The 144,179-nt window shown below is 38.4% G+C and overlaps 3 protein-coding genes across 4 annotated transcripts in view; 2 read left to right on the top strand and 1 right to left on the bottom strand.

The window, feature by feature from the left end:
* The first annotated feature begins 480 nt into the window (after nucleotides 1–480).
* Nucleotides 481–57,551, top strand: SEC24D (SEC24 homolog D, COPII component). 2 transcript variants are annotated; one of them, XM_087724450.1, is made up of 23 exons: nucleotides 481–586; nucleotides 5,513–5,679; nucleotides 6,322–6,451; nucleotides 10,636–10,736; nucleotides 13,122–13,388; nucleotides 14,894–15,015; nucleotides 16,190–16,301; nucleotides 19,456–19,583; nucleotides 33,394–33,532; nucleotides 36,655–36,770; nucleotides 39,612–39,736; nucleotides 40,697–40,885; nucleotides 41,173–41,266; nucleotides 43,968–44,084; nucleotides 44,733–44,903; nucleotides 46,577–46,673; nucleotides 47,253–47,398; nucleotides 48,411–48,549; nucleotides 51,813–51,931; nucleotides 53,747–53,926; nucleotides 54,941–55,132; nucleotides 56,826–56,915; nucleotides 57,091–57,551. In XM_087724450.1, the coding sequence occupies exons 2-23, from the start codon at nucleotides 5,529–5,531 to the stop codon at nucleotides 57,229–57,231; spliced, it is 3,066 nt and encodes a 1,021-aa protein (XP_087580576.1). In that variant the 5' UTR covers nucleotides 481–586; nucleotides 5,513–5,528; the 3' UTR covers nucleotides 57,232–57,551. The 2 variants fall into 2 exon arrangements, with proteins under 2 accessions (XP_087580576.1, XP_087580575.1); XM_087724449.1 differs by having other exon boundaries at nucleotides 482–586; nucleotides 10,636–10,760.
* Nucleotides 57,552–59,399: 1,848 nt separating this feature from the next.
* Nucleotides 59,400–83,659, bottom strand: METTL14 (methyltransferase 14, N6-adenosine-methyltransferase non-catalytic subunit). Its single transcript, XM_087724451.1, has 11 exons — nucleotides 83,523–83,659; nucleotides 83,082–83,170; nucleotides 81,641–81,728; nucleotides 80,098–80,178; nucleotides 79,370–79,457; nucleotides 77,619–77,709; nucleotides 76,363–76,504; nucleotides 67,731–67,823; nucleotides 65,962–66,078; nucleotides 61,262–61,472; nucleotides 59,400–59,897 (listed from the first exon to the last, which is right to left on the bottom strand). The coding sequence occupies exons 1-11, from the start codon at nucleotides 83,586–83,588 to the stop codon at nucleotides 59,593–59,595; spliced, it is 1,371 nt and encodes a 456-aa protein (XP_087580577.1). The 5' UTR covers nucleotides 83,589–83,659; the 3' UTR covers nucleotides 59,400–59,592.
* An 18,749-nt stretch (nucleotides 83,660–102,408) lies between these two features.
* Nucleotides 102,409–144,179, top strand: part of PRSS12 (serine protease 12) — a 57,095-nt gene continuing 15,324 nt past the window's right edge. The window contains exons 1-7 of the mRNA XM_087724453.1: nucleotides 102,409–102,840; nucleotides 111,195–111,333; nucleotides 130,195–130,373; nucleotides 132,636–132,786; nucleotides 140,098–140,276; nucleotides 141,225–141,366; nucleotides 143,405–143,601. Of these exons, the coding sequence (XP_087580579.1) occupies nucleotides 102,447–102,840; nucleotides 111,195–111,333; nucleotides 130,195–130,373; nucleotides 132,636–132,786; nucleotides 140,098–140,276; nucleotides 141,225–141,366; nucleotides 143,405–143,601 (1,381 nt within the window). The 5' untranslated portion in view covers nucleotides 102,409–102,446. The remainder of the gene's footprint in view (nucleotides 102,841–111,194; nucleotides 111,334–130,194; nucleotides 130,374–132,635; nucleotides 132,787–140,097; nucleotides 140,277–141,224; nucleotides 141,367–143,404; nucleotides 143,602–144,179) is intronic.

Consider the following 144,179-nt stretch of genomic DNA (forward strand, 5'->3'; position numbering starts at 1 on the left):
AAAACACTCGACCACATTTAACATATCACTTGGTTAAATCCATCCTGTGTGATTAAGATATAGTTCCATTCATGTGACATGTAAATCCATAAAAATGGGGTAAACCATGATGGGTTAAACATGTCCTATTCAAATGGTGGAATTTAATTTCCCTGTCAATCTTGCATTCCTTGTTAAAACCTAGGTGCTTTACCTTTTTCTCTTTTGCATGCTATTTTTATAAGATGCGATTACTGGAACGCAAACTAAGGGCGAAATGCTTCGCCACAGGCAATACGCATGCTCTCCTCCTTCCTGCCTCTTTCTTTCGGGTTGGGTTGTGTGTGTGTGTGTGTGTGTTTTTTTTTTTGGCATGCTCGCAGCCCGACTGGCAGCTTAGAGCAAAGCACAGCTTGCGTGGCGGCGGCAATGCGCGCTTCGAGGCCAGCTGTGGCCTCGGCGCGCGCTCCCGCGAGCACTGTTACACGTGGCAGTTCTCTGAGCGCTCCCGGGTAGGGAGAGCCTGAAGGCAGCCGGCTCGTCGCGCGGCTCTCTGACGAGCGCCTGCAGGACCGGCTTACAGCAGGGCGAGGTAGCGAATTGAAAGGTAAGGGGACCCCAGGTAAAGGGAACGATCTTCGCCAGATATTGGGGAGCCAAGAGAAATTAGAAGCCCCATGGGACGTGCAGTCTGAACACGAGAGCGCCTTTGAACGCAGCCTGTATTGGTTAGGTAGGGCAGTCAGAGATGATAGCATCCCTTTGAACCAAGGGGCATCTAGGGCTGGAGGTGGGGGGCTTTTGAATTCGCATAGAAGAGGAGGGAGAAGATTTATGTCAGCGCAAGAGATGCACAGAATCTTCTCCGTTATCAAATTTGGTGTCTCATAGAGAACATTGCGAATGCAGTACCTGATCCACATCTGGCCCATCTGTCTAGCCTGCTTAGGAGGACTGGCTGGATTTGCTTTAAAGGCATGGAATGATTTAGTCTGCGACCTGCTCAGTTATCTTGAAGCTGTTCAGGTTCTAAATGTGCTTAATTATTTTAGAAAGTTATTCTCAAAACAATTAAAGCCCCATTCCCTCAGCTTGGGTGCAACTGGCCCTAATTTTATTGCAAGACTGAAGGATTTGTAACATATTCAAAAACAGTGAAAAATGGGCTGATTGCATGCCATACAAGCTTTTCATACTTAATGTTGAGATAATTTTCCATAGTAATTTTCTGTAAATACTATATAATAAAGATATTGGCATTGCTTTCTGGATTGGGATGAATCTTCACCATACACACAAGCTACCTGAATCCACATTGTGTTGTGGGGAAGGGAAAGTGACCCTGCCATATTGTATACAAGAATGGGGAAATAGTTATTTTGGCATATTTTGGCTGCAATGGTGGCTGTTTTATCTGCTATCAATACAGAAGCATTTACTTTCTCTGTTGATTTGGTATAATTTAGTGATTACTTTTATTTTATATCTTCTTCGGTTTTAATAACTAGGTACATAAAATGTGCATATTTACTGTTAGTTATGATTCTTTTTGTCATTAATGTGGGAACCTTAAACATGTAGTCTGACTCGCAATCAAATCTTGGTTGACATTATGGACCATGCTCCGGGTTTACAGTCTCCAATTTCATGCCAATGTTTCCTGATGGCAGTGATCATTATTTGTTGGGATGTTTAGATTGGGCAAGCTGTCACAAGCTATAGATTACTTCCAAACTAGACTTGGGGACTATGACTGGATTTTCAAACCAGTTCTGTCATATATCATGCAGCAAATAAGAAAGGAAGAGGTCAAGAGTACTGCATAATGGGACAAAAAGAGGTTGTAGCAAGCCAGAAGAGGAAGTGATCAGCTCTATTAGAGAAATTAAGGTCCTTCCTCCATCTGTTGTTACCTAGCATCGGGTATATAGCCATTTGGCTATATATTAGAGTGCAAAAAGGAAAAATAAGGAGACATTCTGCTGACTTAGTTAAGAAAGTGTTTGTTATTTGGATAGTTTTCTATGTAGGTAGAAATTAATAACTATATAACTAAGCCTTAAAATCTGAATTACTTTTTTTTGCTTCTTACCTAAAAATTGTTTTCTTTGTTGTCTTGCTGGAAATCCTGATTGCAGGGATGTTTTTAAACTAATATGTAAACTACTATGGAAGCTTTTTTTGGTATAATGTAATTATGATTGATGGATTATCTTCTTAGTATTGAGATGCTTTATAAAACAGGTTTTAATTTGCATCTTGTTGATACATTGTTGGAAGGAAAGGAAAGAAGGCAGGGAGACACATTTGTTAGGTTACTTTGTTTATCATGAAACTGAAAGTAGATTGAAGTCACTTAAGCAGTTATGTTTGTATTTCTTTCCTGGCCTTTGGTTTGACGTGGCACTTTTTTTTTTCTGTCTCAACTGTGCAGGAAATTGTTTTATTGGCTCAGAATATTATCAACCGTAACTGTTTAGAATGAAATTCTTTATATTGACTACCAGCATGGCTTTAATATCAAGCAGTTAAATGCACCTGTTGAGATGAGTACAGTTCTAAACTGCCACGTTTCTATCCTGATAGAAAAAGGAAGTATGTGTCTGCTGGGGGGGGGGGGGGTAATCACTGGCAGAAATCTGATTCTTTCATAGAATGCATTTAATTAACTAGTGCCGCCTCACCAAAAATATTTTTTTCCCATTTTATGTTCATGGCACTTGAAAAATCACAATTTTAAAAGTTTTAATTTAAATTACAAAAATATTTGTCTTCAAAATCTGAAAGAAACAACAGGAAAATCAATTAACGATACAGATCAGTTGTACGTGTTGGCATTCAGAATGTAGAATACTGCTGATTGGTTATTATTTTTTCAGTGTCTACTGTACAGTTTTAGTAAGCAATAAGTTGTGAGTAAGTAGTCATGAATACCTTTCCTTCTCTATAAATGTCATTGTAATCAACAAAGCTTATGTTGTGTGTGTGTGTAATCATGTTTGTCCTTATGACGTACAAGATTATATATATATATATATATATATATATATATATATATATATATATATATATATATATATATATATATATATATATATATATATATATATATATATATATATAATTTTATATACCTTTCATGCATTTCATATTTTTGCATAAATTTATTTCTAGAAATTTGATAACTTTATTTAGTACATCCACATTGCAAACTACAAATATACCACTTTGCTAGACATGCTGATGTAGGGCCCACAGCGGTCTGTCAGAGAAGAGAGTGAGGTCTGTGTAAGCCTTTCCTTAGTAATTTTGCACATACCAATTAATGGTAAAGAAAGAAAAAAATTGTAATTATTCTAACTGAACCTGATTACAGGTCTACAGTAATTTTTTGTCACTCTGCCCTAATTTTTTTCTCCTGTTGTTTTTGATTTGGCACTGAAAAGGTGAAAAGTGACTGGGAGAAAGTTTGAGACAGATGCTCCTTTGACTGCATTTTTGTACATATTTACTTAGGCATTAGCCTCTTTGAAATTTGTGGGACTTGCTTCTCAGTAAATTTTTATAGGATCTAAATTTGCATTTGTGAAGGTAGAGTGGTAGATACTATTTTTTTTATCTTTCCCCCTTCTTTCTAGTTGTCTCACCTGGACTCATACCTTCTACTTGAAGAACAGGTGGCAGCTGTAGCCAGAAGGGCTCGTTACAACTGTTTATTGTGCAATAATTGTTCCCATACAAGTAGCAGCTAATGGTTGCTCATACCTCGTCATCTCCTAATTGTACCATTGCAATACACTGTATGTGGGGCTGAAAGAAAGCATAGGAAAGATTCAGTTGGTCCAGAATGCAGTGGTATGGGTGCACTTCAATAAGTCCTGTAACACTGCTGTAATGTTGGTCCAGAATGCACTGCTTCTGTTAGATTTCTGGATATGATTCAAAGTGTTGCTTATCGCCTTTAAAGCCATACATGGCACAGGGCCAAGATTTTTTGAAGGACACCTTCTAAGAACATCTGCCTGTCCCAAATGCTCCCACAGGTGACATGCTCCAGGCTTCTTTTAAATCTTGAAATCTTCTGGACCTAGAAAGCATGCCTTTTCTGCAGTTGCTTCTGTTCTCTGGAATGAAACCTACCTCCGTATACTGTATGATAGGCCCCAATTTTGCATGACTTTAAGAAAACCATTAAGACTTGGCTCCCCACCCCCCACCCCAAGCATTAGTGGAGTCCTCTTAATATATATTTTTTGGTGCTTGGTGGTAGTTTATGTTTGTATTTTATATTTTTATATCACATAGCTTTTAATGTTACTGATAGATATGTGTAGTGGTCTTGTTATTATTGTTGTTGCTGTTGTTGTACAACCCAAAGTCACATTGTTTGATTTGGATGATGTTATAAATCTAATAAACAGAAAAACATACTGCACAGAAATTTGGGAACCCTTATGAATCAAAAACTTTCCTCTTTCAAAGTTGAAAGTTCCTAAATGTCTCTTTGCTATTTAAATACTTATTTGTTGCTACATACTCCTCTATTGTGGCAGGTGAGGGGATGTTGGGGAATTCTTGTTTTCTTGGAAAGCATATGCATTTCAGTTACTGTTGCAACACTATAGAGATAGAGATACTGTACAGAGATAGATAGAGTATTGCATGGTATATGTATGTATGTATGAATACAAAATGATATACATAATGATATATCTGACTGTATTTGCGTCTTTTGACAAAAGTAGGTATAAAAGTACATAACACTTCAACGAGACAGGGAGATAGTGAAAGGGCAGAAGAAATTGAGGAATGGGTCAGAAGAGGGATGGATATTATGTCAGTTGCACATAATTGTCCTACTTAAATAAGGTACAGAGTCTAAGTTAGGATGAATTCCTTGTGTCCTGTAAGCAACAGGTGGCCTCCAATCTTTTTCTTTATACTCTTGGGTAGTATCCTAAGACTGTGCTCCTGAATTGTAGTCACATAGTTTTACAAATTCAAAGGAAACATGTTTGAAGGTGCATTATCTGCAGTGGCTTAATGTACCAATTTTTTTAACCCATTGCAGAGAGAGTGTAAAACTGTAAATTTAATTCCTACTCTTTCAGATAATGTTGCTGTTTAAAATTCCTCATAAGAAAATGTATATTTCCAGGCACCAAAGCGATGTCTGCTCCTGAACTTTATCCAGAAAAAGTAGATTTTGAAGAGAATTTCCATGAAGGTGTTCTGGCAAAAATTCCATATTTTATAAAAGAAAATGTATATTATCCAGTTGTGTGATAAAACCACAAATTTACATCTCTATCCCTGATAAAGAAAAACTACCATGTGCTTTGTCCATATCAAAATCATCATTCTTAAGAGAGTTATCAGACTATGGACCACTTCCTTGGGTCTGATCTGCCAAAAATCTGATTCTGTTTCTTACTATTATAATATAATAGTAATAATTCAATTCACATTTTTAGTGTCACATTTTTAGTGTGTGAAAATTATAATTTTCCTATTTATTCACATTTTTATAAAGAAAAAATACCGCTGAAATGAATCACCAAGGATATGTTGCAGCACCTCCATATTCCCAGGCCCAGCCAGGAATGGGAGGATTTTCTTCTGGCTTTGGACAAACAGTTTCTTCACCTCTGCATGGACATTATAATGATCCAAATCCAGCACCTTTTACATCTCAGTCAGGTATAGTTACTTCATGTTGTATTTTGGATCTTTCTAAAAATAATGGGTTGTGATTTTCCAGATTCTCAGCCAGGACAAAGTTTGAGGGGAATTCTGGACGTAATGAGTTGGGGAAAAAGTGTTCATTATCATTAAACCAACTAAAAATAGAATAGATGAAGGTTTATTATGGTCTGTGGACTCAGATTCCATGTGATTCAGCATTTTAAACCCTGGGGAAAAAACCTTTTTTTTCCCCTTTTTTGTTTAGTTTGCCCCTGGCCTTCCTGTCCCCTCCTCAGGCTGGCTGAGCCCCTAACTCCCAAAGCCAGACCTGGACGGAGGAAGTTCTCCCCTCCAATCCTCTCCTGGGTCTCCAGAGGGCTGGTGGGGAGGGAGAAACTAGAGGGGGAGGGTCACAGAGGGAGGGGGCAGCAGAAGGAGACCCAATGGGCTTTCCCCCCACAGACGGAGGTCATATTTCCTATAAAGTTAACTTTTTAAAAGCTTAATGCTTTCTCTTCTTTCCTAATACTGATATAAATGGAAGACACTGAATAATTTGGATTTTATTTAATTAAGTTTATTAATGTATTTCTTTGACATACATTATTTACGCTTTGTCTTTTTCCATTGTTATCAATATGTTTACTTTTCCTTTAGGTATATTGAAAACAAATGTGCCTTTTGGAGTTCCTTCGGTCATGGGATCTCCACCTCAGAGCCTCCACCCACCTAAGCAGAGTAATTTCCAGAATGGACCCAGCACTGCAGCAGCTCAACAGCTACACAGGTGATTTAAAACAAAGTAGAATAAAGCATTAGGAATATTCCCAAAGGTGCTTTTTCAAGAGGCAAGTGGACTTTCTTGTTTTTCTTTTAATATGTTTCGCGTCTGATCCAAGAAGCTTTTTCAGTACTGAACTGACAAAGCTTCTTGGATGAGAAGCGAAACTTCTTCAAAGAAAAACAAGAAAGTCCACTTGCCTCTTGAAAAAGCACCTTTGGGACAAACATTAACCTGAATAACTGAGAATCTCCATAGACATTAGGAATATTTTTTATGCTTTTGAGGGCTGCATGGAGCTTTTAATGAAATTCTTTGCTCATGTGACATGAAGCTGGCTTAGAAGTTCCAGGATGCGCCTTCATTAGAGTTTTGGTTTATGCCAGCTGTCCTTCCAGAAATGCCTTTTGTGCAGAGACATACATGTTCAGAAAATTATGGGGTGGTTGGGCTGCAGAGTAGGGTACACTAAGCCTTCAAAGGGCTGGTGGTTGCTTTGTGTTTTTGCACGGTAGATCCAAAAGTACTTTTAAAAGATTGGAGTTCTATGATACATCCATTCCTGAAAGCATTTTGTTAATATTTATCAGAAACCTGTTTTGTAAATTCAGCAAGCCGTGCTCAGTCCATGATGTGATGTAAGCAGTATCTACCTTCCTTTGGCAGTATGATCTTGCACAATTTTACATGCTCTTTGGTCTGGCAAAAGCTCTATTTCTCATATGCTGTGTAAGCAGCATGGAAGGAACCAAACTATTCTCTGTGCAGAATTCCAACTTAAAGAAGCACCCCCAAAGGGTAATTCATCCCTGGTTCAGCATATAGAGGAACTTACCACCTCCTTTAAGAGAGCAGTGGCTCAGTGGCTAAGATGCTGAGCTTTCGATCAGAAAGGTCGCCAGCTCGGTGGTTCGAATCCCTAGCACTGCATATTGGAGTGAGCTCCCATTATTGTCCAAGCTTCTGCCAACCTAGCAATTCAAAAGCAGGTAAAAATGCAAGTAGAAAAATAGGAATCATCTTTGGTGGGAAGGTAACAGGGTTCCGTGTGCCTTCGGCATTTAGTCATGCCAGCCACATGATCACAGAGATATCTTTGGATACGGCTGGCTCTTCGGCTTTGAAATGGAGATGAGCACCGCCTCCTAGAGTCAGGAACAACTGGCACATATGTGTGAGGGAACCTTTACCTTTACCACCTCCTTAACAATTGATTCCACTATAAAATTGCTCTAATTATTATGAAGATTTTCTTAATATTCATCTGGAATCTGCTTAAAAACATTATTCCAAATGCAGGAACAATAGAGTATAAGTCTTTTACTTGTATGATATGACTTTCTCGATTAGAAGACTACCATCGTATTTGTTCTAGTACTTCTCTTCTCAAGGCTAAATATAAACAACTCTTGTCAATATTTTCAGATTGGATTTGCCATCTAACTTTTTCACCATATTATTACTGTTTTAAGAGTTTACGGCAGTTTATCTCAGTCTTAAAGTAGGAGGACACAAATGGAATAGAATACTTGAAGTAATATCTAACTGATGAGAACACAATGGAACCAATACTTTCTGTCAATTGGAAGCATACTTATGTTGGGTATCACTAAACTTTGATTTTACAAACTTTAATACAATGAAATTTGAATATAACAGTCATATTGTGTTAGAATTTATGTTGTATAATATTATGTATCTAACATATATGGTAAAGTCAATATAAATACATTTGTGCCAATTGATATCAGTTGCATAATGACAATGTAATGCGAATAATGTAATCTGCATCACTATAATGACATACCCATTGATTTACTGAACTTTGGGGAAAAACAGAGACTCTTCTCCCCAATTTGTTTACTAAAATGATATTTTTTATTATATTACATATGCTAAGGACACATGGTAAGATAGTCTTTTTGAAAAATATATCATTTTTGTACTTCTAGTATATTGATAAAGAAGTGCCTCTATAAATTGGATTAACCAAAAGGAAAAGCCTAATTCTTTTACTATTGTATCAAGCAGTTATTTTAATTAGAATCCAAGGCCTAATTTAATCCATATGTTTTGAGCAGCCATAATGCAGAACATATTCTGTGGGCAGAGAATCGCCTTTGACCTTTATGTTCAACTTAAAAGATCAAAGCTGAAGGTCTGTGAGCCATAAGATGAGATTTAATCTATTTCAATTCCTTTTTGTTTCTTAGTCATTAAATGAGCAGTGTATGCAAGAATTAATAATGTCGTATTTTGCAGAAGTTGTTAAGTTACTTATGCATGACTTTGATAAATCATTTTTGAATAAGGCAAATTATTCTAATTGAGCTGCCTACTAATTGAAATTCTTCTTCTCTGACCCTATTACTTTTTGCTTTGTTTAAGCCAGTTTTAAGTTTTAAGGAAAAATACGCTTAGTATTTATGTTGTATTTCATTATTAATTATTTCACTTATTTTTGTTTCAAGATTTGAAACCAAAGGGAAAATTCTCTTTATTAAGATAACTTAATAAAACATGTTTGCTAATATGGATTAAAAGAGAGAAGGAAAGATTTTTAGACTTAAGTCGTACTTTTTAGAAAGTAAAATTCACGCTAACCACAGTGTTCTTCATATTGGGCTTCTGCATCATGCAAAGTTACAATGAGAATGTTTGGTCTTAGTTTAGCAAATTCTATAAATCCTGTCATTATGATTTGTAAACTATAGCTTAGGGCAGGGATGGCGAACCTTTTAGACACTGAGTGCCCAAACTGCACACACGCACATGCCCAATCTGAAAGGTGTGCACATGTGCAAACATGCACATGCATGCATGGACATGTGCACATAGTCAGCAGAGACCGAAGACTAGCTGGCCGGCGGGAGGTGGGGCATCCCAACACCAGCAGTGTGGCAAGAGGTAAGATCTTTTTCTTTTGTGAGTTCTGTTTCATTGTTTGCAGGCAAACAGAAGCTTACGAAAAAAAATGCTACAGTGATCTGACCTGGGGCAATGGCACGTGTGCCAGCAGAGAGGGCTCTACGTGCCCACTGTGGTACACATGCCCTAGGTTCATCATCACGGGCTAGGGCTTAGTCCAGTCTTAAACTAGTCAAATTGTGCCTGACTTATGTGAAATAGTTTTCACTTTGCACAGTCTACTGCATTCTGTATACATAAGGTTGTATGTTTTGCCTTTATAAATTAGAAAAAAAATTGCAAAGGAAAATGATGACCAAAAATGAAGGAGCAGAAAGAATAAGGCAAAAAGAGAACTTTAAATATAGAATTATTCATAATGTTTGTAGTTCATGGTTGTGTTTCATAGGGAATATTAACTTTTTGCAAATGGAGATCATTTGCATTAGATTGGATTTAATTGCAAAGCACCCATTTCAATTTAAGTGTTTTGCAATGTGAAAAAAGTATTCCAAGTATTCTCTTCCTGGCTGTTTAGGTTGGAAATGAATTTTGGTAAGACTGCTTCCAACTATTCAGTCTCCTAATAAAAATGGTTCTAATCATCTCAGCTCATCTCTATTGTGTTTGTAAAGAATAATGTAGCAATGGAAGCCCTTTTTTAGGAAATAAATTTCAGTTGTGCAAAATGATTCTAGCAATTGACTGTGCCTGGGTATTCATAAATTGTATTTTATTTTCCTGAGAATGAGCCTTGATGAACTTAGGACTTAAACTCTATTACTGCTGAGCAGTCAAACCTTGACATTTGATTAGCTGCAGCTTAGTATTAAGTAATTTTTAAAAACCTGATTAATATCAATGAGTGCTTTATTGAAACAACCCAGCTGTATCTAATTTTGTTTCCCAGTAAGCCACAGTAAAGGTTAACCATAGTTTATATGGGTTCAGTCATAATGATAAACTGTTATTACTAGAAGGGGAAGAAAACCTCTTATTTTGAAAGTGCTAGAAAAAAAATAAAAGGGACAAATAATATATCTGAGGATGGCTCATCTAGAATTGTTCCCCTATAAATAATAATTAGGAAGTTGCTGTACAGCATGTGATGAGTAACCTGCTACAGACAAAGCCTCTTTTTAGTTTCCTAGACATTTTATGTGTGGTATTTTCTCTGCAGAATCTACAGGAATGATTCATGCGCATCTTGGCTGATACGTTTTATGAGCAAAATAATGTATTGTGATTTCCTGACTTTCTATAATGTTATTTTTTGTTTTCAGATTGCCAGGTCCCCCAGCTTCTTATCCTTCCTACCATCATTCTTTACAGTCTGGTCCTAACAACCCCCCTCTGCCTGCAGTACAGCTGACAAATCAGCTTGGTAACATGCAGATAAGTAGTTATGGTATGAATTGCATAATCCATAAAAGGTTTTTATTTTTATTTTTTATTTTTTTTATTCAGTATAAAAACTAGAAGGAGGAAAAATACAGGCAGAAAGTCAAAATAAAATAAAATCTTTTAAAAAGAATATATATTACATATATTTATTTATTCATATTTATACATATATAAAACATTATATATTAGTATTTCAGTGAATGATGATCCTATTTCATTATAAGTATCCATAATCTATCTATTCCTTTATAAATTGCCAAAACATCAACTTTGCAAATCACTGGATAGTTACTGACTATGTATTGGTTTGTTTTAATATGAATTGGATTTAAATAAGCCTAGCATAGAAACACTAATTCCATGGAGTTCCATAGATCTCAATGGTTAGATCCAGATTGAATTGGCTAGAAACAAAGTTAATTCAATGTGGATCTAACCATTGGGTCCAATTGTTGCAAGTGGATTTTTGCTTATATTAAGGGCTTTCAATTGGACATTCCTGCACCATCACAAAAAGTAGTAGAGCAAGGAGATGGGATGAGTGTATAATAACACAGGGAATTTGTGATCAGAAGCCTGGAAATGAGCATTTTACATTGCACAGATTTTACATCGACTGGTTATCATATACATGTCATCTACAGGTGGTATGAAAATACTTAGAGAGACAAACCATATAGTATGGTTAAGTCAATATAGTTTTTCTGGGATTATAACTTTTCCTGCCTTAAAAATACTTAAAAGAATTAAGATGATTTATTCTACTGTTCATTTAAACATATTTTTGGTGAAGGCAAAGATCTGATAGTTCGAAAGCTTATTGGATGCTTCCAAATAATATCAATTCCCAGTACTAATGGCATGTGTAATATGAGTAAATGAATAAATACCTGGATCATGGATTTTAAAGTTACCTTCATAATCTTACTTTGATACAAGATTCCTAATACAAATTTTAACCAATTGTAAATCTATTTTAAGCAATTTTGTCAAAATCAGAGTTATTTATTCATTGGATAAAAGGGTGCTCATTTTTACAAATTTCATAAAGCAGTGACGTGCAGTCAGGGGAGGCAGAGCCTCACCACTGTCATCATGAAAAAAAAATGTAAAAGGAAAAAGGCTGAGGTAGTTGCTGCCAGAGTCACAGTGGATGACTCTGCTTAGTGCTTACCTGTTTAAAAAAGCCTCTAAAAAGTGCCCTCTGTAGAAGGAGGCAGGAGAACCACGTGCCTCATTTAGTCTGACTTTCTGATCACTCGAGCAGAGTTAAGCAAGGGTTAAAAGCCGAAAAATTCCTTATGTAGATGAGGCACGTGGTTCTCTTGCCTCCTCCTGTAGAGGGCGTTTTTAGAGGCTTTTTTAAACAGTTAAGCAGGGTCTTCCATTGGGGACTCTAGCAGCAGCTAACCCAGCCTAACCTCAGCAGCTCTTGCCTTTTTCCTTTTATATTTTTACATTTTCATCATGGCAGGCAAGAGCAGAGTTGAAATCCTCTGTGATTGTGAAACAGCTGGAAAAGGTATGTGAGTCAAAGGGAGGGGGAGGAATTCAAAATTAATGTAATTTGTAAGTAATTGTAAGTAATTTGTGTGTGTGTGTGTGCGTGTGCTCGTGTGTTTGTTTCTTCACTCCATTCAAACAATTTGAGAGAGAGTTTGTTTGAGAAGAGAGGGAAGGGGGTAGGAGAGGCAGGGAGGGCAGCCTGCCAGCTTTCTTTCTCTGTGTCGAGGCAGCCCGCCAACAGAGGCGGATGTTTTACCTGCCTCTGCTGGTGGGCTGGCGTTTTCTTTCTTTTGTGGCAAAAGGCCCCCTGAAGGCTCCGAAGGGCCAAACCCGGCCCTACGAGCAAGCCAGAAGTTTGTTCCTAAACTTCCAGTTTGCCCATAGGACCAGTTTTTCGTGCTCTGGAGGCTTCAAGGAAGTCTCCGGAGGGCCAAAAATGGTCTCAAAAGAAGTCAGAAGTCAGCGCACTGGCCAGCTGACAGGGCAACGCCTTGTGTGCCCTGACAAATGGCTCAGTGTGCCACCTGTGGCATGCATGTCACAGGTTCGCCATCACGGATCTAGACTAAGGATGAAAAAAAAAAAAAAGTAATGGCAAACCACTTCTTTATTGTTGCCAACAGTGCTATATAAATATGTCCATGAAATCACAAGGACTCTAGTTTGAATTGAGGTGCACTATGCCTCTGTGCAGACTTTAAATATAATTAAACATGTATGTAATTCATTGTAATTTCAAAGTAATATATCATTAACAAAAATATGTATTATACATGTCTAGAAGACTAAATTACTCAGATGTGACTGCATGACAATTTTGAGTTTTAGATGCATACTTCATGATTGTATTCTTGTATAGGTCCCAGTAATGCTCAGAATCCACCTTCATATGGACCTTCGGGCCAACCATCATGTTTGCAAGGTCCACCTCTTCAGCCACATCAAATGGCTTTGCCAACAAGTCCTCCTGTTTCTCCACCAAATAACTTGCATAGTCACTGCGCTCCACCTTTACCGCCTTCAATGGCCAGGCAGGAGGGGATCCCTGGCCCAAATCCATTGAACACCAACTTGCCACAGCAATTTGCAGGTGAACCCCCAGGTCCTGGGTTTCCTTCTCAGTATGGTAGGTGTAGATGCCTACATTTTATTTCATGTGTTTATTATTAAATTTCTACACTGTCCATCTCACCTAAGCAACATAGAATTAACAGGCTGTAATTTCTGTTTTGAAGATGGGGAAGGGAGTAGCATCTAATGAAAAATGAGAAAAGCATCTAAGGTTTATTTTTTTTCCTGTCCATAGATTCTTTGCTGTATGTGGCATAGTGAACAGAAATTGGCTAAGTATGACCTATAGAGCTAACTCTAGACCTAACGTGTTGACTAGACTGCAGTATAGATCAAACTTATCCCTATTGCTGTTTTACTTGAGATGTGTTCCTCTTGGCCTTGAAACATTGGGACCTTTTATGAGTTCTGAACCCAGAGACAAAATGCTTGAGTGATGCAAAATGGGACATGATTTCCCCCCCACCTTTTTATAGGCCTGGCAGAAGAGGAATTAAAAAAAAATAGGTATATGTATCCAAGGCGTAACTGGACCATCACAGAACGTGTAGAACTGTTTAAATTGGGCCTGTGAGATGGATTTGTTATCCGTAAATAGTTTATGTTGTCTTTGAATGCCACCATTTACATGCCTTAACAGTTAGTATATTTGAGCTTTTAAGTCTATATGATCCACCTAGAGTTGCTCTTGCAGGATGACCCCCCCATACAGATTAGTTAAAAATTAGTGGTGGGTTCCTACCAATTCAGACTGGTTTGGCTAAACCGGTAGTGGTTTGGCGGCTTGGGTTGCTGGAACAGGCAGCGACCCAGGTCTGCCGCGCCTCTGAACCAGTTCCCCGGGGCGGCGGCGCTAGTGCCACCATCTGGTTTTTCAGTTCTGCATATGTGCAGAATAATTTTAACTGCATATGAGCGAACCGGCAGTAATGCCTGCTGGAACCCACCCCTGGTTAAAATAATATGTTTAACAGTATTACAGTAAAAATAATTGTTAGGGAGATAGCAGTTGGCCGGTTACCAGAATATTGTTGATCATACACTAAGAAAATGACCTTTGTTTGCTGGATTATCTAAATCAGATGTCCATAGGATGAATAGTTTACTGATAGGTAGCATGCATGTCGAGCAAACACACTCACCAGCACAAAGGAGAGAAAACAACTTTGAAATAGAAAATTCAATAGTCAGCAAGATTATCCCATGTTTTCATATTTGGATAACATCTCCTCCTCACTGTTTTTAAAGAAAATAATAGAAATATTGGAAAGCATTTTAGTTTACATATGTTAAACCATTCTCTCCTTTGTTTTTCAACATATTCCATGAAATATTCCCAAGAGATCTTTATTTATAGAGATCTCTCTTTATCCTTCCTCATCAGATAAGAGAGAAAATAGCCATGTCTTGTTTGGAGTATAGATTTTAAACAGGGAATAGCTTTATCACTTTTTTTTAAAAAAAACCTCCTTAACAAAAGTCAAAACAGATAGAAAACACAGGTTATAAAATAAAGTTATGAATATTGGTGAAATTATTACATTTTCACATTTTTTGCAGGAAATTATGGTCCTCCAATGGCAGGGGGACAACTGTCTTATCCAGGTGGTCTTCCCTCAGGTCCAGCACAATTAGCTGGACCACAGCAAAGAAAACTTGATCCAGATTCCATTCCAAGTCCAGTGAGTAAGAATTTCATCCTTTTGGTTCTCTGGATGTGGCATGCAAGCTGTATCACTGTATCATGTCCCAAAACTTCTAAACCTGGAATTTTCATTGAAGTGCTTAGAGCAGGGGTGTCAAACTGGCAGCCCTCAGGCTGGATGTGTCACGTGCAGGTCACCCCCACCCAAGCTCTGTGAAGGGGAAAAACGTCGCGCAATGTCACATGATGGCAAAGTGACACAGTGAGTTTGACGCCAGTGATTTAGAGTAGCCGAAAACAAAATTCCATATTATTTTGAATATTCTACTCAACAAGCTCTTGCTTCCTTGGTTTTTTTTATCCTAGGACCACAGATGTAATTTGAGTGCTGATACTTATCAACTGACCGACTATATTTTAAAAGCACAGGGGGTAATTTAATAAATAAATAAATAAATAATTCAAACAACTATGCAGGCAGACTACAAAAAACATTACTAAATTTCCTCTGGAATTTGGTTGGTATAATTCCCATTTATTTTCAAGATGTATGAATGAAAAACAAAGCAGCAAGCATTTTTACTAGCTTCTGAGATAAGACATTAAAAATAGTGGAGTTTTGTTCTGTTGGCATGCTCCCACTCACTTAAAATGTTCAGATGAGATCTTTGCATTAACCTAGAAGAATTTTCTTGGTTTATTTCATTCTAAACTTGGAAATGTACGTAATTCTTATTATCCTTTTTTTTAAAAAAAAACAAAGTTCCAACTTTCTTCTTTTACCTAGTGTTAAACTTTTTTGTTGTCATTTAACTGCTCATTTTATTTTGTTTATTGTAATTTTGTGATTACCTGCAGAAAATCCCTACGATTGTCCATACTTTGTAGAGCTGAGGAGAACAACAAAAACTGTTCTTGAATATATGCTTGAATCTTAGTATCATGGGTGAAAGACGGGTGGGAGTTTGAATCAATTACTGTACTATTATAATGCTTAAAGAAATTTTTGAAATATATAATGTTCTTCATTTTTTTGAAATTGCATTGTAAGGTTTCTTCCAAGCAGCATCAAAACCTATTGTTTTCTTGATCTATAAAACCTGCCTTGATTTTTGAACTGTGGTAACATGTCTGTAAACATTAATTTAAAAAAATTAAAGTCTGCTTCCAATGCTTATATTGTTTATTTTATTATTTATTTTATCCCTAAGATTCAAGTAATTGAAAATGATAAAGTTTCCAGAGGAGGTCAGACCTATGCTACCAATATCAGAGGTCAAGTTCCTCCTCTTGTTACAACCGATTGCCTGATCCAAGATCAAGGTAAATAGATAATATCAGTGAACTTGAATTACAATTTGTATTGATTTGAATATTCATATTTAATTTCTCTAATATTTGTTAAATTGATCTAGAAGTCAAAATGACAGTACAATGTGTTAAAGTTTTTAAAAAAAATGGTGAACTCATGTTAATGTAGCTTCTTCTGGAAATAACTTAATGTAGTTGCATAGTAACTTGGTTAAAACTAAGCTTTAGTGAGAGAGAATTCATTTTTTTTCACATTCCTTTAGGGATTTAATATTTTTGCAACTGATTCCAAACTTCATGGTATAAAACGTAGTGTTTTCTTGGTTGCTTCTATCTTGGAAAGGAGCTCTTGGGCAATTCTTCACTCCTATGAGTGTTCAAATCTTCTCTGTGAGACTGAAAAATTTCTTTAGCTTATTGTAAGGTGACCAGACGTCCTGATTATGGTGGGACGGTCACACTTTATAACAATTTTTCCCATTTCCCGCTGCGTTTTTAAAAAGTCCCGATTTTCTGGCTTCATGTTGAAAGCCCAGTGGATTTGCTTAAGAAATCCTAACCGGGGCAAGACAAAAGACATCCTGTCTAATCCCTCTCTCTGTCTCAGTACTTTCATTGAATATATTGAAACGTTAAAGCAAAAAAATGGAAAAAACCCCGCCCCTTTTACTCACTTTTATAAGAAAAAATGACCAAGCACCATAGAGCTGCAGGAAACAGAGCTGCCTAGAGTAGTAGCAACTGTTCCTTCCTGGATTTCCCGGATGGGAGGGGCACGGAGTTTGGAGGTTTGCTTGTGTGGGAAAAAATGGTGGCTTCTATTTTTCTTTGAAAAATATTTCCCTGGGACTATTTCACCATTTTAATTTGCTCAGTTCTTTGTATTAACATCTATATCATTCTGGGTTGACTTGGAATGTCTGCCTGCTGGTAAGTGAGCTGGCTTTTTTTCTTTTATTTTTTTAATGTATTTTAAAATAATATTTTATTTATTGTGCATAGGATTTTTTAAAATAGTATTATTCTGTGTGGATTTAAGTTAAGAACTCCCTGTTATTAAGCTTTCCTCAATTAATCTCTGAGTAGATTCCCACCAACTTCAAGATCCCAAGGGCACATCTTGGAAGCTACACCTTTGCTTAGTTTATAGATGATGCCTTTCCTTAAATATGAAAATGAATACATTGTTCAAATGTGTACATCTCAATAGAAATGACTCTCAGGGGTGTACAACAATCCACTAAAATAATAATATAAAACAGTAATTACAAAAACAGGAGCAACTGTTATGAAAATTATTATTAAAAAATAAAGAATAAAAATGGAGTTATTAAGTCTATTAATTGCAGCAACCACAATACAATACCTCGGTCCTTCTTTTCATTAAACTAGACATACCCAATTCCAAGGAATTAAAAGACGCTTGCTCCTGGGGAGGAAAGCTATGGCAAATCTAGACAGCATCCTAAAAAGCAGAGACGTCACCTTGCCAACAAAAGTGCATCTAGTCAAGGCTGTGGTTTTCCCATTTGCAATGGATGGCTGTGAAGGTTGGACCAGAAGGAAGGCTGAGTACCAAAGAATGTGAAAAATGGTCATCAGTCACTTTTTTCAATGCCATTGTAACTTTGGTCACTATACCACCTTTCTTGCCACAGTTCTTAAGTGAATAACTGCAGCTGATAAGTTAGTAACATAAGTGAATCTGATTTCCCCAACTGACTTTGACTTTTGACTTTGTCAAAAGGTGATTATATGACCCCAGGACACTGAAACCATCATAAATACGAATCTGTTGCCAAACATCAAAATTTTGATCATGTGACCATGAGGATGCTGCAATGGTCACTAAGTGTGAAAATGGTTGCTAAGTGTGAAAAATGGTAATCAGTCACTTTTTTCAATGCCATTGTAACTTTGGTCACTATACCACCTTTCTTGCCACAGTTCTTAAGTGAATAATTGCAGCTAGTATTTTGTATTTTGGATAGAATCTTTTTTTAAATTTGTCTAAGACAATTTAAAAAAAGATTCTATCCAAAATAAATTGAAGTGAAACTATTTTTAAAAATTCTATGCACAATACTTTGAAATATATTGTGCATAGAATTTTTAAAAATAGTTTTACTTCAATTTATTCTGTGTGGAATAGTTTGAAATGTTTTACTTCAATTTATTCTGTGTGGATTCTTTTTTTAAATTGTCTTAGACTATTTAAAAAAAGATTCTATCCAAAATACAAAATACCAGCTGCAGTTATTCACTTAAGAACTGTGGCAAGAAAGGTGGTATAGTGACCAAAGTTACAATGGCATTGAAAAAAGTGACTGATTACCATTTTTCACACTTAGCGATCATTTTCACACTTAGCGACCATTGCAGCATCCTCATGGTCACGAAATCAAAAGTTTGATGTTTGGCAACAGATTTGTATTTATGATGGTTTCAGTGTCCTGGGGTCATATAATCACCTTTTGACAAAGTCAAATGGGGAAACCAGATTCACTTATGTTACTAACTTATCAGCTGCAGTTATTCACTTAAGAACTGTGGCAAGAAAGATGGTATAGGGACCAAAGTTACAATGGCATTGAAAAAAGTTACTGATGACCATTTTTCACACTTAGCGACCATTTTCACACTTAGCGACTATTGCAGCATCCTCATGGTCACGTGATCAAAATTTTGATGTTTGGCAACAGTTACAATTTATATTTGTAAATTGTAGTTGTGTTGAAATAAAAAAAATTACAATACTATTTTTGCGTTGTATGAAATTTTTTGTTGCTCCGTATAAAATTTTTAATCAAGCGCCCCCCCCCCCCCCCCCGGTCAAAGGTGTCCCTCTTTACCAATCTGAAAATCTGGTCACCTTAGCTTATTGAGAGAAACTGTACTAGGCTTGGAAAAGAGGAGAAACCACACTGGAGGAAAAAAGGAATTTTTACTTACATAGTTCTGAATTTCACCCTATTAGGGTTTTGTTTTTTTGTTTTTTTTGTAGAGAAGCACTAGAAATTTCAACAGAACCTAAGTGGTTTTATTGTTAGGTTGAACTCAGTCAAAAGATATTTATTTTGCATTCTTTGTGAAGGAATATTCTGATTTTAAGGTCAAAACATAACTGTTTTTATTATCTAACATTGTCACTATTTGAATTATTCAGGTAATTCCAGTCCTCGTTATATTCGATGTACCTCTTATTGCTTTCCTTCAACTTCAGACCTAGCAAAACAGGCTCAAATTCCATTAGCTGCTATCATCAAGCCTTTTGCCAATATTCCAGCAAATGAGGTAAGTGAGAAAGCTGATTAAAAAAAAACCCCATTGCTTCATAAATTACCTTTTTAGTGATTTTACATGTAAAGATTATGCATCTGTTTATAGCAAATCAGTATTACAGGAATGAATCAATAAAACCAGTTGTCAAGCCCAGTGATTGTTTATCATGGAGCAGCTGCAGGAGTTTGTGAAAATCTCATGAATTCTTCCATTAGCACTGTGGAGTTGATTCACTATTTAGGATTTCCACCTACTGATTGTGTAAATTTAATGTAAAGCTTTACATCTATGGCCTTTATTTGTGTGTGTGTGTGTGTGTGTGTGTGTGTGTGTGTGTGTGTGTGAGAGAGAGAGAGAGAGAGAGAGAGAGAGAGAGAGAGAGAGAGAGAGAGAGAGAGAGAGAGAGAGAGAGAGGAGAGAGAGAGAGAGAGAGAGAGAACATCCATAATAGTTACTTCTTTTATGCATAGTTCTTGGTTCTTTTGTATAATCTGATCAATCTGGCATGTATTCAAAGAGCTGTTTTACCAACCGTTAAGTTTTTATTTAGCTGATTAATATTCAGCATGAATCTTACATATGTGAAATACTACAATACATATATTATTTGTAGAAAAATCTATATTATTAGAATGATATGAAAGTTCTATATCTTTACTCCAAAGATATAGAATTTTTAGAGTTTTTAAAATTTTTATTTTTAATATATTGGAGAATGTATAAATATTTAGGTAGTTACAGATGTTCATGAAGATTTTTGATAAGTTATGTTGTTTTATTTATTCAATTTGAATGTGCACACATCTCACTTAAGTGATTCTGAGTGGCTCACAGCTATTAAAAACAAAAATCAGATCAAGTTAAACAAGCATATAAAAATCATCAATATACACATTTTACAAAAATAACCATGATAAGTGGCAAAATCCATCCCTGTATCTCACAATATTGCAAAAACTGTAAAGTGTAAAATGGCAGATCCCCAGGCACAGCTAAAGAGCCACGTGTTCCTAAGGACTGGGAGGGTTGGGATCAATCTATGGCCAAGGAGATGAAATCTTGCATGAGTACCGTGGAAGAAAAGGCTTACTTCTTACATCTCTCCCCTCCCCCCGGCCACTGTTTTATAGACAGGATCCATAACTTGCTTCTCCTGGCAATCTTGATGGAATGGGTAGATGTAAATGTAGAGAACGATCCCTCAAATAAATCAGTCCCACATCATATAAAACCATATATTACCAGAATCTTGAACTGAACCAGGAAGCATAATGACAAGTAATGCTGCATGAAAACAAAGGTGTAATATGCATTGATTAAAGAGTACACATCTGCCACATTTTATGCTAGTTGCAGCATTTGGAAGTTCACTAAGGGCAGCACCATGCATTACATTAATTCAAGAGTTGACCAGGATAAGAGCGAATATGAGCAGGGCCTCCTAATCCAGGAATGGGCACAACTGACACACAACACAAAGTTGTGCAAAGATTCTTCCAGTCACAGCAGCTATCTGCTCTCTGAGCAGGAGCTGTGAGTCCAGGAAAACCCAGATTGCATATGCTATTCCATTAATTGCAGTGAAGACAGTTAGGATTTTTTTGGCAGAAATTCTTCATATTCACATCCTTGTGAGTTTAGGCAGATACATGCATAATCCACAATTGGTCTAAAGAATCATTTCACTGTTACGTGACATGTATTCCAAAGGGTTATATATTTTGGGATTATATTTAAAGTAGTTATCTCAATTTAGCAAGAAATAAATTCATTAAAGACTCATAAGCATTGAATAACTGTTAAAACATCCTCACATTCAGAAGAAACAGAGGAGGAATGTTTTACTCAAATATTAAGATTTTCAGTGTATAAAGAAATCAGTGAATACCATGCTCTTTCTTTTACTTCTGGGTTTACAAACTAATTATAAATATTTGAACATAGGTTGGAGTAGGCAAGCTAAACAGAAATAATTTTTTAGGAGATGATGTTATGGCAACCATCAGAACTGCTACACATAAAGATATATAACTCTGTAGTTTGGGAAACTGTTTTTGCCCTTAGGAAATGTGATCTATGATATTGCTTGTTTCCATCCAAGGATATAAAAGTCTAGGGATTGCTGAGGTTTTTATAAGTGTATGAAGAAAAAAAAATCAGGAACTGATTAGTTCTGGATATTTTGGACAAGATTTTGTCCCAGATGTTACTTATGCAGATGGTTTCAACCTTTGGAGGGGCTATGCGAATGATAACAAATTTAATCAATAGCCAGATTCAAGACAAGAGAATCTTAATGGGACAACTCCACCCATAGTAAGGTCATCCAAAGGAATCTATTGAAGAGATACAGATGGAAAACCCAAGTAGGACAAAAAAGTTTGGTATCAAGCCTCAAGATTTATTAGCTGTGGAAAGGAATCTTTCTTCCAAGAGTTCAGGTATCTTGGGATCTCATAAATGGATGTGGAATGAGTCCAGAACCAACCACAGTGGAGCTTATTTTAGAAATTCACTTTCTCAAATCTGTAGTTCACCAAAGGTATTTTTGGGGCTTGGAATAGCACTACCTTTATTCTATGAACTGATAGAAGTCCTTTAAAAATTTTTTTTAATAATATTTTTTATTTATATATAAATATTTTGAAAACAGTGTATTGTCCAGGCATTTCATTTTACCAAAAAAAAACAATAAACATAGTAATAATGATAATAATATATATAGTAATGATAGAAATATTAATAGTTATATTAGCTTATTTATAATCATGTTCATTATACTAGCTTACTTATACTCATAGACAAGTTCATATTTTACGTGCACTTAGCAATAATCTTTTTTCATCTAACCTCTTATGTCTAACCATTGATAAAACCTATCCCATGTTGAGTAGTACTCTGTATCTCCTTTATCTTTTATTTTAAATCTTTTTTTAGAGAAGATTTTTCAGGAATATCAAACCACCAACTGAAATCCTGGTGTTGACATTTAGTGATGTCAGTAAGACACTATACTGTTGTGACTGCTGATTGTAGCAAATATAAAAAAGGCAGAGTTTTCCTTCAGGATCATGAAGGGATGTTGATGCCAATAGTTCACAGTTTCAGAATAGTCCGAGATTCAGATGTATATGACCAAACTCTTAGAAAATATATTGCAAATATTCTCAAAGTATCTTAATGGACTGGAATAGTAGCCACAATATACAGACCACCTTTTCCAGGTAACATTGTAGAAGTTTGAACTATTTAGTAATAAAATGTAGACATATAATGATTAAAAACAACCTTCACAATTAATATCATCCAGGCAAAACATTCAATCTTAAAACATTAAGTTTCAGTAAGTAAGACCAACTGGCTCCCATCTCCACCCACATCTTTAATAAATCTCTAGAGATGTACTATGTTCCTTCTTGCTTCAAATGCTCTACTATCATCCCAGTGCCGAAGAAACCCTCTATCAAGGAACTGAATGACTTCAGACCAGTTGCTCTGACATCTGTTGTTATGAAGATCTTTGAAAGGCTGGTGCTGGCCCATCTGAAAACCATCACGGATCCGCTGTTAGACCCCTTACAATTTGCCTACCGAGAAAATAGATCAACAGATGATGCTGTTAATATGACTCTGCACTACATCCTACAACAGTTTGAATCTTCAAAGACCTATGCAAGGGTCCTCTTTGTAGACTTCAACTCAGCATTCAATACCATCATTCCAGATATTCTTCTAACTAAACTAAATCAGCTAGCTGTACCTGACTACACTTGTAAATGGATCATAAGCTTCCTAACAGACAGGAAGCAGCAGGGGAAGCTAGGCAAAATCACATCTGATACCTGTACAATTAGAACAGGAGCCCCACAAGTCTGTGTGCTCTCTCCACTTCTCCTATCTCTCTGTACATATGACTGCATCTCAAAAGATCCCTCTGTTAAAGTACTGAAGTTTGCAGATGATACAACAGAGATTGGTCTCATTGGAGACAACGATGAATCTGCATACAGACAGGAGATTGAACAACTAGCCTTGTGGTGCAACCAGAACAATCTTGAACTAAATATACTCAAAAATGTAGAAATGGTGGTAGATTTTAGGAGAAATCCTCCTATACTACCACCTCTTATAATACTAGACAAATACAGTATCAACAGTAGAGTCCTTCAGGTTTCTAGGTTCTATCATATTTCAAGACTTAAAATGAACGCCTAACATCAAAAACGTCATCAAAAAAGCACAACTCAGAAAGCTCAAACTGCCCAAAGAGCTGCTGATTCAGTTCTACAGAGAAATTATTGAGTCTGTTATCTGCACCTCTATAATTGTCTGGTTTGGCTCTGCAACCAAACAAGACAGACACAGACTTAAGCAGATAATTAGAATTGGGGGGAAAAAACCAATTACCATCAACTTGCCTTCCATTGAGGACACTATACAGCTCTGCACACCAGAACAACAAGACACAAGAACAGTTTCCCCCCGAAAACTGCTACTGACTGGCATCTAGTAGTCCACCAAAATTTAGAACTGGAGTCTCCTTATTTTAATTGCTCAGTGCCTACTCGGTATCTTAACTGCTTTTCTTTCCATTCATCACCAATCAGCTGGTTAGATCAGACCTTATTTATTTATCCAGTACCGACGATAATTGTTAAATAAATGTGTTTTTTCTAAGAAATATTTAAAAGACTTTGAAATGAAATGATATGGGAAGGCAAGAACAAATAATTGTCATTTAACATAGTTATATTATTTGCTGTAAGGAAAACAAACAGGAATTTTAATGCTTTTAAAAATAAACATGTAGGGTGGAGATGTTAGTTTAATTGGATAGTCCCACATTTGTTAAAGTTTTATTTAGTAATCTATGACTGTGGAAAGTTTGAAAAACACTGCTTTAGAAGAAGTGGAAAGGTACTAAGCATAAAAAATATTGTAGGCTTTACCATGTTTCTAATAGATTTCTTCAGTGTGTACACACATTATTGCTTCTTATCCAAGACTATAAACAATGTTCAACTTTATACACATTAGTTGGCTGTCACATGCAAACATCTTGCCTACCACACTCAATCTATTACTGTTTCTTTGAAGAGAGAAGATTTATGGTATCACAGGGACTAATTCTCTATGGTAACAGAGTTGTTATTCCAGCTGAGATGCAACAAGAAGTACTGGGGGGGGAATCATTTAGGCAGCTCCAAATGCACAGAATGGGCAAGAATATCTCTTTTTGGCCATAGATGAGTCAAAATCTTGAACAGATTATAGTAGGTTTTGTTTTTCCCCACAAAACTAACTTTCTCACCAGAAGAAAAATGTGATAATTACAACAATGCCAGATAGAACCTGGAAGATAATTAGAGCTGATGTTTTTGATATAGGAGGTTGTAATTATTTAGTTGTCATGGGTTATATTTTTCATGTATCTATAGATTGCAAGTACTAGCAGGTTTAAAAACCAGAACTATAGGCAACGAACAAGAATAAAAATAATGGAATTATAAAAATAAACTTTTAGACGATAAGTGGATGAGATTATTCTGAGGGATAGAAGACATTTGTGCCTAGTCCACAAGAACTTCTAGAGATGGCTTGTGAAATAAGGTAACCAACTGACAAAAATTCCAAGACTGAGTTATACCTCCACCCGCTAGAACAGTTATTGTTCTCAAGTGAATTCTAGAACAGAATGATCTGAAACTCTACACATTGTAGAAACCAGTTTATGTATATTATTTATTAGGTAAGAATGCTGCTCAAATACCATTAGAGATGATTGGAGATCTGTACTGCAGCATTATAGAAAGCATTAAGATTTATTTTTGGGAGTTACATATAATTCATGTCTTAAACAAAGGAAAGTAAGAGCTGAGAAATACAGCCTTCTACTAGGAAAAGCAGACTGAGGATTGGATGCAATTGTATGTCACTGTAAATAAACTAAATGTTGCTTAAACCATAGAGCAGTTTATAAAGAGCAAAGGAAACTGAAAAAATGAAGCTGTCCATTACAGAATTTACTGTAGAGTTCTGTTAGCCAATAAACACACCTTTTTCCTGATGGTTGACTGTATTGTCAAAGCCTTACCCTCTGCTGCCTGTTTGACTACTGATGCAATAAACCTCACCTGGGACAATGGTTTTAGGATACATGCATAGGCCTGGGGGAAATAAGTGAGCATTCTATTCCCCAAAACAGCAGGTTTCAAAGCAGTTATCAAAATTGTTTTGTTACTAGAACCCACTAAGAAGGAACTGCCACCAGGATAATGGCTGATTAGCTTAAACATATTATACCAACAGAACCATGAAATAGTAATCAATACCTTTAGTATTTAGCAGTTGTACTGACTCTCAGTTGTGATATGTTCAGGATAAATTGCAAATCATCCATTTTATTAGCAATGCAAAGAAAACATAAGACAATAGAATACACATTAAGAGATACATGTGATCTAACAGTCATCAAGTAACATTATAAATTCATGCAGCCAGGCATGCAGAGACTCTTCCTTGAATTGGGTAGAAATAATGTATAGAATTTTAGGGAGAAATTGAAGTTTGTAATTTTATATTTCATTGTTTTGTCCCTGTTGATTTCTTCTCCATTTTGGCAATTCAAGCTGTTTTTCTTTTCTGTGATCTGTGAGGAATATTCATAAGTTCCTTTCTTCTTTCTTTTCCTCTTATCTTTCCCCTCCTTTCCTTTCTTTTCCTTCCTGTCTCCTTTCCCCTCCCCTTTCCTTTCCCCTATCCTTTCCCCTTTTTCTTCCTCTCCTCTCTGCTCCGCTCCCCTCCCCTCCCCTCTCCTATCCTCCTGTCCCATCCCCTCTCCTCTGCTTAAAGCAATGTAATTGTTTGACAGAATATATTTTTAGCAAATTATTGCTTTAGCAACAGATCATAGAAACAAAAGCCAACAGCTAACATGTTTGTCCAAGCACTTTGCACGTTGCTTTTTGGAATGTATTAATAATATCCAGAGTTGGATAAACCAGATGATCTTTGTTTAACATTAAATTTGCTTGTTATTATTACCTTGGATAGATGATTTCTTTTTATAGTTTAGAAATTTCCCTGTCTTCTCCGTCTTTTTAATCTTTGCAATATCTAGAAAAATTATGTTATTTCAATAAGTGCTCTGTAGTAAATTAATATATTTTGTAATTCTCTAATAGTTTTTAGAATTACTAATACAGATTGTAGAAAATTTAAGCAGATGCTTGACTTTTAAAAGCTTCTTCAAAAATGTGGCTATAGTAAGGAATATGGTTGCAGTTGGAGGTGTGCAACCATTTTTAACTTTTTTCAGTGGGAACTGCAGGGAATTGGCAAATTTCCCACTGGGAAAAAATTAAAAGTTAAATACATGGAGTAGAAATACCTAATTTTAAATGGGTTTTGTTTTGTTCTAAATATGTTAGACAATGGGACTTTTTTTGGATAGGCTAGATTTGGTTGAGAAGAAGAATTAATATTATTGAAAATTACAGTAGCAATTGAGGAGCATTGTGAGATGGTTTCCATCTAACTGGGGGAAGTAGACAGATCACTGTTATTATGGGTCAGAGTTGACACAGTGTGGGATAGTAGGCAGACTGTTCTAGGGAAAGGAGGGTCAATATTATACTGTCAGTTCCTATTTCCATGTGGTGGATCCAACCCCGCATCCTTATTGTCAAGTTGTTAGTGACCTTAGCCTTAGATTTTAGATTAACAGACTTCTGATAGAAGTATGACAAACTAAAATTGGCTCTGCAAAAGCGGAACCAATAGCCTCAACCAACACCATGGAACTGGTGAGCAGACTGGTTCCTGGGAACCATTCTGGAAAGAGAGAAAATGGGAGATCACACACACAGGTACCCACGAGGAGATGCAAGACTATAGTTTTCCTCAAGTTTAAGCACCAGAAACAATGAGATTAGCCATCTTCTAACTCTGGCAAGCAATTTTAAAGGACTGTCAAATAGACACTTAAATTTGGATCGTCTGTACCAGGCATCTCATAGATCTGGATAGTTTGCTGTGGTGAATTTCCAAGTGACTTGGCAAGAAATTGTATTGATTGCATTGTAGCAACTGTCAACAGGAGAAAACTTGGCTTCTTTCTATGGAAATGGGAGCAGCATATCATTCTCTAGTTGCCAAAATTCAGTAATCATAATCGTTATAAATTCAAGAACATGGCACAGTGCAAACTTTGACTTATAACCTTAAGGGACGTGATGCAATTTCTTAAGTAGAGTTCATTGAGTTTGAATAAAATTGAATTTTTTGATTTTTCAGAAATCATGACGTTGTTTTAATAAACAAAAACTATCTCAATTATTTTATATACTGTATATATTGTACCTTAAAAATTTAAATTAACTCTCGCTACTTCAATAGTTTGGCTTAAAAAAGCCATTTTAATGAATTTTTATAAAACTTAAATTGATTCTGTAGAAGTGATACTTTAAAAAAAAACCAATAATTTTTAAGAAAATTGATTCCCGCCTCCTGTTATGGCAGGACTGGGCATTTCACAAGTCTCATGCAGTCCCTAGCATGTCTTGATGCTCTATTAAGTGTCATCTTGTCATAGAAATTTATAATGTGCATGAACTAACCATTTGTCTGAAATGATGCAGGGTCTCCTACTTGAGCAGGGTGTTGGACTGGAGGACCTCTAAGGCCCCTTCCAACTCTTGTCACTCTGTTATGTCACTAAATTGGCATTCTTATTAGTAAAAATAATTGTATTTATATTTTCAGTGAGGGCAAAACACAATTGCATCTGCTCTTTTTTGCTGAGCAGAAAATGCAGATTCACAACATGTCACTGTCAGGTTCCTCATTGGAGCTTGGCAGTAAATCACAGGTTTTCCATCACTTTTTAGTTAACTTGCCAGTTTGACTTGGATAAATCTTAATCATCTTCCATAAATCATATTACTGTCTTCTTTTCACTAACAAGGAACAAAGGAGAATATGATTGTAGAATTTTAAAGCTTTGTAGTCTAAAAATAACACTAGAATGATTTCTAGAATAGATCAATGAAGCACAGAAAAGTTTCCCTTTTCTCCTCTTTCATTCTTGGAAATTAGCCAATATGGTGCATTCAGCAGAAACTAAATACTTATTTTCCAGGACTCACAAAAACCGTTATAAAAGAAGCGATGACCAGATACATCAGATACTATTTCTATGTATGGTCTTCTAAATGTCAGTAATCTAAATGTCAGTTCAGTGCTAAGTGGAAGCTATGAAAGGCAGAAGACAAGCATGAAAAAAGCACTTTGCAGTCAATTATTTTCATGACCTTCTGACAACAAAGTTAAAACTGCTTCTCTGATATTATGGCAGTTTACCATATGTTTTGCATATTAGTTTGTTAATTTTTTCTTTCCAGTTCCTTTGTTCTGATTGCTTCTGGTCCCCGACATTTTGCAGATCCATTGTCAAGTGATTTGATATTTGTGTTTTTATCATTGGTTAATCCTGACTGCTGACCTTCCCTTGATAAACAGCACCACCCAACTTCCATATAACAACACTTTCAAAGTAAAGAATGTCATTGGTATTCTAATATGAGCACATCCTGCTTGGTTACTACGGTTATTAGAATGGGTGGGACTCTGAATATGTCATACTTTGGCGGAAGGAGACTGGAACTAGAACTAGTACTCTTGAAATTAATGAATCCCTATAGGATGTCAGGATAATTGTTGAAAACAAACTTTATTGTTTATTTATTAAATGTCTATGTGCCCATCTTCCCTACAAGGTAAATGTGCTACAGGCAATTTGTAGAATTCTTTGGTCATCATGATTTGTGGAGAGGAAAGAAAAGATTAAAGTGAGCAATGTAGTCTTTCAGAATTTCAGAAGCCAGATAATCCATGCAGGTACAATGCTGGGTTTTTATTTTTAAGTTTAGATTAAAGTTAGTTGTGGTTATGCTTTGGTATTATCTGTTTCATTCCACAAATTTTGGTAACGTAATATAATTCTTGGTCATGTAATATACTGCGCATTAGCGATCTACCAATAAAGACCAGCCTTGTAATTGCTATTGACTAGAACCAAGTACATTCCTTACTTTGTCACAAGATAAAGCAGCCATTAAATACTTAAGTCTATTATTTGGCTCTATTATGTAAAACTTGCTGAATTCAGAATTTGGATATTTTACTGTGAAAATCTTTTTAAAAATAATGGCATCATATCTATCTATCTATCTATCTATCTATCTATCTATCTATCTTTCTTTCTTTCTTTCTTTCTTTCTTTCTTTCTTTCTTTCTTTCTTCTATGCTATGCATCCCCCTTGACGATTTTGGATGGGTTACCTATTTAGGTAGAGTACTACAAACGAACCACTGCTGAAAGTGACTATCAATACATTCACATTCACAGGTGTATTTTGTTCCTCTAGCATTAATTTGTAGCAATTAATAACAGGTAACTATAGTCAAAATAGTGTTAACTGGTAATGGAATGTATAAAATTTTCATTTTAGTTAATGGCTAATGTCTTGATTGGTTTGGCTTAGGAGAACCTGTTTTTTCTACCTTTCTGATTTTATGATATGTCGGTAAATATTGCACTCCTTGACAACTGCAAATGTATTGACTTCCCTGGTTTGTACCTTGTTACCTGTTGAATGATACAAAAGCAGAGAACGGAAATTTATTTAACAGTGTTTAATACATACAAAGACAGACACACACATAGATATATACCGCATATATTATATATATTTTATATATCCCACATATATTGTATTGTGCTACATACAGCACCTGGTTCCTGATACAATTTTCACAAATTTCATTGGATTTGCATAATATATATGGTATCACACTAATAAAATACTTATTCTCTTTATTCAACTGGTACAAAGCCACAGAAGAGATCTTAAATTCCCATAAACTGGTAACATAACTCTATCAAAAGAATATTTGATAAATAATGCATCTAAAATCAACTCAGATCTTGGTCTGCCAAGAGTCAAACACTACTTATTTGCCCCAGAGTTAACAAAATATTTGCTTCGACTAGATCATTCTAATTAACATGTCAACATTTTAAACAATACACTAAATAACTTCATGAAACAACATCATCACCCACACTTTTTCTCTAACAACAGTCTAGAGAAATCACAAAATGGGCAATGGAAAATCTGGGATAGCAACATTATATATCATATTGACAGTTGCTTTATTATTACTTTTGGACTTCATTAGGAACAAATTTGAATTAATTAATGTTAATACTGAATGTGTTTTTCAGTTATTAACCTTAGCACATTATTTTCTTGTAAGGCAAGTGAATAACATTTATTTGGTCTTTCTCAGCCTCATTGGATTTGTATTTTAGCATTTAGGGCGATTGTTCTGGTACTGCAGTCAGCACAAATCTGTTGCTTATTATGAGTGTTTTATCTCTTTGGGGCACAGTGACCTCTACAGATAGCATGGAGCACAAAGAAGGTTTTGCTTAGCTGACTCATTGCCTTTTCTTATTGTAGGCAATTATAGATGAAATCATACTTATATGACCTTCTCAGTTTTATTTTAAATAAATTGAATAAAATATTGCATTTAAAAATAATAAAATTAGTGCATATAATCTAATGTTAGATCAGGCATAAAAAAAACCCTGCCAATCTCTGTGTTGTTTTCACTTTGAAATGAATTAGCAAGCATGTTTAGAAAATGAATTGCCATAAATATAAATAAGTGAAATTGTTGGAAAAATTATAGTAAACAGTGCTAATTTAAAACTATAGAGGCATTGGAATTTTTTTTAGAAAGGAATGACATTTCAGGCAACAAGAATTTTTTAGTAATTTTTTGAAGAATGTGGATTTGATATGAATAGTTTTCCAGAGGAAGCAGTATGCAACAGAATGCATTTCCTTTGAAATGTATTGTTCTTGGGAGAAATAGATGATTTCTGTAATGTTTGGTCTTCTGGTTAATTTGTATATATAAAGTAAATAAAATCATTGATGAAGTAGTTCTGATGTCCCCCCTCCCCGCAAAAAAATATTAGTTTTAATTATATTTCAATTATAATATTTCTTTGCAATAGCTGTATTTAAATTCGGTACTGCTGACAATTAAAAAGGCAATACCATTCTTAAAAACATTCATTTGGTAAAACCAAAATGTTATGTTGCTAACTTGACATCAGAGTAAGTATAAAGATATCTTTTCCACTTCTAATAAGAAATCATTAGAAAATTCTATTTTGTTTTGATTTTATTCAATCTGTCTGTAGTGGCATATTAGACACAGGCAAGCAGATTAATATATCTGCAGCCTGTTAACCTTAACCAATGACTTTTATGAGTATTTCTTTGCTGATTTGAAGAAATAATTCATGAAAGATAAATTGCTCACAAATTATTTTTCTTAACATAGCCATGTTTCAATGCAAAACAATTTCATTGAAAGAAAAGGTAGATTAAATAATATAATGTTCATAAATCAAAGCAAATAAATAATTGTGTTAATGACAACACCATTTAACATTCTTTGACCAAACTACTGGCTTATTGGACACAATCCAGCTCAAACAGTCCAGTTTCATGTATTTTTATTCAAAATAATTCTTGCTGAGTTTAGAAGACTTTATTCCTTACCCTGTGACTTTCAGTAGAAGGAATTGTGCATGTTTATCTCTTTTGTTAATTGCTATAGATTTTGAAGTGGAAAATGTTCAAAATTGACTATTCAAACCAATTTAAAAATCAACTTTATATCTCCTGCTTTGAGATAATAACTTGTAGTTGCTGCTGCATCAGTTATCTGTTGTGGTCACCTCAGTTGGTTACCCTTATTCTTACACTGGCATGTGAGAAAGAGACACTTCCCCTTCATACAGAAATGTGCTGTATGTCTAGTGATTAACAGTCTAAATGAGCGGGGGGGGGGGAGAAAGAATTTTAATACTCCATCCCTTGGCTTTCTCTAATCTATTGAAGTAAATTTTTTAGTGTTCTTTGTGCATGTAATGTACTAAAGTTCTGATAAAAAAAATCAGGAGCCACTGTGATACAGTGGTTAGAATGCAGTATTGCAGGTTAACTCTACCCATTGCCAGGAGTTCAGTCCTGACTGGTACAAGGTTGACTCAGCTTTCTATCCTTCCAAGATCGTAAAAAGATCCAAATTTGTGATGGCAATATGCTGAGATTTGTCAACTTCTCAGAAAGTGCTGTAAAACTCTATCAAGTGGTATATAAATGTAAGTGCAATGGCTATTGCTATTGCTATTTATATATTCATAAGTGCATTGCACATTCTTAGTTGAAACCTTGTCATTACTTTGGCAATTATTTCCAAATGAATGTTGTCACTATGTTATACTATGCAATTATATACAATTAGTTGCTCTAATTTTTGTTTACAGTGATTCACCCCAAAATTAAGTACTTTCAAATCACATTCATTTTAGTGGGAAAGATTTGTACTGAACTCTCCCATAAGAAAAGCTTGAGTGATATATGATTAGTGAACTAGTTTGGGTTAGTTAAGGATAATGTAATTTTTAAAAGCTTTTTTTTTGCATTGTGAAATATTGATGGATGCACTTATATTTCATATTGATTCAATTAATCAACAAGAACAGTACGGTAAATTACAAAATATTAAAAGTACTATGAGGAAAGCCCATAGGATTCAAATTCAGTAAGAAAACTGGCAGTTTAAAAGCTCCCTCATATCAACATGAAACCAGTGATCCTTCAGGTGTAACTATCTATAGTTGGGACACTGACCTATTCAAGTTGCATCACCATTTTTTTAAAAATCTCTGCAGACTCCACTTTATTTGGTAAACCATGGGGAAAATGGACCAATTCGATGCAATCGATGCAAAGCTTACATGTGTCCTTTCATGCAGTTCATTGAGGGAGGAAGAAAATATCAGTGTGGATTTTGTAACTGTGTGAATGATGGTAAGTAACATTGGTTTTCTGGTTGTTTTTGAAATGATAGAAAACTCATTCTCCAAAGAAATTTTAAAATAGTTAATTTAAAAAAAAGATACCTAGAACATTTTTCTTTCACTTTATTCCAACTGGAAATACTGTTTCTTAAAAAATGTGTCACTTATGTATAAATTTCATCTAATGTAGATGAATGTGTATATCTCAGTTCTTGCAAATTATGACTAGTTCTGAGTTTTGCAATTGTTAAAATGGAGCACCCCAGACCAAAAAATTGATTTGCATTCATTATTTGTTCAAATATAGGCTAGACAATATATTTCAGGGATTCTTAATTTGGATTCATGAACTGAGTACATGTTGGACATGATGACATAATAGGCCCTTTCCAACTCAGTGGTTCCAAATCAGGGGTGTCAAACTCAAGGCTCACAGGCCAGATCCGGGCCACAATGTGGTCGGATCCGACCTGCAGGGTCATCCTGGAAAGTGTAAGGAGCCGTCCTGCGTCGCTTTGACCCTGTCTACCCACATCGCTTTGGCCCAGTTTACTTGCATTGCTTTGGCCCGGTCTACCCAATGCAAAGAGGAAACATGCCAGCAGTTTGGGGAGTGGTGTCAAGCTGGCCATGCCCCCCCAGTCAGCCACGACTGCCCAGCCCCCAAGGTCAACCACAACCATGATGTGCCCTCAATGAAATTGAGTTCCAGAGAATGAAGGAATAATTACTTTTAAAAGACCAAAGGAAATGACGATTCATGCTAATCGTCTACTCATGTAAGAGCCATTGGAAAACTCTGCTGAGCTTTCTTCAGTCTCTGCCCTATTCTCTTCTCAGCATCTTTTTATTTCTATTCTAATATGAAATACACATTACAGTCAAATTTTATGCCTGATTTTCCAAATGTGTATTTTTTGTGCATTACCACAAGACATGTAGGTATAAAATTGCAATCCTGAAGTAAGAGTCTGCATCCTACCAGGTGGAATTGGTATTTTGCTTAAACATTTTATTTCATATGAACTGAAATTTTGAATTTGTCTATTGAAAAGATTCCAGCATGCTCCTTCATCATTGCCTGATTGAAAGTAGAATTCTCAAAGCCTCGGATTATCCTGGCAATTGAAAATGTGCAATAGAGTCGCTCAGCCTTTGCTTTAGGAATTATGTGGAAATATTTCATATTGAAAAGACATAACACAAAACAGCCTATCTACAACCAAAGCTAGAAATCTTTGTAGTAAGGCTTCCCCTAAGATGTATAGATACACATACTGGGTATGCTCAACAAAGATGAACAGTAAGAACAGTTAATCTTTTTTTAGAAAAGTACTTGATTTTTTCTGTAAGACCACATCCGTAAATAATAGCTGTGAATTTTATACTGTGTAAAATAGGCAAGCAGGAAAGGAAAGATATTATAATTAAATCAAACTGTTTTCTATATAGATTTAAATACATTTTGAACCTCTTAGAAAAGAATAAATATTAAGGACTTTGCCTCACTTTATATCAGAGTACTACCATGGTTAAAATATCCATTAATTTTACTAGGCTTGGAGTTGCTTTGAACAGTAGATGCCATGCCATATTTGTCCAAGTACAATTGCATGTGACTCATAAATACAAGTTCCTGAACTTCTGGCTGAGTCCCAAAGCTTTGCCAGAATGCCTTTTTCAAGAGGCTTGCATCTAGTTGGATTTCCTCAGCTGGATCAAAGTGTCACAGAGCTTTCCCTAATACAGTAATCTTTTCAGCTGTGAAACATGAACCTTAAAAGACTTATGCCAACTCTTATTTGCCTCAAAGCTTAATCTGTGGAAAGAAAGAGAAGGCAGTTGGCTGCTGGGACTGTTTATTCAGCAGAAAGTTCTCACAAATGTAGCAATGAGCTATCAAACATTTAGATTGATATTGCCATTTACAAACAGTCGCTTGCATGCCTGCAATATTCTTTTTATTGTGCTATTTTTTTGCACTCTGATTTTCATCATAAGCAGGAGAACAATGTCCAGTCTTGTGGAGAAATTGATGGCCAAAGTAAAATAATAGAGATCTTAGTTCCAGATTCACAGTAGCCTCCCACTCAGCTGCTAAGAAGTGAGATACAGATGATATATTTGTTTTTGTAGCCTAAAGTGTGGTTCTGAGTTAGAACTGAAACTTTGCATGTGCAAAGTGTTTGCTGGGTTCATAACACAAAGATATATTGTGCACTAATGTGTATTGTTTGAATGTTGGAAGAGGTCAGATGTTTCTACAGAGAACAGTTGTTTTCACAGCCATTATTTATCTATGTTATTTACACATATGAAATAATACAGTGTAAGATATATTGTTCCAGTATATTTTTTGTATCTTGGCTGGTGATTTTTTTTTCAATTGCTGTCTACTGCCAGCAAGCTGCTTTTCCTCAAGGACAGATCTAAGGAAAGCCCTTTTTCTTTTCAAATCTTTAAACTCTTAATTGTACCAGATAAGCAAAAATGTAGAGGCAGACCCTCTTTACTTTTCCTACAGAGAACAAAAATCTCTTGGGTTCTTTTGAGGTGCAGGATCAGTCCTTTTCCAATACTTTTAAAGGCAATCCAAGCCCTCTTTTTTTCCTTCCCTCCCTTTGCATTTTAGCATACACTAAAGGAAATGCACTTACCATATTGAAAGCTCTGCAATGGCTATTGCAAGTGTGTAACATGCAAATGCTGGCGTAACCAGTAAGAAACTTCATGTAAGTGGTCAGAAGGAAAACAATATGAAGAAAAGTAACATCAAAGGTAAAGGTTTACTTGTGTGATGTGTACCTCACTGCCAGTCAGCATATTGACAGACTGAAACTCTCTTAAATCATAAAACTGAAAGATGTGTCTGAATTAGATTGGCAGAAAGAATAGAGATGAGACAAGTAAAATAAGTCTTTTTAAGGTGGATGTATTTGGTTGGAAATGTGAACTTTTATTACAAGTGGTTTCATCTTTGCCAACAATTGTAAAGCAAAACCAATACAAAGAGTTCCATCCCTTTCAACACTGTTCCTTTCATGTAAAATCTATTGCATATCAGGTATTAGCACTTTCAGAACAATGGTTCTGTTGAACAAAAGGAGAAAATAATCCTCTCTCTTTTTTTAGTTCCTCCATTTTATTTTCAACATCTGGATCACATTGGTAGAAGAATAGACCACTATGAAAGACCAGAGCTATCACTTGGATCATATGAGTATGTTGCTACTTTAGATTATTGCAAGGTAAGTGGAAAAAATTGTAACACGTGCTAAATCAGAGATTTACAGATTATATCTGTAGAAAGAGTACAGCCTTATCTGTATGTTTAAAATTAAAATCTATACCCAGAGCAATATGAAATATAATCCAAATAAATACATGGTAAATTATATTAATACAATAAAATTTTCCAATTTTTTCCTTAAGAAATTTCTTTTGAGGAAAAAAAAATCCATATTTAGTTTTTACAGTTGTATAATTCATCTGGTCATGTTGCATGCTTAATATGATTGCCAAATTGGTTCTTTTGATTTTTTTATATTTGCACAGAACACTATTATAAATTGTCTCACTTCACAGAATGCACTAAGTCTCATACAATTAATTGGGCATAAAACTAACCAGGTTTATCCATTTTTATTGAATATAGCCACTATACTTGCAACCAGATAACCTGGTAAGATCAGTTCCCCCAATGATATGACTTGGAATCTCTGATGTTTCAAAGCACATCTGTAAAGGGTCTGGTTCTCCTTTTTGACCACATGAGTAAAAAAGTATGAACCACCTGCGTGATATGACTGCTAAGAGCCAAATGCTAGGTTGGGTGCCCTAAACAGGAACCATACAATCAAGATCAATGTAACTGATTGTTCTGCTCTGCTCAGTTTTCAGTTCAGGGCACCTCAGTTTAAAAAGGACTGTGGCTAGTTGGAGAAAGTGTAGAGTAGAGCTACTAAGATAGTGAAGATTCTACGGGGGAGGGGGGACCATTAAACAAGGTCAATTCAAAAGTATAGGGCAATAGCCATATCGTTTGATGGTGCCACCTCCCACTGATGTGAAAATTTGGATTTTTTAGAATGGTTTGGAAGAATGGATGTCATTGTCCCATTGTCCCATGTTTTATAATCCTGAGCCAGTCCCTACAGTCCTTAGCCTTAGTCTAAAACCAGCCCAGTCCATTAGGAACAGTTAAAGGATGTGGATATGTTTAACCTATAAAAGAGAAACTGAGGAGAGATACAATAGCAATCTTCAAATCTTTTCAAATCCCCATCACATGAAAGAGAGAATAAGCATTATCTGTTGCCCTAGATAGCTGAAACTGGGCCAAGATCAGGACAAGCACCTGAATCAATGGGTTAAAGGTACAAGGAAGGTACATCAGCAGGAAATTCCGAAATACAGTAGTGTCAGTCAGTGGAACTGGCTGTCACATGAAGTGGAATGTTATCAATTGCTAGAAGTCTTCAAACAAAGTCTGGGTAGTTTTCTCTTAGAGATGCTGTAATGAATCCTCCACTGAGCAATGAGTGGATCAGATGACCTCTAAATCCTCTTCAACTATAATTTTACAGTCTACGTGTTCTTCTTGACTTTGCATGAATTTCTAGATAATCCTCATGGATAAAGTGTTGGAGGATTGGTTTTTTTTCTGTCCAGTTTGTAAAATATTCATAATTAAGCTAAATGACTAACTGTCCATGCTTCTTTTATAACTGGCATTCATGTTGAAACTTTCTCACTAGTGTAGAGCATGTATAATTTGCAGGAAGATGTTTGAATTTTCCACCTCAATATCTGAGGAAAAGAGAACTTTCTATTGTGTTTATTGATGATAAATATATAGAAATATTAACCACGATGATAAATATCTAGATAGAATTTAATATACAGATATGCATTTTGTGGTAGTATTTGGGGATTGATTAGAAAAGCTTTTAAAAACTCAGGCCTCCTCATAAAATTTACAGTTCCTTATTTCTCTGAGGCATATGCTGACATCGTTTCTTCTACAACTGAAAGAAGAAGAAACAGTCAATATTGTTAACATAATGGCTTATGTTGCAATTACTTGGAGTTCCATTCCTAATTGAATTGTTGTTTGTTTTCAGCAAGTAACCTATGAATGTAAAGAGGAGCTTTATGAGTTTCTTATGGCACATAAGAAACCATTATCATAAACCATTCTACTCCTGCTGAGAGTTCAGGCTCATTATTTGAAAGAGGAAATAAGGGAGTCTTTTCTAACTTTATGTTTGACTTCAATTATTGATTAATATTATTACTACCTTAAATTCATGATACCTGATCATTCTGCTGTCAGAGGGAAGTAAAATTGTGGAATATCAGAACATTCCACAACTCCAGAATGTAGGGAACATATATACATGCACTTGTAAAACATATAAAAGTGAATAAATATATGAGAACATTCCACATGGAGGAGGAGGAGGAACAGAAGATTATTATAAATGTATTTTTCACCCTTCAGTCTCTTGGGCCTTGTAGTTTAAACAAGGTGTTATTAGAGAAGTGCAAAAGGGATGCAGTGAAAATTACATCCCTTTTTAAGTAAGCACATATTCTGCATCCCCATGTTACACAGCGGTGTTTATGTCTTTTCACTTTGCACCATCATCTTGATGAAAATCTCCCACTTTTTTTTCTTCTGTATTAGTCACTTGGCAGTCAAAGGATATGCCTGACTTTTAATGATGTCACAGTACAGTTTGAAATGACTATATTGTGTTATGTGGTTAGATCATATTTTCATGCACTAGCTGCATAATTATAAATTTCATGCCAGAATAATTAACAAAAGATAGATTATTAATAGAAAATTAGCCCAATATATAATGCTAAGATTTTACAATTTTGCAATACTTTCACTGAAATGAATCTTAATACCAAAAGAGATTCAGTCTTAATTTAGCAATAAATACTGTATGTAATAGTAATAGTAGTAGTATACTAGTAGTAGTATAGTATTTGTAGTATTTCATGGTTGGTTTGAGAACCTTGGAAAAATAATCTAATTTGTCATATTACTGTTGTTTTTTTCCCCTTCTTCTTCATAGAACAACAAGCCTCCTCAGCCACCAGCCTATATTTTTATGATTGATGTGTCTTACAATAACATAAAAAGTGGTCTTGTTAAACTGATTTGTGAAGAACTAAAAACTGTACTGAACAGACTTCCAAAGTAAGAAAAAGTATTATAAACATTCAGCAAAACTAGTTATATTTTTAATTTAGAAACAACGAAGGGGTAACCGTCTTGATCAATGGATGGGTTGTTTGCTTTCCTTCTGCTTTCATTTCTGTAATGATGCATAATGATTCACATCATGTTGTCATCTTCAATCCTCTACCCTCAGTTTCAAGAAGATATTTAATGTAATAAAAAAGACCAAAACTGCCATATGTTTGTAATTTGTTTAGATTTTGCCCCCCTCCTTCTCGCTCTCTTTCTTAAGCCAACTTAATAGGATCAAGTTCACCTTTGCCAAACTCCAAAATCAAAGCAGGGTTCCACCTGAATATAGTTGGGTTGGAAGCTAACAGTAAAGTCCAGGTCTAAAAGCAAATAATTTCCATATTATCAGCAAGAAAGCTGCATGGCACTCCCCATTAAGCCACTAGAGTTTTGAGTCTGAATTAAGGAGATTCTACTCCTTTTTTTTTTTTTTTTTTGTCAGTAGGAGCATTGTTTAGAAGGTAGTAAGGGATTTTTATAACAACAATCCAGAATAGTTCCTAGAGGTATTAGTGTTTATCTCTTTGGTATCCACCAGGCTACTTATCCAATCTAACTTGGTTTTTTAAAGGTAGTTTTAATTAAAACAAAATAATTAAAAATACTTTTGAAGTGTACATGATTTATATAGTTACTCCTAGAAAAAAATATTGGGTGTCTGTAACCCAATGCTTGCTTTAAAAGACAGTCAGTGTTCTCCATAGTTGACTTATTCTTACTAACTCAGACCCAGATTCTACCTCATACTGTATATCTAGAAATTGATTCATTGAAAGATTCTATGAATATGTGTGGATGTAGTCTTCTATCTAATATGTGCAGATAAAATCCAAGTGTTTGGGTAAGATGAATAAAGAGGTAAAAAACTTCCTGCAACTGTATTTGCTAAAACTATTTCTCTTCAAGAGAGGAGCAAGACGTTTCGACAATTCGGGTTGGATTTGTCACTTACAATAAAATCCTTCACTTCTTCAATGTAAAAAGTACTCTTGCACAACCTCAAATGATGGTAGTCACTGACGTCAGTGAAGTATTCGTACCTTTGTTGGATGGCTTCCTTGTCAACTTCCAAGAATCACAATCTGTTATAAATAAGTAAGCAAATATTTATACATTTTTCTCACATTAATATCTACGTAGGGATTCTATTTGTAAAAAATAGCCCCATCCACTAGTTTTGAAAACCGATAATGGGGAAAATGGATGTTCATAATTTCCTGGCCTTCATAAACACTTTAATTGAAAATAAGTCCCATAACAGACAAGCTGCATTTTTATTATGGGAGTTGCAGTTTAAGAGCACCAGAGCTGGAGAATGACTATTTCTTCTGTCTAGTCCAGTCTTTTGAACAACCTGTTTTTTTCCCCCTTCCTTTCTCTAGCTTGCTGGACCAGATTCCTGAGATGTTTGGAGATACAAATGAGAGTGAGACAGTCTTTGCTCCTGTGATTCAAGCAGGCATGGAAGCACTCAAGGTTAGACTCCTTTTCACCATAGAGTCTCACTAAGCTAAGAAAAGCTGTCCTTGAAAAATATTAATCACTATAAAACTTACTGCTGTTTTCTGTCAGTAGAATTTTGTACTATACCTGGGTGCTGCTTCATACATGCTATTTTTCCTAATAGAAGCCAAAAAGTAAATATAGGTAAATATTTAAAATTTATTTGAAAGGGGATAAAATCTCATTTGAGTTGAGTAGAGCATCCACTGATAGACTACTGGGCTTCCTTGTGCAGTTGGTTGGCCGCTGTAAAAACAGACTACTGGACTTAATAGGATTGAGGTCCAGTCCAATGGCATTACTGATGTTCTTATAATTCCCACACAAAATCTATAAAATATTCCATCCAGCATTCTCTTAAGTTATATTCCACTTTATCTCATCACTTTTATTTTTAATGCCATTTATATGCAGGAAGTCTCTTGTTTAGCTCTCTTCACCCATTTTCAAAACATGCTTATATACATAAGAAAATTAAAACCAAATTCCATACACTGAATACATCATAACTTCAAAGGGGATCCATCTGGAATGGTGTGTATATGTATATATTTACCATGAAAGTGATATCAGTGGCTCAGCAGACTTCTAGTCTCTTGATTTATTTTCTTTTGTTTTTTTGCTCATAATGCCAACTGTGAACAAATTCAGTAACACACGCTTTGCTACATAAATCAAATGATCACAGCATTTTTGTACTTTACCATCTTCCCATGAAGAGGAAATTGATGTTTGAATAATAATAATAAGGTCTGTTTGAAAAGGTGTGGTGGTGGAATGAAAAATTACAATTTAAAGTGCTCATAAAAATACTAAATAAGAGATAGGCTTCCTCTCATAAAAAATTATTGAAACTTGTGTGTGGGTGGATAAAGTAATGGTCTGTGTATACAAACACACACAATAATCATACTACTTCTGTGACAAATGCAGAATTGAATCTAACAAATCTGAGAAGGATTGCAGAAGGATGCAAATTTAACTGCTTTCTTTCCAATATATGATTATGTATGTATGTATGTATGTATGTATGTATGTATGTATGTATGTATGTATGTATGTATGTATATTTCATGATAGCTCTTTTTCTTTTGTTTTTCTGATGTGAAATATTTTATTACTTTATAATTTATACATTTTCATGCTTTACACTAGGGAACATTTGTGGTTCGCTATTTCAGTGTGAATGATTTGGGTGCTAATTTGTCTTAAATATGGTGAAACGATTATGAAAACTTAGTATTTTTAATGCTAACTTCACTTGATTCCCAATAATTATTTGGCATGCAATTTACTTATGAAGGATAGCCAATGAACCATGTACTTTGAAAGATTGCATTCACACTCAGTAGAATGTAATTATGATTTAGGCAAAAACATATCATACATTGTTTGGATTTTTCATATTTAAACAATATTTCAGTCCTTGATAAGATTCAGTGGTCATTTATATTTAAATAAATACATATTTCTTTAAGTATAAGCTTCTTCATTGTTCTGTGAATAACATGAAAGAACCAAGTAAACCCCAATAATCAGTGATGGATAGTATACCGGTATATCTATTCCAGGTACATTAGGAAAATATCTCTGTAGTAAAATAAATGTTGTGATTTATTTTGCTTCTTTATTTAATTCAAGCGTGGCAATCTGTAGAGAGAGTCAGAGTTAACATTGGTGAAGGAATTCAAGAGCTATTACAGTAACTGATAAAAGAGACTACATAAGAAATCTTAGCCCTGGGAAAGTAGGAAGCATAGAAACTAGTTTAAAGTCTGTAATCCTGAGTAGTATATGAGAAGACAGAGGAAAAATTGGGAAAGCTTTCAAGAAGATTCTGTTTATTACATTTACAACAACAGAACCCCACTAACTCTTGTCAATTTTCTTCCCTGACTTGGTTTGTACAGGCACCCATAAAGCTTTGGTGCAGTTGAATAAACGTTGTTATTATAGTGATGTACTTCAGCTAATTTCATTATAAAGATGTTTAAACTTCTACATCCACTCTAACAGTTTTAAGATAAGCACATATTGTTTTTCCAGACTCAAGTAAACCCTGTGTTCTATACTGAATCAATAAAGGAAAATATTTGCAGCACAGGGTTGAAATGAGGGAATTTTGGGGCCTCTCTGAGCTTGGTTGTTTTCTTACAGAATGCACTGAGGATGTTACCCAAACTAGGTAACATCCTCAGTGCATTCTAAGGCATTCAAGTTTAACTGAATTAAATTTTGCACCTGGACAGTCTCAGCTTTCCCGGTGTGCCTGTTAATGCACAGACACATGTATCTACACACAGATGCACACAGAGAGAAAGTTTTAACTGCATAAATAACCCAGATAATACTATAGTGATTTTTGTGTGAATACTATATCTTTTCTTTTCTCGTTTCTCTTTTCCTTTCTTTTCTTTCTTTCTTTCTTTCTTTCTTTCTTTCTTTCTTTCTTTCTTTCTTTCTTTCTTTCTTTCTTTCTTGTGGTAGTAGAGGTGAAGTTTTAGGGTATCAAATAAAGTTCAAACTATAAACAAATGGACTATTTAGTTTATAAAGTCGCTGAGAGTTTATACTGGAATAACAAAACTGTATAAGGCTCTATCTCAGAAGTTTATATCTGCAGGAGAATAAAGGTCATTTTTGTTTTTTTGCTTTTTTTCTATTTTTGTTACAGGCAGCAGAGTGCGCTGGAAAACTGTTTATCTTCCACTCTTCATTGCCAACTGCAGAGGCACCAGGGAAACTGAAGAACAGAGATGATAGGAAATTGGTCAATACAGAGAAAGAGAAGGTATTCATTAAAAAAGGAATTATTCTACAAATTGCTGTATAAAAGAGTAAACATGTTTCTGCATTTCATTTTTATCAAGTTTACAGAAATCATACAAATAGAATTTAGCATAATATAGTCAGTTTAATTCTCAGTATAGCAGAGATGGTTGCAATCAAGATGCCTTCATTATTGAATTCTAACTCAATAGCAATGACACAAACTCCAAGGGAAGCTTGCAAGGTATGGAATTCATCCAGTTAGCAATGATAACAAACTGTGAAAACAACTCTGGATAAATGTTGCATTGTAGTAGTTAGATAGTAGTAATGAATATAAAACTTAACAACTGTGATATGAATTAGTAACCTTTGGTAAGCAAAGACTACTTATTCCCGTTAATGAACATATTTGTGTTCAAAGTACATAATTTTTTTCTTAATACATTTATATATTTATATATTTGATTCGTATCTGAAATAGATAGTATATTCTTGTCAAGAAAACCTGCAACTGCCTTTTTGGTTAATGCTTGTTAAAATTGTTTAGCTCTTAAAATTATATTTTAATTTCATGTATATTTTTGTTTGCCTCCTTATTTTTTGCAACATCTTGTTCTTTTGTTTGCTGCTTACTTAACATGCTTAATTATTTTATATTCTTCTCCAGACGCTGTTTCAGGCCCAGACAAATATTTATGAGGCCTTGGCCAAAGACTGTGTTGCCAGCGGTTGCTGTGTAAATCTGTTTCTTTTCCCAAACCAGTATGCAGATATCGCTTCTATGGGCTTTGTGACTTTTCATACTGGAGGAACATTGTACAAGTACAATAATTTTCAGGTAACTGACAAAAACTTCTTTTTTTCTTTCAGTAGTTTGCAACCTGACGTATGTAGATTACTCAGATGATATTGTAGATGGAGCCAGTCATCCCATTGGCATATGCAACAAAAGAAACTCCTGGAATATTATTTTACCAAGAGTATAACTTTACTGATAGATTCATACAGATGTAGAAAAAGCGAAGCTAGCTCTTGAGATTTTCTTGTGAAAAACAGCATAATTAATTGCACCCTTTCCCCATTTGGGCCACCCATTGTCCATTGCCCACCAATCCAACACATTTTTTTGGGGGGGGGGAACAGTCTGCACCTTCAGTAGGTTCCCATTGCATGGCCTTGAAGTATCAGAAGCTTCTCAGGCTGCCAACAGGTCACATATATTCCTCACCTCCCTCCCAACTGCCAATACATTCCTCCCTTCGATTTTCCTCCCTTCGATTTTCTTGTCAGTTTGCAAGTAGAGTTGCGTTAGGAGTCAGCCTTGACCATCTGGTTTATGTAACAGCTGCAAAAATAAAGTAAAACATGCAAGTGGCAAAAAAATGATTCTTTCTTGCAATCTCATTAGATTTTGCCAGGTTTTCAAGATTTCAATACATTAGAATATCGTGCAAAAGTTCATTTATGTCAGTAATTCAACTTAAAAGGTGAAACTAATATATGAGACAGACTCATTACATGCAAAGTAAGATAGTTCAAGCCACAATTTGTCATAATTGTGATGATTGCAGATCATGAATCAGCATCGGGACATTAATTTGAAAAGGCAAACATTGGAAAATCTTATGATAAGACCTCTGAAAATATGATGCAGTAATTAAGGTGTTGAACAAGGACCAGGTTCATCTGCAGAAGAGAATTAGAGTTGAAAATTTGACAGGACAGTCACTGCCCAAACTGTTTCCCAATGTTGTGTGGAAAAATATGGGAAATCTTGAGCAATTATAGGAACAAATAAAGAAGAATGTAATACATATTTCTATAAGTAGTGAGTAAATTTTTGGTCTTGCAACCTTCTATACAACTGGAACTACATTTTTAATCTGATTTTCTTCTCCATTCCAAATAGGATAAAGAAATATATGGATTATGTCCCCTCTCTGTTTATTAGTGCTAGACTCCTACGGGAACCATTTATGTTTAGTGGCATTTCTGTCCTTTTCCTGACATTAAATAATTATAAATCACACTGTTCTTGCATTCCTATACATTCCTTAGGCTTATGATGACAATGTACAACATAATCTTGTAAGATTATGAAAAAATTACAATTATTTTATTAAACTGGGAATATAATATGTAACAAATTTCTAAATAAAGTATACGCTTACTCTAATGTTGGCTTGTTTTTAAAATGATAAAAATATTTTCCAAATATCTGTTATTTTCATCAATCTATTTTAAAAGTATAGATTTTCTTTACTAATATTGTATTTTTTTTCTATGTATAACAAGCAGTTTGATTTTTCTCTTAATCTGCATGACCATGTGAGAATGTGAAAGGCCTGCAAGTATTAACTAAATAAATTCTTATATAGGAGTGATTTAGTACTATTAATTCCTAACAATTTACAGTATAGCCTGAAACAATTTACGATATGTTGCGCTGCTGCCATCCAGTGGTAGTCATTATTTAGTCAAGTTTTTCCCAATCTCCTTTTTTTTGTTCAGATACAGTCTGACAGCCATCAATTTCTCAATGACCTGAGAAAGGATATAGAAAAAAAAGTGGGTTTTGATGCTATTATGAGAGTTCGAACTAGCACAGGTAATAATGATTACTATAAAAGGTTTTTATTTGCTTGTTTTACATGGTTTAAGAGATAGCCTTAATATGTCTTTTCTTTTTTCCTGGAACAAAATGCGAAGTATTGGGAATTAGTAAACCTCAATGTAAAATCTGTCAAATCTTTCCAAATGCATGCTGGATTTGGCTTGGTTTTTAGATGATAAACCACCCAGGTTTCTTCCTGAAACATTCAATTACATAGTACAGAATAAATCCAACATTGTTGGCATAATTATAGTGAATAATTTGAAAAAAATGTCATGATCATCAGTCTTAATTTCAAGCACATTTTTCTTTTTGAAAGTAAGGTTCCAGATTGCTGCTTCAGACTTTTTGCTGGTTTCAGGTTAATGTTTCTGATGAGAAAGGTGACTGTAGTATTTATTTTTTAACAAATCAACTTCATTAAAGAGGATAGAGACTGTTACTAAGATTAGCACTGGGTGGGTGAATAGGAGAATATGTCCTTTGAAGCTATCAGCTGTCTTACCTATTACAAAAATGATGCTGCTTGTTTTTATTAACTGTACAACTTACTCTTTTCTAATCCTGACTTAGGTTTTAGAGCAACAGACTTCCTTGGAGCTATTTACATGAACAATACCACAGATGTTGAACTGGCAGCAATAGATTGTGACAAAGCTGTGACTGTGGAGTTCAAGCATGATGATAAATTGAGTGAAGATGGTGGGGCTTTAATCCAGGTAAGAAGGTCCTGGGTCACATGCCTCTTTGATATCTTTCTGGATGATCATTACTATACATTGCTATGCATAATTGGTACATACAGGCAGTATTGCGCAACCTGCGCTACCATATGACTTCCCTAACATATGAGCAGTGATTTATCTCAGGGAAAATGCTATCATTCTGGCTACCTTTACTGTAATTGACATATGCAAATGCAGCATTGGAATGTTTATCATTGTGTGTTGCTAACCACAGTTAACACAACTAGCTGTTTTGTTCATGCAGTACTCTTCTGTTTTCCTGGTAGAGTGCTGAAGCTTCACTGCTTATGACAGGACTATGTATCTTTATCACAGTAGAGAAACCCCCATCCACCTTCAGTAAACTCCTGCTTCAGATGAGCACATGTTGTCTTAGCTTATTTCTTAGTATCTTTACCATATTTGCTGCTTCAGCTGCTATCATAATAGGGGAACACAGCATCATTGAAAGCAAATGTAAGCGGGCCTTTTTTAGGTCCTGATTTGTCATAGTTATGGTTTATGGCCTTTTTGATTTTAAGTGATGAAGATATCCTTTAGTTTAAGAGATAAGTAAACTGTAAACCTTCATTTGTAGTGAAGACTTACTATTATAGTTATTCACATACCTTGAAATATCAGAAGTCCTCATGTAAGGGTGGTAACTCTACCTGAATTTTTCTACTTGTAATATTTCACATCTTACTGTTACAGTGTCAACCTTGGTTGCTTTTAACCCTGTGTGTGTGATTTAAAGTTGCAATGGTGAGATAGGTGGCTGTATAAATAAATAAATAAATAAATAAATAATAAATAAATAAATAAAATAAATAAATAAATAAATAAATAAATAAATAAAATAAATAAAATAAATAAATAAATATAATAAATAAATAACACCTTTTGAGTCAATGTCCCAAATTTTAAAAAGTTGAAATACTTTAGTAGAAAATGCAAGTGACTTAACCATTTTAAGTTATCTATCATCTTGACTTTGTTATTGCAGTGTGCAGTTCTTTACACAGCCATGACTGGTCAAAGAAGACTGCGCGTACATAACATTGGACTCAGCTGTAGTTCCCAGTTGGCTGATATCTACAAGAGCTGTGAGACTGATGCACTAGTAAATTTTTTTGCAAAATCAGGTCAGCTTATAATATGTGATTTGGGAGTGGGGAGGGAGGCTGGAAAGTGATGGTGGACATTTAAAATATGATAAAACATATGGCATTAAAAATCAGAAATAAACAATTCCTGTCTCATATACAGTATATATATACTGTATATATATATATACTGTATGTATGTATGTATGTATGTATGTATGTATGTATGTGTATATATGTGTGTGTGTGTGTGTGTGTGTGTATACGTACGTACACATACACACACCATATTTTTCGGAGTAAGACGTACCTCTTTTCCTCAAAAAAAAGGCTGAAAATCTGGGTGTGTCTTATACACTGAATATAGAATTTTATGCCTCCCGAAATCCCGCCCCTTTACCAAAATGGCCGTGCATACCCTTATGGAGGCTTTCAGAGAGCTCCTAGGGCAGTGATGGGCAACCTTTTTGGCGTGGAGTGTCAAAAATCGGCAAAAAATCGAGCATAACTCGCGTTGTGTGTCACTTCGACAAAAACATAATTTTGCACAATTTATAGTTTAAACTACAAAAATGTATAATTGCAATATATAATTGTATTTAATAAACCAAAAACAAATTATTTAACATACCTGCTTAGTAACTTCTTTCATCCTCACTTTTTTCCAAGAGCTGGGAATGATTAGTTTCAAAATGTCTATTTATATTCCACGTTCTGCTTACTACCGTTTCGGTACATAGAATGCAAAATGATCTGCCATTTTTTTCTATAATGCCATACATCTCGCTCCATGTCTCTTGAAAGGGTCGGCCACTGCCACTATCACTCCCTTTACTTAACCTTTATTTTTTATTTTTTGGGTGCTCCATCAGTGGGCCAGTGACAGCAGATAGAATTATAGATAGCCAATTAGGGGTTAACTAGCCTAACAAGCTAACACAACCTCCCCCTCACTTATCTCAGTTATTGTGGGCAATTACAAGTCCATGGCACCCCAATAGTTGCTGCTAATGGCGCTCACAGTTCCCGTTGGCACTCCGCTGTTCCCTGCTGTGGTGCGGTCGTAACCGACAGTCCCAGGAGTAGACTCTGTGCCGGCCTGACTGGAGAGAGGCGCGCACTGTTCCCGCGCTCCTCTCCTGCGGGTCTTCCCTCGCCGCGCTGATGACGTGTGTGCGCACGGCACGCATGCCTTACCAGCAGCCCCTGCGCTCAGAAAGGGGCGGCGGCGATACAGTAAGTGAGTGTGGGCGGGGGAGATCACACGTCCCGCCCCCCGTTCCTCCAGCACAGATTCTTTCATCCTCGGCGGCCGTGCAGGAGCCGAGGATGAATCGCATGAAATCCTGTGTGTGTCACCCCAAATGGCTACGCGTGTCAGTACTGACACGCGTGTCATAGGTTCGCCATCACTGTCCTAGGGGCTGGGGAGGGCAGAAATGAGCAAAAAACAGACCATTTTTTGCCCCCCCAGCCCCCAGCAGCACTCTATAAGCCTCTATAAGGCTATGCATGCAATTTTTTTGACAACCCACAAGAGCACTCTGCAAGCCCCCCCCCCCAAGGCTATTCATGCCTTTTTTAAAAAAATGGGCCTGTTTTCATGAAAAACGGGCCATTTTGGGGAGGTTTGCAGTGTGCAAAAAAAAAAAATTTCCTCCTGGAAAGCTCTTTAACTGATTGATGAGAATTACATTGATCAAGTGCTGTGCCAGCAGAAACAAAGTCTTAGGTGCTGCAGATTGTCAGCGATTTCCTTCTCCAGCACATGGATAAATACACCTGGAAACATCTACCTACCTACCTTCTCTCTCTCTCTCCCTCCCTACCTACTGTATTTGTCTCCCCCCTCTCTCTTTCTCTCTTTCTATCTCTTTCTCTCTATCCCTCTATCTACCTACCTACCTACCAGTGGTGGGTTGCAGGTGGTACGCCCCAGTACAGGTGTACCGGAGCCTGCCCGGAGCACCGGATACCATTCCGTTCCGGTGCTCTGGAGGGCCCACCCATCCGCCTGAGCTCCTTACCTGTCTTTTAAGGCTTCTGCGCTTCTGCGCACGTGCATGGCGCATACAGCGCCTGGGTGACGCTCCGCAGAGCAGCTGGAGAATCGCAGAGGCTTGTGGAGGTGCTAAGGTGATGCACGTGCTGTGTATGTATGTGCGCGCGCTGCACGCATCCATGTGAATGCCACCGGGCCCATTCCAACCATACCAGTTGGAACGGTATCTGGAACCCACCACTGCTACCTACCGACCTATCTCTCTCTCTCTCCCTACCTATCTACTGTATTTCTCTCTCTTTCTATTTGTCTCTCTCTATCCCTCTACCTACCAACCTACCTACTCTCTCTCTTTCTCCCTACCTATCTACTGTATTTCTCTCTCTCTTTCTATTTCTCTCTATATATCCCTCTATCTACCTACCTACCTACACTTACTCTCTCTCCCCCAGCTACCTACTGTATCTCTCTCTCTCTATTTCTCTCTCTCTCTATCCCTTTATCTACCTACCTACCTACCTAACTACTCCCTCTCTCTCTCTACCTACCTACCGTATTTCTCTCTCTTTCTCTCCCTCTCTATATAATAGCAATAACAGTAGACTTATATACCGCTTCATAGGCCTTTCAGGCCTCTCTAAGCGGTTTACAGAGTCAGCATATTGCCCCCAACAACAATCCGGGTCCTCATTTTACCCACCTCGGAAGGATGGAAGGCTGAGTCAACCCTGAGCCGGTGAGATTTGAACCGCTGAACTGCTGATCTAGCAGTCAGCCTGCAGTGCTACATTTAACCACTGCGCCACCTTGGCTCTAGAGGGCTCTATCCCTCTATCTACCTACCTACTTTTTTAAAAAATTGCCTCCAAAACCTTGGTGTGTCTTATACTTCGAAAAATATGGTATATTAAATTGATATAAGACAGTGATGTAAATTGGCAATAGTTGCTGGATATTTTTAATATATCTAATTTAAGTTCCTGGATAAGTCACAAATTCATACTTCAGACTTTCTGTGTATTATAGTAATATTAATAGAGCACTATTGTTAAGTCACTATGATAGCATTGGAACAAGAGTATAGGCCATTTTTTGTTGTGGCTGACCATGAGTGCAAGGTGAACAATTTTCACACAGTTTATAATTTAAACCTAATATACATAATATATAAGTTTTATACTCTGTTTAGAAAGAGTAGATTATATGAAACTTTTTAAAATATCTGAAGTCTGGTTTTTTTCTGTGAAAAGATAATAGTGGTTAACATAACATATTTTATCACTTCTTTATATAATGATAGCTTATAAAGCCATTCTCAGCCAGCCCTTAAAGACTGTTCGTGAGATCCTGGTGAATCAAACAGCTCGCATGTTGGCATGTTACAGAAAGAACTGTGCTAGTCCATCTGCAGTGAGCCAGGTATTTTGTATTTCCAGCTATATAAGTTTGGTTTGAGCATTATTTGGGTATTATTTTAACACGTAAGCAAAAATATGTGATATCAAGTTCAGAAATATTGCATCTCCATAGGGTTTAATATGCATTTTTTATTTTTTCCCTTATGTAGACTAGGTGCTTGTGAACATTAATGAGCCTTCTACCACACTCCCTATAGTTAAATTAGTTTAGAGACTGCAAGCCAATATGCTGCAGAAGCCAATTATAGAATATAAACTCTATTTCAAGAATCTGGTGCTACATTTTCAGAATGATGCTGTCAAGTCTTATCTCAGCAAATAAAGAGGCTGTTGAGGTCTGGATGGGGGGAAAATGGGCTCAGCTTTAACTCTAGCAAGACCAAGTATTCAGTGGTGGGTTCCTACCGGTTTGGCTGAACTGGTAGTCGTTTGGTGGTCTGGGTCACTGGAACTGGCGGCGACCCAGGCCTGACCCGCCCCCAAAATGGTTTTTCCAAACAATTTTTATTGTACTGCATATCTGCGCACAGCGCACCCATGAGTGAACCGGCAGTAGTGCTGCAAGTATTAGCAGATCTCTTAGTTGTGGGGTTTTCATTCTTTTTTTTCTATACAAAGAACAAAATGTTTACAATCTGTCAAGATTGTGAGATTTTGTGCTTTGTTTACTCCAAATGTTAACTGATTTACAGTTAACATGTTTTCTTATGCTGATTTTTAATAAGCTTACAAAGACATAAATTGCAATCTGAAATAAACATCCTTTTGTGCTTACATTTTCACTCAATTATTTTTGTGGCCAGGACTGTAAATTATGCAATATAAACCACAATACAAAAATAGCACTTGCCTAAAACCTAATTATTCAGTGAAGAATCACTGCAAAGAATTCTCGTTAAAGCTTTATATTCCAGCTTTAGCTAGCACCTTTTATGGTCAGAATTTGCCCACGCTGACTATGAGGAAAGATCTACCGTAAATGTTGTATTTATCATTCCTGTATGTGCTACACAATTGTGCTGCATTTTCATTAGATTTTGTAGCAACTGCTTACTTAAAATCTTGGCCTTCAACAGTCTTGGCATCTCTGTATGTGCAGGATAAGAAAATCTCTAAATGTCATTGTGCTATAAATAATGCAATACAGTTTTTAACTACATGTAATTTAGTATATAAATCTCAGAACAATTTTTGCTTTGTATGGTATATGGTTAACAGAATGTTCTTTCATGAAATAAAAATATTTTATTGTCCTATAACTGAACTGCAATTTTGAGCTTATACTTCTGTATTTTTTTTTAAAGTACAACTTTTGAAAATTATAAAGACTTTGTTCAGACTCAAATCACTTGATAAATTTTGTAATTACCAAGATCCGACCATAAGAGCAGTTATGATTGGGCAGGCTAGATTAAGACTTAAGTCATGTGATTCCTGATGTGTAATGTATGTATATGATACCAAAAAGCAGATTTCACCTTTATATTATAGATATAAAATGAGAATGTTTAGGCAGAGAGAACAAAATCAGAAATTGAATATATTCTCAGAGGTTTTCATATTTGTTTTATTTTAATTATTGAATATACTTTTTCTCATAACACTGATTTATGGAATCAATTTATATTGAAATATAAATTGAGTTGTGACATTTGAAGAAAGGAAAGCCATTTAAATTAAACTTCCATTTGTTTATAGAAATCTGTCAGACAAAAGCAGTTGATTGTGGAACTAATAAGATGCAAATTCTGCTGGAGAAAACTTGGAGTACATGAATGACAAGATATTTTAGCTGATACCTTTTCTTCTTTTTCAGCTTATTCTTCCTGATTCAATGAAGGTACTTCCTGTCTACATAAATAGCCTTCTGAAAAGCTGTGTGCTGTTGGGCAAGTCAGAGATTCCCACGGATGAAAGAACTTTTCATAGACAGCTGGTCATGTCGATGGATGTTGCTAGCACCCAACTTTTATTCTACCCACAGCTTCTGCCAATTGTAAGTGTTTTGCTATTAGCAGATATTGGATAATGTGTCAGGGCAGTTGCTGTGACATGGAGAATATGGTAGGCTAGGGCACAAGGCTACCTCTAGCATAGTCTTGTGGATGCTAATCAGTCCATCTGGTCTGAATTAGTGGTTCTAGCATTATAATTTCTTCAGCCCAAGGGATTGTAAAAAGCCAAGATAAGTATGATAGTGTCATGGCACTGATGAAGCACAGTTCATGTTGCCCAACCACACTAGATTAACTAGTAGCTATTGCCAATAGGCAAGTAGTTGATGACACTCCCACTGCCTGCCAGTGACAAAAACAGACAGACAATAGTAAGTTGTGTAATATTGTTCAGTACTATTGAGTAGCTTTGGCAATTTGTACCCTTGCATAAACCTGAAAGTGATAATGGCAGTTAGATTTTCATCCAAAAATAAATTATTTTGCAAAATTTATTAATCTTATGAATATTGCACATGAGCGTGCGCACACAAACACATATTCAGAAAAGGTTAAATATAAATTTAGAATGGTATCTATAAAGAGTTAATAAAGATACCTTTATTTTCCCATAATTTTCCCATATCTTATGTTGATCTTAATCTGTTTATCTGAGTGCAGTCTGTGGGCTACTGCTGACCTGTTCAACCCTCAATCCTCCTTTGGTTGTATCTCATTGCTTTGTGTCTTAATATCTTTCCTACATACTAGTACAAGATGGCCTATTCCAAAACTAATCACAGTGGTTTTTATGTGTACATGTGGCTTCAGGTTGCTGGCAACTATCTGGACAAGTCCATACAATGTAATTGGTATGCCATTGCCTGCTTCTTAGGGCTGAGAGATAGTAAGTGGCCTAAAGGCATCCAGCCAGCTCTGTGTACAAGGCAGGATTGGAACCCATGGTTTCCCACTTTTGACCCTCATGCTTTAAATCGCTACATCAAATTTATTCTCATAGTTATTCAGATTTTTTTTAATGCAATGAATCTAAGAACTTAAATTTTATCTCTCAGCATTCCATGGATGTAAGTAAAGACACAATTCCTCATGCTGTTCGCTGCTCAGAAGAACGTCTCTGTGAAGGAGGAGTATTCCTATTGGCAAATTCTCTACATATGTTTCTATGGCTTGGAGTCAGTGCCCCACCAGATCTTATCCAAGGGATATTTAATGTGCCTTCCTTTGCGCATGTCAACACTGAGGCTGTGAGTATAGTCTTGTGTATTTGAGAAAGAGAGTTGAATGCTTATTTTTTTAATATGTACTTCATTTCTGAACTATGATGCAAGTGCCGGATGACATGATATGAACAATGCAGCCTTGAATCACTGCCCCTTTATAAAGATGAGTGCAGATGTGTAGAAACAGGCACAGAAAAAGTGGGTAGGTTTATATACCTAAGTTATTTCACAATGCTATTGATTTCCCAAAACAATACTTCTACTACCTTCTCCCTGAAACCAGTCCGAATTGCAAAGATGCAATATGCCAGGATTGATTAATGTGTAGGCAGGTTTTCAGAATGAAGCACACAAATTACAGTCCTGAAAGTAATGTGAATTGGATGTGCATCATTCCATTTTTAAAAAAGTTTTATAGAGTAACAAGGGTTGGAAGGGATCTCAAAGATTGCCTAGTTCTATCACCTGCTTATTAAGAGCTGCTGAAACATTCTAGACATATAGCTAGTATTCAACCTTTGAATATTCCAGCAAAGGGAAGGGGGGGGGCGTGTGGAGAGGGTTGCCTCTTAAATTCTTGGGAGTGCTCATTAGTCAAGACCTCACCTGGGAAAACAACACATCCCTGGTGGTTAGTAAGGCTCAACAGAGACTTCATTTCCTTAGAGTCCTGCAGAAAAATCAGGTGGAACAACGGTTGATGACTTCTTTCTATCAGTCCATAATAGAAAGTGTCCACACACTGTATAACAGTATGTTACACTGGTCTAACAGTTGCGGACAGGAGGGCACTTCAGAGAGTGATCAACTTGGCACAAGAAACCATTGGTTGCCCCCTAACACCACTGGTTGACATCTGCAGGTCTTGCTATTTCAGCAGAGTAAGGAAGATACTTAGGGATGATTCACACCCTGGCCAGTGTCTCTTTTCACTTTTACCATCGGGCAGAAGACCCAGAAGTATAGCCAGACGGACAAACAGGTTTAAAAACAGCTTCTATCCATGGGCTGTGAGACTCCTAAACACAATATAACACCACAAACAGATTAATGAATTTCACTGGTGCCTGTGTAGTGTGCAATATGTATATACGATGATATAAGATACAACAGAATAATATACATGTTGCACAGAATATGACATACATATGGAAATGTATGATTCATAGGACTTGGTTTCCAGATCCTTCATTATCTTGATAACCTTCCACTGAACTGGCTTCTGTTTGTTAACATCTGTCTTATATTTGCCTTCTTATCTGGCCTGGCACATTGATCTAATAATGTCTTTATTAATGGCTGTGTCAAATTGTATGTGACTATTGTCCTATTAATCAATAGGTCCTAGATTGCCTCCAGATTTGCTAAATACTATTCAATTTTCATTGCTTTTGGTGGTTCAATAGGAACATTAAATAGTTGCTTTGATGAAATTCTATTTTAGCTTCCAAATCTTCCTTGTAATTTATTTCATTTTTGATCACAAATAAAATATTTATCATTCGTCTTGATGAATTTGTCAATAAAATTACATTCACAGAGAATTTTAAGGAATTTTTTTCCATACCAAAAAAATTTGGTTGTTTCATTGTACAAGTCAGCAACTTTTAGCCTTTCAAATCCATTGCAAGTATCTATGCGACATAGAATCTATTTTACCAGAATAGCCATTTTCATGTGGGCTAATTCTGTGTGTGTATTTATTCATTACATATAGTCACATCTTCCAGAACTGGATAATCCCTACTCTTCAAACCTGAGGTCCATAATAGATCAGCTCCAAAGCAGAACACCCTATTCCATGAAGGTAAAAGATTACTTAAAAAGTTACTCTTATGAATGCCTATTTCCCTCCTTTGAATTTTTTTTAAATAACCTTAACATTTTTTGCTCTTCAATTAAGCTGAAAAATAAGACTCAAAGCAGCATTTGTACATTTTGTTCATACTATTTGTACATTTTGTTCAACTATTTTTTTAAAGATTCTGATTGTGAAGCAACGAGAGCAAACGGAGATGGTTTTCAAGCAGTTTTTGATTGAAGACAAGAACATCTACGGAGGAACTTCTTATATGGACTTCTTATGTTGCGTTCATAAAGAAATATGTCAGCTTCTCAACTAATGGATTTTGAATTTTGTTCTCTGTGCTTTTGTTCAGAACCTATTCAAGAACGGCCACCCACCATCACAAGGTGCTTTATATTGCTACCTTATTGTACAGTTTCTAATTTTGTAGATTAGTGCTTTGTTTCATAATAATGTAGCCATCTATAATTACGGTATGTAAACTAGGCTAATATTTGCTCAGGTATAACTCCTATGGGAGAGCCTTTTATCCTTCTTTAAAAGGAAGTTTTCTAATGGCAAGGTTTGAAATCCTGGAATTTGTGTAAAACATGCAATTCTCATTTCACATATTTTAATAAACTGCAAAGCATTTAATGTTCTTGTGCTTTTTATTATTTTGCTGTGGTGCTGTGACATAGTTCAAAATAGTGGACTCTTCAGCCCCAGCAAAACATCCAAAGATTGGGGCTATGGAAATGGTGGCTCTCCAGATATAACTGGCCTATCTGTGCCTCCCAATCACCTGTTGATTTTGTAAATATTTTTAAAACTAATTATTTCTTGGGTTGATAAGAGGAATGAGGAATGAAGTCATTTGGGGAGGGGGGGTTAATTCTTTTACATACAATTTGTATTTAGGACCAAAAAATAAATCTTTTTGTATTGACCATGTCCAAATGCAATCTCAACATATTCACATGGCCTTTCAGTTTCCGCCAAAGGTTTGTTTAACATACTCCAAACTCCTGTTACTGTACATGAGGCAAAACAATTGAATTGTAACACTTTCTCTATGAGACAGTATTAAGGAATATGGGATAGTTTTGTTTAGGACATAGCAAAATTTAATGCCTTGCAAAAAGCAAAGTAGAAATTGCTATTACTGGAATTTACCTAAAGGATAACTATTGCAGTAAATTAACATTTAAACATTAAAACCTGTTCAACGTATTAACTTCCCAGACCTGGAAAATGTACTATTACTTGAAAGATACTATTGTTAACTTTATTCCTAAAATAAAAGTTCTTTATTTGACTAAAACTGCATGTTTATATATAACTCTCTTTAGAATCATTAGACCATTATGTTTTTTCAGGTTTTATACTGTCATATTGGGAATCACATGATCTGGGGGTTAATGCCTGGGTTCACACTTTATTAAGCCATTATATAGTGTTTGACTTACAACCATTTGTTTAGTGACTGTTGGAAGTTATGACACTGAAAAAAAGTGACGTACAGTTTTTAGTTACACTTACACACCACCATTGTAGTATTCCCTTCATCATGTGATCAAAATTCAGATGCTTGGCAACTGACATGTATTTATGACTGTTGCAGTGCCTCCGATGTCATGTGATCACCTTTTGCAAGTGTGGCCAATGGGGAAGCCAGAACCACGTAACAACCATGTTACTAACTCAATTCCCTTAATAACTGTGGCAAGAAAGGTTGTAAAAGGGGCAAAACTCACTTATCTTGCTTAGTAATGGAAATGTTGGGCTCAATTGTAGTCATCAGTCAAGGATTACCTGGTTTTCCCATATGTCCGTGGTTGGTTTTCAGCTTAATATTGGGTATCTATTAGGATTGGCTTTCAATCAATCATGACTAAAATTCCGGCTTAAATAATTTTAATTTTTTAATCTATCTCACATCTAGGTTTCTGGTTTTCTACCATAAGTTTCTTGGACAAGCTATATAGAATTACAGTATAATATACTTTTCAAAACAAAAGTGCTTTACTTAAAGCCGTTTTTTTTTAAAAAAAAAACTATATTGTTAATGTTACTGAAATTGATCTGATTTACTTAATGTTGTTTTATACATACATGCGTGTGTTTTTGCATTTTTTGTGGTTTTCGAAAATTACTATGAGACTAATATATATTTGGGATTTCCCTTAATAGGAGCACTAATTTTCAGTTATTGGAATCTAAGTTGAAATATAATTCAGTCACCGGAAAAGAAACAGAAATAGCAATATTTGTCCTGGAAATTTGTCCTAGAATGATTAATATCTAATTAAAAGGGTTTAAAAAATATTGGAAAATAAAAAAAGCATGACTATGTTTTTGAACTATGAAACAACTTAAAATTAAAACTAAAGCTATCATGTGCTAAGTCAATTTTGATAGTAAATGTGCTTGATAGTAAATACACTCATGAAGATACCAGTGAGGTAATGAAACAACTGCAACAAAACAACCAAGGTCAGAGAGTTCCACTGTAAATGTGCTTTATTGTAAGATCTGGATTATTATACAAGACTGGTTCATAATAGGTACAAAAATATTTTTGTGAGTAGTTCTAGAGTGAGCTGCTAATAAAGGTAACTGGAGAACTATGACAGTATTTTTTTAAACAAAAATTCAGTGGGATAAAGGCAGGAAAAAAGATGAAGATTCTCATTGCTCAGCGAGGGGGAAAGCCACCCCGATGAGTACCTCCCCGTCCCCCTCTGAATCCACCTCTTTCCCCCCTGAAATTAGTTCGGTTTCTCTCTCTGCCTCTTTCTCCTCGACCAGCTGAAGTCCCGCCTCTTCCTCCACCTCTTGGTGCACCACCTCCTCGATCTTTTGGTGGTGGTGATTTTGGTCTGAGTCTCTCAATCTCTTCTGTACAACCAGTCAGGTGGGAGTTGGGAGCTGTGAAATATGATGTATATGTTTCGGCATTGAAGTTACTATTTGTGAGTGTGGGTCCAACAGTTAACCAGCCTAAGGGGAGGGGAGGGAACAAAAGGGCAGAGTGAGCCACATACAAAATTGTACCCCTTAATCCTTTCCTACTTAAATTTAGCATAATTTGTATTGTCAAAGTAGGAGCAGAAGCAACTATTCCCATAAAATAAGAGCAAGTAGAATTACCAATAAAACTCTACATGATGTAGCTGAATGGCCTTTTTAAAAACCACAGGTGCTTAAAATTAATCCACTAGGACAGTATTCCAATGATATGAGACATTCCCCTCTTTAGCTTGCTAGTAAGACTTTTTAAAAACACAATTCAATTATGAATAAAATTATTGAAAATCACGTATTACACCTAAAAGTCATACATTTATTTCTGCCTTTCATGTTTATTTCAACTTAGATGTCAGTTTCATACCTGTATTTCGGCCTTAGTATCTAAATACTGTAATATACAAATGGGAAATTAGTTTTGTTTGGAGTTCTGAATGAAACAACTCTGGGGTGGCTAGTTTCAAGGATCCATTCTATGATTAGAATGGCTGAACTACTACAATATGAAATGACATAGTTGAGGATAAAGAAACATTCTAGAACGTTTGGAACACTCAGCAACAATTCTGAGCAAAAAAAAAAAAGAAAGAAAAAGAAATATGCCTGTCTGCTGAATGCCTATATCCCCATTATGTCTATAGTCATTTGGTTAAGAAAATGAGCTTGGTAAAGTTCAGGGGTGGGTTTCTCGCCCCGTTCCAACCGGATCGGTTGGAACGAGGCCGGCGGCGTCCTCGCGCACGCACGCGGCGTCCTCGCGCACGCACGCGGCGTCCTTGCGCACGCACGCGGCGTCCTTGCGCACGCACGCGGCGTCCTCGCGCACGCACGCGGCGTCCTCGCGCACGCACGCGGCGTCCTCGCGCGCGCACGCGGCGTCTTTGCGCACGTGGCGCGCGTGTGCACGCATGCGGCGTCCTCGCACACGCACGCGGCGCGCGCACGCGTATTAGCGTCTGCGCGATGCTCCAGCTGCTCCTGGAGGATCGCGCAGGCGTTCTGCGCATGCGTGGAAAGCGCGAAATTCAAAAAAACCGGGTAAGGAGCGGGAGCGGGTGTGCGGGCGCGCGCGGGCGCGGGGGGGGGGGCTTCGCCGTTCCCGGAAGTTACTTACTTCCGGGTTCGGCGACCAACTGGATCGCAGGGACCGGTGCGAACCGATTGAAACCCAGCCCTGGTAAAGTTGTCCTTTATGCTCAACTAGACCACTATACTACACTGGAAGCCATAACTACTCCTCTAAAATCTACATTTTTGTAAAGCATACAAATTAATTTTATGAAATTTTCATATTTAGGTTTTGAAATGATTTAGTACAAAGCAAGACTGAGAATAACCTGGACGGATGGTACTGTCACGTCCAAAAAGATGAAGCCGCCTTCTTCCAAGACAAAAATGTTCAATAATGTGAAATATTTCCACAGGTTTTTCTATGTTACCAATTTCTGGCTCTTCTGTGATAATTAAATCAATGTCAACATTAGCATGGATAAAATCACCATCTGTACTACGGCGGACAGTTCCTTTAATGCCCATAAGGCAATGTTCCTAAAGAGAAAACAGAAACATTTTTTCTTTTATATCAAAAAAGATGGGAGGGATAGAAGAAATTAAAACAGAACGTGACTTTTTTATAAGTTCAGTTATGTAATTCATCAAAAATCATCATGGACCAAGATGTTCTATGGCTTTTGTACACCTCCATAAAATATTAAAACAATTAAAATCATTAAGCAGCAGTAAGAACATGAAAATCCCTATCTGAAAAGTATCACCCTAGAGAAATGTTCTGAAACAAAATATTTGCTGTAAAATCAGTAATGCCACACTCCAAGGTAAGAAAGAAGTCTACAATAAACTACATTACATTGATCTTATTACGGTAGATACATATTTTGCCTGTCAGGTTTCCAAATAGCATCCTCTATGAAATAGCTCGAGGCAAGAAGTTCCTCAAAACACCAATTTATAAAGAAGCCATTTTGGCACATCTGGGAAACCCCAAATCTGAAAGCTTCCAGGTTTTCCCCACCCAGTTGAAAATTCAAGGCCCTGTTTCAACACCCACAAATCCATCAAATGGTCAAATCATTCACTGCCGTGAATGAAGATTCCTCCCATCCACATCCATCCAGATGCAGGGATAAGGCGACCTTGACTTTCTAAGAAGGAATGTTGTTATGGCTACACATCTCCCAAGCTCCATACCATCCCCCCTCCCAGTTTCCCATAGTAACTTGTTGTGACTCAGCAGATGTTTGCTGTGAGTTGAGTCGGGATGAAGGAATAACAATGCAGCTGGGGCTCGTTAGTGTGGTCTTCTGGAGATAAAAAAACTGATGGTGCCACGCCCTGGTTGCAGAAGTCAACGTTCGTTCATGGTTCATTGATCATCGGTCGTGGTTTGTGAGAGACACTTGGAGAAGTGATTTGCTTTCTGTAACCCTGATTCAAAGAGACGCTTAGAGAAGTGAATTGCTTTGTAAGAGATCTTTGTTTTTGCATTCTGTTATCTTCTTGCCAGAGACTTTATTTTTGGGCTCGCAGCCAGCGTGAGCTGAGGCTGATAAAGTTCTTTCCTTTTAAGTCTGTCTGACTGTCCTCTGTTAACGAGCGAAGAAGGGGGGACAGAACAGTAACTATGTTTGAATATGTGGCAGGCTTGAGGCCCTATTCCCTCCCCCCCCCTCTCAATGGCTTCCAAGCCCGACATTGCCTTTTCTCTAAAGCTCAAGAAAGTATATACAACATTCCTACAATTTTTTTCCACAATCACAAATGCACGTGGCAAGTTAAAAAAAAATGATCCAAAGTGGCTTGTTTTACCACCCAAATTATTGCCCTGAATAGAGTTGAGCTAAATGCTATGATAAATTTTATTGATCAAATTACTCACATCTCTGTCAAAGAACACATTACTCAACACATTACCCACCCTCAGCATTTTTTGTGTGTGTCTGTGTGTGTGTGTCTATACAAATTTAAGTGTAATATATATTATCTCTAACAACTCCAGAAGCAATAGAAAACACTAAATCTGCAAAATGTTTTATGAGCTACTTCAAACCCATCTTGATTTAATACAGTTTCATGCTTATATACTGATTTGCAAATAGGCTTTTTAAACTATAATGAATACTTTCTTATAAACTATTTTCAAAACTCTGTATATTCCTTGTATATACTCATAAATCACAATTTAATGGAAGTAAACATTGAGTATAAAACAAGTATGATTGTGTTTTATTTATCACAACATGGATATAACATGAAGTTTGAACAAACGGGTTTTAACACCTCCTCCCCCACCCTGAAAAAGGAAAAGAAACAGACAATGATATTGTATATCTTCTTTTTAAAGATGATATTGGAATGCAATTGTATAAGAGGCCTTTATGTGGGAAGTCTACAGAGTTATCTTTAGGGTGGATAGATTTATCTTGTTTCAGAAGAATGTGATCCAAAAGGGCAATTTCCCACAAATTATTAAATGCTGCTTTACTGAAGCCACCAGATGGTTTTTACAAAATTATGAGTAAAGATGAATAATAATTTCCAGAACTCTCCCAAAAGCTATGTTAAGTTCCAAATTCTGAAAAACCAGGGAAGGAAAGATGTCCCTTCACATATAGAAAACAGTTCACTTTTACTATCTCTGGCAAGCAACATTACTTGGATTAGGCAGGATACTGTCTTAAAACAACTTTTTCTCACATGGCAACTTCCAGATGGATTGAACTCCAATTCTCATAATCCCTAAACATCATGGTAATACATCTGGAATCACCTAGTTTGCAGAACATTGATATTGTATGTCAGTGCTAATATTTGTAGACCTTGATTTTAAAAAAAGACTAAACCACTGTGGAAGTAACTGATTAAGAAAAAGAAAAAGAAAAAAACACACAAATATATAGTGATTACTTTTTCTTTATGTTTTGAGACTTACAGTCTCAAAAAAAACCCCATAAAAAGTAATTTTAAGACATACATAATCATTATTTATTACTATAGAATACTTTTTTAAAATTTCTATGAGAATCCTGATATATTTAAAAATGTTAAATTTTGTTTAGTGATATAGAATTTACTATTACCAAAAATGATACTGAGCATTTCAGGAACCTAATTTTTCTTTTTTCCTCTAGGGAAAAGGTATTTTAGGAGGCAGCTTAGAATAGTCTTGAGGAAGATGCTCAAATAGCCCCCTGAAACTATTTCTAGGGCAGTGATTTTCTAAGTGTGGTTGTGGATCATCACTTACCAGGGTGGATAAAAATCAATGATTAAAAAAAAAAGTCAGATATTTTTAATTTAAATCAACTTTTTTTATTTAAAACAGATTTTTTAAAATTTGTATTAAATTTATTTTAATAAAATGCTTTTGAAGTAAAAAATCTATCTAAGATAGTTTTCTATTTAAGATATATTAATAATTTAGTTTATTCGGCATGAAATGGAGCTTAGTTATGTAGCATGGTGTGCATTCTGCAATATTGGGACTCTCATGTGGGGCAGAGATGACAGCTGCTCTTTAAAAATTATGATTTAAATTGAGTTGATTTAAACCAAGCCTTTTTACTAGTGATTTAAATCATGATTTAAATCAATTTGATTTAAATCAAATCCATCCTGTCACTTACTGCAGTCTTCTCACACTCGTGGTCCACAGCCTATTTGCCATCTTAATCCTCCCCACAAATGCTGACATTTAGGCATTAAGAGCTTGCATACTTACTGCCTCAGCCATGAATCCACTTTACATTGTCCAAATAATTCTATAAACATTTGCACTAGCATTCAGAAAACTGACAATAATAAACAAGGCTCAAATGAAGTTACCAGCTGCAAGACCATATGTGTTCTGCCAAGTGGAATTGTGATTTCACACATGCAGTCCCCCCACCCCAAAATGCAAATAGGAACTTAGATGAATGTTAACATTGGAATTTCATTAGAGTAAAGATCAATTCACTCTCCCATCCACCTTGTTGTGCTAAACATATCTGACCAGCTAGTTTGTGTTTATGAATTATTATGGCACAAGATATATACAAATTTTAAATAATACTGATAATTCCATATTAAATGTTGTGATAATAGTTTGAAAATGATTTAGAAATAGCAGAATAAAGGGACATACACAAATATAGGTAGTTCTTACTTAATGACCACTTGATCAGCAACCGTTTGTAGTTACGTCAGCACTGAACAAATGCTACTTAAACTATCACCAAAAAGGCAGTGATGGGGAACATAGGTGGGTGGAGTTTGAGAGGAGCTTGAGAGTTTGCAATCAAATGTTGATCATATGACTACGGAAAGAGTACATGCATGTGAGACCAAGTAAGAAGTCACTTTTTTCAGCACTGTTGTAACTTCAAACATTTGCTAAAAAAATGGTCATATGTCAAGGACTATCTGTATTTTATTTTATGGTCCATGATTAGATAAAGGGTGAGGAAGATTCATGAATTTCTGTCAAACATATAGAAGTATCTCAACATCTGCTCTTCTTACAAAACAATTGCTCAAGCAGTAAGTATAGTTGTCAGAGCAATAGGTAAGGGTCCAAATATTGCTGAAGTACCGAATACTGGAAAAAAGTTAAACACAGCCCCACACTATCAGAAGAATTCTCCCTTGCCTCCATTTAATTTATATCTCAACATAGAACAAAATGAAAGCTAACCACATTGAACTCCTAACTACAGCAACTGTTCAGCAAAAAAGAAAACTATAAAAGATATTCCACACCTCTTCTGAAAGGTGAAAAAAGCCTAATTTTTCCATGATATTTTCATTTACATTTCAATAAAATAAGCGAATAAGTACTTCCCAGAATTTTCCAGAGTTTCATGCTGTAGACAGAAGTTCAATACTCACTCGTAAACACATTTTAAGTAGTAAGTGAAGCCACTTGTTCTGCAAGTATTTTTGTAACATTAAAATTATCACCAATAGCTACAGAGCACTTAAAAAGCATCCACTGACATTCCATAACAGGGAGAGGACAAAGAGAAATTCAAAGATGTACCTTTGTTCTTTGAAAAACAGCTTTGGGATCCAAAGTCTTGGTCTTCCCAGGATTATTTTTATTTGTTTTAATCCAACATATATCTTCACATCTTCTGTATCCCCATTTGCGCAAACACTACCAGAGTTCAACAAAACAGAATTTTTGTACAATACAGCAAAAAATAAGAACAATGCATTGGAGACAAATTTAGACAAAGGTAACAAGGCTGCTGAAAACAAATTTCTTCTTTTCATTTTTCACTAATTTTTCCTAAAAAGAATGTTGACAGATCCTATTGAATGGGGTAGTGCATCACTAATGTACCTCTGGGTTCAAGATGAGATCGCCTCTTTCCTGAACTATCTCATTCAGTAGGAACTGTGATCCTCTTTTACAGGAGCACTGAAATACAAGTACAGGGAGGATGAAGCTCCACTATTGTTAACCAACTAAGTAGGCTTAACTCTGGATATTGTCCAATTTATTAATTCAAATTTTTTAAAAGAAAAACCTGATTTCTTCTGTAATTTTCCTAGAGACCAGATTGCAATTAACAGGTTTTCAAGCAATGTCTCTATTATAGTATATATTTATTTGAATCCTTTCAACATTTTAAAAATATGCTTCATATTACCTCATATGGGTGATTTATACATTATTATCTATGGCATTAAACATACTGGTGGCACAATTTTATGTATGTACAGGGCGGGGCATAACCTTTTCCTAGGGGGTCACAGCAACACTTGTAATAACAACACAAATAATTCATACACCATTCGAAAGCCCATCAAAAACTGAGTTTATTGACACGATTTAATAGTCAGTATGACCACCATTAGCCCTTCGAACAGCATTCAAACGAGGTGCCTCTCGAAAGGCAATGCATTTTATTCTGTCAATGATCCTTTGTTCTTCCGAATCGAATTTTCCAGCCATTCTTAAAGCAAATTTAACATTTAATAGCTCATTCAATTCAGTTTTTTATGGGCTTTAAAATGAGGTGTCGCAGAAGTTGTAAACTGCTGTCAATCTTGCTGTGACCCCCTAGGAAAAGGTTATGCCCCGCCCTAGAATTGCAAAATAATGACTGTTTGAAGATTTGTTGTGTTCTTATCCACCTCGTTTGAATGCTGTTCGAAGGGCTAATGGTGGTCATACTGACTATTAAATCGTGTCAATAAACTCAGTTTTTGATGGGCTTTCGAATGGTGTATGAATTATTTGTGTTGTTATTACAAGTGTTGCTGTGACCCCCTAGGAAAAGGTTATGCCCCGCCCTGTATGCAATGTACAGAAGACGGTGTGATGGTTCAGCAGTTAAGATGCTGGGCTTGTCAGCTGGAAAGCCAACAGCCCAGGTTTGAGACCCGTACATCATGTGATAGGGTGAGCACCTGTCCTCACCCTAGCTCCTGCTAATCTGGTTTGAAAGCATGGAAAAGCAAGTAGATAAATAGGTACCACTTCGATGGAAAAGTAAGAGCACTCCATGACATTATCCTGGCCACATGATCTCAGAAAGTGCTCATTCAACAGTCCTTGAAACGGAAATGAAACCCACCCACTATACTCAGCAATTAGTGGAATAAAATCCTCAGGGACAAAAATGGACCCTACAAATATATGTAGAACTTGGCTTTCAAGACTTCCTGTAGTTGATTCTTAGTCAGAATCTCTAGTCAGTGACTCTAGACTTTAGATATTTTTTATATGCTGGCCTTATCTGAAAGCCTCATTGAACCAGTTATTATTAATGTCAATGACAAAGAATTACATCATCTTACCACCCTGCCGAGATCCAGGCCCTCACCAGAACCACACCAAAGAAAGACAAATGATCGTGGGGCAGCAATTTCTTCAATGTCCAGCTTCATAATCTACAAAAAGTAGAAAATGTGTAATGTTTTAAGCAAAAGCATTTGCACAGCAGAGTTCAGTAAACACCCTGCACCTGTGGGAAAGCACCAGGAAGGAATTATATAATAAATAAATGGTTTTTCTTAAATAATATACCAGTTTTATCTACTTCTTTAGATGTGTCAAAGTATCAAAAATAAAAGGCAAAGAAAATACAACTATGCAGACATTCATGTTTGATATCAGTAGTGCATAAATAGCTCCAATATAGAGGCAAAGATACTTGCCTATATAATAATAATACCACCGTGTTTCCCCAAATAGGGGCTTGGCTTTATTTTCGGGGAGGTCTTATTATTTTCCAGGTGCAGGAGGCAGCAAGCCCACCAACCTCACCCTCTCCGTCCCACCACCTGCTTGCCTGTGGCCACAATGACCCAAGTTCTCCTTGCATCCTGGCCTTGCCTGCCCTGCTTATTGGACACTGAACAGCTGACTGTGCTGCTCTGGCCTTCCTGGGGGGGGGGGGGGCTCTTCCTGGCAGAACACACACAACCTCTCCCTCCAAGGCAGCCGTATCCCTTTACTAACTTGCTTTCCAGCTCCATTCTCCGTTCCATGTGCAGGACAAGAAAAGTAGACTGTGCACCTATGGTTAAAAAAAAAATACCAGAAAATACCTTCCACGTTCTCGCAAAAAAAAAAAAAAAAGAACGGAGCAGGAAAGACGGTTAGTGGAAGGATGTGGCTGCCTGGTGGGGGGAGGGATCTCTCTCTCTCTCTCACACACACACACCATCCTTTCCTTGGGAACTCTGCACAAGCGCAGAGGAGGCTTCGGATAGAGCATTTGGGGGATGTGCGTCTGCGCTGAGATCCCAAGGAAAGAACAATTGTCAGGAAAGGGGAGGGGGATTTTGCCTCTTATCCTGTTCTGTGCTGAGCTTCAGAACAGGGTAAGAGGAAATAAAATCTTCCCTCCCCATTTCCAAGCCGTTTGCAAAAAAGCCCCATTCCGAGCTTTCAATCTTGCAATCCTTGAATATGCTGAAGGTTCAAAATGGGACGTTTCTGCAAACGGCTTGAAAATGGCAGTTGGACTTACCTGAACTGCATGTTTCGAAGAAAGGTGTGGGAGGAGTAACCAATGGGTATTAACCCAGCCCCTTTGCCTAGGAGACTGAGGTAATCTTTTGAGGCCACACCTACGTTCCTCCTCTGACCTCCCCTGTCTGCTATTGCTTGACCCTTGAACTAACTCAGGCCCCCTTGGCGCTGGGCGCCCTACACCGGGGGGGGGGGGAAGTGACTCCTCCCACACCTTTCTTTGAAACATGCAGTTCAGGTAAGTCCAACTGCCAGTTTCCGAAGTGAAGGTGTGGGAGGAGTAACCAATGGGACATACCAAAGCTAGATGTCCTGGGAGGGATTAGATGGGCCTGAGCCCCCCGGAGAGTCAAGGACTCCCTGCAATACCCTCCTGCCGAAGGCAGCCTCCGCGGAGGCGTAAGCGTTCAGCCGGTAATGCCTGATGAAAGGCGAGGGAGAAGACCAGACGGCGGCCCGGCATATCTCCTCTATGGGTGCCTGGGTGGACCAGGCTGCTGAGGTGGCCGCACTTCTGGTAGAGTGCGCTGTGATGCCCTCTGTAACCTTGAGTCCCCGTGCCCCGTAGGCCTGAGATATGGCCGCTCTAATCCACCTGCTAATGGTGGCTGGGGAGACCCTGGCCCCTCGGGTGGATGGCTGATAGGATACGAAGAGGGCTTCCGACCGCCTAAAGGGGGCCGTGCGCTTCAGGTAAATGCGCAAGGCTCTTCTGACGTCCAATTTGTGCCAGGATTTCTCCCTCTCCCTGGAGGGTTGGGGACAGAAATCCGGCAGAACTATCTCTAGTGCCCTGTGGAATGGGGAATTGACCTTGGGCATGAACGCAGGGTCCAGTCTGAGGATGACCCGGTTCTCTAGAAAGGTGCAGAGATCCGCTCTGCTTGAGAGAGCGTTGATCTCAGACACTCTCCTGGCTGAGGTGATGGCAACCAGGAAGACGACCTTAAGGGTCAGAAACTGGAGGGAAACCTCCCTCAAAGTTTCAAATGGTGCCTCCATTAAGGCCTGGAGGACCGTGGGTAGGTCCCAGGTGAGGAATCGATGGACCACTGGGGGTTTCAGATTCGCTGCCCCCTTAAGCGCCTTAGGACCGGATGTTGGGACAAGGGAGCAGCATTCACGCCCCCCCAGGACCGTAGAGAGGGCGGAGACCTGTCTTCTTAGGGTGCTAGTGGCCAGACTCTTCTCTAGTCCCTCCTGGAGGAAATCCAGAACCTGTGGGAGAGAGGCCAAAGCTGGGTGGAGACCTTTAGCTCGGCACCAGTCCATGAAGGCCACCCAGGAGGCGTTGTAAATACACGTGGTGGACTGTCTCCTGGACTCCTCCACTGTCTTGATGACGCTCTCGGAAAACTGAGCCTCTCTCAGCTGTTCCCACTCAATCGCCAGACGGTCAGATGAAGCCACTCCGGATCCGGATGCTCCAGGGACCCCTGGTGCAGAGTCACCTCCCCCGCTGGGATCCTCCAGTGAGGGGCTGAGGACAGATCCACTAGGTCTACCAGCCAGGGGCAGCGAGGCCAGAAGGGAGCCACCAGAATTACCTCCGCTCCCTCTGCCACCACCCTCCTCAGGACCCTGGGAATGAGGGGAAGTGGGGGAAAGGCGTAGAGAAGACCTGGTGGCCATCTGCATCGAAGGGCGTCCATGTCCATGGCTCCCCTGGCCGGGAACCTCGATATGAATTCCGGCAGCTGGGCGTTCTCTGGGGTCGCGAAGAGATCCACCGTCAGATGTCCGAACCTCTTGCGGATCTGTCGGAAGATCGAGGGATGAAGCTGCCACTCCCCATTGTCGATCGTGTCCCTGCTGAGCCAATCTGCCTGCTGGTTCTCTGTTCCGGAGATGTGCTCCGCTCTGATGGACTGCAGGTGTCTCTCTGCCCAGTTCCCCAGTCGCAGGGCCTCGTTGCGAAGAGCCTTGGAATGGGTGCCGCCCTGCCTGTTCACATGAGCCTTGGCCGCCACGTTGTCCGTCAGGACGAGGACATGATGCCCGGTCACCGTGCTCTTGAAGTGACGAAGGGCCAGGTGGATGGCCCTGAGCTCCAACCAGTTTATGTTGTTGCGCAGGTCTGTTGGAGTCCAGTGGCCCTGGGCAATCTGGGTCTCCAGGTGGGCACCCCAGCTGAAGAGACTTATGTCTGTGGTGAGGATCCTTCTTGCTGGTTCTCTGAAGAGGCATACCCTGTTCAAAGCTGGGGACAGCCGCCAACGGAACAAGAGCAGCACCTGGGGTGACACCCGAACCTTGAAGCTGGTGTCGTTCGTCTCGGCTCTCTGGTATGGGAGTAGGAACCACTGGAGCTCCCTGGCATGTAGTCGGGCCCACGGCACAATCCCTATGCAAGAGATGAATTTCCCCAGGAGCCTGGAAAGAAGAACTACAGGGACAGAGCGTAACTTGCGAATTTCATGAACCAGTTTTACAATGCTGTCCTTTCGATCTTGGGAAAGGAAAATCTCTCCAGCCACTGAATTTATAATGGATCCTAGGTGCTGGAGCCTGGTGTGTGGGACCAGGTGGCTCTTCTCCAAATTAATGGAGAATCCAAGGGCCCTGAGGGTGTCGATGGTAGTCCCCAAGTCCTGCTTGGCAGATTCTGGGGACCTAGCTAAGACGAGGATGTCGTCCAAATAACAGAACAAACGGACTGGGAGGGAGCGCAGGTGGCCTGCGGCTGCAGCCATCACCTTGGTGAATGTCCTGGGGGCTGAGGCCAGCCAAAGGGGAGAGCCCTGTATTGGAAGTGGTTGCCCTCGTGGGAAATCCTAAGGAATTTGTGGTGTTCCGGGGTGATTCTGATGTGCAGGTATGCCTCTGTGAGATCAATGGAGGCCAGGAAATCGCCCGGACGGATGTCCTCTAAGATGGACTTTAAGGAGGCCATCTTAAACTTGCGGTAGACCACCCTGGAATTGAGGAGTTTAACATCCAGGATGGCTCTCCACCCCCTCTGAACTCTTGGGGACTAGGAATAGGTTTGAGTAGAAACTGGAGCCCTTCTCCCCCTCTGGGACCCTTTCAATGGCCCTGATCTCTAACAGGTGCTTGATGGCCTTGGCCTTAAGGGCCCGCTTGGTCGGATCTGTGGAGGAGGCGAAGGTGCGGAACCTACTAGGGGGGAGTGAGCGAAACTCCAACTGCAGCCCGAGCCTTACAGTCTGGAGAACCCACTCATCCGAGGTGACTCGTTCCCAAGCATCCGCGAAAAGGGAGAGGCGACCGCCAATAGGGTGATCCGTGGATGGATCACTTGAACCTGCGGAAGGGACGACCGCCTCCTCCTCGAAAGGGCCGCTTGCCCTGCTGCTGGCCTCTGAACCTGTCTCTATGGAACTGCCTATCCCCCTGCCTGTGGAACCTGGGGTTCTGGTACCTCTGGTTCTGGGTCTCCACGTCAGGCGGTCTGTACGAAGTTCTCCTGGGATATGGCGCATGCCGGAAGTCTGAGCGCCTGGAAGTCATTGGGAAGACTTTCCGCTTGTTCTTATCCTCCACCAGGATAGGATTCAGCGCAGTTCTAAACAGCTTCTCACCGGTGTAGTCTGCTCCTGTTAGGTGCCACTTCATCCAGGACTCTGCCTGCTAATGGCGTAGCCACAACAGGCGCCTAGAAGCCACTGAGGATGACATTGCCTGAGACGCATACTTAACTGCGTCCAGTGTAGTGTCCGCCGAGAACTGTGTGGTTGCCAGGGTCTTGGAGATGTCCTGCAACAAGCGAACCTCCGAGGCCGGAGTCCTGTCCCTCAGCTGTTCCAACCACAGCATCGTGGACCTGTTAAAGAAAGAAGCCGAAGCCGCCGCCCTAATGGCCCTGTTATAGCCTGGAACGTCTTGCGCAGCACAATGTCTGCCTTCTTGTCTTCAGCCTTGAGGCAGCTGGCGATGTCCCCTGTGATCACTGCTGACGCTGAAGCTAGGACCTGGAGAGCTTGAGCAAAGGTCGGGTTAAGGTTATAAAATTTCCTCTCATTTCCCCCTGGAGTGGGGAAAGACCCTGGCTTCACCCACTGAGATTTGAGCACCTCCAGAAACATCTCTGGCGTGGGAATCTCCTCCTTAGCCATGGGTGGTCTATGGAAGGGCCCCTTCTTCCTCTTGCCCTTGCTAGTGGTAGTCGTTTCGGACACAGGCTTAGGATCTGTTGGGGGGGGGGTGTCCAGATCTGCTGTGGCACTTGCCTTGCGGAGCAAGGAGCTAAACAAGGAAGGGGGAAAAAGACCAGCAACGGTGGAGTCGCCTTCTGCCTGGGGTTCCTCATCCTCAGAGAACCCCACCTCCTTCAACTCTCCCTCCTCTAAATCGGAAGCCTCACTTGCAATAGAGGGAGAGGGAGACCTGGCTTCTCTGGCAGCCGATGTACTGGGGCGATCCTGGTGGCCCCTGGAGTGCTCCTGGGGGGGCCCTGCTCCTGGAGCTCTGAGGCTGCTGACTCAGAGGCCATCACTTGGGCTAAGGCCCTAGCTAACATATCCTGGAAACTATTAGTGAGCTCAGGTAAGGCAGGCTGGAGCTCAGGTGGCTGGAGAGATTCCCTGGAGTCAGGGGATAGAGGAGCCAACCTCTGCCTAGCTGGACTGGAGGTTCTGTGCCCAAATGGATCAGCCCTTGACTCCACTGGAGGAACAGGCGATAGGGGGGTTGATAAGGAACTGTGCCCTCTACCTGAGCCCCTTGGGGAACCATGCTGCCCAGGCCTCATCCAGGGCTGGAAGCCTGTGGGGAGATCGGGACCTGGAGGGGGAAGGGCTGATGGTAGCCCTGAATCTTCTGGCCGAGGCCCTGGTCTCCTTCCTAGGGACTGCTTCCTAGGGACTGCTTTCTTGGAGGCCTTGGCTTTGTCCCTCCTAGCTGGGGATCTCCCCCTGGGAGCCGGGGAGACTTCCCCAGAGGTCCCCTCATCCGGATCCACACCCCCTGGGGCTCTAGGCCTAGCCTCCCTGGTCCTTGCCACCTCCACCATTTATTTACAGTTGCGGTGCCACCAACCTCCTCCTTGCTCAGCCGGCTTTAAAATGGTTGGATTCAGTCTTCTGTCCCTGAATCCGCTCTCTTCGTTCTTCTGCCGCTGATCTGCGGCCTGGACTGCCGGCAGGTACCACTCTGGAGCCCTCCCCGGATCACCTGCGGATAGGTCCTAAAGGAAGCCTCTTCTGGCTTCCCTGGTACCTTTTGAGTGCTATCGGCATCCGTAGAACGCCGATCATGCGCTCACTCACGTGCTCAAGATGGTGGCAGCAAGATGGCGACTGCCGATCTGCGGTCCGAGCCTCCTCCTGGAGATGGGGAGCGTTGTGTTGATCTCCGCTGGATCCCCGGGCCTCACCGGTCTTCGTCGGCCCCTTCGGAGGCCGCGCAGTCGCTCCCTGCAATGTGGAGGCTTCCTCCCCCTTTTACGCGACCGTCCGGTCGCTTGGGGTGCGCGCAGACACTGGCAAGCGGCAAGGCTTGTAATCCAGCAGTGCTGAGCACGGCAGAGGAGGGGTGAAACGCAGCTGAAGAACTCTAAGGTAAAAACTCTTTGCTGTAGAAGAAATCCTGTGGAAAAAAACTCCTGAGTCTTCGAAGTGAAGGGAGAGTCAGAGTAACACTCCTTTCAGGCCGGAGACTGAGGTTAATCTGGGGAGGTCAGAGGAGGAACGTAGGTGTGGCCTCAAAAGATTACCTCAGTCTCCTAGGCAAAAGGGCTGGGTTAATACCCATTGGTTACTTCTCCCACACCTTCACTTTGGAAACTGGGGAGGGGGATATTTCTGCCTCTCACCCTCTTCTGAAGGTCAGCACAGACCAAAAATAGGATAAGAGACAAAATCCCCCTCCTGATTTTCAAGCCGTTTGCAAAAATGTTCCATTCCGATCCTTCAATCCTCGCAATCCTAGATAATGTGAAGGCTTGGAATGGGGCGTTTTTGCAAACCGCTTGAAAATGGGGAGGGGGGATTTTGTCTCTTATCCTGTTCTCAGTCTGTGCTGCCTTCAGAACAGGGTGAGAGGCAGGAATATCCTCCTCCACATTTTCAACTGGTTTGCAAAAACGTCCCATTTCAAGCCTTCAATGTGAATATGCAGGTGAGAAGCGTCCTCCTGTATGCATGGAAATCCATACACTTGAGATATCGGAAAAAGCCTTGCGAGGAGATGCTGCTGCTGAAGTGCAGGAAATCTCCCCCACCCAGCCTGCAGATCGACCTTTCAAAGAGGAATTTCACCAGGACGAAGAGGGGGCTGAAGGCGACGTTTGTGTCGCCTTCATCCTAGTGAAACTCCTCTTTGAAAGGAAGATCTGCAAGTAGTGGTGGTGGGAATTCCTGCACATCAGCAGCAGCGTCTCCTCGCAGGGCTTCTTCTGATGTCACAGGTGTATTGATTTCCATGCCTTCCTTTCCTGTTCCGTGGACAAAATTGCCTGCTATGACTATCACTGTTAGGTAAGGAGGGCATGAGGCATTTGGGTTGTGTGGCTTGGCCTCTGGCTTCTTTTGCAGCTGCAATTTGCCGCAAAAGCGACCTGCATTTGCTGTAGGCAGAGGCCTGAGCGGCACCCGGGAATCAGCTGTTTTGTGAATGGAGCGGCTCAGCTGATCTGATTAAGGGGCCGAGAAGCCCTGCGGTGACTGAGGAAGGGCTGTCCCCTGTTCTGGCTAAACCCACCCCTTTCACTAGGGCTTATTTTCAGGGGAGGGCGTATATTTTTGCCCACCCCGAAAATCTGATATGGACTTATTTTCAGGACATGTCTTATTTTCGGGAAAACACAGCAATAACTTTATAACTTATTTCTGTATTACTTTTGTAATTATTAAAGATAAATGATTTTAACATATTAAATTCAGAGATTTAATATTAAAAAATCATGATCAAAGGCTACAATGCTGTTTTTATTATGAAATTCAACCAATACTTCAAATGCAAAATTTTAGTTGCTTTTTTTTCTATTATCTTAATTGTTCTCCGTAACAACTTAGAGAGCTATTTATCTGGCACATGTTATTTAGCAAACCTTGATTTTTTTAAAAAAAGTCTTATAATTACCACCAAATATTCAAAGTTTATTTCTTTACATATTTTGTTCTAAGAAAACTAAATGAAGGATTCTTATGGCTCATATTATTTTTATGCAACAGTTCTTACTTTGTTGCTTCGTAACTGCATATTGTATAAATTGTTTCTAAATCTACCAATATAGATGATGGTAGACAGCAGCCTACTGCAGCTGCAATTTTAAAATTAGCTAAATGTTAAGAAAGAATTACTAATGATAAATGGTTTTAAAAATGAAGGTATTGCTTATCTTTCATATTTTAAAAGGGTGATGAAAGAGCATTCACAGAAAATCTGAAAAGCAGTTAGATAAAAGGCATTTCAAAAGTCAATTCATGTAAAATAGTAACAAAACAAGACAGTCTTAATTTTTCTTTTATTTGTTTTCTATAGCAAACTCACATCATCCCATGTCCAGCATTTCTCATTAGCAGTAATGCCAGTCTCTCTATAGTATTCTTCCAACGGTGGTTCTAAAAGGATCACATCAAACTTAGACTTGAGTTCACGAAGGTCAAAAGCTTCCAGTTCAGCTTGTAAATACCTATCATACAAATGAGAAATACATTAATATTATTTGATTAGTTTTCTAGGTTGACAACTTCAGTGTCCATTTTCCAACTCTGATATTTAAAACAAGTTATGCAATTGTCTTAGATTTAGATGTGCTATTTACACATGCAACACACATAGTTGTGCAGAAAAACAATTTTCTTGCTTTGAGAAAGCAATTCACATTTGTAGAATAAATAATTTGTAAATAAAATCTGATAACTGTTTAGGTTAATACTCAGAAATTAAATTCTGAAAGCTAATCTGGCTACCATTACCTTATTAAAATATACGAATACTGCTATAAAATTACTATTCTAATTAAATAAAAATTAATGTGGGATAAGCAACTTCTGAAATAAGCACAAAATTAAATTTAAAAACCCATTTTCCAAAATTAATTAAAATGGGCTGTATCCAATAATTTAGCAATCTATCACTGTTGAAACAGCATCCATTAGTTTAACAGATTCTTCCTGCTTCACTTCTACCCCATCATCTTTAAAATATTTTCTGAAGCAGTTCGGAACTTTCAAAACAAATGAGAACCAAGCATGAGGGCTGCACAAGACGAATTCTAGCTATGGAAATGCAACCTTGCTGTTTAATATGGGAGACAGTCCAATGGTTTGTAAAGTCTCTTTACATCAAGAAAGTTGTTTAGACTATGGTGGTAATCTGCGGGGTAATTGATATTGCTGAACTACATCTCCCTATCTTATTAGTATTGATTCCAAAGAATGAGGGAGTGCCGCAAGTTATCTATTCCTGATTTATTAACAAGGAGCCCTTACGCCAAGAAAATTATTCTTATTTTAATCCATTGATGTAGTAAATTTGTATTATTTACACATTTCAAACTAAGGCTTATGAACTGGAGATATTTGCAAACAGCAGAAGAAAAAAAGAAAATCTGAGAAAATGGTCAAGAGCAAAAATTCATTAAGAAAGCACACCAAATAAAATAGATTAATAATTTTGAAGTTTATATATACAACTTGAAATATTCCCTTTGTCAACAGGTGTTCATAGAAAAATCTTAATTCGGAGTCAACTAAAGATAAGCCTGTCTAGACAAAAGAATCCAGTTTATTCAAAATATTTACATTGGAGGGGTGTTAGATTTAGATATTAGCTCATCCTTCAGCCTAATGAGTTCCCGGAGTTTTGGATATTCTTCAAATCTATCTGCTAAACCTGAGAGAAAAACACATATATGTTATACTACAGAAACAACTTTCAAATACATGTATCACAAAATAGGCACCCTAACATATTTGATTTAGACCACAGCTCTATTGTTTCTTTTCATTATGATTTAAGCTCAGCGCAAATTAGCCAAACATTTAATAAGAATATTTATCCAGAGTGTTAGCCATTTCAGTGCACATCTTCTAAACCCATTTATTATTTTGCATAATGTGCTTAAATTACTATGAAATGCAATGCATAGACAACGTAACATAAAATAAAATTCTTTGTATTAGTTTTTGGAGTTTAACTTGTCTCAATACAAATTAATGTCAATGTCTCTGGATTTTCAAAGAGTAATAAGAGCTCTTACTTATTTGAAACTATTTATGGCATGACTGGTATTATTTTGGCTGCATACAACTCAAACAACTGTTAATACCTCCAACTTGTAGATTTAAAATCCTTAACTGTGACTGTTTACTGTCTTTTATATTTATATATAATTTTTATTAAGAATTTTGATTATAATAACACCTAAAACCCATTGTTCACTATGGAGCAATTTTTGCCAATAAAATGTGATCACATGATATGTTGTAAATGGCCATAAATGTAGGCCAGTAACCAAGCCTCCAAAATATGGTCATGTGTCCATGGGGGTATATATCAGAACTTTGAATTTGGATCATACATAGCTTTTTCAGGACACATTGTAACTTCACTTTTAATAGATTTTTGTTTTTTCCATCTATAACAACTTTCAATCATCACATTAACATTGTTGTGTCATCGTACACACACACACACACACAAATCTTATATCGCTTCTATATTTATATACATTCATTTATAGTTCTATATATTTCTCTATTGCTTTTTGGCTAAATTAACTTTATTTCTTTTATGCAACCATTTATACCAATTATCCCAAATTTCATAGTATTCAGACACTTTGTCCTTTCATCTTAATGTTAATTTATCCATTTCTGCGCAATCTAGAATTTTCTGAATCACTAATTCATCTGGAGGAATATTACTGTTTCCAACATTGGGCAAACATTATTCTGGCTGTAGTCAACAAGTGTATTAATATATATTTAATATTTTTTCTATATTTCCTCTTGGTTATTCCCAGCAGAAAAAGTTCCTGTTTATATTGTTTGTTCCTCTGTAATTTGTTGTATCCATTTCCAATTTAATCTGATACTTTTGGGTTTCTGGGCAGTCCAGACACATTGTAATTTCAAATCGGCCACTAAGTGACTGGTTGTAAATTAAGGTCTATTGTATTGAAATATAATTATTTTCTGCTCCTAACTTGAATTTTAAATTTTATATTGATAACTCCATATTAAATATGAGAAAACTTAAGAAAATTGTTATTTTAAAAAAAATTAAGCATCAAATAGCCACTATATTACAGGAACAGACCTTTCTTCTAAAACTAGGAAACTTGAACATGCAATAATCACAGCTATTAAAATCCAATTATTACTCACATTTGTCTAAGCATAATTCCCAATTCCACTGTTACTTTTCATTTGACTGATAGTTCAAATACATCTATGAATAGAAAATTGAAAGCCTGTACTTTTCTAAGAATAAATAAAACTTCTTATACCCTGTACACAGAAATCTTCTATTATAAATTCTTCTGACATACCCACATCTCTGATGAAATTTTGAGGTCTGTGTCCAGTGTCCACAAAATGCTGACAGTAATCATTATGAGGATTTAAGCTCTGTGTCCCCTAAGAGAAGAAAATCACCTAAGAATAAACATTAGCAAAATAAAGCATATCACTTATACACTGATTTGATATTATCACCTGCATATGGTTATCCATGTCTCCTAGACTCTTAACTATTATTCCAGATTGCTCATATAATAATTTATTTTAATAATGACTCTGGACAATATATTCCATTTCTCCTTTATCAACAGACTGCATTAATTATATACTCAAGATAATGTATTTTTCTTTAGCACATAAATGCCCAAAATGAGGAACAGCTATTTTTGAGTGAAATGTTTTCTCTGATTTCCATCAAACCATCATTTGGTACAGAGATGCTTCTGTATTGAGGGCAACTCTGAAATATTGTTTAAGTTAGCTACATTGAAATAGATGCATCTGTAATCAGTTTTATTGAACTTAAAAGCATATTCAAATCCTAAATTTGTGTAACCAGAGATCTCAATAATAATATTCAAGTGGAAAGTAGAACAATAAAGTTGAAATATTTTGTAAATTTATTTTCAACCCTTTTTGGTCATATAAAAACTAAAGACCTCTGAATGTAAAAATAAGATATAATATGCAATACAATACAAATTTAAAAAGTAAATATAAAAATGTAATACCTTTAAAAATCATAACCGCTATTTACCTTAAGAAATGTACTGGAATCTTTGTAAATTTCTTCTTCGTATGGTAGATTCTCTTCATCTTGTTGAAGCTCCACTTCATCCTTTGGAATAAAGCACATTTTATGTGTGTGTAGAAACAGGATGTTTCTCTTCTCATTAGCATTCCGCTTCTTAATGAAGAAAGAAGACGGCTGTCTATGAATACTGCCTCCCTGAAACAGCAGATCATGAGTAGTCCCAGTGTAAGTCTGGGAAACCAGTCAATGAACCAATTACATTTTCCCAAAAAACACTCTTTAACCAAGAAAAATAAAATTTAAAATGATTTTAAAAAACCAAATGTTTTAATATCATATACTTTCTCTTTTCAAAGTTGGTTAATAATGCACCTAACTATTGCTACTTAAGAAGGATTTACTTATTTATTTAGATTCATCCCCTGCCCTTTCTTCAGGAGCTCAAGGCAGCATGCGTTGCGCTCCATCCTATTTATCCATACAATTTCGCAGAACTGAGTGAGGATAAGAAGCCTAAAGTCCTCTGTTTAACTTCTGGAGCTGAGAGTGAGCTTCCCTAGTGACAATCCAATATCTCAACCACAATACTACACTGGATCTCATGGAGAGCGTATCAGAAGGCAAGTGGATCTTTCTAACTCTTCATGTATTTTAGATGATCACATCATCTTGTGATTTGGTGCCATAGCTGGTTGGTGTTTTTTTTTTTTCTTCATAGTTCTATTACAGGTAGTCTTTGACTTACAACCACAATGGAGCCATCTGTTAAATGAATTTTGCCCCATTTTATGACCTGTCTTGCCAGAATTGTTAAGTGAATCACTGAAGTTAACAACACAGTTGTTACGTGACTCTGGCTTCCACATTGATTTTTCTTATAAGGAGATTGCAAAAAGTGATCACATGACCATTAATCAGTTGCCAAGCATTTGAATTTCAATCATGTGACCATGGGAATACTGTAATAGCCATAAATGTGAAAAACGGCTATAAGTCACTTTTTTCAGTGCTATTGTAATTTTGCAGCAGCTCACTACATGAGCTGTTGCAAATCAAGGATTTCCTGTATTTAAATCACCTAGAACAGGGGCCTGCAACCTTGGCAACTTTAAGACTTGTGGACTTCAACTCCCAGAATTCCTCAGCCAGCAAAACTGGGTGTTGAAGTCCACAAGTCTAAGTTGCCAAGGTTGCAGGACCCTGACCTAGAATCTCTATTGTGAATGGGGTGCTAATTTTTTCTATGTATGTATGTATGCATGTACATATGTATATTCCTATAAATCAATAAATTTTATTTGTTCCTTATGAAGAATACATCATACCTATTTATAAGATTCAAAAATAATGTCCTTTCTAAAGAGAAAACCAACAAAAATGTTTATAAAGCTTTGCTAAAATACTTTTAAATATTTACAATAAGATCTTTTAATGTAAGTATTTAAGATTTTGGGCATGTAAGATGATTCTTATAAGAAAGATTCAAATCATGTTTCTATTTTTGAAACAGATTTGTCTTTTTTCTTTTTTAAAGTCACTTTCTTACTTTATATTCTTCTATTTCTTCTTCATCAGCTTCTCCCTCATCAGGATATCTACGTTTAGAATTTGGAGCAGATGTATCATAAGCAGCCCTAGAAATATGAATATTGTATGTTAGTTTAAAACAAATTTCATAAGATGCTATGAAAAGTTAATTTAAGATGTGCTGATCCTTGTTGTACTGCCTCTAGGACTATATTTTTTATAAAAGTATTGTAGGCAAACTGCCAACAGATTGGAGTTTAGTCTTGAAAGGACTCAAAGATCTTTACATCCTTCTGAGGTCGGTAAAACGAAGACACAGATTGTTGTGGGCAATAGTGCTGTAAAGCACTATAGGGCCTTATATAAGCCTTAATGCTATTGCTATAAAAAGAATTATGGGATTCAGTAGCCTTTTAGCAAATAAAAAAGGATTGAAGTAAGGCAGTCCCTTCAAAGAACTCATAGTCCTGAAAAAGATTCTCCCTTATTTCACTAAGATTTCAAGATAATTGATTTCAGGAATTGAAATCATAACTCTGAAAACAAAATGACATTTTAAACTCTTTATATCATATTCATATTATGTACATATTATACACACACACACACACACACACATATACTACACACATATGAATGAATTTTCAACATATAATCTTTTCTTCTGTGTTGTTATATATTTATGATATTAACTATTGTAATTCTCTTCTGAGTAACTTTTCATTGCATGTCTGATGATACAATGGTATCCCTACATAAAGCCTTATCACAGATTTACTAAATATTTAGCTAGATATACATAAATGTCTACATTTTACTGGGGACTCAGATTGCTGGGGGCAATATGCTGACTGTGTAAACCGCTTAGAGAGAGCTGTAAAGCACTGTGAAGTGGTATTTAAGTCTAGGTGCTATTGCTATATAAAATTAATAAGATTCATATCACTATGCATTACTAGAGGCACAAATATATCAAATAAAGTAAATAGAATAGAACAGAACAGAATTCTTTATTGACCAAGTGTGATTGGACACCCAAGAAATTTGTCTTTGGTCCATATGCTCTCACTGTACATAAAAGATACATTTGTCACAAAACATAATGTACAACACTTAATGATAGTCATAGGGTACAAATAAGCAATCAGGAAACAATATCAATATAAATCATAAGGATACAAGCAACAAAGTTACAGTCTTGCAATCATAACTGGGAGGAGATGGGTGATAGGAACGATGAGAAGACTAATAGTAATACTGACTTAGCGAATGGTTTGACAGTGTTGAGGGATAAATACTCAAATTCTAGGACAGAATCTGTGTTCAAATATTTGGTTGGAAATTAAAAACTCAACTTGTGTTAAAATAATAACAAGCAAAATTAACTAAAGTTTCTTAGCAGAAACTTCCATTCTCCCTGTGATGTTTGCATGATTTAAAAAAAAACACTTAATGCAAACCTGCATGTTTCTCTGGTTTCAGCAATTTCCCTTTGCTCATCCTTGCTGTTGAGTACTGCCCCGATACTATCCGCATTTTCAGCTCCCAGCTAAAATAAGGAGAAGAAAAGAAAATGGAACAGAGGATGATTTACAGGGACAATATTCTACTAACTATTAGCATTATATAATATTATTAGGGTTACTATATCTACGCAGCTGCAGTAGGTCTTTACGTCAAGGGTCTCCAACCTTGGCCTGGAGGACTTCAACTCCCAGAATTCCCCAGCCAGCTTTGCTTAAAGTGGCCAAGGTTGGAGACCCCTGCTTTGCATCACAATTCTGCACTAATAGACCCCCGGAGAGGCGTTTCCCCGCCCTCCTTTTAAGTCTGAGCCACGGGGCTCGCAAGGGCGGCCTTTCCTCCCAAGGACGATCTCTCGGTCACCGGGCGGCAGTTACCTGCTGAGCCAGAAGCTGCCGGCGTAGTTTCTGCCGCTCCCTGATCTCCTGCAAGCGGCTGTTCATCCTCCTCCGCCAGCGCCGTCTGCTGAGAAGTCGCCGCCTCGCTGACGCTCACTTCACGCGACACTTGCAAGTGTCGCCGACCGGTAATAGAGGATTCCAAACGTCATAACCCAGCGCTGACGCTACTTCTGCGCTCCTGGCGGAAGACTGGAAGTTCCGCCTATTAGAAGAAAGTAGTAAGGTTCCCAGGAAGTATGTAAATATTGCAGAGTTCTTACAAATTAAGATACTATGCACAATATTTTATTTATTAAAAGCATGGGTTCTTCGTTCTTCCCAGACGAGGATGGACAACATTGTAGCCTAGGCTAATACTGTGGCGTATAATATCAGCTAATCATTCTATTTTCAAATTTTTTTGACTATTATTATTTATTTAAACCCGGAGGGAGGGGGACGGATCGCACATTCTTAGCATACCGTACCGATTTTTTGTGCACAAAAGTTATACTACGCCTATTTCTGACGTTTGAGGCATTTGCATTGTTTCGTCATTCAGCTTACAATAGATAAAATTTTCATGTACCTGTTGCAAAAATTAGGGGGGGGAATAATGAACAGTAAACATATTGTGAAAAATAAAATATACGGTAGTGATACATCTCTGCAGAAACTGTATGATTTATAACAATTTTAGCAAGCTTGTGCAAGAAAAAAATGCAATTTTGAAGGCCCTAAAATGAATATTACCTTAGGCTTCTCTGTAGGTACCGTATATACTCGAGTATAGGCCGACCCGAATATAAGCCGAGGCACCTAATTTTACCACCAAAAACTGGAAAAGTTATTGACTCGAGTATAAGCCTAGGGTGGGAAATGCAGCAGCTACCGGTAAATTTCAAAAATAAAAATAGATACCAATAATGTTTTTGAATATTTATTTCAAAGAAAAACAGTAAACTAGCGGTGTATTCAATGAAATACTTCACTCACCTCATGATGCTGATGTCCCGCTGTGATGATGATGTCCCGTGCAGCCGCGGGAGCGATGTCCCGCCTCCTATGACACACGGCACAGTGATTCCTATCATTGGATCACTGTACCAGAGGAGGTGGGACATCGCTATGTGGCTGCTTGCCATAACAAGGAGGAGGTGGGACATCGTTGCAGAGCGGCAGGAGGGGGAGGAAGGGGAATCGTAAGACAGCCCTGCATTACATTAGAACGTGAGGAGGGGGGATGGTGCGGTGCGCGCTGCGCGGCAAACTGACACAGAGGGAGGGGAAACTCACAGGGGCACTGGGCCATTCACGAGTGTCACCCAGCGGCATGGCCCCGCCCCTTTTTCTCCTCCATTTCGGGCAAATTTTTCACTGACTCGAGTATAAGCCGAGGCGGCTTTTTTCAGCCCAAAAAGTGGGCTGAAAAACTAGGCTTATACTCGAGTATATACAGTAATAGAATAAGAGATATTTCTTAGAAAGATTAATAGCTTTAAAAGGAGAGCATAAGAAGAACGTACTTTAGAAGTAGAATTTCCAGGGTCCAAAGGAGGACACTGAATCAGAAAGAAGGGCACACTTATTGGACTATTAATATTTGCTATATTCATTGGAGAGGAATGGATTATAAGTGAGTACACAGGCACACAATGGAGAATGCACAGTGAGAGGAATAGGCTAGTGCCACTGATTGCCTAACGTGCTAGCTGCCAGCTGGTTAAGAAGCAAAAGCCTCCAGCATTTAACCAATTAAGGTGTTTTCAATATCTGATGGCAGCGCAAGACAGGAGGATACTAATAGACTAATTAATTAAGATTACAGAGCTGAGTTTGTTAACTTGTGGTAAGCACATATTAGGGAAGCACTGCATGTTGGAGAAAAGCTATTCAGCAATCTTGTTACTAAGGGATGCAGTGGCTCAGTGGACAAGATGCTGAGCTTGTCGATCAGAAAGGTTGGCACTTCAGCAATTCGAATCACTAGTGCCATGTAACGGAGTGAGCTCCCATTACTTGTCCCAGCTTCTGCCAACCTTGCACTTCAAAAGCACGTAAAAATGCAACTAGAAAAATAGGGACCACTTTGGTGGGAAGGTAACAGCGTTCCATGCTCCTTTGGCATTTAGTCATGCTGGCTGCATGACCAGGGAGAAGTCTTCGGTCAGCGCTGGTTCTTCAGCTTTGAAACGGAGATGAGCACCACCCCCTATAGTCGGGAATGACTACCACATATATGCAAGGGGAACCTTTACCTTTAATCTTGTTATATGGTTGAAAAGCCAGGCAATATTTGATTTTAAGGCTATGTTTGCCAGAGAGAGGACATGGAGACGAAAAAGGATATGTCCTCTTTTTGCTGTCTCATAATCCTATTTTGAAGCAGAATCTTCAAAAATTAACTTCCATGAATTTGATATGGGTATTGACAATTTATATGTAAATAGTATACACCAAAGATACATCCTGCAAAATTTGAGAACTGGTATATTGTCGTATATTCCCAATAGTAGTTTAAAGAGCCAACCATTTTGTTTTGTTTTTTGTAAGCAGAAAGTATTGGTATCATAAATTTAGGATTTTAGATTGTTAGTTCTGTTCTATTATCCTTATCATCTGCAACAGCTTGGTGGTGAACAATTTTCATTGGTAAGTATATCAGTATATCTCCGTGATGGCAAACCTATGGCATATGGAGCCAGTTGTTAGGGCAGATGAGATGTTGCCCTGTCAGCTCCAGTGCACGCTGACTTCAGCCTTCTTTTTCGGCCATTTTTCACCCTCCGAAGGCTTCCCTGAAGACTCTGGAGGGTGAAAAAAACCCAATGTGCAAACCGGAAGTTCAGGAAGGTCCTTCTGGTTTGCGCTTTGGGCCATTTTTCGCCCTCCAGAGGCTTCAGGGAATCCTCCAGAGGGCCTCTGGGGGGGGGGCTGTTTTTCCCCTCCCCAGGCTCCTAGAAAGCCTCTGGAGACTGGGGATGGTGAAAAAAGGTGACGTCAAAAGCAGAAGAAGGGAGGGCAGGGGTTGCGCATGCATGTGCGTGGGGGGTCGCACACATAGCATTATGGGTGTGGGCACCCCTGCGCATGACCCCCCTGCACTACCCTCATTTTTGGCATGCGATGGGAAAAAGGTTAGCCATCACTGGTATACCTCCTTTCCTCTGGTGTGGTTAGTCTTCCCTTTGCCAATATCATGGGGTGTTTGGAAAACAACTGGGTCCTTTTACCTGGACAAGCAAAGTTACTGCATTCAAGGGTAACTCTAACTTAAGATTCTAACTTAAAGGCCAGACACAAAGACAAATGACAGTAGTGAATGCTGTCATTGATCAACAGAAATAATATGTGATTATACTTATGGCAGTAGACATTTGAGTAATCCAACCTACTTCCTTCAAAAAGAAGCTGTGTAGATTTATTTAATACATTGCATAACTTTCAGTTATTCAACATTTTTATTGGATGTAAACATGATAATTTTTGAACTGACAGCTAGACCACATTACTTTTAAATTATAAAGCTTTATTGTCATGGACCACTATAAAACGTGAGCTTCAGTCATTAAAAAAAGCTGGTCATTGACTGCATGGAGGCTCTAAAACATATAGTCAAAATGTAAATTGACAAAACATGATACAAATTAATAAAGTATATATAAATTTAAAGTGTGAATCTAAAAAGATATTTAAGTGTTATCCAAGAATAGAGAGTATTTGAGAAGTCAATATGTAGAAAACTATTATTTATGTCCAATTACAGAGCACTCTAATACTGGGTGCACATTAAATCTAGTTTACAAAGCTGAGACCCAAGGACTGGTCATCATCTGATGTGTTTTTAGTATTGCTTCACAAAACCTGGGATCATTGTATGTGCAGCGGGGCTAGTATCTGAAGGTGACAAGGTGGTATAAAATTGTCCTGTGTGCCCTGGGTATTTATGTAATAATGGTAAAAATAAGGCTACTGCAAATTTCTCTATAATATAGACACTGATGAAGTCCATGTTTCTGTGTATTCATTCAGAGTTGTGGGGACATTGTTGCTCCAAATGGAGTGCTCCTATAAGTGCCTTCAGAGACCGCTAAGGAGAGGGCCTGACACAGTGCCACAGTAAAGCCCTGAATTTAGGTTCTTCAAACTAAACTGACGGCTGCCATGTCAGCAAATATGGCTTCATGTGCCACAGGTTCCCCATCATGGTCCTAGGGTTATTCAATCAGATGTTCAGCAAACTCTCCAACTATCTCCTTATGTCTCCTCTATAAGTTTAATAGCATTCTAAAATTGCTTTACTGAGATATCTTCCTTGTTCTCACTGTCGAACCTCTCATAGTCATAAGGTAGATAAGTATAGAACAATAAATATCATCACAGTTCTCCAAATAAATGTTGTTTACTTTTCTAATCAAAAATTTTCCCAGAGTTGTAGAGTATATTTTCCTTCATCAGTAGATGATGCTCTCAGCTTAGGTTTCAGCGTTGTCTCAGTTCTAATAGTATTAAATCCAATTTAAATTCAATTTATAAGAGCAAAGTCAATTAATAAAGTATTATGTATGGGCGTGTCGACTAATCCCCCACAAGAATTCCTAAAAGGGGCTTGTGATCTGTAATCAGGAAAAAGTGGTGGCTGTAGAGGTATTCATGAAACCTCTTTACGCCTGCGATGGCCGCCACACCTCCTTATCAACCTGACTATAGTTACGTTCAGTGGTTGATAAGGTTCTCGAAAAATACGCTTTAGGGGCTTCTTGACCTGAGGGCAGTAAGTGAGCTGGCACAGCCCCTATACCGTGTGGGGAGGCGTCACAGGTGAGGGTCAAGGGCAGCCACTAGTCATATTGAATGAGAATTGCTGATGACATCAGTAAACATTTGACAGCAGCGAAGGCATGTGCCTCCCGTGGCCCCCACTGCCATACAGCCTCACCGTCCAGAAGTCTGTGCAGTGGCTCCGTTATAGTGGCCTTATGTGGTAAGAAAACTGCATAAAAATTCAGGAGACTCAGGAAAGCCTATAATGCACCTTTAGATTTAGGCGTGGGTGCCTTATGAATGGCCTCAACCTTAGCCATCAATTAGAAACCCAAGGAATTCCACAGAGGGAACCCCTAATTGACACTTGCTTCTCTTGAGTCTCAGCCCCGCTTTTCTAAAATGACGCAAGACGGCCCATATTTTGACAATTAGATCAGATTGGCCATTAGTAGCAATCAACATTTCGTCAAAATAGAGGACCATCCCTTCAAGTCCTTGGAGCAGCCAAGGGGCAACACAAACCCCAAATTGCAATCTTTTGCAGTGAAAAGCTCCTTTGTGCGTTACAATAGTTTGAACATTGGCAGAGGCATCATCAACAGGCAACTGTTGATACACCTGGGCCATGTCCAACTTGGCAAAAGTTTTGCCGTGTCCCAACGAATGCAGAAGATGTTGTACCACTGGTACAGGGTACAGGCTGACTTGCAATGCCTTATTAATTGTTGAGCGGTAATCCGCGCAATCCTGATCCACCCGTCGGCCTTCACAGGGATGACAATTGGAGTCTCCCACTGTGCATGGTCGACAGGCTCTAAAATCCCTTATGCAATTCATTTGTTTAATTCTGCCTCTACCTTGGCTTTTAAAGAAAAAAGGACCTCCTAGCCTTTAGTCGAATTGGAGCTACCCCTGGATCCAAATTAAGGATGATGGGGGTTCCCTTATAATTACCCAAAGAGCTAGAAAACACATCAGAGAACTCAGAAATGAGATCATCAAAGTCATCAGTCACAGTGGAATGGATGCCATCAATGGTGAGCCCTAGGGGCTGGAACCAGTCAATGCCCAGCAAGGTGGCAAGCGGTTTGGCAACTATGACTAAAGGTAGAATGACCCTTGAAGGCGTTGTGTTCAACCAGGACTGAAGCCATTCCGACATTTGTCTCTGCTCCTCGTCGCCAGTATTATATTCTCTGTGGTAGTGATAAACGACTGAGGCAATTCTGCATTCAACTGTCTTTATTAACTCAGGACATTATCATAACAGAACAGAACCCCTTGGTTTGACAGCTATTTATATGGTAGCTGTCAAACCATTAACCAATTAGAATGCTGCCATTCTCCGCCAGAACACCTCCGCGCGCAAGCCAATAAAAACCCTCATCCTGCTTGAGTGACACTGCCCGGTCGTAACTCAAGTATACAACATATAAAACAGCTTTTCTAAGATGAAAATGATTTGTTTACATAAAAGCTGAAGATATAGCAAAAACCATAGCATTTAAAGTAAAATAAAATATGAAAAAGCAAAGCTTTTTCAGAAATGAATATGTATAGTGATATCAGCAATAGCTAAACACAAGTATTTGATTACTTATATACTAGAAAATGTTTGATATTCCTGCTATGTGAAACACTAAACTTCAGCCCTGTTTTAAGTACTTTAGTGCAAGCTGTCCTTTCTTTTTTTATTCAAATGTATTTGGCTTACTGAAATAGAACAAAGTTATCTCAAGATTGTCTTCAAAAAGTTGAAATGCCACAGCCATGAAAGAACAGTTTTCTATTCCTCGGGTTTTGGTGATTTCACTGGTCAACTCCTACTGTAATTAAGTTTGAACTAAGTCAAAGATGGAAAAGCTGTGGCTCCAGGGGTGCATGCAAATCCCAATCATTCCCCCCCCCCTGCTATTTCAAGATAATGTAAACCCTATTGTAAACTTAACACAGATTACAAAATCAAAAACCTCTCTCCGACAATACGTATAGTGTTGCTGGGAAGAAAGAAAAAGCAATTCACCACGGAGAATGGTAGAAAGGGATTCAGAAGGCTTCCAAAATTAACATTTCTTTTATTCCTTTACACTAAATAATTGAGTGTTAAAGAGACAAAATTTTACTTTAGGAAGAAAAAGATTTTTCCTATTCCCTTGAAAATAGCTGAATTAGCTGGATTCAGTGGAAGTACCAAAACAAAATCTGTGAATGTGTGTTGCTTGTCAAAATATTTTTTAAAAAATCCATGCCCCCCTCTCACTTAAAGGTCTAAACTTAAAAACACTGGTGGGTAGGATTTACTTCAGAGTAAATGCATTAAAGAAAAGTTCAGACACAGAGAAACTACTAAAACATTCTATACCCAAAGCAAAAAGACTATGAGTTGTTTCCTATTAGATGTGATAGATTCTCTAAGCACTTCAGGACTTTATATAATATCAGGGGATTTAGATCAGGGCTGTCAAGCTCCAGACCCACAGACCGGATACATCACGCACTGGCCACACCCATGCCCAGTTTAGCAAAGGGGGGGGAAGTCCTGATATGTTATGTGATGCACCGTGACAACATGAGTTCAACACCTCTGATTTAGATGGTGGTAGATTAATTATATCATGTATCTCTCCCATGATTATTGCTAAATTGCTAAATAAATAGCATACAGGTCTCCTATTTATTTGTGAAAAATTTATGAACTGATGAATTGAAGACAGTTCTGCTAAAAGTGGAGTGAGGAGTCAGTGAATGGGCAGGTTCTTTGTGATACCTCTGCAGATATGGAGAGGACATAAAATCGACCAGAAGTGCTCCAGACAGTCGCTCCTTGTGTTTCATTAAAAAAAGGTGATGGAATGGGACTTTTTGAAGATTTAACATTGAGGAAACCAGAAGAATATAAAATTTACAATTAGAGGAGAACACTTAAATTTCATTTATTAATACAAAATGAAGAAAAATATTTTAACATTGGACATATTGAAGAATGTTTGTGAACAATGGACTCAAAAGATAATTTTAAGGATGTCTGGTATTATAGACAGACTGAGTTTATTATGGAAGAAGAACAATTCTGCTCTATTGGACAGTACTGAGACTGATCTGAAAGTAGATTTTAAAATGACAGGCTAATAAAAGTGGTGGCTAACCTTTTTGGCATGGAGTGGCAAAACAGTAGCATGTGTGTGTGTGCATCAGGGGTGGGTTTCAAAAATTGTTTGAACCTATTCTGTAGGCGTGGCCTCCTTTGTGGGAGTGGCTTGCCACCCATGTGACCGGATGGGAGTGGCTTGCCACCCATGTGACCAGGGAGTGGTCTGCCATGTGGCCTGGTGGGCGTGGTCAAGATGATGTTATTACTAGATATTACTAATTACTAGATATTATTAATATTACTAGATCATTATTAATGCGTAGATAACTGCGGGACATTACACACACACACACACACACACACACACACAAACTATGACAGTGCCAGGAAAACACCTAAAAATAAGAATCCCCCCTCCCAAAAGACTGCCAATGAAACCAGTTTTTTTTTCCCTAAGCCTAAGCACAGGAAAGACAAAGACACTGGAATAAAAACCATCAAGGCAATGTGGAAAATTATAAAGGACAGGCACTCACAGAACCATCAACCACCTCAGAATTACCTAAACAATGAGGGTGAAACACACTAAATCTGGCAAAGCTGCCTTGCAAGAAACTTAGCCTGCCCATAGAAAAGCAGCCACTTTGAGACACATAAACCTGGTCTGAACACTTAAAAGCAACATATTACATCACAAAGAAAACATTTGCAAAAAGGAATAACATTTCTTGTAGTAAATATATTTTATAAACAATTAAAAAATAAAATTCCCCCAAAAATAATTAAAAAAAGATATTCTATAAATAAAAGAAATTCTTAAAAACCATTGTTAAGTATTACACCAGCAATAATTTACACTGTAACCATTTCAAACTATTCTACACACAATAACTTAAAATGAAACCATTAATAATATTCCATACACAATAAATTTCAATAAAACTATTATAAAAAATTCTATGCACAATAAATTTCAAAGTATTGAGTGTAGAATATTTTAAAATGGTTTATTTTAATTTATTTTGGATAGAATCTTTTTTTAAATAGTCTAAGACAATTTAAAAAAAGATTCTATCCAAAATAAATTAAAGTAAACCATTTTAAAATATTCTACACTCAATACTTTTAAGTAAAACTATTTTAAAAAATTCTTTGCATTAAATAAAATATTATTTTAAAATACATTAAAAAAATAAAAGAAAAAAATGGCAGGCAGAATCAGCAACACTCCGATGCGATGGATGGCTCCTCATCGTGATAGATGGAAGCAACAGGGAGCAGGCAGGCAGCAGGAACAGGTAAGATGCTGGACCCTCAGAAAAGGCTAGGGTCACAGGGGAGGGGCCGATGCCATGACGAGACGACGCACGATCTCAAAGCTCTGAGATCACACTTGACACTTTTATTGCTGGGGGATTCCAATGGACCTAAATCATCCCGAAGAGATGGTGAACAGGAAGATTACATCTTGCTGATCTCGGGGATATCGCAAAATCTCCGAGAAAAGCTAGGCAGTCTTCTGCTGGCAATAAAAATTCCAGTCTATCAAGGATGACAAAGTCAGGGCAATATGGAGGAGAAGTGTTAAGCTGCTGAGAAACTTTTATTGTTTTTTAAAAAACGGACTGCCTATAAAATTTTAAAAAATAACAAATCAAAGAATAGAAGAACTTAGCAGCGAATTTGATTTTTGTAATGGTTCTGGACAGTGGTTATCTTACTTTCTAAATGTTATTTACATGGATTGATTCTAAGTAAACCTTTTCAAATGGATGGATTACCCTAACATTTCTTCTGACACTCTGTAACCTACAAATTGGCTGTTTACATCTCAACACTTTTATTGCTTGGCTGTTCTGGCTTAAGATCTGATAAGATTGTACAGCTGTTCCTCTGTAGTTTGTTTTCACTTGCAAGTGTGTTTCAATCTTGCTGAGCTTCTAAGAAAAAATACAACTGCGTATAAACATGGCATCTCTTCAAGCGATACTTTTAGCTTTGAAGAGGATGTTTGATACAGAGGAAAAAATTGAGAGAAAATTGGACTATTTGGTGCATTTGGCAACAAAATGTGATGAAAAAACTGAGGATGTTCATCAAATACAAAATAAGAAGATGGAAATTCAAAAAATTGAATTTGAGTTTGAGCCTGTTGATATTCGTGGCAATTGGTTTATTTCTGAGGGAGGAAAGAATGGAATATTCGAAGAGGAATTAAATGGAGAGAAAACTTATTTCAAAGGACAGGACATAGCAGGAGAAGAAAGCATTAAAGAACTTATGGACTATGAAATACTATTTGCAAAATATTTGATAACACTGCTGAGAATTAAAGATAAGCTGACAAAGGAAACAGAAGGAGGGCGTCAACATTATATGAGAGATACTACAAACAAGAAGGTGCAAAGAGGACTCCGTACAGACTTGTTTAAAAAGATGTTTGGAGAATTGGATCCACAAATGGCAGTAGATATAAGATTGTTTTGCTATTGGAGAGATACAGGTTGATAGATGGAAGAGTATAATTCAAAATTAGCTAAATTTAGTTAAATCCAGTGATAATAGATATAGTTAAATAAAAATTGATAATGATAGTAATGTATATAATGTTAAGTTGTTATGATAAGTAATAATTGGATATGAGAAGGGAAGGTTAGAAATATTTTTGGACTATATATAAAGATTATTAATAACAATAATAAAAAACAAAATTAGACAGTTAAGTTTTAACTAATAGGGGGAAAATGTTATGATATAGGATATAGTTAAATAAAGAAAGGATAATGATAATAAATTATATACATGGAGGATTAGAAAATTTTGGTATTAAATATTATGGATGTTTAGCTAAAACAGGATATGAGGATTTAATGTTAATGGAGGATTTTATAAATAAGTAAATGAAATGCCAGCATGTGGTTATGTATTAGATCTTGGTATATTTTAGGCTGAAGGACGTTTAAATAACTATAGTCAAATAAAAGTGGAGGCATGATAATGGTAATATAATAAATATTTGAGTTAAGATATTTGAATTAATATGAATTATATTTGATGACGGTGGAAGAGATGCACAAAAGCCTTTTGTAACCAACTGATACACTTTCTACAGTATGTAAAGAAGGAGGATTTGTATGTTTGTTTTGAAAATTAAAAAAAAATTACAAAGAAAAAGAAAAGGCTAGGGTCACTAAGCAGGTCGCCTGGCAGGCTTAGCCAGCCAGGCGAGGCTGGAGAGGGGGGGCGGGGGGCTTTGCGGCGTTTGTGAAGTCCGTGGCGTTCACGAAGGAAAGGACTGAAGGACTTCCCTTGGGAAAGGTAGGCCTCCCCCCCCCTCTTCGGCCGCATAGCATATGTGAGCCCGCGGCTTTCCCGAGGGAAGGCCTGGAGGCCTTCTCTTGCAAAAGCTAGGCCACCACACCCCCACCCGCCTTCGGCCACATAGCGTACGCGAGCCTGCGGCTTTCGCGAGGGAAGGCCTGGAGACCTTCCCTTGTGAAAGGTAGGCTGCCGCCCCCCACCCACCTTCGGCCGCATAGTGTACGTGAGCCCGTGGCTTTCGTGAGGGAAGGCCTGGAGGCCTTCCCTTGTGAAAGCTATGCCGCCCCCCGCCTTCAGCCGCTACCGCCCCCACCGCCCCCCACCTGGCTTTGGCTGCATGGCGTGCACCAGCCCATGGCTTTTGCGAGGGAAGGCCTTCCCTCGCGAAAGCTGGGCCACCGCCACCCACCCGAAGCCTCCCGAGTCCTGCCGCTGGGGCTTAGTTGCTTACCTGAGGGGGAAGCAGCAAGCTCCTGGAAGGCGAAGGCCGAAGGGAATTTTCAAATGGAGGTCAAGCACGAAAAAACTTCGCTTCACCTCCAGCCCGCTCACTGATTGGCTGGACTCCAACCAATCAGTGAGCGGCAGGTTGGGCTTAGTGCGGACGGGCGGGGGAGCGAGCTAGCTGTGGATGGGCGAGGGAGCGAGCGAGTGAACTGTGACGCGCCGGCAAATGGGCGCTTTGCAGCGACAGGGGCCAGGACTGGTACCGGCATTCCCGGAAGTTAATTACTTCTGGGTTCACCGACCAACCGATACGTGCGAACCGGGGCAAACTGGGAGGAACCCATCCCTGGTGTGCATGTAAGTTAGCATGCATGTGTCAGAGCACCAAAACCCAGAAGAGAGCAGCTGGCCGGTGTGCATGCTGCACTTCCAGGTTCCATCATGTGCATGCGTGCCAGCCAGCCACTCTCTTCCAGGTTATGTCACACGCATGCACGCCAGTGATGGGATTCAAAAAGTTTTACTACCGGTTCTGTGGACGTGGCTTGGTGGGCGTGACAGGAGAAGGAAACTGTAAAATCTCCATTCCCTCCACACTCCAGGGGAAGGTTACTGAAAAATCCCTATTTCCTCTCAATCAGGAACTCGGGAGGCAGAGAATAGATGGGTTGGGGCCAGTCAGAGGTGGTATTTATCGGTTCACCAAACTACTCAAAATTTCTGCTACCGGTTCTCCAGAACTGGTCAGAACCTGCTGAATACCATCTCTGATGCACACTGGCCAGCTGGTGTTCACACATATGCGCGATGGAAACCGGAAGTGCAGCTGGCAATGCTGTGCTCATGCGTGCCATAGGTTCACCATCATGGGGCTATCAGAATGAAATGGAAAAAAGATGCTATACTAGTTATACAAATGAAACCAGCTAATGTTTTAATTATTAAAGGAATAATTTAAAAAATGATCTGACTAACTTTCCTATATTGGATTTATAAAAGAGATTTCTTAATCTTTTGAAGAAAGATGTGTAAGAAAGACAAAGAAAAAAATGAAGAATTAACTTCTAGGACATTATTTGAAGGGATTAAAGGTAAAAATGTTTAATAGTAAAAAAAAAATATGAAGTTGGTTTATTTGATTAAGATTAAATTAGATATGTTGTCTCTGGTAACCCTTAATAGTCTTTTGCTAATCAAGACTGAACAATGAAGTTTCAAATTTATTCTTATAGACAATTCTTATCTATTTGTTTATAGGTAAAAGATATGGGAAGATCACTTATTTTAAGAGACGATAATATGTTACTAAAATTGTTTATATTTGTGATGAAGGGGAAAGTCATTTTCTATATTTTTTTACTATGTTGCTTGTTTTCTTTCTTTTCTATTTTTTATACTGTTACTTTTTTAATTTGCATTAGTTTTATTGTTTTGATTGTAAAGCTTAATAAAATTACAATTTAAAAAATATCTGGCATTTATCAGGATGGAAATTTGTTTTATGGCACGTCTAATAAGAAAGGCTGTATCTCTTCTCCCAGAGATTTTTGGTTTTATGTCTAACCTTCCCTGTTTACTACCATCTGTTACAGGAAGTGTTTCATCTGTCACCTTTTTTCTAATTCCTGTCTGTAAGAGACAGAGAGCTCCCACAATTTGAACTTCCCTTCTGGTAGATAAATGCATAAAAAATTAGAAAATGAAAATTAAGGTAGTATAGCTTCAAACTTTTCTTGGTATACAGACCAATCTCATTTAGTGATTACCAATATCAAATTTTATTTCTCAAAAGAAAAAAAAATACTAAAACCACTAAGAACAATCGGGAAGGGGGAGGAACTGCAATGCTCCATTCAGACCAGAAGATGGTGATGACCTGTTACAGTCGGTTCTTTCTATTAAAAAATAAAAGGAGATGGACTGGAGAGTTTTGAAAGTGTATCTGAATGAACATGAACAACTTAAAAGATCTCCATAAAAGTTGCTTGCAAGTTGTGAACATTTTTACAAAAAAAAAATTATGGATGATGATAGCTTGCAAATGCTGAAGAGGTTCCATTTATGTCAACTGACCTTTGAAGCGTCTTTCAAAGGAACACGGAATCAACGCTAAATGAAAAACAGAATTGTTTGAAATAAATGAAGATTACAGTCTCAATTTAAAAAGAGGAACTGTAAGAAGTACATTGTGTTCACTGACACTGGCTTTACTCAGAGCTATATGGCCTATGTTAGGAGTCAGCAATTTAAAACACAAAAAAAGAGAGATAACTAGAAAAGTAAGAAAAATGGAACAATCATCATGTCTTAAACTTACAACAGTGATAGTTCATTTTTCAGTTTTTTAACCCTCTGAATATTTAAAATGTTCTGTGGCATTTGGCAATGCTAGTTTTTAATAGTGAACTTTCTTCCCATCTAATCCATACAGTAACATACATACAATTACACAATTATTTAACAGAATAACAGAGTTGGAAGGGTGCTTGAAGGTCTTCTAGTCCAAACCCCTGTTCAAGATTGGACAAATGGTTAACCAATTTAATAATAAATAGAATTTGATTAGTTTTCATCCATTACTTCTTGTTCTACTTTCAGATGCTTTGAAGAATAGGTTGATCCCCTTTTCTTGTGGCAGTTTTTCAGATATCGGGACACTATGATGTCTCCTTCCCTAGCCCTTCTTTTCATTAAACTAGACATACCCAGTTCCTGCAACCATTTTTCATATATTTTAACCTCCAGTCTCCTAATCATCTTTATTGCTCTTCTCTGTATTTTTTCTAGACTCTCAACATCTTTTTATATCATAGTGATGAGCACTGGATGCAATATTCCAAATGTGGTCAGCATGGTTGTTTCATTTTAAGTATTTGAAAACAAATATGCTCACCGTGCACAAGAGGAAAATGTTTTACCTACATGTATCTGCAAAAACATACTCAGAAAAAGTTTTTCTCATTATAAATTCAATGTACCGTACATATTTAGTATAGATTGCAATTTTTCCTCGTGTCTGTAGTATTTTTGGTTCATAATTATCTTTATAGATCAGTTATAATTTTGTGTAAATGAATGTTAGCATGTGGGTGAAAGCATACAGAGTTATTGGTGTTCTGTGAGCTTGGTTATTTGCTTGCAGATTTCAGTATATAACTGCTGTAAATAACATCAGGGTGTGTGCGTCATTTGCTGCCTATTTATATTACGTATATAGTAAATTGTCCTGCTATTTTTGGTGGGGTATGGCTTTTCTCCTTGAAGAGAAGAAAGGAAGGGAAAGGAATAGAGGTTGCTTACAGGTAGATGTTCTTCAACCCTTAATGATTGCAATCTCTACTGACCTAGGGAAATGTACCTGTGACATGCCAATACTTGAATATTTGAACTTTCGCAAATCCTTAAAAGAAATTCAGATGGCTCCATCTATAGAACTCCTCATTCTTAGAATCCATTCTTATCTTTGGAGTACCTACAGCATCTTCAGAGGGTATTTTTTTAATTGTAAAATTATTCCTGATTTTGTGAACTGACCATATTGTGGACTAAAAACTGATATACTGGATTCACTTTCATTTTTTGGCACATCTGATTTTGTTAAGACAGTTTTATGTTCATATAGAAATCTGGAATTGTTGCACATTTTAAATATTTTGGAGTATAAATTCTTGAGATTTTTGGTAGGATCTTATTCTGAAAATATGATATAGTAACTAAGGGACCAGGCTGGAACCTGGGAGACTGAATTCTAGTTATACCTTAAGCACAAAGTCAGCTTGGTGACATTAGGCCAATCACTCTCTGTCTCAGTCTAGGAAGGAGACATTGGTACTTCTGAAAAATATTGCCAAGAAAACTGCAAGGACTTGTCCTGGTAGTTGCCTGGAGTAAACACTAATTTTAAAGGTGAACAAGCACATAAACAAATATTTGGAAGACTGCTGACATGACCTGGATGCCGCTGGACCTTATATTAATATTTTATACAGTGAAAATAAAAGGTAAATATTGATAATTCATGAATATGTATGTGAAACAATCTGAATTAAAGATAACAGTCCTCAAAAAGTCAACTAGATTCCTCAGGACATAAGTGAGTTAACATCATGGTGATTTACTGTGCCTGCAGGGTTAAAACAGGAAGATCTGAGATTTCTAATGCATCAGCTCTTGGTATGCCATTAGGGACTACCATATATGATCAAGGAGCAAGGGTAAGTTTGCAGCAGCATGTAAGGAAAGACACAGAAGAAACAACAAGGAACAATTACTGGGGCAGCGTTTTCTACTGCAATGTCTGTCAAGAGTATGGAAGCAGACAGTAGCAATAACCTCTTTACCACAGTTAGAAAATATGTTTGAAAGTACAGGTAATCTTTGTTTAGTGACCACAATTGGGATGGCAACTTGGTTGTTAAGCAAAGAGGTTGCTAAGTGAAATCATGATTGTGCTTATAATCTTACTTTAGACCTATGGACTGATGAAGGTCATAACTGTGATTAAAGTTATGTTTAATCTCTGTCATAACTGATTAGTTACTAAAGAGGCAGTTGCTAAATGAGGACTGTCTCTATGGAGAAAAAAATAAAAGCTTGTCTATGAATATTTAAAATTTTTGTAATTGCTGGTCCAGTGAAAGTAGCCACGAATAAAGCAAAAGCTATGAAACTTTTTGGAATTTCCCCACTTCAACTTACACACAGTACAAACATGCCCAGGCAACATTTTTCTGCTGTGTCCTCACAATGTAGCCTTTCCTCTCACATGCCCAACTTATGATTCTATTAGGTATGCTGCCCATTACCCTGGAGGAAAGTCATGTGAATGAACAGATGCAGGATCAAAGTTCTGTGCAGACAGCACATGTCAGGCCAGTTGTTTTCTGCTGATTCAGCCTTGGAGGAAAGATGGCACTATTCCATTAATTGCAGTAGCTTTGCCACTTAACTCCTCTTAGGTCAAGTTGTCTATTTCTAGTTCCTGGATACTGGATGGATGAACTTCCCCAACTTCATCAGTACCCATATTTTATTGAATCAACTTTGTTCTGAGTTCCCAGGGCACTCTAAACCCAATTCACCAGAAGTTGCCTCCAACATCCTTCCCTGACTGGCTTTGGGGGTTCAAGATCTTTGAATGTAATCACAGAAAGACACAGAAAAGCAGAACAGGTTTTCATTCAAAATCCTGGTTCAGCAGAGTTTCTTATGAATGGCTGTCAACTTACACTTGTTGAAGTGTAAGCGACAAGCACAATCACTTCATAAATGCATAGCACAACATAGGAGAACAAGCCCATCAGGACAAGATTCAACCAGTCCATCTGCATTTAAAAGATGCAGGCCACTTTTTTGAAGACAGAAAGGTCCACATTTGGGACAGAGAGGACAGCTGGTTTGAAAGGAGGGAGGTCAAAGAGGACATCTATGTCAAAATTGAACAACCCTCTCTCAACAGAGGGAGGAGGGATATATCACCTATCTCAAGTCTACAACACAGTCCTTTCAACAGTTCCAAGAAGGAATCAACACCCATTTGCACTACTCAGGTGACCCTGAGGACACAGACAAACCCCCGAGTGGCCTCAACGCCTCTCTAAAACGAATGCAAATCAGAGATAGTGTTTAGCAGGTTCTGCACAGTTCTGGAAAACCGGTAAATACCACCTTTGACTGGCCCCATCCCATCCATTCTCTGCCTCCCTGGTCCCAGCTGCTTGGGAGGGAAGGGGGATTTTGCAGTATCCTTCCCCTGCCATGCCCACCACGCCTACCAAGCCATGCCCACAGAACGGTAGTAAAAAAATTTGAATCCCACCACTGATGCAAATGACTAGCTTTCTCCAAGGAATATAAATCCTTCCATACCACAACAACCAGCCAGAGCCGAAGCAGCTTCTTGGATGAGAAGGGAAACGTCTTCAAAGAAAACCCAGAAAGTCGGGCTAGTTCTTGAAAAAAAAAAAAAAAACCTTTGGCACAAGCGGGGAGGGCCCCGCTGGCAAAAACCCGCAACGCTCCTAGATCGGTTGCCGCGAAAAGTTCTCGCTGCATCAGAGAATGAATCCTGCCTGTCGTGTGCCAAAAATGCAGCTTCTAAGGAACTGAAACACGCGCCGCTTTTGCCGGTTCGCGGCGCGCTGGCGCCCCAATTCCAAGTTCGTGTGGCGCCAGCTAGTATCCCCGGAGGCCACGCACATTCTCCCCTCGGCTTCTGCGTTTGTTGCCTTTCACCCTCGGCTTCAGCGGGGGCCCAAAGAGTCCTCAGAAGGACCTCATTTCTGTTCCGCTGCCGGGTTCACGACGCCTAGTCACTGAGCGTGTGTGCAATGCATTTGCTTCCTCTCTTAGGTACGCTCCGTACCTAACCTTCCCAGTGTCCCAAAAGTGCTTTTTGAAGAGGCAAGTGAACTTTCGGGTTTTTCTTTGAAGACGTTCCGCTTCTTCAGCTTCTTGTGCGAATGAGAAGCGAAATGTCTTCAAAAAAAAAAACCAGAAAGTCCACTTGCCTCTTGAAAAAAAAAGCACCTCTGGGACAACCATGATCTGGAGGGCTGAGAATCTCCACAGACAAATTATCTCAATCGCATTTCCCAAACCGCGTAATGATTTTAAGAGAAAGGGTGGCTGGGCTAACAGAGGGTAGGACGCCAGCCTCCCTGGGTACGGGCAAATATGAGGTGTTTCCCCTCCCCCCTTATTCTTCTGAGCGCAAAGCAGCGGTTACAGAGAAACAGAACTGTGCCGGCTAAGTTTCTACCGGTCCTGGGCAGCTGCGAAAACCTCTTTCTCAACTGGGCTGCGAAAGGGAACGGAAAGAGCGGGAGAGAAAGGCAACAAATGTAAGGCGAATAGGGCTCGCCCACAGTTCACTCAATCTAATCCTAAAGCAATCCGGAAAATCTGAATAAAAAGTACCCCCCCCGGCGAGTTGAGCCGGGGGGGGGTCATTTTCCCCCGCGCACAAGCCTGGGTGGTGGTGGGAGTGCTGCCAACGCCCCTCAAGCGCAGACGCCTTAGGGATGGAGAGCCCCATGCGCTGAAAGTGAAGCGCCACTTCTTTTTCGGCTGCAGCGAAAAAGACGGGTGTCAAAAGAGGGCCGGGGGGGGGGGCGGCGAGAGCTCTGCGAGCGAGGGGGGCGGGAGGGGAGGGAAGGCGGGGGCGAGGAGCTGCGCGTCCACCCGGCGGGAGGTGGGAAAGGTTTGGCGGGCGCCGCGCGCGGCTCCGCCCTCCGCCTTCCCGGTCGGGCTCCGCAGCTGAGGGGCGATGGAGCAAACCGCGCGCGGCTGGCAGCATGACTTTCGCCCGTCTCTTTCTGGCCGCGGCGCTTCTGTTTCTCGGGCCGCTTCCCGAAGCCGGCAGCTCAGCGGCCAGCCGCTTCGCTTCTCCGTCCTCTCGGGGTCCGGGCTCGGCGCCGCCGCCGCGCTCCCCGCCGTTCCACCCCCACCAGCCGGCCGGCGGGGGCGCCTGCCCGAGAAACGGCGGACGCTTCGTCAATGTGACGGAGTTGGGCACGGGATGTTTGCCGTGGGCGGAGGTGCCCACCTTCCTGGACCGGACGCCGCAGGGCAAAGGGCTGCGCGGGCAGCGCAACTTTTGCAGAAACCCGGACGGCAGGAACAGGCCCTGGTGCTTCTACCGAAACAACCGCGGCAGGGTGGACTGGGGCTATTGTGACTGCAGACAAGGTGAGGCGGGATCTCCGCGCCTGCTGTCATTTCTTGCCGGGATCGCCCTTAACCACACGTATCCGGGCGCCGAAGGGACGCTCAGGCGAAGCAATATTTCACACGCTCCCCCCACCCCCACTACTTTGTCCCTGATGTATTTTATCAAAAGTATTTTGTTCGAAACCGTGCGGCGTCATCCATGCCTATCGGGTTAGCGCGTCTTAAGTTAACGCTTGCAATTAATTCTGCAGACTTTATAAAACAAAATAAAGTTAGAAAGAAATGAAGCAAGAGAACTCAAGCAGACGCAAACTTACCCGTTAAATGAGGACAGCCTCTAGTGTGCGTGACTGTTTTAAAGCCCCAGTCTGATCAGTGAGATGAAAACAGAAGTTTGCTGCAATAGTCCATAGGAATGTCCTCCTTTTCATCTGTAAAATGTTGCAGGATTATGAGTTTTATCAAGAGCAGAATTATGCTTGCTTGCCCTCTTAATAGTTGCCTATGTCCGCATTGCTAAACACTTGCGTTAGAATAAACTGCAAGGAAAGGTAAGACAGTAATTCCTTCACTGTAATTTTTTCTTTTGCTTATTTCCAGTATGTGTTTGAATGTGATTCTGTTTAATCTCGCTGGCTGTCATGTGTATGTTGGCTAATGAGCAAATATAAAGATACAAAGCTCTGTTCATAAACTCTGAAGTGTCCTTTGTGCTGATGAATTATGTACATCAGGGATGGAGAAACTATGATCTGCCTAATAATGTTTAACTATAACCCACAGTTTTTTCAGCCAGATTAGTGAGAGATATCTGGAACTTGCTTTATCGGTATCTGTAGAATTGGCCTTTGATTTACAATACTTGACTATTGCAGGCAGTGTTTGCTTGTGATACATTCTACTATCATGTATTTGGTAAAGTATGAGTAACATTTTTGTCTATTTCATATGTCAGTGGTTCACTATTTTATAGTTCAATGCCACTTGCATGTCTGCACATTTGTGAATTTGGGTTTAAATTTGGTGTAGAGAACTGTTTGGTTCTAGCATAGTGGAAGAAGATACACACTGGTAGTGTGACCAACACCCCTCCTCCCAGTTGGTTCAGTTACATTCAATCACTAGAATTGGGGGGACAGATTTTTTAAAAAGTATTTAATTACCTAAGTCAAGAGTATATATCATGTTTGAATCCAATTCTTCCAAAGATTATGTGATGCAATGTAGTTATGTTTAAAATTTCACAGCTTGAAGATGGGTTGAACATTAGCCATTCCACATAGACACAACCATATTTTTTTAAACTACAAAGCCTGAATGGGGTAAAAATAATTTTGGAGAACCCCAAAATCTTTCTTCCTTTGGCCAGCAGGTTTGTTAGATCCTTTCTGCTCAAGATCAAGAGGTCTAGTTGTGTCTTTTGCCACACTATAGATTTGCCTCCTAGGTCCTAATCAGCACTTTGTTGATTTAAAAGCCCATTCCAGATTGAGACTTTTATATGAGATTCCATGCATCACGAAATGTCTGAAAGATATAAGTGACTATTTACTTACTCCCCTATCTTCTTGGCAGCATCTGGTTTCATTTGGTCTTGCAACAGCACCAACATACCCTGAAATTATTGCTTGTTGAGGCTTGTTTATTTATTACTTCTGGTACAATAAGATACCAGAGGGAGGATGAGTGAGCAGGAGGGACAACAGTGATTTGATTTTAGTTATTATGGTCAGCTTGTGATCTGTTGCCATGTAAAGCCAGTTCTTTAAGTATTTAGAGTTCAACACAAATAGACTAGTTGTACATTTTGTCAGCTGAATTGTGTTCAGTGCCATCTCAATTATTTTTAATAAACATGGTCATTTCATTCTTTACAAGGTTGAAGAAAAGTGTGTCTCCATATGCATTTTGATGTAAACCTGTAAGTCCCTTGTACATCATAAGTAAATGCTAAGGTTATTGGTCTCATATCACTTATCTCTGATATTTTACAAACACATTTCCAATAAAAGAGAATATATGTAGCTCAGTGTTAAACAGTCCTTGGTGCTTTCTGAGCTTCTTGTTTGCTTGCAGATCTATCCAATTGGGTAACATTATTAGTGCTAATTAGCATGGAGTTTACTCTCTGTTTATACATAGTAGTTTGCCTTGCCAGTTTTGGTAGGGATGTGGTTTTCTCCTTGGTAGTTCCTTGATTAGGGTATTGTTTTCTGGTCATTCATCTGGTGTTAATCCCTACTTTTCTGGGTGTTGACTACTGGAAAGGATGTGTTGTTTTCTTTTGGTCCCCCCCCCCTTTGAGTGGTATGTAAATGTGGTTTATCACTATGTGTCTATTGAGGGTTAGTTTGTCTAAATGTCAAGCTTTTGGGATTTTCTAGTTTTCTGGATTTATATCTTGCCATTATTATTTTACCTTGGAAAAGATGCTCAGTTTCTCACTTGAAATTATGGTTGAACCTGTTTATGTGTTGTGATTTCAAATAAATCTGATTGATCAACAAAATTATATGTGAACACTATGAAGATGCCATTTAAAATAAGGGTATAATTGAAATGTATAATGCTTGGAGATTTCCATGTTTTAGAAGACATGAATGTGTAGTAATTCTGATGTTTTCATTCTGGAGGGAATCAATAGCTGTGTCATAAATAAACACCAGTGGTTTCATCATACTTAGAAAATATCAGAACTGGCTGCAAATTTCTTGTTGTACATCTTCTCCTTCCTATACATAAGTATCTCATATTGCCTCATCCAGAACACTTGGCACTTAAGTGTTAACAGAATAAATCTCATTTACCTTAGTCTGAATTCCCCTTCCAGCTTTCAGTGGAAAGTGTAATAAGAGCTTCTCCAAAAGGTAACAGAAGGCATCAGATGCTTCTATTTGGGGTTGATCCAAAGGAGCTCTTATTGCAAGACTGAATATATATACTGCACAAATTGCCTCTTAATCACTTCAAGTTTCAGTTTGGGTGAAGTCCAAAGAAAGACACATGCAAATCAGATATATAGAAACATGGTTACTTGAAGCAACTTATGTAGCAATTTCTTTTCACAAACACAACTCCTTATTCCAATATTCTGCTGAAACAAAACTGAAGTAGAAGTCATTTCTTTCTTTAAGCTACTTCAGTCCCCTCCCGTCCATTTTGTTCCTCATCATTTTGTTTTTCATGTTTCCCCCCCATATTGTGTGAATATTAACCAGATAAGTAAAATTCTTGTCCGCCTTTCACTGGGCTTCCTTTGCATCAGCACTATCAAAGTATTTTTTCCCCAAACATAACTGCTACTTGATGAGAATGCATTTATATTGTAGTATATTTTATTGGCTTATAATGCATAATATAATTAAGGAATATGTGTTCACATATTCATAGAGTTGACATGTGTTCTATAATCAGTGATTGCAGAAGGAACATAATGCTGCAAGTGGCAACATAGCAGTAGAAATGTGGGATATAGCTTTGCAGTTTCATTTTAAAACTGGTAACTTCAATTATTTAAAACTATATTGTCATTCATAGCTACGTATCATGTAAGTAACAATAATAACAATGTTCAAATATTTCCTTCCATGTGGCATTTATTTCTAGGCTATGTATTTGCCAAAGAACATGATATTTTCTACTTTTTTTTCCAATCCACACAATCCAATGAGGTAGGCTGGGCTGAGCAACATCACTCAGTGAGCTTCTATGATTAAGAACCTAAATTTTCTTGTTATCCTCTCTCCTCTGCAGACTTTTTTTTTGCCTTTGGAAAACAGAAACTATACATTTGAAACCATTCTCACAGACAAAAGAGATGTTTCTTTCTTAGACATGATCACTACTGAGTTCAAAGAAATGGTAGCTTCTGGGAAATAAACCGTAGAAGCAGTCTGCAAAAATTTGAATATTTTGAAAGAAAATATCAACCTGAAAATAGGAATGAGTGGATCAAAGTGCCAGTGTTAAATGGTTAAATGACACAGGTGATACTGTGAATATAAATAAATGGTAAATATAGAATTTTGATAAGTTTGATATGTATTTCACTGAGCAATTTCATTGCTCCTTCTGAAATCTGATGTTTATAAATCATGTCAATGTATTACATATAGATTATTTACTTTGAAATGGTTGTACCCCTAGAAATATGCTTTGCACTATTTACATTAGGTGAAATTCCTTTAAAGAATTGAAGGCAAGCATATATTGCAGCAGGCAGGGCTGTGAATGTACCATTCTGTATCTTGTGTAAGGAACATGCAGCTGTCCTAGCTAAAAGTCATTTTGTATGTAAGAAATTGCAATCAAGGCAACATTCATGCTTTTCATGCACCGAAGTACCTTTTCCTCTTCATGTCCAGTGCACAGTTGTAAAATTGAGTATATTTTAAAACTCATTTTGCCACAACTAAAATGGAGCTGAAAATCAACTGAAAAATAATTTTGATAGGGATTTTTTTCTTCATCTTGCTTTCATTATGGCATCAAGGGATGATATTATCCACAAATTATCTGTTGTGAATAGAATGTACAATTGCATATGGGAGACTTACATTCTTTAGATAAGTCAGGAAGGGGATGTAGTAAAAAGTATTCTGAAATTTCTTGTTTGCATAGTTAGGAGCTTGTTAAATCAGTTTAATCTAATGACCTACAATAATCTCTAAATCTTCATTGTACAAGCAAGGCCTAAGGGCTGGAATACAGTAGTCTGGAATTCTTTGTATTGCAACTTTATCATATTGTTATATTTCTTCAAATTCCAAAAGTCAGCATGACTTTTTAAAAAAACATCAGATCTCACCAGTACTGGCCAACACAGCCAGCATTAATCATGAAAATAGTTGTCTAGTAACATCTGAAGGGCTACATCTTGCCAATATTTTATATAAAGGAAATACAACATTGGTCCATCTCTGAACTATAGGAAAATGCTGCTTCTAGAAACACCTTCTACCTCTAATTAGTATATTATGAGCAAAACAGAGCTAAAAGTTAAAAGTGGCCATAGATTGATGGGTGTAGTAAGTCTTGAAAAAAAAAGGTACTGGTTACCAATCAGAAAAGAAACAAAGCTTATGAAATGTACTAGCTATGAGATACTTGATGTTTTAGGTATAAAAATAATTCTATTGGTATCAGTTATGACAATATCATGGCCCAAGGTTAGGAAGGTGTTAATGAAAACCATAACTCACATAAACTGTAGCTGTCCCATTTCAGATCTCACACTCTCACACACAGCTACTAGGTGAAGAAAACAATTTAATCAAGGCGGAGCAAATAATAGACAAGGGAAGAAATGTAAAGTTTCTTGGAAAGAAAGCTTGCCTGGGTGGTTTTGCTGTCAACAGAAGCCCACAGAAAAATAGTCAAAATCTATGCCAAAATTCAGAGAGATAACTCAGATTTCTTAGCCAATCCAGGGTCAGAGTTTCATGAGCGTGATTCACAGTAATAACACGCCAGAGCAGGAAATCAGAAAATCCAATTGAGGAACATGAGTCGGGGCTGACTCTTAAAGCAGGCTACCATCAGCTGTAGATCTACTTGGCAAGGAGCAGCACCAAGCACCTTTGCTGTGCTCTGCACTGTATTTGCAGGAGAGCTTGGAGCCCATACATCATAATCTGACTAGTTCAAGTGTTCTAATAAGTGCCTGTGTTTGATCAGCCAGTTTGACTGCTGGCTTTGTGTCTGACATTTCATTTGTTCATTTGGAGCAGCTTCTTCAGAGTCATAGTTTGAGTCCTGGGCCTTGACATTAGCCAATTATATGTGTCCAGTTTGCAGCTATCTTAAAGGGAGAAGGCTAAATGTCATCAGCCTTTTTCTCAGTTCACTCTGATAATTGTTAATATTGATAAATGATATATAAAGCTAAATCTTCTAAAGAAGAGGTATTCATATTTTATCTGTCATACAATATTCTGAAAAATAATAGTTCTGCCCATTCCAAATCAGACTGGTGGGAAAAACATTCCTATGCTGGACAAAATCTTGACAAGAAAAGCATATTTAAAAACATAAAAATGTTAATTTAGAAACTATCCCACAATGTCAGACTGAAATATTAAGAACTTCTTATTTGAATGTACTGTATTTGCAGCTTTCCATATTTGACAATTGTTTACTCAGTAGTATAAATTTTCCATTGTTAAGCACTTGCTTGCTTCATTCCAAGAATTTATAAATTCCATAAATTCACATGGTCTGAGTAAAGTGGTGATTGTTTGGGGTCAGACATGAATAAATACATTGTTTTGCTAGTATCTCTGTTATGTAAAATTTTGAGTCACTGAAAAGGTTTTGTAAACTGTTTGTTTTCTAATTCTTTGAAAACTAATGGAAACAAATGAGAGGCAAAGTAATCATACAGAGTCAGACTTTTAAAATGTTTATAAGAAAGGAATAGTTTTATGAATTTGGTATTTCTTTGCCTGTATGCCTTAATCACAATTACTAGACAGGGACTAGAGAGAAATGCCATCAAGGATAAATCTGTTACTACTTGAAATCCCTAGTCCAGTGATGGCTAACCTTTTGGTTGTTGTGTGCCGAAAGCTCACAATCCGTGTTCCCACGCCCATAATGCAGTGCATGTGCGACACCCCCTATGTGCCCCACCCTTTGTGCATGTGTGTATGACCCTCTGCACTTCCCCCCTCTCCCCTCCCCCTACACATGCATGCATATCCCCCATGGCCTGTTTTGAGCCTAGAAGGCCTCCCTGCAGCCTCCTAGGACCAAAACACAGTGGGGGGGGGACACACACTCCCATGGCCCGTTTTGAAGCCTCCTGGGACCAAAAACTCCCTCATGCCCCTGCGTATGCATGCATTACCCCCGCACATGCTTGCATGTTTCCTGCATGTGCTCCGCTCCTGCTCATGCATGGCAGAGCCCCAAAAATCAGGTGGTCGGCAGGAGGCATAGGCGTATGCATATGCATGGTGGAGCTGAGTTGGGGCAATGGCTTGGGTGCCCGCAGAGAAGGCTCCATGTGCCATCTGTGCCATAGGTTTGCCATCACAGCCCTAGGCTGAACTTCAGTCTAGCTAATAGAAACCATAAAGTAGCTATATTATAAACAATGCATTTTCTGCAATAAGGCTATATTTCAATAGTGGTTAATCTAATTTATGGAAAAACTATATAATATTTTTATTCCATAATATATTTAATAATTTTATTAAGTATTGTATGTTATAATATTGTTATGCTGTTTTATGTGTAAGTGACTGTAATGAATGTTTTGAGCTTTGAGGAAGTAATTGCATTCAGCAGGAATAGTAATGTTGTGCCTGTCAGATGTTTGTAATCTTAGAACTATCCTTGACAGTTTCAGCTATTTCCTGCAGCTGACTTTACCTTTCCAAAAGGTTCTGCTAAATGAACAAAAAATAGAAATTGACATATAATAATGAAAAATACCAGTCTTTACCATCATCTGTATTTTAGAATGCTTCTGGAGTTTTTGCTCTGGGCTATGTTCTTGTGATATATTCTTGGGAATATATCCATCTGCTCAAAAGAATGAAAGAAATAAGAGGGAAATTTGAGTCTAGAGGGGTAATAGGAGTGTCTTCAGTTTGCTTTCTGATAAATTGGTATTATTTGATTGACCTACTCATTTTGGCATCCATTTGTGGAATAGGCAAGTTTCATAATAATAGCAATATTTTTGGTAGTGCCTACAACAATGATGTGGTACTAATTTTGTTACTGCTCCCCAAATTTGGGGGAAAAAATCTGTCCATAGTGAACACATTAACTCCAGTTGTATTAAAATATTTCTATTGGATAGATTGATTATAAAACATACCTTAAGTGATTGTATCACTCCAATACCCAAGGAAATGATAAAAGTGCTTTTTTGAAATGGACTAGAACACATGTGTCAAATTTGATCGTGCCACGTCATGTGACTTATTGCAACATTTCTTTTACCTTTGTGGAGCAGGGGGGCATGGTCTGTGCGTGGCCTGTGCGTGACGTATCCAGCCCATGGGCCGCCACTTTGACACCCCTGGACTAGAAGAATCTTGATGAACTTAACTGATTGACCTTTGATGCTCAAGGAGTTCTAATGACAAACTACTGGACCAGAAAAGAAACCTAGTTTGACCATTTCAAAAAGTGACAAAAACCATTCTAGGGCAAGGGAATGGCTTATATTGTTTATATACATGCCTCTTCCAGATCACTCCAAAAATAAATGCCACACAGAAGCTATTACTTTCTAATGGAAAATGTGTCATACTTTTTTCTTCATTGTTTTTAATATAGTAATTAAATATAAAATATAAATATAATTACCATTATATAATGTCTGAAATAAATTTATCTTTTTTGACAAAAATAAACAGGATCAGTAAGACTTAAAGGTGGCAGAAATGAGTTTGAAGGAACAGTTGAAATATATCTAAATGGAATATGGGGAACAATCTGCAGTGACCACTGGGATAATACTGATGCTTCAGTGATATGTCAACAACTTGAACTTGGGTAAGTAAATTAATGTTGACTAAATAACATTATTCTTGGAAGTTTTTCATGTCATTTGTAAATACAGTGGCAGTTACTTCCAAATTTCTCATCTGTTACAGTGCATGAAATATAGCTTGCATGATTATTTTATATAAATGGACTAATGGATAAATGGATTATTTCTTTTCTAGAATGCTAATGATTAATATTAAATTGATTACTTTAAATTCATTAAAAATAATTATTACTGTACTTTTAACAAAATAATATGCTACATACGATCATCACAAAGAAAGGTTAAAATGTGATTCAGTATTTCTTCAGAAACAGAATATTTATTTGAACATTACATTTTTTTAGTTAGGGTTAGCCTGTGCAGTTCTACTAAAGATAATGAGTGTGATTGCAAGCTTGCTTTATAGTTTTTAATCTTTTCTTTTTATTTGGTAAAGGGGATAAACTGCTTAATATTTAATCCTGAAGATTTATATATGTATCATAAACTTTGCTTCTTGGAAAGGGAATATTTATCTAGATGAAAATAGACAATTAACATTTTCTGTATCTATTTGTTTTCATCAAATGGTATTCCAGATTTTTGGAGCCCAGTTTTTATATATATTATAAATATATATAAACATATATATGTTGCATTTGTGCTTTCTGCCTGGATGGTTCCCAGAGTGAGTCGATAGACAGAAAAGGGAAGCAGTATGCTCCCTCCCATATTTGGGCATACCAGGGGTTGTGACACAATGCACATGCATGCGCGCACGCACACACACACACACAGATACATGGTACAGGCCAATCCCAGTGGGGGGAGATGGTCCCTCAAGTAGCCTCGACCCATGCCATTAAGGACTTTAAAATTGATCACTAACACCTTGAATTGCACCTCAAAGTAGACTGGTAACCAATCAGCTCGCAGAGCAGTGGTGTTAGAGGGCCATTCTTGGGGGACCCAAAACTACCCATACTGCTGCACTCTGCACCAGCTCTGTACCATACTTCCAAATGTTCTTTAAGGGTAGCCTTGCAATAGTCCAGCCTTGAGATGACTTGGGACTAAATGACTAAATGCAAGGAATTCTGCATTTTGTATTTTGATGAAACACATGTTTGAATTATCTTCAGTTCCTTGTAAATACCCTTCCTTTTTTTCTGGATCTTCTTGCTGGCACATTTCATTTTCATTTTATCTACATTGCATTGATTTTAGTTTCCGTTAACATAGATTATACTTAAAGCAAAAATATTGAAATGCTTATCTGGATCTTAGGGATTAGGGAAAAGGTGCAGTCTTGCATGCACGGCTAATTTGCCACATGGTCAAATTTCTATACAATAGCATGAATCCTGTACAAATTAATCTTCAACAGAATATAATAGCCTTTTTTGATCCACATATATGAAGTTAAATGTTGTTCTATATGAAGCACAGCAATATATACTTGCCATTTAGTGCGTGAATATGATTCCCATGAAAAAAAATTGTAATTTAGTAAATAGACAAGGCTGTTCATATTCAGATACCATTTTAATTCATGTTACTAGTCAGATATAAAATAAGGCAAAATAGTATAAACACAGTTCTATAATTTTCCTTTATGATCTTGAGTGGCAGATTGTGTCTTTTAGAGCTAAACTGGTTATCTCTAGAATAACGCTAATTCTTGCCTTATCTGCATAGAGAATGCCTGTTTCATACAAGAAGTCCAGTGCTTTGAGAACAAGAAAACTTAAGATATTATATATTTTTTATTTTTTTTATTTTTAAAAAAAGATTTTTATTAACAAACATGTAAAATACACACACACAAAAATTAGATGTACACCACATTTATACAATACAGTGCGAACAGGAACTTCCTGTTTTTTATCTTAGCAATCACCAATCAATATCGCTCACATTATATTATTTCCCCTTCTATCGTATTTCATTTAGGTTTCACCATTCTTAACCCTCTTATTTTACTCATAACTTTTATTTTTGAGTGTTGTTATATTCTTTCATTGATTTTTGTTTCTTTCCTCCATCCACCTATACCATTTATCCCATATCTGGTAGAATTCTGATTCTTCCTTTCCCTGTATTTCTTTCGTTAATTTATCCATTTCGGCACAGTCCATAATCTTTCTTATTATTTCATTTTCATTTGGGTTAGTTTGTTTTTCCATTTCTGGGCAAAGGTGATCCTTGCCGCTGTAAGTATATGTAGTATTAAATATTGGATTTCTTTTTTGTATTTCACCGACATAATTCCTAATAAAAAAACTTCAGGTTTCCAATCTATTTTAACCCTTGTTATTGCCTCCAGCCAATTTTTGATCCTTTTCCAAATTTTTTTTTGCCTCCTCACAGGTCCACCATAAATGATAATATGTTCCATGTACTGATTCACATTTCCAGTATTTTGGGGAGGTATTTGTTGAGATTTTAGCTAACCTTGATGGTGCCAGGTGCCATCTGTAAAACATTTTGTACTGGTTTTCCTTGTATGGAACTGATAGTGTCATTTTTAAATTTATTCCCAAATTTTTTTCCCATTTGTCTAATTCAATATTATAGCCAAAGTTCTGCGCCCATTTTATCATTTGTTCTTTCACAATTTCCTCTTCCATTTTATACTTCAGGAGGAATTTATATATTCTCCCTATCATCTTTCTATCTGGGCTTTGAATAATTTTATCCAATTCATGTGGTTCTGTTTCGATGCCATATATTTTAGTATCTTTATTGTATTTAGTTTTGATTTGGAGGTAAGTTAGCCAATCAACTTTCATGTTCTGATCTGCCAATTCTTCAATTGTTTTTAAATTTCCCTGTCTATCAATTAAGTCTCTGTATCTTAGAATTTTGTTCCAATCTGTAAAATTTGGGTGAGTCATCCTTTCTGTTGGTGATAGCCAATTTGGGATTTTCACATAGTGGATTTTTTTTTGATTTTGAACCATTGTTGCAGTAAGGCTCTTCTGATTAAATGATTTTGAAAGTATTTGTGCATTTTATTTTTATCATCCCATAGAAAAGTATGCCAGCCTGCCTGCAGGTCATGGCCTTCTAAGGTCAGAATTCTTTTATTCTTTAACTCTATCCAGTCCTTCATCAATGTTATTGTTACTGCTGATGCGTATAAATCCCAATTTGGTAATGCTAAGCCTCCCCTCTCCTTACTGTCTTGCATTGACTTTAGTTTAATCCTCGGTTTTCGTCCCTGACAAATGAACCTAGTGGTTACCGTATTTTCTTTAATTCTTGAAAGAATTTTTTACCTGGATTAATAGGTGCGGCTTGCAACATAAGGTGACCAGATTTTCAGATTGGTAAAGAGGGACACCATTGACGGGGGCGGGAGGGTGTTGATTATAATTTTTATATTTTGTCAAAAGGTCACCCTAGGACACTGAAACCAGCATAAATACGAATCTGTTGCCAAACAAAATTTTGATCACGTGACCATGAGGATGCTGCAATGGTCGCTAAGTGTGAAAAATGGTCGCAACGGTCGCTAAGTGTGAAAAATGGTCATCAGTCACTTTTTTCAATGCCATTGTAACTTTGGTCACTAAATGTTTTCCCCCTCCTCGAGACACCTCACTTCTTCCTTCATTCCTCTTGCTTATCTATCTTCACCTTATCCATCTTCTGCTCTTTCCCTCTCTTCCTTCCTTTCTCCTTCCATCCTCTCTTCTTTCCTCACTCACTCCCTTCCTCCTTTTCTCTTCCTTCCTCCTTCCATTCTTTCAGCTTCATTTCTTTTGCCTATCTACCTTCTCTGTCTTTCTGCTCTTTCCATTTCTCTCTTCCTCTTCACTTCTGTTCCTTCCTCCTTCCATCCTTTCTTATTTCTTCTTCCTTCCTTCTGCCTATCTACCTTCACCTTCTCTGTCTTTCTGCTCTTTCCCTGTCTTCCCCTTTCCTCCCTCCCTTCTTTCCTTTCTAGTTCCATCTTTTCTTCTTTCCTCTCTCCCTCCCTTTTTCTTTCTTCCTTCCTTCCTCCTTCCTCTTGCCTATCAACTTCATCCTCTTTGTCTTTCTGCTCTTTCCCTCTCTTCCCTCTCTACCCCTTTTTTTCCTACCTCTTTCCCTCTTTTCTCCCTCCCTTCTTCTTTTTCTTCCTTTCTTCTTCCATCTTCCTCCTTCTCCTTCCATTCTTTCTCCTTCCATCCATCTTTTCTCCTTCCATCTTCTCCCCTCCTCCCTTCTTCTTTTCCTTCCCCTCTCCCTCCTTCCTTCCTCTCCTTCCCTTTCTCGCACACAGGAAGGGGAGGGGGGCGGCTTTCTAGTCGCTTTCACAGCATAATTTTTTTATCTAACTTTTAAAAAACAGTGTGCAAATCAAACTTGAGATTTTCGTAACCTGCGAAGCACCAAGTTATTATCTCCTGTTGTTGTTACAAATTCGCAGCTACTCCATTCTTTCCGATAGGGAACTGCATTTTCCAAGATGCCTCAGGTCCTCAAAGCGCTGAACGCGGTTTTGCAATTGACTCCAGAGAGGCCCAGTAGCCGCCGGCGGGGGTGGCTGTAAGGGCGCTGATGGCGGAGCGGACGTGCCCAGTTTGTTACTGCTTCCAGTGATCGAGATCGGACGTCGGACGTCGGCAGTGACTGTAACGACTGCTCGGGTGAGGTGTGGAGGAAGAACAGAAGGTCCTGCCCGCCCCCAACGACGGCTCCAGCCATGGACGAGCAGGCTGGCCCCGGCGTCTTCTTCTTCTTCAACAACAACAACAACAAGCTGCTCTTGCCGCCACCTCCGGGTGGGAAGCAACCACGCCTCGGCACCTGTGCTGTGGTGGGAAGCGAGTCCGCGAGGCGTAGTTGCTTCCCACCCGGAGGTGGTGGCAAGAGCAGCGCGTTGTTGTTGTTGGGGCCAGCCTGCTCGTCCATGGCTGGAGCTGTCGTCGCGGGCGGGAGGGACCTTCCGTTCTTCCTCCGCACCTCGCCCGAGCGGTCGTTACAGTCGCTGCTGATGTCCAACATCCGCCACCACCGCTTCCCTCGTCTGTCTCGATCACTGGAAGCAGTAACAAACTGGGCGCATCCGCTCCGCCGTCAGCACCCTGACAGCCACCACGGGCTCTGGAAGAGGCGGAGGCAAAGAAGGCAGCAGCGGGGGGACCCGCAGCTCGCTTCCCACCACAGCACAGGCACCACCAGCGGGCTTGCTTTGCTGAACACGGGGGCGACTGACACTAGTTTGAGCGGCCGCGGCCGGCACAAACTACCGTCAGTCGCTCCGTGCTCATCAAAACAAGTCTGGGGAGGTCCTTTGCTAAAAGGGCCACAGTACCCCATTCCTGTTCTAAAAAAGCATCAAGGAGCGAGACCACATGGAGGTACTGCTCAGCACACGCTCAGCCCCACTAGCTAGTCCCAGCGAGTAACATTAGGCAAAGGGGCAGAATAGCCCGACTTTAACTTGCTTCTTTGACAACTCTTCTGTCCCGAAGAACAGGAGAAAAGAGTCTGGAATTTAGCCCGGCCACCATCCTTCTGCATTACAGACATACGAATCTGCAGGAAAGCGATAATAACGCACTGAGCATTAATCTTGTGGAGCCTCCAGAGAACACCAGGGCTACGGAAGGAGGCAAAAGACGCTCCGAAGCAAATCGCCTTTCTCCTCTCGGCACTCACCATTGCTGCGCTCAATATTAATCGATAAGCCAGGCTGAAGGCATTTGTAAATGTTGGAATCCATACTAAACTGCCAGAGAAATCTCAAGACGCCTGCAAACTAGCCCGCTACCGCACAAGAGCACTCAACCAACTGCCGTCGTTTTGAATGGGGCGCTCTGAAAAGGCTGCCGGGAAACGACGTCCGTCCAGAGACTTCGACGTTTGCAGAACTACATCTCCTAGCATGCAGTGGGAACTCCTCGCATTGTCTACTTTAAAATTACATTTCTGAGAGGCTTGGGAGCAGAAGATGGTAAAATCGATTCAAATCTGATGCAGACAGTTCAGAAAGTGGTAGTCCTTCTCAGGGCGGCCCACCCAACTCCGCAAAGGGGGAGAAGGAGAGGAGGGCGGTCTCCTCCCCCCAGCCGCCCTACTGTGGAGGGACAAAGGCTAGTGGAGGAGGCGGGGTGAGGGGAGAAAGCCAGACCATGGCGGCTACTGCCAGCCCGCAGCCTCCCTAGGCGAGAGGTCCATCTCCGCATCCACATGTGGAATTCGCTTTGCCTGGGCAGCCGCGGGAGGCAGAGCTGGCGGCTATGCACTGGGCCGGGCAGCAGAACCGGCAATGTTTCTCCGCTGCCGGTCTCTGCATTTTCCTTCCTCCCTCCTGGGTGTGTGCCTTCCACACACACCCAGCTTCCAAAATCTGGGGAGTTGCAGGGAGGGACAAACTTCTTCCCCTCTCTCAGGTTGCCCGGTCCCCCCCCGAGTTCCTCTCATGGGTAGCTCGCAAGGGAAGGCCTTCCCTTCCCTTGCTAAAGGCCGCCTCCACCCACCCGATTCCCACTGGCACCGCCGGAGTTACTCACCAGGGCAGTGCAGCAAAAGCAAACGGCGAAGGCGAAATGAAATGGAGCCTCGTGAGAGTCGCTTAAGCGGACTCCAGCCAATCAGTGAGCTGGCTGGGATGGAAATTTTTAAGCACGCCGCGTGCGTGCTTAAAGTTTTCCATCCCACCCAGCTCACTGATTGGCTAGAGTCCAGGCCAATCAGTGAGCGGCAGGCTGGGCTGGCTTAGATTTTTAGTGTAGATAGAATAGGTGGGGGAACGGAACGAGCGAGCTAGCGGCAGCTGATGGGCGGGGGAGCCAGCGAGCGCCAAAATAAAGCGGGGTTTTTTGAGAACAGCCCGGGACGCGGGAAAAATTATGAAAAGGCGTGCCTATCCCGCCAAATGCGGGACGTCTGGTCACCCTATTGCAACAGGAATAGGATTCTTGGTAAGATATTCATTTTAATTGTTGCTATACGTCCCATAAGTGATAACTGAATATTCTTCCAATTTTCTAAATCTTTCTTTATTTGTATCATTAATTTATTATGATTATCGTCTTTAATTGTGGAACATTTTGCTGACAACCAGATCCCCAAGTATTTCACTTTCTTAGTTAAATGCAATCTGGTTGCTACTTCCAATTCCTCTTCTTGCTTTTTTGTCATGTTCTTGGTTATCATTTTTGTTTTGTCTTTATTGATCTTTAGTCCTGCCACTTCGCAATATTCTTCTAATTTTTGAATTAACTTCAAGCTGGATTCTAATGGGTCCTCTAGAACAAATACTAAGTCATCGGCATAGGCTTGGACCTTATATTCTTCATTTTTGAGTCTTAAACCTTTTATTCCCTGGTCTTTCCGAATCTCATTTAGTAAAATTTCCAAAGTCAATATAAACAGCAAAGGAGAGAGCGGGCATCCCTGTCTGACTCCTTTTTTTATTTCAATCTTTTCTGTTGGATCTCCATTCATCAGAACTTTGGCTGTCTGAGTGTTATAAAATCCTTCTATCATTTTTATAAAATTTTCTCCGAATTTCATCTCATCCAATAGTGTTGTTATAAATTTCCAGATTACATTGTCAAATGCTTTTTGTGCATCAAGGAAAACCAGTACCATTCGCTTTTCTGGATGGGCCTCGTAATACTCTATTATGTCTAGAATGACTCTCGTATTATTTTTAATATGTCTGTGGGGTAAAAATCCATTTTGGTCTGGGTGTATTCGTTCATTTAAAACCTCTTTAATTCTTCCTGCCGTAATTGCTGCAAATATTTTATAATCAGAGTTTAATAATGAAATTGGTCTGTAATTTTGAATTTCTTGTAGATTGGTTTCTTCTTTTGAGATTAGGGATATTATTGCTTCAGTCCATGATTCAGGTATCTTGGCTTTTCCTAAAACCACATTAAACATTTCTACTCCTAGCTCTTCCAATATTATTTTGTTATATTTGTATAGTTCCACCGGTATTCCATCTGGTCCTGGGGTTTTATTATTTATTATTATTTTTCTGATTTTTCAGGACTAATTCCACTTCGGCTAACGTTATTGGCCTGTTTATCGCCTCCCTTTCAATGTTCCCTCTAATTTTTTTTCAGTGTGAGCGGAAAAGTATAGTGTTTGAGCGGCACATTTTCATGCCTGAGCACCTGAATTTTTTTCACAGATGTTCCACCGAGGAGTATGAAGGAGAGAATAAAGGTGAAAGAACGGGGAGACCGTGTTTTTTTTATGCACTCTTCAAAGCAGTGGTGATGACCTTTAAACAGATAAAGCAATAGCTATGGGAGTAGACCAAATCCAAAGGTCATTATGGGCCAGTGTTTTTATCTGAGCCAGTCAAAATGACATACATGAATATACAACCACTCACTTTTTTTAGTATCTTCTTTCCTTGATGAAGAATTCTGAAGAACTCGAAAGAGCTGTGGTGGAATTTTGTTTCCTCCTGAGAGATGGGGAGTGGCGTACGGTAACCCACCCACCCCTGCATGATTAAAAAATATTTGAAAAACAAAAACCCAAGAGTGTTGTGGCTTCTGTCTCCTCTTTACACTGATCTGTTTAAATCGCCTTCAGTATTGGGGGGGGGGCATAGAAAGTATTCCTGTTTCAACCACACTTTGTGGCAAAGACACGCGTTAGTTGCGCTCTTCCCTGGCTCCTGTGTGCAAAGAGGCCAGCCTCAAAACGACTCCGAAAGCGGCAAGTGGTGAAGGGCAGCCACTTCCCTCTTCCAAAAGCCCCTCCCCCCTCTCCGGGAAAGTGGCTTTTTGTCGGTTGCCTTGCGAAACGCCGGAGGTTGCTTCAGTAGAAAGGAAAGCAAATTCAGAGCTATGGCTGGCGTCGGGCCGGCAAAGACTTTCCCCTGAACCCCCCCCAGCTCCGATTTCCTGATAGATCGAATTATTTCAGCAACATCTCCCCCCACCACAGCATCTCGCCTCCCCTCGTACATCACCTCCACTCGGTTCTCTAGCAAGCCTCATCCTTTGTTTTTGGCTTTAGAAATAAGAATGTTCCAAAGGCTTTTTTTTTTAATAATTTGGTTTAAAAAAAAAAAGATTCTGCAAGAGCGAATCTCGGTCACACGGCTGCGATTGTTATTCCTCCAAATAATGGTCACCGCTGGTTGTACGAGTCAGCCTCCTAACTTCAGTCCAAGTAGAGGCGAAGTGGATTGGGGACCTTTCGGCTTCTCTCTTTGCATTGCTAGACGGCGGTACACGGACGGGGGGGGGAGACCCCATCTTTGCTCTCTTCCCATCTTTCCTTCTTTTAATTTGTCTTTCCTCTTCCCCGTTTTCTTTAACTACTCCTTCTTGGATGCGCAGATAATTGCGCAGAGAAGAAGCCTTCTTTTGGGGAATGGATCACAGCAGAACGCGTCTCGTGTGAAAAATGGCCCTACCGTCAAACTGGAAGTCAAGGAGAGGAGTCATTTGGAGGCTGGCCTCTTTGCACACAGAGGCCAGGAAAGAGCGCAACTAACGTGTGTCCTTGCCACAAAGTGCCATTGAAACGGCAATACTTTCAATGCCACCCCTCCCCCCAATATTGAAGGAGATTTAAACAGATGGATGTAAAGAGGAGACAGAAGGAGATAAAGCGAAAGTACAGTTAGAGAGTCAACATCCTCCCACCCCCCACCACCATGCCTCCCTCATTAAAACCCCTGGGGGGATACAACTCTTCTCCCGATCCCCCGTAGGAACTTGATCTCTAGGTCATCGCAAAAAATCCACGGCGGAGGAGGGAGGGAGGTGAGGAGGCTGCATTCTTCTTTCCCTCTCCCCTGTCTCTGTCTCTCTGTCTCTCAAAGCTGTGGCGCGGGGCAGCAAATCCAGCGCCTGCAAAGGACCTCCTCCCCAGCTTCTGGAGCCTGTGGCAGTAGAAATCACTGCGCAGGAGTTGAAAAGTCCTGCGCGGTGTTTTCTTGCCATGTGCGCGGCCGCGCAGCCGCGCACCTTAGAGGGAACAGTGCTCCCTTTGTTCTTTTGAGATTGGTGTTATCTTTTCTATATTTAAATATTGTTTTATTTTGATTTCCTCCATACTATCTTGTGCGTATAGTTTTGTGAAGTATTTATGAATGATATGTTTCTTTTCTTCCGCTTTGTAGTGGATTCTTCCCTCATCATCCTTTAATTGATATATCGTCCTTTTTTCTCTTTCTTTCTTCAGTCTATATGCCAGCCATCGTCCTGGTTTGTTGGCTTGTTCAAAGTAATTCTGTCTGACTACTTTAATTTTCTGTGCTAATTCCTTTTGAGTTATTAAATTGATCTTATGTTTTATCACCTCTATTTTTTCCTTTTTAATTTTATTCTTTAGATCTTTCTGTAGTTCTTCTTCGGCTTCCCTAAGTTCTTTTTGTATGCCTTCTTGTTGCTCTTTTTGTTTTCTAGTTTTTCTTGCCATGTAGGCAATCGTAAGGCCTCTTGTATATGCTTTCATAGTATCCCAGAGATTTTGAATTGAGGTGTCTTCTTTTTTATTTATTTTAAAAAACAATTTTAATTCTTTCTCTAACATTTCAGTGTCTTCTATTTCATTTACCATACTTGAATTCACCATCCATCTTTTTCTTCTTCTTTGACCTTTCCATCTTATTTTTATTGGATTATGATCTTCCCACTCATTTGGTTCTATTTCAATTTCGTCTACTTGGTTACATAGCCCAGATGAGATCCAAGCCATGTCGATTCTTGATAGAGATTGATGGGGGTTTGAATAAAAGGTATATTGCTTTCTTGTTTTGTGCCTTTCTCTTCAAATATCCTGTAATTTATATTCCATTGCCATCTCAAAAAAGGATTTGGGTAACGTATTTTTCTTTGTTTTATTTATTTTTTTTGCTTTCATAGTCCATTTTTTTATCCACTATTGGGTTATAATTAAGCAAATTCTAATTCATATTCTAATTCATTTATTTTGTCGTGTAATTTCCTATAAAATTCCTCTTGTTTCTGGTTTGGTGCATATATGACTATTAGTAATATCGGTTTTTCTGTTGTCTCTAATTCAATCATTAGCATTCTGCCTTCTTCATCTGAGTAGACTTCTTTGGAGTTTATTTTTTCCTTTATATAAATTGCTATCCCTCTTTTTTTTATCTGCCAATGCTGTATATAATTTCCCTAGTTTTTTATTTTCCAGTAAGTTCCTATGTTCCCTTTTAATATGCACTTCCTGTATACAGGCTATATCTACTTTCAATTTCTTAAGTTTATTAAACATCTGGGCTCTTTTTTTTGGTGCATTCAGTCCATTCAGATTTATCGAAATAATTGTTATTTCTTGATCCATCTTTAGCTGGGGTTGTTTTTTTTACTTCTAGTTTGTATCTGACTTTTCCCTCTCACGCCTTCCTTCTCTGCTCTCTCTCTTTCTTGCCTCTGTTCTTCTCTCCTGTTTCTTTCGTTGTCTCCTAATGTTTCTTCCTCTCGACCTCTACTTTCTAGTTCCTCTTTGCTTCCTTGTTCTTCTTCCCCCTTGCAGTATTCTTCATAGAATTTCTGTGCTTCATCTATATTCTCTATCATATATCTTTTTCCTTGCCAAGATACCAGAACCCCTTCTGGTACCAACCATCTGTACATTATTCTGTTTTTATTTAACTGGTTTGTTAAAAATTGGTACTGCCTACATTGTTCCCGAATTCTCCATGGAATCTGTTTAAGCATGATCAACTCTTTTCCCTGTAGTGTAATTGTCTCTTCTCTGGTTTTTTTCACTTCATCTCTCATTGGTTTTTTTAGCAAATCTTACATGCACTTCTCTCAGGAGTCTATGTCTTCTGGCATAGTTAGTATGCATTCTATAAGCTTCATTGATGTCTCCTCTCATCTCTTGTTCTTTCCTTCGAAGAATTTCAGTGAATATTTCAATCATTTTTCCTTTCAGGTCTTCCTCCTTCTCTTCCGGTATATTTTGGAATCTTAGGTAGAATGCAGCTCTTTCATTTTCAAGTCGGATTATTGATAGTTCTAATTCTTTATTAAGTTGTTTATATTCCAATTCCATTTTTCCCATCTTCTGATCTGATTGTTCTATTTTTTCTTCCATACACTGGATTTTCTGTTCATTGATTGCTAAGGCATTCTGCATCCTTTCAATTTTATCATCTACATTTTTGATAGTTCCTTTCAATTCTCCCATTTCATTTTTCATTTTTTCATGATTCCTCCTTGTCTCTTCATGATTAGTAGTTGTCACTTCTTGGCTTTTCGCCAATGTCTCTTGTATCATCTGGAGCATCAATTGCATACTCTGCATCGTTGGAATTGGTCCCGCTGTTCCTGCCATCTTTTTATCTTTCTCCAACCCCAACGCACTCTCAATTGATCTTTGATTTGAGGAGGGCGGTGTTGCTGAAATCACATTGGGTGTAGTTTTTTTCACTAATTTTACTGAAATTGCCATTTTTATTCCCCTATTTATCCTTGCCCACGATTGCATATAAGTTTTACTTTACTTCTACTTTATCAGTAATATCAATGATATAAATAATTGTATATTTCAATATTTAACAATAATTAACCTTCCTTAATATCATGTTTCAATACCTAAACATTCCTTTGTAGTATTCTATTTTATTCTATTTGATTTTTGGTCTTTAATTAATATATATCATAGATTTATATATCACACTATTATCTTATACCAATAGATGTCTCTCAATTTTATCAATTATACAGGTATTCAATTCTAGTAATTAGTCTCTCTATGTATGTATGTATGTATGTATGTATGTATGTATGTATGTATGTGTATATATATCTATATCTATATCTATATCTATATCTATATCTATATCTATATCTCTATCTCTATCTCTATCTCTATCTCTATCTCTATCTCTATCTCTATCTATCTATCTATCTATCTATCTATCTATCTATCTATCTATCTATATATATATATATATATATATCAGCTTATGTCACCATTAGTTTTCTTGCATCAGACTTCACAGTTCAAATTTACAGTCCACTAGGTGTCACTCTCTCCTCAATGTCACTGTTAGTATCCACAAAGCAAAGGTCTCCTTCCAAAACAGTCCTCTCTCTATTGTCTCTAACACTGTTCCAAGTTCCGAGGCAAATAAATATCAAGTTCAACTATTCTTTGAGGAAAACAAAGCAGCAGAAGGAAGAGCGAGGAAAAAGAAAAACTCAACTACTCACCCGACTGTTAAATAATCTCTTTGAGCTTTCCAAATCTTCTCGGCAAATATTATTTTCTACTCCTGTTGTCCATGCCGGGTTTTCATTCTCACTGTGGCCAATTCCTTCAACTTATTCCGGCTGTCCCTTCCAACTCAGCTTCTCTGCTTCACTTCTTTTCGGCAAAATTGAACTGCAAAAACAGTCTCCTTCCCGGCTCCTCCTTCTTTCCAGCTCACCCTCTCTGCCAATTTCACGTTGTCGTCCTCTTTGGGTTTTTAGTAATAGTAACAGGTATCCCGATTTCAACTGTTTCTCTCTCTGCTCCCTTCCTTCTTATGTGGTCGCTATCACTCTGGTTCTAACCAGATGGCAGGATAGTTCCTTGTCCATTTAGAGGGTTTCTCCTATCTGCTGGGGGATTTGCCTTATCACTCCAGTGTCTACAGAGTATCCCCCTTAATCTGCTGGCCTCTTCAGGATCAACAGCGCTCAAAAATGAGCCCAAACGAAGAAGTTAGAGTTAGAGGTTAGGAGAGCTCCCTTTCCTCCGCTCTAAGCACGGTGACTCACCACAGGACGTCTAAGATATTATAAATCTTTGAAATGAAACAGAACAAAAAAAAACTTGCAGGGGATATTAAACAAAATCTGTTCAGACTTCTTCTGCGCATGCCCAAGATGGGGTCCTGTCGTGTTTGAGGAGAGCTTCGGGGAGATGATTGTCCTTCTCGGGGGCTTGCTGGGGTACCCTATTCCATCATTGGTTCCAGGTCTAGCTATGAGAACTTCCTGGGACCTCAGGGATACCCTTGAGCTACAATTTACTGCTTCGTAGCCGGAACATCGTGAGTGAAAGGGGGCGGTTGGTGGTGAGAGAATGAAGATCATCAGTGGCTTCTGATGTGGGTGCGGTTAGCGGCAGCGGCGGGGCACCCGGATTGGGATCTCTGCAGCCAACGTGGATGGGCTCAGCGCCAGCTTCCTGCTACCCCCTCTTGAACACATCTGGCGTGGGTGTGGTCCTCAGAACGCCCAGCCTGGGGTCTCTGAAGCCGGCGTGGGTGTGCTCAGCGGCAGCGGCGGTGGGTCGCCTGGCTTGGGATCTTTGCAGCCGGCGTGGGTGTGCCCAGCAGTAGCTTTCCGCTACCCCCCCTTGAACACTGTCAGCTCCCCCCCGTGGTCATCTCCTCGTTCCATCTCCCCGTTTGTCATCCCATTTGGTTGATGCCACATTCTCCTCTATGCTATACTGCGACAGAACTTTATTCCCTTTGGGAACTTCCCCTTTCCCGGGGATGGTCTTCTTACCTATCCAGACACTTCCTTAGTGACGGATTTTGGGATCTCGAGAGGTGGCATGCCAAGAAGAGACTGCTTAGGGGTTTCTTACAGGGGTTTTTAAATCAAATTTTAAGGGGAGGGCGGGTGTGTGTGATACGGATTGCTCAGACAGGCTCGGGGGGGGGGGGAGTCTGCCAGGGCACAGGCCAGAGCTAACTAAGGGGTGTGGGTCAGGAGTGCTGGGAAGGGTTGGGATTCCGGGGGAGACATTAAGCCATTCCATTGGGGGGGGGATCCACCATCTCTACTGTTTGTGGGAGAGGCAGATATGGTGGGGGCCGAGGGCCAAATTATGTTTGGGGGACGCGGGTCTGCTGTTTAAGAGTGATCGCGCATTCCGACCCTCATCACCCTTCTCACACCCTTGGGTGCTCGGGATTACAGGACCCTGGTCTCTGGCTGGTGTCGCTTAACACCAGGTCCATGGTACATAAGGCTCCCCTCATTTACGACCTCATACAAGAGGGTAGAGCGGACCTGGCATGCATTACGGAGATCTGGTTGGGCCAAGAGGGGGGTGTTCCCCTTAGTGAATTATGCCCACCAGGCTTCTGAGCGTTTCACCAGCCGAGAGCCCAGGGCAGGGGTGGGTGTGTGTGTGTGTGGCGGTGGTTATTAGGGAAAGTCTCAGACCTCAGGAGGTCACTGTGCCTTAGATAGGTGGGTGTGTGTCCCTTTTTGTGAAATGGGGCCTTGGAGTTCAGGTGGGCCTTTTTGTTACGTACCTGTCTCCCTGCTACGTTTCATCGGCCCTGCCAGAGCTGCTGGATGTATTAGCTGGATTGGCGGTTGATTTCCCCAGGCTTATGATCCTGGGGGATTTCAATCTGCCTTCCATTGGCGAGACATCTGAGTCAGCTCGGGAGTTCATGGCTTCCATGATGGCTATGGACCTAACTCAGTTAATTCAAGACCCCACTCATAACAGGGAACACACGCTCGACCTGATTTTTGTCTCTGGGCAGTGGATGAATGATCTAGATTTAGGGGATATTTCTATCCAACCCTTGTCATGGTCGGATCATTTCCTCATCAGGCTTGACTTCCATATTGCTACCCCTCACCGCAGGGAGGCGGAACCGACTAGATGGTTCCGCCTCAGGCGCCTGATGGACCCTGAAAGGTTCCTGATGAAGCTTGGGACTTTTCCTGAATCCCTTGCTCACAACTCGACCGAAGCCCTAGTGGAACCCTGGGCCACTGGGGCTTTGGATTGTGTTGTGCCTTTGCGGCTTCTGACCCGGTGTCGATCCCGGGTAGCTCCCTGGTTTACCGAGGAGCTCCAGGAGATGAAACGCCGGAAAAGACGCCTAGAGAGTGGTTGGAGGGCCAGCCGGTCCGAATCTGATTGAACACTAGTAAGGATTCATATTAAATCCTACTTAGTAGCTATAAAAGCGGCAAAACGGCAATATTTTTCCGCTCTTATCACGTCCACAGATAACTGTCCAGCCGCCCTGTTTAGGGTGATCCGCTCCTTACTTAACCAAGGAGTTGGGAAAGACCCAGGGTAGGGCTGAAGATTTGTTCAGTATCTGCAGGATAAAATTGCTCAGATCCAGACAGGCTTGGACTCTGACTGGGTAGATTCGGGCGAGTCAATGGGGATGAATCTTGTGGAGACCATCTGGGATGAGTTTGATCCTGTGACCCCCGAGGGCATGGACAGGATTATGGGGAGACTCAGTGCTGCCACTTGTGTGCTGGACCCGTGTCCCTCTTGGTTAGTCTCGGCTTCCTGGGAGGTGACTCGAGGCTGGCTCCAGGCGACTACCAATGCTTCGTTGAGAGAGGGGTTCTTTCCCACCGCCTTGAAGGAGGCGGTGGTGAGGCCCCTCCTTAAGAAGCCTTCCGTGGACCCAGCTTCTTTAGCCAACTATCGTCCGGTCTCCAACCTTCGCTTTGTAGTGAAGGTTGTTGAGAATGCGGTAGCACGTCAGCTTCCCCAGTCCCTGGATGAAGCTGTCTACCTGGATCTGTTTCAGTCGGGTTTCAGGCCCAGATACAGCATGGAGACGGCATTGGTCACGTTGGTCGATGATCTCTGGTGGGCCCGGGATAGGGGCTGTTCTTCTGTCCTGGTCCTATTAGACCTCTCAGCAGCTTTCGATACCATCGACCATGGTATCCTACTGCGACGACTCGAGGGGTTGGGAGTGGGGGGCACCGTTTTACGGTGGTTCTCCTCCTACCTGTCGGATCGGTTGCAGTTTGTGTTGACTGGAGGACAGAGATTGACCCCGAGGCGCGTCACTTGTGGGGTGCCCCAGGGGTCGGTTCTCTCACCCCTCCTGTTCAGCATATATATGAAACCACTGGGTGAGATCATACATGGTTTGGGGGTACGGTATCATCAATATGCTGATGATACCCAACTTTTTATCTCTACCCCAAACCACCCAAACGATGCCCTCGACATGATGTCCCGATGCCTGGAGGCTGTGTGGATCTGGATGGGGAGGAACAGGCTCAAGCTCAATCCCTCCAAGACGGAGTGGCTGTGGTTTCCGTCATCCCGATTTGTGCATCTTGTTCCATCTTTGATGATAGGGGGAGAAACTTTAGCCCCCTCAGAGAGGGCCCGCAATCTGGGCGTCCTCCTGGATACGCGGCTTAGTTTAGAAGAACACCTGATGGCTGTGACCAGGGGGTCCTTTTACCAGGTTCACCTGGTACGTCAGTTGCGCCCCTTTCTGGTTTGGGATGCTCTGTGCACAGTCACCCATGCCCTCATCCTTTCTCGCCTGGACTACTGTAATGCTCTCTACATGGGACTGCCCTTGAAGAGCACCCGGAAGCTTCAACTGGTCCAGAATGCGGTTGCGTGGGTTGTCATGCACCCAGGTACTCCCATGTTACACCCCTTTTAGGCGGCCTGCACTGGTTGCCGGTTGCCTTCCGGGTGCGATTCAAGGTGCTAATTATGACCTTTAAAGCGCTCCATGGCTTAGGCCCAGGGTACCTGCGAGACCACCTACTGCCACCGGTAGCCTCCCATCGTCCAGTGCAATCCCACAGAGTTGGCCTCCTCAGGGTGCCGTTGGCCAGACAGTGTCTGCTAGTGCCCCCCAGGGGGAGAATCTTCTCTGTGGGAGCGCCTTCCCTCTGGAATGAGCTGCCCCCGGAGCTTCATATAATCCCTGACCTCCAGTCCTTCCGACGCGCCCTAAAAAATTGGCTTTTTCAGCAAGCCAGCCTGGCCTGAACAAAACAAATCAAATTATTGATTACTGTTAATTTTAATTTTAATTCTTTTTAAAAAAATGTGTCATTGTCAATTTTAATTGGGTTTGGGTTATCCTATTTAATTTCTTTTTAACTTTTGTATTATGTGTTTCTTTTAATGTTGTACGCCGCCCTGAGTCCTTGGGAGAAGGGCGGCATATAAATCGAATAAACCTAAACCTAAACCTTAAGGGCTGTTATTTAAAAGGGATAGGTCAATACTTGCTAAGCTCAGCCCAGATCCAATCTCTATGAAGACACTTCCTGTTACTGAAATTTAGCTATCATCCTAAACTTTAACAGTTTTGTTACACCATTTTGTTAGTTTAACTTACAAATGTTTTAAAGCCTTCCTAACTTATGTAGCAAATCTATTATGTGTTACTCAGATAATTTATTTTTTATATTTATTTATTTAGGCATAATTTTAAATAATTCTAAAATTTAAATTTTTTAGTCAATTACTTAACATTAAAAGCTGAATTAATTTATAGCATAAAAAGATAAACATTGTTATACTAGTGTTATAGATGCTTATCAAAAAGTAAGTTTTGAAAAGTATACAATTGCTGGATTTAATAGGCAGATGCTTGTATGTACAGTATGTTATGAGGATATGTACACTGCTCTTGAATAATTCTCTAAAGCAATTAGTTGTAGATTTTCACTGGGTCTATCCACCTTGCTTATGGTGATACCTCCTTTCTCCCATCTTTCCCTGTGTTAGACCCTTCTCCAGAGAGCTAGGTCTTCACATAATGTGTCTAAAGTAGGATAATTTTAGTCTAATCATTTGTGTCTTGAGCGAGAATTCTGGATATGTTTGTTCAATAATACATTTAATTGTCTTCTCAGCTGTCAATGGTATTCACAAAGAGCAACTAAATTGTTTCCAGAATTTCACCAAACAGTAATTTCTTTAGTGAGCTCCAAAACTCCAAAACAGTTTTGGAGCTCACTAAAGAAATTACTGTTTGGTGAAATTCTGAAAACAATTTAGTGCCCTTTGATCCTATATTTTGGTTTGCATTGGTCCCATAGTTACTTGATGTTTCTCTGATATTTTGTGCATCAGGAAAAAACATGTCATATTTAGCATGCAATAAAATACTAACAAAGAGTCTGTAATTATCTTGGCTTTTTTCTTCATTATATTTGTTGTTCTTTCCATAGGCAGAGAGGTACAGCAAGGCACACCCTATTTTCTGTATCAGGCCTTATTCCTGTACACTGGAGCAATGTGCATTGCCATGGCAATGAAGAAAACATCATGCTGTGTGAAAAAACTACTTGGCAAGGTCGAATGTGTCCCCAGAATATGGCAGCTGCTGTCACGTGCAGCTTTTCCCATGGTAAAAGAAAAAAGAAACATAATTTAGTCTTATACCATGCAAACAGCAGTTTCATACAAGAAGATGTGATAGAGGATTACATAGTAGAAAACTATTGATAATAAAATGATTTAGTTAGTCTTTTTGAGTATGGTGCCCTCTAGATATGTTGGGGTAAATAATTGTGGAATTTTGGGGAATGCCACACTAATGTCTAAAATAAGTTAATTCTGAATGCTACCATGGGCAGACACTCCATGCTTAAATGCAGTTCTGCTACAGTGATATAAACAGTGATGGGGATCAAAAAGAGAGGAGCACAAAATTCTTACCTTGTCTGTAAATTCCATTCCAAGAGCAATGAATTGAGAATTACCGTCTCTTGCCTCATATCTTTTTTCGCTCTTTAAAAAAAAATTATCTGCTATCTGAAATTTCTCCTTCAGACTGGTTTTGAAGACTTCCCGTTGGATTTATGCAACAAGTTAAGGAATAAGAAAATTTTCTTTGGGAGTGCTCTTGTTTTTGAAATTCAAGGCAGGCTTCCTCTCCCAGTAATTTTTATGCTTCAGTATTCAGTTTGATTTTGAGTGTCCATTCTGTTAAAAAATAATGGGCTTTATGTTTTGCGTGGTATTTGCTTTTAATGTTTTCCCCATCTGGAGAATTTTGAACTTTATTGTTATTGTTAATGAAAAATGTTAGTATTGTGCAGAAGTTGGTGCTTTTCACTTTCTGTCCATCAACATATTGGATTGCCTGCATTCCTCCCTCACATTTTATTATGATGTTTTAGGGGGGAAATGTCTCACTAGTTGACATTGCTTAGGTACAGTGATTCAGTATAGATTACAATGAGCCTCCTAATTACCCATGGATTTTAGAAAAACAAATTGTGATTACTAGCGGTTTTTCTTTTTTGATATATAAAGGAAAGAGGTTCAAATCAGAATTCTATGGGATCTCTTAGAAACAAAACCTAGAACTTACAAAGAAGTAGGATTTCCCAAAGAATTCTGAATTTACACACTATTATTCAATAAAAGGTGGAATTCTTGTGAAGCTGATTAAAGTATGAGATCATGTTTCCCTGAGCAGCTGCTAGAAAGGCATGCCTATCATTTGAGAATGATGCCTTGATAGTCAAGGCATGTAATATGGTATGTATGTATATATATTTGCGTAAGGCAAAAATACGTACTTGCTTGGTGTGGTAATTTGTCACCTTTTGCAAAAGTGCAAGCTATGCTTCTTCCTAGCTCCAAAATGGAGCATGTTTTGTCTACTAGTTGATTGTTAATATTTAAAATATCCAATTGGGGTTTTCATTACTCTCATGCTTAAATCATATTTTTGTACAGACATTGCACAGAGATTAGAAATGTTATGGCTTTGCTTATATTCCTTTCCTTTTTAATAAAATAATGCTACAAAGGCTCTTTTTTTAAAGCTCCTTTTATGTGTATATAGACCTGGAAAAACATATTTCAAAAAGGCTCCATTGTTCTTTTTAAGAGGGCTCCTTTAATAGAGTGGAATTAAAAGGTCACTTGAGGTGGGCTAGAGTGAAAGATACATAGAGCCCTGTAGACAACTTTATTGAGTTGTTTTTTCCAACCTGTTAGCTATCTTAAAATCTTGCTTATTCTCAGATGTAGCTAGCAATTAATTCCATCATATTAAAACATGATCCCATTAGAGATTAGAGCTGCTTGAATGCGAGGAGGGGGAATTGCATGAAAATTGTTTGGTACATGACAGTATTACTAATGCCTATATTACAATGTATATATATTAATTCAACCTTTTCCTCTCAATTTATTGGGCTTGTCATTGGCTATGGCAACTGAGAACACTATATGTTTTAGTCCCAACCCATTTGCATTCTAATTCCTGGCCAGCATTGAACACAGCTAGGTAAGTTTGTCTGGGCAAGATAATTTTATTTAAGATGTGGTCAGTATGGGCCAGGAACTAGGATCATTGCAGTAATAGCAATAGCAATAGTACTTAGACTAATATACTGCCCCAAAGTGCTTTACAAAACTCTCTGGGCAGTTTACAATGTCAGGGTATTCCAACCAACAATCTGACTCTTCATTTTACCGACCTAAAATACTGCATTTTAACCACTCACCACTAGAGCTCCCTAATCTAATAGTTATTAGAATGAGAAAAGCAACAAATTATTTAATTGATTAATTAATTAATCATTCTTTTTTCTATTCTGTTCCATGATTTGGTAATGCAAACTGATTTTTCTCTTCATATTTTTATTTTTAGCCTCTGATTTTATTCCAATCCGGCTGGTGGATGGGAGGAGCACTTATGAAGGAAGAGTTGAAGTCTACCATGCTGGCCAATGGGGAACTATCTGTGATGACCAGTGGGATGATGCTGATGCTGAGGTAGTCTGCAGGCAGCTTGGCTTTGGGTTAGTTTGTACTAGATATGTTATTTTCATTCAAAAAACTAAAAGCACTCAAAATGTTTAAGAAACTTCAAAATGCTTGTTGTCCTTCATGGAATATAGCTAATCAGTTTTGAAATCCAATAGCATTGTTTTTAAAAATAAACTTCCTGAAAATTTTGGAGGATTGGTTCTCATTCTTCCATATCTTAACTCTCATCAGTCACTTTATTAAATAATCTTCTTTCCCAAAAATAGAAACAAAAGGCATTTTTTTTCTTTAGAAGGATGCATATATCTTTTCAGACATTTTGTTATAGTATTCATTAGTTACAATATGTTTAAAGTTATAAAAAGGGCAGTAATATTGATGACACTATTTTAAATTAAAGCTAATTACAGCTCAAGTGTTATTTGGCACTTTGAGAATAGTTTTCCATATTCCCAATCCAATAACTGCATTCAAATAATGATAGAGAAAATTGACTCTTGTAAAATTCTCTACCCCAAGATAATTAGTCCCCTTGGCAAAAGAATCTTGGTGGGAAACTGGTGGCTCTGCACTTTCTTTTTATCCCCTTCTCTTTCTATTGTGGATTTTCTGCCTAATTTGAGGAGGAAAGTCAAACTCACTTTGTCTACTCCTGTTTACTTGGTACATATACCACAGCTTCAGAAAGTGTTTTAGAAATGGGTCAGTGGTTTGGGAAATGCTTAAGTAAAAAAGGACTTTATATGACATAATATGCTCAAATGGGAACCATTTTATTGTTTATTATTGTTTATTACTGAATATAGCAGAATACAACCATTTGTTTAGTTGATGGTTTTTAAGCAGTTATTCGACTATGAACATTATCTTCATTACGTAAGTATCCATAAGTGTCCATAAGTCATCCTTCTCCAAGTGGTGCTCTCCAAATTTATGAGATCATTGCTTTAAAAAATCCAGGCTAGTTATACTCTCAGTAGATCTGGAGGCATTCGTATTAGAACCAGGGAAATTCAGAAGCTCCTTGTGACTTGTATTTGTCCCAAAGGAAGCTGAGCCTGAATTTACTGCAAGCTAATTTTCACAAAAAGGAAGAACAAACCAAAAACAAAAGACCCCCTCCCCCGCAACTCAACTCAATATAAACACAGATATAAAGTCCTGCACAATGTCCAGATCTTTCATCCTATCATCAGAGGGTCCTGAATAAAAATGTAGATTTATCTCTCTGTGTCAGTGTCTCTGCCTGCTTGCCTGCCTGCCCGCCTGCCTTCCTCTCCCTCTCTCCCCCCCACTCTCTCACAAACACAGACAGACACACCTCTGCCAGAAGCTGCACTATAAAGAAAGAGGTTCAGGACAAAAGATTGAATAACTCCCAATTCAAATGAATTACTTATAAAATAAGATACAGAATTTATAAAATTAATGTTATTTGTTTACTGCGCTGGTCATTGACCAAATAAAAATTACTTGAAAAAAACATTCCTACCCCAATGTACAAATCATCATTCTCATTTAGATAAACTGCGTGACACAATGTGGTGGAAAAGGTCCTCCCTCCAAATCTGGAGAAGATCCAAATTATCATTTCATAGCATGTCACAGTGAATCACTTGGTTGTTGCACTCAGACAAGTCAGAACAAGAGTTCCAAGGTCACATAGTTCCCATATAGGATGTTCATCATAGATAGCTTGGATACGGCATGTCCATTAGCAAAAAGTCCCAAATACAGACAGTGTAATTGCTTTACACTGATAAAGAAGCAAGATCATCACAAAGGGAGATGGGAGTTTCCCTTCACAATGTGAAATCACTACTAGAAAGGAAACACAGAAGGCTTGAGCCAATTGCTGCTCTAGAAGCTGACAATGGAAGAAGGAAGAGATAAAGAGGCATGGTAGAATGTATCTTTGAATCATTCCTCCTCTCAAGCCATGAACTCTTCAACCAATTAGTCACTATCAGGCACAAGCTGGTACAAGAATTCCATTCCTAAATATGCTACTAGAGCTACACAGTAAAGAAAGTAGAAATAAACACATGTGTAATGCTATACTTATATAAGTCAAATATGATTACATCATTGAAACATCCTGAGGTCTTATTTCCGCACTACATACTCACATGGAAACACATGAGTATACAAATATACACATTCCCCCTTTCATCTTTGTAGCAGAAACTACAAAATGGGTGAAGAGCAACAGATAGATGATGAGGAAAAGAAAAGAGCACAGTTTTGATTATGTCTTTCAGAGAGGGTTAATCTAACTCAGCAAGATTTTAAATAAGGTTAAACTTCAAATTAATTCTAAAATTCTTTCAAGGATGTATCAGTTTGGAATCACCCAGCACCTAAATTATGTCCATTCCTTTATTTTAAAAAGTTTCTTCTATACTTATCAGCTAATTCAGGGGTGTCAAACTCATGGCCGGCAGGCTGCATGCGCCACATGCTGGTCACTCCCACCCCCATTTTAGTGAAGAGGAAAAAAGTTGCAATACGTCAGGTGACAACAATGTGCCGTTGCGAGTTTGACACCCCTGAGCTAATATATGACCCATTCAGTTAACACAATTGTTGAGGCAACAGGAAATCATCTTTTTACCAGTCAAATACTTGGGATGCCTCTGGTGGATAAAGTTAGTAAGATTTATTTCATCACATATTTTATAGGTCCTGAACTGATAAACATCTATTATCTCTTGCTAGTATACATTTTTCTTGAATGACTTTTAGCTAGCAATCTGAATACATGGTATTCGGGTAGATGTCTGCCTTACCTCATGACCTTTGTCCCACTTGTCTAATTAAGGGTCTTGGCTTAATAAGACCTGACAACATTATTTGGATAGTCTAATTTGAGTTTGTATTTGAAATTGCAAGCCAGCAGTTGAAGAGTAAAAATAGCAGTATAAAAGTTATTAACTTAAGATTTAATTAAAACAAATTGATTTATGGAAAGGCCATACCTGTAAATAGTATTGTCTTCATACAGTATAGGAAATATTAGTGGCATTAACATCAAAATATATACAGTAAATTTGAACAGTTTTGAAAACTTTGTGACAAGCTTCAAAAAATACACTCGTGTGAAGTAGCAAAACACACTGATGGGCCTCACTAGAAAACTAGTTCTACTTTCATTGTTTCCCAAAAATGTTGATGTCAATTTTTTCTTTCTCTTCTGTCTGATAGTTGTGGATTCTCTGTACTAACCTCAAGTATTGGTAATAAATAGGATAAGGTTAATAGGCTGCTTAAGTGTCACTTTGCTTTAACTCTTAACATTGTTTTTAGTGGAAACTGCTTTATAGACCTGCGAGAGGAAATATTTATATGTTAGGGAGAGGGGGTTGACTTTAGTAGTGTGTAAAAAGAATTTTCCAGAAAAAGGCAAGCTGCTGTAGAAAGAAGGTTGATCCATTTATTTCCCCACAAGAAGGTTTGTTCTTGATAGCAGCAATTAGATGGTACATCCATCAAGTTTTTATAATAGGATTTTGAGCCTTTTATGGTAAATGTGTGGAGTAGGGTTGTGTATGTCTGTGTCTTTGTGTGTGTGACTGGTGCTTCCATTTCTAGAGGAAACATTGTAATTCTTATTTTCTATACCTGTAAGTTCTCTTTTTGTTATATATATGGATTTTGTAGTTGCCCCTTAAGGGTGTAGGAAGTGTGGGCATAAGTGCTTTTGTCTTTTTAATTTGGATTGGCTTGCACGGGATCAGCTTCTGTCTATTTCAGTTCTTTGCATAATCAGCTTGTCTCAGGCTAAAACCAGTGATGAGCAATTCAGGAAGGTGCAGGGTTTCTTTTATTCTTATGGGATATCTCTTATTATTCTTTGGGAATTTATTTCTAATGAGGAATTTCCTTCCATTCTTGAGAGATCACTTCCAGAAGTGTTTTGGTAATGGCTCTTTTCAAGGGCTGAGAGAGAATAAATGGCCCAGCCCCAGTCATTTGGCTGGTTTAATTTGTTAGCTAAGGCAGAACTGAAAGTCATGTTTTTCTGGGTTCTAGCCTAGTTCCTTAACATTACATCAAACTGACTTTCTAAAATATTCAGCTAACTGGTTATAAACAAATTAATTGAATGAATGAACGAACAAGTATTACAAAGGAGAATCTGTCTGTCTGTCTGTCTGTCTGTCTGTCTGTCTGTCTGTCTGTCTGTCTATCTATCTATCTATCTATCTATCTATCTATCTATCTATCTATCTATCTATCATCTATCATCTATCTATATCATCATCATCTACTATTTTGGGCTATTGGAAACAGACATGCAAATAATGTTCAAAAGAAAACACAGGTTGAAGAATGGATGCTCAGATATTAGTTTTTAACTAAATTGATATAGGTGTTTCCTTTGCAGTAATCTTAATGTGTGTGCATTCAAAATATGTGTGCTTTTGTTCCTTGCATTTATAATATTCATATCTCATGAAAACCAAAACTAAGTATTTCAAACTCTACAATTCTATGGATTTCAACCCAAGCTTATGTCCAAACAGAATGGCAGAGACTGGGCTATGAGCTTTTGTTAACTCAATGAAGTTTCTGAATCTCTTTTCTAAATCTTTCTTCTTAATTTGCTGCTCAGCATGTTACTTTAAATATTGGATGAGACTGGGAGTGGTTTCAGTGTTGTGAATGGATCTCTCCTAGAAACTAAGTGTGGAATGCAAGCTTAGTATAGATGCAAGCACTTGTATGGAATTCAAATATTTTTTTGATCCCAATTTAAATTGCAATTTAAATTGCAACTTAAATTTGCAGTTTCAAAAACATTCCACAAGTTGAATGGAAGTTCCACTTGCCTTAAACTCATATGATTACTCATTTTTTATTTAAAAAATATGCAAAGCTGTAATGTAAAACAAGAATGATGCTTTGACAAATCGACTCATTTTCTAAGAATTGAAATCTCAATTCTTCCTATATTCCTCAATTCAAGAATTGAAATGAGAGATAAGAGATATAGTAGCTGGGTATGGGATGACATGAGAAAGAGATACTTAACTATGTGGATCTTCTCAGTTAATCCAGCTGCAGATTGTAAACTAAAACCTCTTGGCAATAACCTTCCTGCTTGTCATAGATTGTCTTTGGTATTACTATGCAATATGCTTTCCAGGATTCACAAACAGAGAACATGAAGTCTCTGTTCAAGACTTCAAATAAAGTCTTATTTTATTTGAATTCCTAACCTCCCGGCATTTGAAATTAAGTCTCAGCATTGTAAGCCTATAAGAGATCTTTTCATATAATTCTTTGCAGTATAATAACTCTTTTGCAAACCAATTTATTTCTTTGCCATTTTTGATCTTTTCCTCTTTTACTTACTGGGTAATGAATAAAAGGATTATCAAGAGATTAGGAACATTAAAAAATGTTGTGTTTATTATGAAGTGTGCTTGCTTAAAAATTCAGTGATGTGAATGATATTAATGTTATGAAATATATTTTAGAAAAGTGTATAAATTAGAAATGAAAAGTATGAATGGAGAGACACTTCTAGTTTTAAATAGAATCCCTCATGTATAATAATCTCTTCCAAACCCCTAAGAAAGCTTCTTGGTAACTAGTCCAAAGAACATAGCTAGGGCAAAAAAATGGATACAGCATTAAACATGGATTTGCATTTGACATATAATCATTTAATGCATATTCATGCTTTTGTGAATCTCAGTACGCAGGGAAAAGAGTTTAATCCCCCCCTTAGTAGTTTCAGCAATGAATAGAATAACTTGACAGAAATCCAAACCTCCAGTGGACAGCAACAAAGAAAGAGTGTTTTTGTGCTTTTTTGCTGCCGTTTGATTTTTGCAATCCTTACTCTTAAAGCAATCCACACTCACTAGATTGCTCTTTGTATTGAAAAAATATCAATGGTATAAATAGCACTTTAGGAGAACAATTATAACCAACAAAAAAGAAAGGATTATATTTTACTTTCTACTTGATATTCTCCTGATGATTATTAACCCCCAACCCTAACAGCTATTAAAACTGTATATTAAACATACACATAGAACCATTTATGCAGTTCCAACAAGTTTAATTGATAATTCCATTTTCCATGATTACACTTAAAACCACTTACACAGCCATAAGAATTGGCTGGTGACTGGTATTGCACATAAGGATTTGCACAGAACACACTGTGAAGCAGAACAAGCATGAAGCATTGCCTTCTGTAAACTAAATCCAATCCATCGTCTTTATTTCTTCAAGGTCACTTTTTCCTCTGCTACATTGAAATTTTAATCAGTTGAATGAATTGCTGAGCACAGGGGCAGAGGGTTAAGGTTTGTGGGAAGATGGTTCTAAGGTCGAACGTAGCATGGAAACATAGTTGACAGCCTGAGTGACCAGTTAAGTATCTACCTCGGTAACACACAGATGAATGCCCACAATGTTCCCTGCTGGGATATGTCCCTGATATCTGTGTCTGAATGCCAATTTATCTTTTTGCTGATAAAGGCTGATGATGATGTCTTGGGTGAGAAAAAAAGACAAATATTCCTGTATTTGATAGATTTCTTAAAGAAATTATGTCCCAAAACAGTAGCCAATCCTTCTATCATTTCTTTTTGGTCAATTGTCAAGAGACTTTTAAATATTATTTATAAGTAACTATCATAAGAAAAATATTCCTTTCTCACCCTAGTCTATAATTTATTTCTGCTTCACTAGTTCTGTTTCTTCATAGCTGGCAGCCATCCTGATTATAAGATTCGGTTATAAATTCACTCTGCTCTAGACAAAGAAACATTTTTTAAAAAAATATTATTAGTAATGAAGAACACTGAGATTTATCTTGGGAAAATGTGTTGAAAATAAACCAGGATGCATAAATCATTTTAAATATAAGCCTGGATTTTTCAACTGTATATACTATAACTAACTGGCTTTGTATCCAAAATGGGGCCTTATTTCAAATTTTACTGCCCCTTCCTTCTCTACTTATGTTTATATTTTCTCTTGAGGGTCCCCCCCTCCCATATATCTCTTGTGCCAGTTTATTGCATTTTGAAAACAAATAGCATTTGAATTTATATTTTTCCTCTCCTAAGCCATTTTAATATGTTCATTTAAATATAAAATAACAGGTTCTCTAGTTTAAGGATTGTATATTGTATTTCCTAAATGAAATATATTTACTTAAAAGGCTATAGAAAATCAGCAGAAGGTCTCTTCATTGATGTATGTCCTTAGTATCATTTTGAATGCTAGAATTTGCATAAGTAGTATAAATCATTTACGCAGTTAAATTGCACAGTGCTTGTCTTGCCATCAGTTTTCCTCTGTTTATTATGTTTGGACAGTGGAGTTGCCAAGTCATGGAGCGAGGCTCATTTTGGAGAGGGCTCAGGTCCTGTGCTACTGGATGAAGTACGTTGTACAGGAAATGAGTTGTCTATAGAACAGTGCCTAAAGAGTTCCTGGCAAGAACACAACTGTGGCCATAAAGAAGATGCAGGGGTTTCATGCACACCTCTGGCAGGTATGCAACCAAGGAATCATTTTTCTGAACCAGAATCACTGCATGGGTTAAGATTAATTGGCACAAAGTGGTTGAATATTTTTTAAACATCTTTTAACAATGGAGAAGATAACATTTCTTGATGCAGACCAAAGGCCTCATTTTGGCTTCCAGAATGTATTGGCCACATTTAAAAACAAGGGTGAAAGGAAATGCCTATGGCTGATGAGGGAAGAACTTGCTATGCAACATAATTGCAGGAAGGATGAATGTAAGTTAAGTATCAACATCTATAAACAGTTGTGCAACTTCTGTTTATCTTCTCTTTAGTATATCCTGTATTTAACCTAAACATTTTCAAGTACCTATTGATTTTTTTAAAGGATGATTTGCTTCCCTAGAAGTTTTCCATTGAAATGACTTAGTAATGGAGTAGCTCTGGTTCTGTGAACTATGAAGAATGCCAATGATTCAGAAACTCCATGTTCCACATGAAGACGTTCCTGCCATTTATTCTAAAAATATTCTGGTTTTCCCTGACTGTTTTGTGTCTGATTTAACCTAATTACAGACCTTAGGCAGTGTAGATTAGTGAGTGAAAGGACATTTGTTTGTGTGGGATTTAACAGAAAGGCACAAGTTAAGGATGTAAATTATCCTCTCTTTTATTTTTGTCTATACAGTTTTGTCTCATAAATTATGAGCATCTGGGATGAGAAATTACACAACAACAACAACAGCAGCATGCAGAGGTGCTTGGATAGACACGATACAAATAAAACCAATGCACTCCAATTCTATTAAAATATTTTTAGCAGGAAATTCAATATCAGTGTTCCTCTAACATTGTTTTTCATTTAAATGATGCAAAAAGTTATTATCTAGCCTATAATTGTTCTATTTTGTAGTGCAGTTTCTTTTCTGTAATAGCAACATAACTAAAATACACTCTAATTTTGAATGCCACAGATGGTGCAGTTCGACTAGTTGCTGGAAAAAGCAATCATGAGGGACGACTGGAGGTGCTTTATAATGGGCAATGGGGCACAGTCTGTGATGATGGATGGACTGAATGGAATACGCAGGTGGTTTGTCGACAACTGGGCTTTAAGTAAGCTCCATTTATGTGAAGCTACTAATGATTATGCTGAGCAATACTGATAATAGTTCAGGGAATTGCACCTGCTTTGCTTCTTTGCTTTCTGATCAAAATCTACTTGTTTAATACTGTGGCCTTGAAATGATACAACAAAGAAGAGTGAAAATTAATTTTTTAAAAACCTAACTCTGGTTGGAAAAAAGGGCAAGAATTGTTATCTTTATTTACTTATTTTTGCAGCGTGAACCATAATTCAGCTTGACTTGACTCTTCTGTATTGGAAATTGTAATGAATGAACAATTTGTTATGAGAATATTCAGATTCTAATATTAACACAGAAATTGAGACCATAATTGAGGAAATACAGAGCTCGGGATTGCTATGCTTTGGGCAAGCAACCTGGACATTTGTAAGATCATTTTATTTTTATGTAATTATTAATCAACTATACGGCAAATCCATTTTACAGAAAGTGACTTTGGGTTGCCTACCGCAATCCAGTAAAACTGTAAAACAGTTATCTAAAACCATTAAAAACCAATAAAGACAAAATGAAGAAAGAAATTAATAGGCAGAGGTATATTAACAATAAAGGAGCTACCTCAATAATTCACCCATCCCTTGGGGTTCCCAGGCCTGCTGGTATAACCAGGTCTTGATGATCTTCAAAATGATCATCCACAGTGATGAGACTTTCTTTGCAGGGGAAAAAATTCACATTGTGGGCACCATAGTAGAAATTGCCAAATGAAGCTTGGAACCCATAACATGCCCATTCTATTGGATCTGGTGAGCTGGGCAGATTGAATCCAAAAGAGACAAAAAAAATCTTAGAATAACCTGGTCCCATGCCATCTCCATATTTTTTGGAGTATAAGATGCACCGGAGTATAAGATGCACCAAGATTTTGAAGAGGCAAATTAAAAAAAAAGGTTTTGCACTTTGCAGACCTCCCAAAAACGTCTCGTTTTTCACAAAAATGGGTCCATGTTTTTGTCAAACAAAGTGGCATACATATCCTTTAAGAGACTTGTAGAGTGCTTCTGGGGTTGGGAAGGGCAAATGAGCAAGAAATGGCCCGTTTCTTGCAAAAATGAGCCTGTTTTTAGTCAAAAAAGGGCATGAATGGCCTTTAGGAGGCTTATAGAGTGCTGCAGGGGGCTGAGTGGGGCAAAAACAAGAAAAAATGGCCCATTTTTTGTTCATTTCTGCCCTCCCCAGCCCCCAGTAGCACTCTGGACGCCTCCTAAAGGCTATGCATAGCCATTTTTGCAAAGGGGGTGGGGCTTCGGAAGGCCCAAAATGCTGTATTTAGTGTATAAGATGCACCCAGATTTTCAGCCTCTTTTTTGAGGGAAAAAGGTGTGTCTTATACTCCAAAAAATACAGTAAGTCTTTAAAGGCCAATACCAGCACCTTGAACTGAATCTGGAAACAAAATTCATACAATCCAGACTTCATATTATATATATTCCAAAATGTTGAACTCTCATTCACCCTCTCACAGTATTCATACATTGCTCTAAAGCATAATTTGATTGATTTCATTTTGGCTTAGAAGCATAGTGTGCAATCCCAGCTATTTTCATTTGAAAGTTCTGGTTTATGGCTTTGCATGATGTATGATCCGAGCCAACTGCAGTTTATTCAATAGATTGTTGTTAGCAGTTTGACTTCTGGCTACCTAAGGTCACTGATTTAATGCTTATGTCTTATTAGACCCTTCAGAGAAAATTCACAGTGCAGAAGAAAGGAAATGAGGAGAGAATATATATGGGTTTAATATATTACATTTATGAACATAGTTTAAAGGAGTAGTTAAACATTACATTTATAGCAGATATCAATGATGAAATATATCAGAATTATATATTGAGTTTGAGCATTAATAAATATAGCCATGGATTCTACCAACAAGCCTAATTTAAAAGTGGGGAAGAAAAATTCTTATTCAAAATACAATAGATATCAATGAAATCAAGACTGATCATGGAATATATTTATGGTATGTATTATAACTGTGCAAGTGCTAATGTCTATGTAAACAGGAATGGGAAAATTGTTTCAGAACGCTTCTTAGAAGAAAATACAGGACCCATCTGGCTGGATGACATTACCTGCTCTGGAAAAGAGTTTAACATTCTACAATGTTCTAAGGGGGACTGGGGACAGCATGATTGCAGCCACCAGGAAGATATTAGTATAAATTGCTATCGACATAATGACAGCCACAAAGCCTTGTTAGGTAAATTACCTTTTATTGTATTTATTTATTCATCATATATGTAGAGCTGCCCATCTCACAAGAAAGGAATTCTTTTTTACATGGACGTCTGATTCCAAAACATTAAATGGTGTTTTGTAGTGTCTGGGAGGAGAGACTGGAAAATTAGTCTGAAAATTAGATATCCCTCAATTGTATTGAAACTATTGGGCTTAGAATTCTCATTCATCATGAAGTTTCTTGTCCTATTGCATTTGGAAAGCACCAGTTGGAGAAGCAAATGATTAGCAATCAGAGTTCTCCATTTCTATTGCTGGATTTTCCAGTTAAACAAGAAACTTATTATCTAGTCTATTAAAGATATTGTTTGATAAAATAATCCCAGGCAGAACGGATTCAACAGCCTGGGTTTGATAAAAAGAATATATGTTTTCCTTGCATTAGGAGGTATTAAAAATATTATATGTAGGCAAAAACAGCGGAGTCTCCCTTCAAAATAAGAAACTCTAATCTTAACATGACTTCTGTGCAGAATAATTGCTCTATTAGAGAAACGTTTTCGTAAAAATGTTTATTTTTAGTATTTTTAAAAAGTTAGC

The sequence above is a fragment of the Thamnophis sirtalis genome, unplaced genomic scaffold (assembly GCF_051295495.1).
Source record: "Thamnophis sirtalis isolate CommonGarterSnake01/CBP01778 unplaced genomic scaffold, rThaSir2_p1.2 scaffold_10, whole genome shotgun sequence".
Lineage (NCBI taxonomy): Eukaryota > Metazoa > Chordata > Lepidosauria > Squamata > Natricidae > Thamnophis > Thamnophis sirtalis.

Excerpts from the sequence above, each read along its gene's own strand:
- SEC24D (XM_087724449.1), top strand. The coding sequence starts at position 5,529 with ATGAATCACCAAGGATATGTTGCAGCACCTCCATATTCCCAGGCCCAG. Across the intron at positions 44,904-46,576 it reads ACAAGTACAATAATTTTCAG|ATACAGTCTGACAGCCATCA; the intron begins GTAACTGACAAA and ends TTTTTTGTTCAG. Across the intron at positions 56,916-57,090 it reads GAACACCCTATTCCATGAAG|ATTCTGATTGTGAAGCAACG; the intron begins GTAAAAGATTAC and ends ATTTTTTTAAAG.
- METTL14 (XM_087724451.1), bottom strand. The coding sequence starts at position 83,588 with ATGAACAGCCGCTTGCAGGAGATCAGGGAGCGGCAGAAACTACGCCGG. Across the intron at positions 81,729-83,081 it reads GAAACCAGAGAAACATGCAG|GGCTGCTTATGATACATCTG; the intron begins GTTTGCATTAAG and ends TCATATTTCTAG. Across the intron at positions 67,824-76,362 it reads AATGCTGGACATGGGATGAT|ATTATGAAGCTGGACATTGA; the intron begins GTGAGTTTGCTA and ends TACTTTTTGTAG.